Source organism: Anomaloglossus baeobatrachus, chromosome 1 (assembly GCF_048569485.1).
Source record: "Anomaloglossus baeobatrachus isolate aAnoBae1 chromosome 1, aAnoBae1.hap1, whole genome shotgun sequence".
Taxonomy (NCBI): Eukaryota; Metazoa; Chordata; class Amphibia; order Anura; family Aromobatidae; genus Anomaloglossus; species Anomaloglossus baeobatrachus.
This window is the reverse complement of record NC_134353.1, coordinates 970,759,108-970,903,286: the sequence shown is the minus strand read 5'-3', so window position 1 is coordinate 970,903,286 and position 144,179 is coordinate 970,759,108. Positions and strand designations below refer to the sequence as shown.

General features: G+C 48.1%; 1 protein-coding gene across 1 annotated transcript; it reads right to left on the bottom strand.

The window, feature by feature from the left end:
* Positions 1-70,587: 70,587 nt before the first annotated feature.
* LOC142302918 (resistin-like beta) lies at positions 70,588-114,334 on the bottom strand. The gene is made up of 4 exons (XM_075344024.1): positions 114,269-114,334; positions 111,861-112,029; positions 87,257-87,334; positions 70,588-71,966 (listed from the first exon to the last, which is right to left on the bottom strand). Exons 2-4 carry the CDS (start codon positions 111,988-111,990, stop codon positions 71,833-71,835), a joined length of 342 nt encoding a protein of 113 aa, XP_075200139.1. The 5' UTR covers positions 111,991-112,029; positions 114,269-114,334; the 3' UTR covers positions 70,588-71,832.
* Between the last annotated feature and the right edge of the window lie 29,845 nt (positions 114,335-144,179).

Below are 144,179 nucleotides of genomic sequence, written 5' to 3'. Positions count from 1 at the left end.
CACCGTCCAGGGCTCAACAACCAGGGAGGCACATAAGCATACCCAGCAGGCCATAGGGGAGGCATTCAGGTTTCGGACGCTGCTATGTCCAATCCCACCAGCTCAGCCATGGGACAAGGACAGGAGAGGAGTTACGACCGTTGCAGTAAATGGATGCTACAGGATCTGTGCCAGAGGCGAAAGATTATCTACTGGAACGCTGAGACTCGGTCAGCCTTGATCCAGAAATTAGTCCGTTGGGATGCCCAGAATGATGCAGAGGACGATGAGGATCCCACCGATATTGACCCAGAGGATTTAAACTATGTGCCACATCATGGATCTAGTGACAATCGGGAATCAACTTTGTCCAAAATGGCCCAAGCCACAGCGTTGTTGGATGCATTGGGGCCTAGATCCTCAAGAGAAGAGAGGGCTTATGTTCTGGAATATGTTTATGGGATTCTAGCTGCAGTACTGCTAACACCAGCCGGTCGAGAAGGATGGTCCCGCTACCCAGCAGAAGCTGCGCCAAAACAAAGGACTACAAACAGGGCCTGTGACTCGCCCAATCTATGGCGCTGTTATACATGTGGGCGCAATGGACATATAGATAAAGATTGTCTCCAAAACCGAGGCCGCATGCTTGGAGCCCGTCTGCCACTCCAACCAGTCAACATATGCCGAGATGAACCAATGAGACCAGAGGAATGCTACTCCCAAGAAACACCAATAGCTGAGGAAGTGGTTTATCCAGTCCACACCCTACGGCAGGCCGGACACCGTACACCAGCCAACCTCCATCCCAACATCCAGACGGTCAAGGTCGGTGATATACAGGCTCAGGGACTTCGAGACATTGGATCTTCCATCACTCTGGTAAGTCCAGTTATTTTTTCCCCAGAAGACCCTGTACCAGATTCCCAATTATCCATCTCCCTAGTTGAGGGCCAGCGCTCAGACATTCCTCTGGCATGTGTGCAGCTGGACCTAAGGACCGACCAGGGAGAGGTCGAGGTGGAGATTGTGAACAGCCTCCCCATACCTGTCATTGTGGAGACTGACCAGAGCAAGGCTGATGTGGAGCTTATGGACACCGTCCCCACACCAGTTACTTTGGGGTCTGACAAGGAAGAGGTCCATATGGAGTTTATGGACAGCCTCCCCACACCTGTTGTTTCGGGGACTAGCCAGGAGGAAGTTGAAGTGGGGTTCATAGATGGCCCCACCAAGCCTGTTGTTTCAGATACCACTCAAAGGGAAGTGAAAGTGGGGCTTGGGGATTACCTGCTCACACCAGTCATTTTGGAGAATGACCTAGGACAAGGACTATCCAGTCAGTTTGAAGCAGCCATCACCCACTTCCAAGCCAAGCAGGACCCTGATGTGGATATTTCTAACATCTTTTCCAAGGATAATTCACATTCCCAGTCTCCAGCATCCACTTCTGAGCCAAGAACCGTGAGTAAGCCTAACCACACTGTGGCTATTGACTGGGGGAGAATTGATAGTGGGAGATTTGTGCAGGCCCAACTCATGGACCCCACCTTAGTGCTTGTCCACAATATGGCTGCTCAACTTGGGGGAGGTAATCAGGGGGAGGTGTATAGATTCAAGCCTCTGTTGCTGACCTCACCATTAAAAAGGACAATGCCGTCAAGAGGAGAAGGATGATCAGAAGCCTATCATGTCTGGCTAATATTAAGAAGGGGGAGGAATGTGATGACATGGACTCTCATGGGTTAAAGTTTCTTAACATTCAGCCAGACTAATGTTCTTATGTGTGCTAAGTCATGTTTGCTTAGCTATTGTATCTCCAGTCTCTTCCAGTAATCATTGTATTGTAGTTGTGTATTGATAATGTAATTACCTTAGTAGCCATTGTCTAGTCGGTGACTCCCAGATTACATGTACACCCTCAGTCTTTCTATGCACATCATTTAAATGAACATTATCCATGCAACTTGAAGTTCATCCAATGGGAGAAGCAATCTTGTCCAACCAATCGATGAGGACGCAGTGTATCCTAAGGGAAAGTTATGTCTATAAAAGGGACTTCTTTAAGCCACCAGGGTTGATGAAGGTTGATGGATCCAGTCTAAGCTCTTTGGAGCTGACTAGAGGATCAGGATATCTTATGGCTTCAATCTAGGGACTCCGGACCCGGTTGGAGACCATATCCACAGCCTAGGGATTTCGACTCCGGCTGCCAGGATTTTAACATCAAACCAGGACTACCTAAGGAGGACACTCAGAGTGGGACAGTTCGGTCACCTGTTACAGACTTTGCAGACCTCAGACAGCTTGGAACCTGTGAGTCATGGACATTCTAAATCCCTGGTGAGCCAGCGGAAGGGTGAGACTCTGTTGCCTGTTACATTTGTGTGTTTTGCTGGTTATGTGTTATGTGCCGTTAATTGTTTGGGGATCCAATAAAGTCTAATTATTGTGGTTCCCTCACCCTGTGTTGTCTGAGTAGTGTTACGCCCACGGTTAAGGAGGCCGGCGTTCAGTTGGGATGAGCCCTGAGCCACACTGTCTTTCTAAAGGCGGCGGGTTTTAGTGGACGAGAGCACCCACTGAGCCCTGTGTCTCCACAATGGTTTATTGATATTCTGGTGGCTCTTGTCATCTGGTTTTCAATTGTTCTTGGGTGGTGGCCTTGATCCAGAAAGGTCTTTCTGAGGTCCTCAAGGTGATTGTCTCTATCTGTACTGTTGGAACATATCTGATTGCACCTGATGGCCTGGCTGTATACAATAGAGTTTATGTGTTTTGGATGAAAACTGTTCCATTTCAGGTGTGTTGGACGGTCAATTGGCCTCTTGTACAGGGATGTCTCTATTTCATTGTTACGTAGTTTAATGATGGTGTCCAAGAAGTTGATTTCAGTGCAGGAGTAGTTGAGTGTTAGGTTGATGGTGTGATGAAACTGATTAAAGTGTTCATGGAAGGTCTTCAGCTGCTCCTCAGACTCTGTCCAGATGATTAATATCATCAATGTAACGGTAGTAGGCCAGAGGCCTGATAGGACAAGAGGATAAAAAGTCACTCTCAAGCTTGGCCATGAAAAGATTTGCCTATTGTGGTGCCATTTTGCTTCCCATTGCAGTCCCAGTCTCCTGTAGATATATGTCATTGTCAAATGCAAAGTAATTATGGGGACCGGTGACACATTCAGAGCAGGAATGAAGGGGTCACATGGATTCATGTCTTTTTACATCAATTAAGAGATGTGCTCTTCAGAGCATCCGGGGGTGTCACAGCCCGGACCAGACCCCAATCAGAGGACAATAAAGCTTTCACACTGAACTGCAGCAATATTTATGGCTACAACAGTTTGTCATCTTGCCATAGTGATAGTTCTGCTTCACATAACTTGTTTTATTTACTGCTCCATTCTATGTCCTGTTGTGTATAAATATGTGACTCTTCCGATTGTGTTATATTGAGCCTGAAGAAGAGACCTGAGGAGTGTGGAAAGCTATTATTACCATCTTTTCAGTTAGCAATTAAAAGGCATCAACCACTGAGGACTTCAGTGATAAAAGATATATTTCTTCACATATCACAGCCCGGTTCAGGGCTGACTGAGGTATGTGTGATATGGCTGTTCGGTTAATTGAGACACACGTTTCGGGAGCTGTATGTCTTCAAGCTGACATGACTGGGATGTCCTGCAGTGTAATTGACATCAAGGATAATATTTTATCACATTCTCAGACATCCCCTTTAAACAGAAGTAGATGTTTGGCATAGACAACAGTAATGGACTTAACGCTGCAGCAATTGTCACAGCCGGCTAGCCAACACCTTTAGCAGGTTCACCTTTTCTCTGACTCTCCATCATTCCTGTTACAGCACACGGCCGCTCACACTCGCTTCACATCCTCAATTGTCACCACTCTTGTAGTAACGCTCTGCTGTAGCTCCTGTTCTGTCTCACACAGTGACCACATATCCGTCCATTACACTCAGACATCAGCCTTCAGCTGTCTCTGTGGTGAGCAGACATCAGCATACAGAGGTCCTCACCTTGTGCGCGGCTAGTCACAGGATCGGATACAGACAATGACGGGCACCTGTGCAGCACGGGTGCCTATACCCCCACTGTCAGGCCGCACCTACATCTATGTACATTTACATGCATATTCACAGTAGTCACATGTATGCTGACCAAAAATAGATGCAACACTTATTTTTGCTCCCATTTCTCATGAGCTAAGCTCAAAGATGTAAGAATTTTTCTATGGACACAAAAGGACTTTTTCTCTCGGATATTGTTCACAAACTTGTCTAAATCTGTGTCACTGAGCGCTTCTCCTTTGCCGAAAAGGTAAAACATATCAAGATGCTGATTACACAGTACAATTATTGCACAGGTGCGCCAAAAGGCCCATTTACACACCGCGACATCGCTGTCGATCACACCCACCCCCGTCGTTTGTGCGTCCCAGGCAAATCGCTGCCCGTGGCGCACAATATCGTTGGTCCCCGTCACACATACTTAGCAGCCTAGCGACGTTGCTGTGGCCAGCGAACAGCCTCTTTTCTAAGGGGGCGGTTTGTTCAGCGTCACAGCGATGTCACACTGCAGGTGTCCAATAGAAGCTGAGGGGCGGAGAGCAGCCGAAGGAAAGACACGCCCACCTCATTGCCGGAGGCCACAGGTACAGTGTTGATCGTCGTTCACGGTTTGTCACACATAGTGATGTGTGCTGCCTCAGGAACGACGAACAACCAGCATCCAGCACAACCAACAATATTATGAAAATGAATGATGTGTCAACGATCAGCGATTAGGTGAGTAATTTTGATTGTTAGCGGTTGTTCGTATGTTTCACACGCAACAACGTCGCTAACGAGGCCGGATGTGCGTCACGAATTCTGTAACCCCAACGACATCTCGTTAGCAATGTCGTTGCGTGTAAATGGGCCTTTTGTCTGGGCAGCATGATTATTGCACAGGTGTGCCTTAGGCTGGGCAGCATGATTATTGCACAGATGTGCCTTAGGCTGGGCAGCATGATTATTGCACAGGTGTGCCTTAGGCTGGGTAGCATGATTATTGCACAGGTGTGCCTTAAGCTGGGCAGCATGATTATTGCACAGGTGTGCCTTAGAGAAGACAGTATGATTATTGTACAGGTGCACTTAGGCTGGGCAACATGATTATTGCACATGTGTGCCCTAGGGCGGCTTTGCACACTACGACATCGCAGGTGCGATGTCGGTGGGGTCAAATTGAAAGTGACGCACATCCGGCATCGCATGCGATATCGTAGTGTGTAAAGCCTTGATGATACGATTAACGAGCGCAAAATCGTCGTAATCGTATCATCGTTGCAGCGTCGGCGTAATTTATAATTACGCTGACGCGACGGTCCGATGTTGTTCCTCGCTCCTGCGGCAGCACACATCGCTGTGTGTGAAGCCGCAGGAGCGAGGAACATCTCCTACCGGCGCCACTGCGGCTTCTGTAGGATATGCGGAAGGAAGGAGTTGGGCAGGATGTTTACATCCTGCTCATCTCCGCCCCTCCGCTCCTATTGGCCGCCTGCCGTGTGACGTCGCTGTGACACCGCACGACCCGCCCCCTTAGGAAGGAGGTGGGTCGCCGGCCAGAGCGACGGTTGCAGGCAGGTGAGTTCGTGTGAAGCTGGCGTAGCGATAGTTTTCGCTACGCCAGCTATCACACGATATCGTACCTGCGACGGGGGCGGGCACTATCGCGTACGACATCGCAGCATCGGCCTGCGATGTCGCAACGTGCAAAGCCCGCCTTAGGCTGGACAGCACAATTATTGCACAGGTGTGCCTTAGGCTAGCCAGCATGATAATTGCACAGGTGTGCCTTAGGCTGGCCACAATAAATGTTGTAGATCTTTGAGTTCTGCTCATGAAAAATAAGAACAAAAACCCAAGTGTTTATATCTTTTTTCAGTGTATAAAACACAGCAGATTTGCACAGACTACAGATGAGCGATCTTGTCCGATAGAGGGTCGCTAATCTGAGATTCGGTGTGTGCCTCGGCCGGTCACTCACCTCCAGCACAGACACAATAACATTTTGTGATGTGATTGATTTTCTGACTATACATTGTTTTTCTTTATTCCTTCATAGTTATAACAGCCATACGTTGTTATTGTTGTTACGCTGCGCTATGCTGGGTCTTGTTTTCTTAGAGATGCCCTTTACTTTCTTAAGTGTCTTTTGGCCGATAATAAGTGTTACATTGATGTTAACCTTTTTTTCGAGTTTAATGGAGAAAAAATAGCAATCACGTCATTTACTGATCACTGTATATCATCTGTTTGCTTTATTGTACGGGTTGTTATGATTACAAGGATACAAATATTGCATGTAATAATTACTTATGGATTTGTTACATTTAGTTTTAGAAAGTTTATTAAAGATATGATTTTTTTCATTCAATTTAATTTTCATGATATTTTACCACTAAAATAATATCCCGGTATAAACAGATGTTTCCCCAAAAGTAAGACACCTGCTCCTCCTGACTTGTAGACGTAACATGACTTGTTAGTAACTGTGTCTCATCATCATCCACCTCCAGTAATTGCCGTTCTCCACCATCATCGTCTTCTGACCTTGGCTGCTCAAATAGTTGGACATCACTATACACCATCTCTTCATGTGCCACCGGAATCGTGAACGTGAGAGGAGCATAAATGGAAAAGTAAAGAGCTCCTCGGAGTGACCAAGTCACTTCTCTCCTGGGACTTGCCATGGTGGAACAAGGAGGATTCTGCTGAGGATTATGTGGTCCTCCTGACTCTTGACTAGTAAGACTATACCATGTGGAAGACAGGATGGTGCTGGTAAACAGACTGGAACCATCATCTGCCATCTGGCCCACAACCTGCTTGCACTGTTCTGACTTCAACAGTTGTGTCACGCGCCTCCCTGCAAAGTGAGACAGGAAGCTCATGGCCATGGCCTCTGTGTGCACCACCATTAGTGGGATGTCCACTTCCACGTCCCTTACTGCAGGCCTGCTGGTAGATATGTACAGAGGCAGCGTCTGGGTGAAGCTCCCTGAATGTACCCCGGTCACATTAAGGCCTCATGCCCGCGTTCAGTATTTGGTCATTATTTTACCTCAGTATTTGTAGTAAAAAACAGAAGTGGGGGATAAATGCAGAAGTGGTGACGTGTTTCTGTAATACTTTTCTTCTGATTATTCCACTCTTGGTTTTGGCTACAAATAGTTATGTAAAATAATACTGATGAAATTCTGTTTGTGTGAACGTGGCCTAAAAGGGATACGATTTATACTTCTCCGGCAGAATCTCTCCCTAGTCCGGTGTTATATAGACCCAATGAAGCTATGCAGCCGAACAATCACAGTAATAATGCTAGGAACCAACGTGGCTACAGCATTACCATGATTGGCAGGCAATCCACGCTTGTTTACTGGCTGAATAAAAGCCAAAAAACATGTGAGGTGAGGACTCGAGCATGGCACCCGAGTACCGGAATACTCAATCAGTATAGAGCACCTCGAGCACCAGAATTCTCGATCGAGTGCCGAGCAAAGCTGAGCTGAGCACGCTCGCCCATAATTATCCAGTACAACCGGTCAACACTAACCCAAAGCAGTGACCAATGATAGATCCTTCACAGCCCAGAACATCATTGTGGGGTTTCTGTAGTAAAACATTTTGACCCTTTTGCTCCTTTTTATTGAGAAAGTGAAGACCCGTTAAGGTATGGCAGAGCAGAGATCATCTTCTGGTGATAGAGGATCAGGTAGATGAACCCGACACAGAGGCCATCAACAGCTCAGTATGGAGGGACATCATGCAACACCATTCCAACTGAAAAAAGATTTCTACTGTCAGGAACATCTTAGAGTATTGTGGTCAGATTGATAGTCATCAATGTCCAAAAACAGGAGGATTCCAACCCTAACAGGAACCTGAAATGAAAGATCATTGTCTGACAGTGCCAGCGTGCAACTTGTATATGTTGGTATATACAACAGATTAGGACTTCTTTATATGTGTGAAGGAGGACTGTATACTGATCAAACAGTAGATGGCGCTGTTGTAAAGTTTCCTTACTCATTGTATTGTAAATAGTCTCTTGTTTCTTTCTGGCTTACCTCATCTGTTCTGAAAGAAGTAAAGCGCTTGTGTTATCCCATGTAATCTGCTCTCTGAACTTTCTTCTGCAACTGGGAAGCTAGAAGCTGTGCTATGCAACAGGTTATGGGCCCAGGCACACAAATATCCCAGACACACAAGATTCCCAGGCATCAAAGATCCCAGACACCCAGGACACTAGAAAGCTCAGCAAAACCCTGGTGAATGCAGAAGAATTCTTCAGAACAATTCTCTCCAAAACAAGTAAGACAAGTTAAAGACAATGAATAGCACAGAGCTAAAACTCACATTTGCTAAGCTGAATAATGAGAACTATCAGTTATGGAAGTTCAAAGTAGAGATGTTATTGTTTAAAGATGATTTATGGGAAGTAATCACTACAGATAGACCCAATGATAATTATCAGACGTGGGATAAGAAAAATAGACAAGAAAGAGCTACTCTCAGCCTATTAGTGGAAGATTCTCAATTAATCCACTTTAGGAATGAGTATACAGCACAGGAAATGTGGGAAGCATTAATAAAGCTACATGAAAGACCCAGCTTAAATCACAAGTTATTTCTGCTAAGAAAGCTTTACAGCATGAGACTGAGTGCAGACAATGACATGCAGAAGCATATATTCGCTATGATGGAAGTGATATCACAGCTGAGAGCAATTGGTGAAGATATGAAGAATAGCCACATAGCGGCAATATTATTGTGCAGTTTACCGGATTCATACACTGCTTTAATAAATGCAGTAGAGACAAGACCTGAAGCAGACATTAAAATTAGAGTTTGTGAAGACCAGACTCATAGATGAATATCAAAGAAGGAAAGAGCAAACAAATGATTCCACTGACAAATATGGTGGAAATGCTCTTAAAGCTACAGAATCAAAGAGACCCTTTAATAAAGAGACAAGAGAATGTTTCAGATGTAAGAAAAAAGGACATTTAAAGAAAGACTGTGCTATATGGAAAGCAGAACAACAGAAATTACACCATAAAGAGAATACACAGAAGGGGAAAAACACAATTTCTGATTCATGTGTAAATAATTGGAATATTATTGAATGTTCTCAGTGAGAGGAACAAAATTATAATCTTGTGATACCTTTTAATGGCTAACTAAAATAAAATAAATGATGTTACAAAGCAAGCTTTCGAGACATCTCAGGTCCCTTCCTCAGGCATGGTATGACAAAATATCTGAAGAAACACAAATATATGCACAGAGCAGAGGGATGGCATAATAAAAGACATTTAAATAAACAAACACTGAACTTAGAAAGTGAATCCTTAATTATCTTTGATTAGTGGTGTGAGAGTTTTATTGTCCCAATATCCATGTAGGATCAGAGGTCTGGTCAGTCTCTGGAATGACTCCTCAGATTTTGTAATGAGTCATAAATCCTCCTGACAGGATGAGTCCTGTGTCCACAGAGTTAAACATTTTTAATGAATTTGTATTCCCAGACCCTGCGATGGCTCTGTGATCTGAAGTTGCCTTTTAATATGACAATTTTCATATGGTTTATGCTGTGTCCTGAAGCACAGAAATGTTTGGCCACAGGTAAATGGATTTTTTTGTCTGTGATTGTGTGGCGGTGAGATCTCATCCTTGCTCTCAGTCTCTGTCCTGTTTCTCCAAGATAGAGGCCCCCAAAAGGACATATAGTGCACAGGATTAAGTACACCACATTGGAAGAGGAACATGTGAATGTCCCAGGAATTTTATAGTCCTTCTGTGTGTTAGGGATCTGTATCCAGCCTTTGGTCTCCACATGAGCGCAGGTTTTGCAGCTCTTTACATTGCAAGGATAAGTTCCTCTTGGTGTTTCTGAGGGCATTGAGCTTCGGATCATGATGCTCCTTAAATTAGGAGGTTGCCTGTAGCACAGCAATGGAAAATCTTTGAATATTGTTTTTAACCGGTCGTCCTTGTGTAGAATGTGGTGAAGTTTCTTGGCCGTTCTTCTCAGTACCTCAAGCTGTGGGTTGTATGTCACCACGAGAGGTACTCCACTATTTTCCTCCTTTTGTTTGTATTGAAGCAGTTCCCTTCTAGGGGTCCTTGTGGCTCTAATGATCTGATCATCTATGGAGGTGGGGTGGTAGCCTCGGTTTAGAAATGTCTTTTTAAGATGGGTTAAGTGTTCATCCCTGTCTGCAGGGCTGGAACAGACACGATTATATCTGAGGGCCTGGCTGTAGACAATGGACTTTTTAATGTGTTTGGGGTGAAAGCTGTCCCATCTGAGGTATGTGGGACGGTCAATAGGCTTCCGATACACCGATGTCTGGATTGAATTTTTATGGTTGTATCCAGGTAGTTGATTTCTATTTTTGAGTGTTCCAATGTCAAGTTTATGGTAGGATGAAATGCATTGAATTTTTCATGGAATTTTAGAAGCTCTTGTTCAGATTCGGTCCAGATTATTAAGATGTCATCGATGAAACGGAAATAGGCCAATGGTTCGAGGTTGCAGGATGCTAAAAAGTCATTTTCCAGTTTAGCCATGAAAAGGTTGCCATACTGTGGTGCCATTTTGCTTCCCATAGCAGTTCCTGTGCGTTGTAGATATAGCTCCTCGCCAAAAGAGAAAAAGCTGTGTGTGAGGATGAATCTGGTGAGTCTTAATACAGACTCAGGAGGGATCCCATTAGCTACAAGAAACATTTTCACTTGTAACTAATAATTGGAATGGCACATTTAAAGTAACTGATAAGAAATCATCATCAGGTTGGTTTATTGACTCAGGAGCAACAAGTCGTATGACAATTAATGAGAGTTCCTTTACTGAACTTGATTTAAATAAGAAGGAAGCCATTTATCTTGCAGATGGCAGCAAAATAACTGCGGAAGGTATTGGACAAGGAATGCTAAACTGTTCTAATAAGTATGGGCATGATTCAAAAATACTTGTACTTGATGTGTTATATGTGCCAGGATTAGAAGGAGGATTGTTATCTGTAAAACGTCTAACAGCTAAAGGACTTACTGTAAAATTCAAAGATCATGAATGTACAATCCTTAGCGGGAAATAAGATAATAACAAATGTCAAGGTAGATGAACAGTTATATCATCTAGAAACATTAGAGGAACAGATGAAGTTGTGTACACATGATCACAAGAATTGTATTTACATGTGGCATAGACGTCTAGGACACAGACATCCTGAAAGTATAATGGCGCTACAAAAGAAAGAATTGACAAAGGATTTATTGATATCTGATTGCTCAATTACCATAAGATGTGAATATTATATTACTCGATTTGGTGCATACTGACGTATGTGGACCCACGAAAGTGACTACTTCAGGAGGCAATAGATATATAGTGACTTTTATAGATGACTACTCAAGATACAGTCACATACTTGATCAAGAACAAAAGTGAGGGGGGCGTGGCTTGACTATGGTGGTGTAAGGACACTGCTCTCTGGAGCTCCTCTGACCCAGACCTCACACAGTGGCTTCACACCCTTTTTGCCTGCACAAAAATGAACAGGAGGAAGAACACAGGACCAAAGAAAACTCTCCCTACCTCCCAAAGCAACAAAACAGCAGTCTCTCGTCTTTTTCAAGGTGGGAGGCCTTCCCCACCTGCAAAGCATGCTTCAATAATGGTGCCGACGACTGCACACAAGAGGCAGGAAATGGAGACCTGGGACACTGGAGACAGCCCTGGTGAGTACAGCAGTGAGGAGAACAGCTCAGAGGGAGGCAACTGTTACGGGGATGGAATCCAGCTCTCACCCGGCACCAACATCACAGACAAATGCTGAGCCTGAAGGTATGGACACCGGAGGGTTAACACCTAGGGAGCAGCAGAGGCCATCAGATAACGTTCAGCTCCCAGACCACTCCCATCCCCCTCAGACAGACCAAGCTGTGGGAGAAAATGGTGTGCTGGAAGATATCAGCTTCCAGGAGACACCCATAAGAAATATGGAGAGCAGGAGAGAGGGGGAAACAGGGAACGTGACATCTGAGAATCAAACCATGAGCAAACAATGGAGGCAGCATGGCACCCAGCTTCAGAATGACTTTAATCCCACTATAAATCAGACAGATGTTATGCACATACTAGAACGCCTAGCAGCTATGCCAACTAAGAATGACTTTGACTCCCTTATGAGCAGGATGGAGGCTGCACATGAAAGGGCACTTGCCATAGTTAAAGGGGACATAGATTTACTTAACTCCCGCACTGCCATAGTAGAAAATAAAGTGGCTTCCTTTGATGAAAGGGTTAATGCACTGGAACAGGAACTCTGCAGATCCAAACTGCAGGTGCAAAACATTGCTATACTTTTAGATGACCAAGAAAACAGAGGGAGGCGTAATAACATTTGCTTAAAAGGAATTCCTGAGAGCATCCCAGCAGCGGCCTTATCCAAATACGTCACCTCTATCTTTAATATGGTACTGGGAAACCCGAGCGACACCGCATACGTCATCGACAGAGTACATCGGATATAACGACAGGGCCCGCCAGATGATCTTAACCCACGAGATGTCTTGTGCAGGTTGCACTACTTTACAGAGAAAGAATCTATACTGAGACATGCCTGGTCTCTTGGGATAATCCCTTTTGAAGGGAACAAAATCAAACTCTTTCCAGATGTCTCGTCACGGACTTTGTTCATGAGACGACAACTTCAACCTCTCCTACAAAAAATAAAAGAGAAAGGGGCCTCCTATCGCTGGGGACACCTATTCCATCTTATTGTCCGTCATAATGGGACCCAGTTCTTACTGAAGAGACCGGAGGAACTGGAAAGCCTTTTTCAATTCCTGGACACTCCTGCATTGAGTGTACCCAACTGGCTTCAGATGGACAAACCTGCTGCATTGCCCCAGAGAAAGAAAAGAAGCAACCGGTCACCCCCATCACCCCGAGGGGCTTTGCGTGATCCCTCGTCCATGGGAGATACCTCATGTGGCTGACCGGATTGAGGAACTTGCTTCTCGACGAGGAATTGAACATGCCTTCACAGACATCACAAGACGTGAGAGCTGAATGTACCTCTCCGCTGAGATTCAAGTTGCAGGGTCTCGGTGGTCCCTCCTGCAAGAATACTATATGCCATTTGCATTAATGATCCTATATGTTGGGTTTTCTTTGTGATATTTTTTTTTTTTTCCTATCCTGTTCACCGTAACTTAAGCTGCCGTACCTCTCTCCTCTCAAGCTCCTGCTTGAGAGGGGAGAAGATAGATGAAGCATTTTATCTTTTTCATATATGTCTAGGGTCGGATATGCTCTGACCCCTGGTCTTCTACGTTCCCCAAGGGTTGCCCCCTAGCTGGAAAAGGGCAACAGGTCTCGAAATCAGATTTGTTGGTTTTATTTTACGTTAGAGGGTTTTTTTTTAGCCTCTAACTTTTTTGTCCAACAACCACTTGCTGTGAGGCCAAATCTTTCTTCTGCAACCTTACAGCTGCCTCATTCTACACCTCTTTTTCATCAGCTTTCTCTACCTACATCTTCCTTTTAATCCTATTAACCTCGTTCTTTACATCTTTTTAACCCTCTCCTATAGATACCCTTTCCTCACACCCAATCCCGGGGGGGAAACCCCAGGACCCATCCTCTCAACATGCAAAACTCAAATACCGAATTGAAATGCGGAACCATTAATGTTAAGGGATTACACAGCTCAGGCAAGAGATCCATTATGACCAATATGCTGAGAAGGGCTCATATCCAAATTGCTTTCTTACAGGAAACGCACATGTGTGCACATAAACCATTCAAGTTGTCCAGCCGATGGTTCCCAGAGGTATATCACAGCTTCTCTTCAGACTCGAAGTCTCGAGGAGCGGGTATCCTCATATCCAGATCTGTCCCATGGGAGTTCATGGAGTCTCGAAGTGATGATTCAGGTTGTCTGTTCTTGGTTAAGGGTAAGATTGCCTCGCATATATATACTCTGGTGTCAATATATTTACCCAATGTAGGTCAAATTACAGCATTGGCTGGCTTCTTGGAAACCGTGGGGGAATTTGCGGAGGGAACACTCATTATGGGAGGTGACTTTAACTTAGCCTTGAACCCAACGCTGGATACCTCTTCGGGTACTTCCACACACTCACTGTCTGCTCTACGTAAGGTTAAGGGTATACTTCACGAATACCAATTGATAGACACATGGAGACTACTACACCCAAATGACAAAGACTATTCTTTTTACTCAGCCGTACATAAAACATACTCCAGACTTGACTATCTCTTTGTAAATCATAGGGACCTTGATCGTATCATACAGACCCAAATAGATGTCATTTCCTTTTCAGACCACGCACTCTGTACCATGACAATTATGCTACAGTCTCCCATTCCACACCAATGGCAATGGAAACTGAATACTTCCATGCTACATAATCCCGAAGTGATGCAAAAATTAAATGATGCATTGGCGGAATACTTTTCTGCCAATAAGCCTGGAGAAATTTCTCCAACCTCAATTTGGGAAGCTCACAAATGTGTGATCAGGTGGGTGCTCATTCAACAAGGTGCGAGGTTGAAGAGGGAGCGAGAGATGGCGATCTCTAATTTACTATCGCAAATGAAAGACTTGGAGACACGACACAAACACACATCGTTGGCAGAGGTGGGTGTTGAGCTCTTTAAGGTCCGAGAGGAACTGCGCAAATTGCTCAACACAAAAGCAAAGGGAATCCTGGCCCGGTGCCGACGACATTTCTATGAACATGGAAATAAATGTAGTAGGACACTAGCGAGGGCCCTTAGACAACAGCAGAAGTCGACGTTTGTTTCCAAGATTGCCTCTCCTTCCCAGCAAAATACTTTTTTACACTCTTCGACTGAGATAGCTGAGACCTTTAAATGTTTCTATGCGACCCTATATAACTTAAATACAGAAAACTCATCAAGGTCAACTAAAACTCTGCACCAAAAAATATCAGACTACATCAAAGATGCAAATATGCCTCGCCTGACGGAAGCTGAGACAGTAGCGCTAGAGCTTCCAATCTCTAATCAAGAGCTGTGGGATGCTATAACTTCTTCAAGGACAGGCAAGGCACCAGGCCCCGACGAGTTCCCATTCCTTTACTACAAAAAATTCAGGGAAGTGATCACCCCACATCTCGTATCGGCATTTAATTCTAGAGCTCTGAATAATTTTACCCCGAATAGGGATTCCCGTAGAGCTCACATTACCGTAATTCATAAGGCAGGAAAGGACCCCACACAGTGCGCCAGTTTTCGCCCAATATCTCTATTAAATGTAGACACCAAATTGTTCGCCAAAATTCTTGCAACAAGAATAGCTCCCCTTCCCTCGCGAATTGTCCATCCAGATCAGGCGGGTTTTGTTGCAGGTACAGGTCCAGCACGTCACTCGCTCTCTGTAGTATACTCCATGTTGTCTTCCCCCACAAACCAACCTCTTCCACCCTATATACTACAATGGGAAAGGGATCTTGACATCAGCCTTACTCCGGGGAAAAGGGACCGCATTTTTTCTCTTGCACACAGCTCCTCTATTAGCTCCAGGTTCCAAGAGGCCAGCTACAAATTATTGTCCAGATGGTACAGGGTGCCCTCTAGGATCCATGCTATATTCCCCACGGCAGATCCTACCTGCTGGAGATGCGGTAGAGAGGAGGGTACACTCTTCCATGTGTTCTGGGAATGTGAGGTGATCCGGCCCTTTTGGACAGAAGTCTCTGATATCATTTGCCAAGTCACGGGAGACACCGAGGAGATGGGTCCTGCCCTTCTCCTGCTACATCACGGTGAGACTCCCCTAAAAAGTTAAACAAAAAAAAAATTTCTCATTATGGCAGCCAGAGCGTGTATCCCAGAAAGGTGGAAAAGTCTTCTTCCACCAACTGAATCACAATGGATTTCCAAGGTCAATGACCTTATGTACATGGAGGACCTCACCTCCTCTCTACATGACACTTACATGAAATTCTGGGCAACTTGGAAAGAGTGGATGGATTTCCAACAAACCGAGATGTATCAGCTTAAGTTGAGAGGTGAACTGGGGACAAACCCCCCTCCCCTTCCCCTCTCCCCTCTTCCCAATATCTGATCTTCTTTTTCCTTTTCCTCTTCTTTTTCCCCCTCTTCTCCTATCACTTAACTAACACTGTCTACTCTGTTTCCCTATTCTGTCCTTGCAAGCTACTTCTTCTGTCTTTCTGCCTTTCTGTTTTGTCTTTTAATCTCTTTGATCTATAGAATCTTGTAAATAAAAAAAAAAATTGTGGAATTTTTCATATTCTTGGAAATCAAGACAGATCATACGTCTGAACGGCCTTTATGAGAATGTAATGCATTTGTTATACCTGTCTTGTTTGGTGCCTTTTATGAGTGCAAATGGATCGTTAGATCCGAGAATTTTGTGCCTTATATGTATATGATTCCTTGAAAAATAAAGAATTTAAAAAAAAAAAAGAACAAAAGTGAAGTTTTCAATAAATTAGTAGACTACGTGACAAAGTCGAATAATAAGTTTCAGAGGAAGCCAATTATCATTAGAAGTGATAATGGAGGTGAATTTACAGGACACAAAATAGAAAACTACTTAAGAGACAAAATGGTATAGGGCATCAAAAGAATGTTCCATACACACAGGAACAAAATGGAGTAGCAGAAAGGAAAAACAGAACTCTGGCTGAAATGATAAGATGTATGCTAACAGATTCCAAACTACCAGAGAAATATTGGGGTGAAGCAGCAATGACAGCTACTTACCTACAAAACCGACGTTTTCTAAAAAACTGAAAAAGACCGCATATGAACTGTGGCAGGGTAAGAAACCAAGTGTGAATCATTTAAGAGTTTTTGGATGTAAAGTTTTTGTATTTATTCCAACAAAAAAACGTTCCAAACTTCAAAACAGATCAATAGAAGGAATATTTGTTGGATATAGTGAAAATTGCAAAGGATATAGAATCCTAGATCCCAAAACAGACAGCGTTACGGTGAGTAACAGTGTGACATTCATTGAGGATCTAAATAAAGACACTATGATTTCACTGGAAACAAAAATGAGAAAAACAGCAGTGATATAGCTGAAAGAATATCTGATGAAAAAGAAGTTGAAATTGATGAAAAACAGAATACTGAAAGTGAAGAGATACAACTACAAACAGACACAGAACCAAGACGTTCAATAAGAAAAAACAAAGGAAAACCACCAATACGTCTTTCATACAAGGCAAGTACAAGCAAAATTTATGAACCTACCTCTTGGGAAGACATATCTCGACTTCCTAAAGAAGAAGCTAATAAATGGATAAACGCAACGGAAACAAAGATAAAATCCATGCATGACTCAAAGACATGGACACTGACAGAATTACCAGAAGGAAGAAAAGCTATAGCATGTAAATGGGTTTTTAAAGTAAAATACCAAACAGATGGCAACGCTGAACGATACCGAGCAAGACTCGTAGCTAAAGTTTATTCTCAAAAATATGGGGAAGACTATGATGGAACATTTGCACCAGTTGTCCAACACACTACAAAAATAACTTTGTTTGCAGTTGCAGCAATGAAACAAATGGAGTTGAAGTATCTGGACGTAAAGACAGCATTTTTGAATGGAGATTTAACATAAGATACAGTCATATCAAAAAGTTTGGGCACCCCTATTAATGTTAACCTTTTTTCTTTCTAACAAATTAGGTTTTTGTAACAGCTATTTCAGTTTCATATATCTAATAAACAACATTTGGTTAAACAAAATTTGACCGGTGCAAAAGTATGGGCACCTCAACATAAAAGTGACATTAATATTTTGTAGATCCTCCTTTTGCAAAAATAACAGCCTCTAGTCACTTCCAGTAGCTTTTAACGAGTTCCTGATCCTGGATGAAGGTATATTTGACCATTCCTGTTTACAAAACAATTCCAGTTCAGTTAAGTTTGATGGTCGCCGAGCATGGACAGCACGCTTCAAATCATCCCACAGATTTTAAATGATATTCAGGTCTGGGGACTGGGATGGCCATTCAAGAACATTGTAATTGTTCCTCTGCATGAATGCCTGAGTAGATTTGGAGCGGTATTTTGGATCATTGTCTTGCTGAAATATCCATCCTCTGCGTAACTTCAACTTCATCACTGATTCTTGCACATTATTGTCAAGAATCTGCTGATTCTGAGTTGAATCAATGCGACCCTCAACTTTAACAAGATTCCCGGTGCCGGCATTGGCCACACAGCCCCAAAGCATGATGGAACCTCCACCAAATTTTACTGAGGGTAGCAAGTGCTTTTCTTGAAATGCTGTGTTTTTTTGCCTCCATGCATAATGTATTTTTGTATGACCAAACAACTCAATCTTTGTTTCATCAGTCCACAGGACCTTCTTCCAAAATGTAACTGGCTTGTCCAAATGTGCTTTTACATACCTCAGGCGGCTCTGTTTGTGGCGTGCTTGCAGAAACGGCTTCTTTCGCATCACTCTCCCATACAGCTTTTCCTTGTGCAACATCCGCTGTATTGTTGACCGATGCACATTGACATCATCTGCAGCAAGATGATGCTGCAGGTCTTTGGAGGTGGTCTGTGGATTGTCCTTGACTGTTCTCACCATTCTTCTTCTCTGCCTTTCTGATATTTTTCTTGGCCTGCCACTTCTGGGCTTAACAAGAACTGTACCTGTGTTCTTCCATTTCCTTACTATGTTCCTCACAGTAGAAACTGACAGTTTAAATCTCTGAGACAACTTTTTGTACCTTCCCCTGAACAACTATGCTGAATAATCTTTGTTTTCAGATCATTTGAGAGTTGTTTTGAGGAGCCCATGATGCCACTCTTCATAGGAGATTCAAATAGGAGAACAACTTGCAAGTGGCCACCTTAAATACCTTTTCTCATGATTGGATACACCTGCCTATGAAGTTCAAAGCTCACGAAGGTTACAAAAAACAATTTATTGCTTTAGTAAGTCAGTAAAATGTAGTTATGAGTGTTCAAATCAAGAAATTGATAAGGGTGCCCATACTTTTGCACCGGTCAAATTTTGTTTAAATGCGGATTGCACATTTTCTGTTAGTACAATAAACCTCATTTCAATCCAGAAATATTACTCAGTCCATCAGTTATTAGATATATGAAACTGAAATAGCAAAAACCCAATTTGTTATAAAGAAAAAAGGTTAACATTAATAGGGGTGCCCAAACTTTTTCATACGACTGTATTTACATGGAACAACCTCCAGGATTCAAAGATAAAATTAACCCAAACATGGTTTGTAAACTACAGAAAAGAATATACGGTTTAAAACAAGCTGCTAAAGTGTGGAATGAAAAAAAATCACACAAGTGCTCACAAATGAAAAATTTCAAAGAAGCAAAGCTGATCCTTGCCTATACACAAAACAACTGATGGACAGATGGATCTATGTTTGTTTTAAAAAAGAAATGGATAAAGAGAACATAGTAAAAATTCTGAATAAACATTTCGAAATCAAAGACTTGGGAAATGTGAAACGGTGCCTAGGAATACAGCTAGACAGAGAAGAAGATGGAAGTTTCCTACTTAATCAAAATCACATGATTCAAGACATAATTGAAACATTTGGATTGAAGGATGCAAAAACAGTAAAGTCTCCAATGGAAACCAATTATCTTAAAGAGATGAACAGCGAGCAAAATGTGTTACTAAATAATGAAGAGTACAGAACGGCAATGGGAAAATTACTGTATCCAGCAACTGTTACATGGCCAGACATCACAGCAGCAGTAGGAATTCTGAGAAGAAAAGTGTCGAAGCCATATAAAAGGGATTGGAATGCCGTGAAGAGAGTAATACGTTATTTGAAAGGAACTAGCAACGTTAAACTGAAACTACCTACAAGTGATAAATGGACTTTAACTGGATATGTTGATGCAGATTGGGCTGGAGATCCAACTGACAGGATATCTACCAGTGGCCATCTTTTCTTTCAATCAGGCGGACCAATTAGTTGGACTAGTAAAAAGCAATCTATAATAACGCTGTCGTCAACAGAAGCAGAATATGTTGCAGCAGCACATGCGAGTCAAGAAGTTCTATGGTTAAGACAATTGCTGACAGACGTAGGACAACCACAGCTGGAACCAACAAAAATAAATGAGGACCATCAAGGATGTCTTGTTCTTGCTCGGATGGAAAAAGTTAACCCAAGAACCAAGCAGATTGATGTGAAGCATAATTTCTTGAGGGATCACCAGGAACAAGGAATCCTGAAATTTGAATATTGTCCAACTGAAGATATGACAGCAGATATTTTCACGAAGGCATTGAATGCTGAAAGATATCAGAGACTAATGAAGAAATTAGGCTTAACTGAATAAGTCCTTACTGTTGAGAAAGGGTGTTGGTATCTACAACGGATGAGGACTTCTTTATATGTGTGAAGGAGGACTTTATACTGATCTAACAGTAGATGGCGATGTTGTGCAGTTTCCTTACTCACTGTATTGTAAATAGTCTCTTGTTTCTTTTCTCCTTGATGCAATGCTGTAAGATTGTACATATTTTACCTCATCTGTTCTGATAGAAGTAAAGAGCTTGTGTTATCCCATGTAAGCTGCTCTCGGAACTTTCTTCTGCAACTGGGAAGCTATAAGCTGTGCAACAGAATAAGGGTATGTGCTGCGGTCTTTCACTTGTGTTCTCCCTACGGAGGGCGCATGCGAATCCGCAGCAAACAATTGACAGATTGCGACTTGAAAAGCCACACCGCAGGTCAGTGTTTGCTGCGGAAACAACAAGCAGAATGGGCACAGGATTCACTGTGCTTATACTGTACAACACAGCGTTTTGGATGCAGCTGAAGCATGCTACATCCAAACACTGATTGTGTGCACGCACCCTAACAGTGTAAATTTGATGCTTTCTAAATAACTCATTACACAGCCATTAATGTCCAAAAGGCTGGAAACAAAAGTGAGTACACCCCTACATGCAAATGGCCAAGTTATTTCCAAAGTTTGAATATTTTGTGTGGTCGCCATTATTTCACAGTTCTTTCTCTCTTGGGCATGAAGTTCACTAGAGCTTTACAGGAGCCACTGGATCTTTTTTATTTTCTCCTTGACAACATCACGAATCTCATGCATCGTAGAGATCTTGTGCTCCTCCACATTCTGTTTGAGGAGGCCCCACAGATGCTCAATAGGGTTTAGGTCTGGAGACGCTCAGCCGGTCCAGCACCGCTACCCTCAGTTTCTTTAGCGAGGCAGTGAACGTCTTGGAGGTGAATGGGGTCATGTTGGAGTCATGTTGGATTTGGGGTCATGTGATCATGTTGGAATATAAAAGGAGGGGATCCTGCTCTGATTCAGTATGTCACAGTACATGTTGGCATTCATGGTTCCCTCAATGAACTGTAGCTCCCCACAGCTGACAGCACTCATACAGCCCCAAACCATCACCTTCCGCCACCATGCCTGACTGTAGGCAGGACACACTTTTCTTTAACACCATTTGAACCAAAGAAGATTATCTTGGTCTCATCAGACCACATTATGGTTCCAGTAAGCCATGTCCTTAGTCTTGCTTGTCTTCAGCAATCCATTTAAGTCTTTCATGTGCATAATCTTTAGAAGAGGTTTCCTTCTTGAATGACAGACATGCACAGCAATGTAATGCAGTGTGCAGCATATGGTCTGAGCACTGACAGAAAGACCTCAACCCCTGTAACCTCTGCAGTGTTCAGCATATGGTGTGAGCACTGACATGCAGACCCCCCACTCCTGTAACTTCTGCAGCATGTGGCATATGGTCTGAGCACTGACAGGCGGACCCCCCCACTCCTGTAAACGCTGCAGTGTGCGGCGTATGGTCTGAGCACTGACAGGCGGACCCCCCCACTCCTGTAACCTCTGCAGTGTGCGGTGTATGGTCTGAGCACTGACAGGCGGACCCCCCACTCCTGTAACCTCTGCAGTGTGCGGTGTATGGTCTGAGCACTGACAGGCGGACCCCCCACTCCTGTAACCTCTGCAGTGTGTGGTGTATGGTCTGAGCACTGACAGGCGGACCCCCCACTGCTGTAACCTCTGCAGTGTGTGGTGTATGGTCTGAGCACTGACAGGCGGACCCCCCACCCCTGTAACCTCTGCAGTGTGTGGTGTATGGTCTGAGCACTGACAGGCGGACCCCCCACCCCTGTAACCTCTGCAGTGTGTGGCAAAAAAAGAGAAAGATATACCAGAAAAAGGGATCACCAGTATAATAATATAAGTGAAAAACAAGTTTTTTATTATTTCAAAGACACACTGTGGACATATCACGGCTCCAGGGACAGATTTCTAGAGGGGTTCCCATCAAAAGTCCACATGTGATCTTATGTAACTCCTCTTAGTGTCCTTTCCTCTATATAGGCTTATCTCCTTGGGGGAATAAGGGTACACTACGGTATACCCTTTACTAATAGGTTCATCTAAGAACCTTCATGTCTGAAGCATTTTGGGTCCAGGGTCAGGGATCTAAGAGATCCATTTCTTGGTATCATCTCTCACTGCTCTGATATTTGGGGCTGCCCCATGTTTAATTCGATTCTGAATTTTCTACTTTAGAACATACGCATTGGGATGCTTGGCTCCTTTGCCGTCTAACCTTCCAATGGGTCCTGTAAAAATCCTATGCTTACATTTCCAAAGTGCACAATTAGGGACTAAGGAGACTAAATTCACTCTGTCCCTTTTTCTAGGTTTGACATTTCTGGTTGTTCTATGTCTAAATGCGCGCCTCTTGATGTTTATATAAACAGCTATCTGTCTAAGAACATTTCCATAAAGCTATCTGCCTTTTCTTGCCTCTATAACATTGTGGCTCCCAGTGCCTGCGCTTCAGCCTGCCTTACATCGTCGTTGCACTAGAGCAATTCACAGAAGTTGCTACTCTTTTTGAGTAACACCGGGTATACCCGCGCATGCGCAGTCTGATAGTAGGTTGTGGCCTCGCGTGTCATGTGATCTATCCAAGATGGCGGCGGCCGTCGCTAGATATCTATGACTCATAGACTGGTGAGTAACCGCTCATACATATGTATGTATATAGCACACTTTGTGATCTATTGTATATTTTCTCTCCCCTGAGGAAGCCACACGTGTAGTGGCGATACGCGTGGGGACACACGCCGTCTACCTCCCCCTGTGTACCTACCCTCCTCTCTCTCCCTGGTGTTATTTATCTGGATGATCGTCCAGGCTACCCATACACCTGATTCAGACCCTGCACTGATATGAATTCTGTCATGCATTTTTAGGTAACCGCTCATCTATCATCAGGGGTTTGTGACCTTGGTCTGCCATTACACCATAGCGAGACCAGTATACTGCCTTGTCCTCTCCTCTAGACTTATAATTTGGGCACACCAGCTACACTTTTGTGCCTCATGTTTTATGGGTCTCACCAGTTAACCCTTTATCAATTTCTGTGGTTCAATTTCTCTGGTTTTCAACAATACTTATGTGATATTCTGCTAGGTGTAGCTGGTAGGATTTTTTTGGGTCTATTATTTACCTGCTGATATATTGTATATTTTCTGATATTTTAAATCTCTTGCCCTGGAGCATCGTTACCTGCACTTTACCATCTGTGGAGATTGATTATTCTGTGAGGGGTACCCCTTAATATTCCTATAATTTTTGGAGGTTGGCGTGTTGGGGAATCTTGCCATTCGGCTTTTTAAATGTTTTTAATTGTCTGTTTGTGCGCTCCTGCCTGTCCCTGGAGCCGTGATATGTCCACAGTGTGTCTTTGAAATAATAAAAAACTTGTTTTTCACTTATATTATTGTACTGGTGATCCCTTTTTCTGGTATATCTTTCTCTTTTTTTGTATGCTCTGATTATATACCTGGAGATCCCATTTGGTGGTGCCCTTTCTAATTTTTTTTGCCCTCTGCAGTGTGTGGCATGACGCTGAGCTCATGTACTCAGTATCTGTGGTCACCCACTGCAAGACCTGTTCTGAGCAGATCCTGTATGGTTATACCTCTGTATGGTCTTGGCCGCCGTGCTGCAGCTCAGGGTCAGGCTGGTGACAATCTCCTTATAGCTTCGGCCATCTTTATGTAGAGCTACAATTCTTTTTTTCAGATCCTCAGAGAATTATTTGCCATGTGGAGCCATGCTGAACTTACCAGTATGAGAGAGTGAGAGCGATAACAGAGAATGTAACGCCCCGGCTCCTTCAGTCACACCGGAGACCTTGTAACACTAATGAGTGATAGGACACCAGGGAGGGAAAGTAGCTAATTTGGCACAATATTGCCATTTTCAGTTAGGGGTGTACTCACTTTTGTTGTCAGTGGCTTAGACATTAATGGTTGTGTGTTGTGTTAGTTAGAGGACACCAAACTTACACTGTTATACAAGCTGCACACTGACACTGTACATTGTTTCACAAGGTCTGACCTTCAGTGCTGTCCCATGTATAGATATAATAAAATGTTTACATACATCTGAGGGGTGTACTCACTTTATTATATACTGTAAAGGGGATAGATGAATGAATGATTTACATAGAACTGGGAATCCCCTTCTGTTCTTCATTTTTATGAAGCTTCTGCATTTCTGATGGACTTAATGTTTCAATTCCTCATTTGTCTTTTGTATTTCTAAAGGATTTGATAATTTTGCAAATCAAAATAAAGAGAAGAACACAAAATGCCCATCACAAAGAGAAGAATCACCGGAACAATGGAAACCCAGATCATATCCAAAATACAAGGAGTGACCCGGGGTTAAGTCAATGCATGGCTCAGTGGTTTGCACTGCAGTCTTGCAGCACTGGAATCCTGGGTTCAAGTCCCACTAAGGACACCATCTGCGTTGTGTTTGTATGTTCTCCCCGTGTTTGCATGGGTTTCCTCTGGATTCTCCAGTTTCCACCCACGCTCCAAAAACATACAGATAGGAAATTAAGCCCCAATGGGGACAGTGTTGGCAATGTATGTAAAGCGCTGTGGAATTAATAGTGCTATGTAAATAAATATTATTATTATAGTTTTTGTTTGAGGGGGGATTTTTTTCACCGTTTGAGCTGATTGAACAGGAGGAATTTGAATTAATCCCAATTCTACATAACCTTCACCTCCGTAGTGTTCTTCTACTGTCCTACTGTATATGGTGAGGAGCTATGGTCGTGCACCCCCTGAAGATACCAATCATCTTACTATAATAGTGTCATGTGTTTACTCTGTGGTATTGTATAAGATGGGATATAGTGTGAGCTGCAGTACAAAAAACAGCCAAAAGAGGTCCCTGGTTTCCCCTGGATATGGCTAGATGTCCCGTGGGTGAGATAGGGTTAAGCCTAGTCAGTCAGGGAGTAGACTGTGAGCTGTTGTAGGAAGAGAGGTTTCCGGTTTAGAGTAGTGTACAGTACAGTGTGAAGAGTGGGAAAAACGCTGGTTAGGAGCATACAGAGCTTGTCAGCTGCTGGAAAGTACTAGCAAGTGTGCCGCCCTGGCAAAACCAGGGTGTCACAGAGGTCTGCATCCATGTTTTTGGTGCAGATCTCACTCTCCCTTGGGGAGTTTCCCACACACAGAATCAGGTTCCACTCAACCCCTCCCCAGGAAAAGGGAGGAGTGGGAGGAGCTTAGAAAGAGCAGAGCAGAGTTTAGTTTTCAGTCAGTCTGCAGGAGGAGAGAGTTCTGGATGCAGCTCCAGTGGGAGCTAGGGAGAGTGGCAGTAAGGGCCTCAGGAATAGGCCAGCCGGTTGTGGGCCCCAAAGTGGACTGGGAGAGGGTAGTGGCCCCCCCGATGCCAGCTGTCGGGACCCTGTCCGGACCTGTGAACGGAGCAGACACAGACACAGACCTCGGGCAGGAGAACAACACCTGAATTACACACACGGATGTGGGACCCGTCCTCACAGCAGCCGGCCGTGGGCACCAGTTACCAGCAACTTGGGTTACAAAAGACTCTGAGTATTTCTTCCATCTGCGTTCCTGACCCTCCACATCAATCCAGCTTCATCCAGCACCACGATAACCAAACTGTGAGTGTACTATTCCCTGCAATCCCTGCCACCACCACAACCCCCAATTTGGCCCCGGGACTACACCTCCCCTACCCGTGGAGGGGATTCCACCTTGCTGCACCACACCACCAGTCCCGGGCACGGTCCTCAGAGGCAACGGTGGTGCCACCATCTCATCACCGCAACCCACGGGTGACGTCACGGACAATTCCCCTGTACATAATCCCCTTTTTGCTGTGAAGCCTGGGATCACAGACCGGGTCACGCCACCGTACACCTACAGAAGGGACCCCTTGGCCCGGATCTGAGTACCCCTTATCCCTGGGCGACACAGAAGCATGAACCATGAGAAACTTTTTTAACATCAGGCGTCCTCAAAAAATCATACCCTAGGGCCTTTAGATAGCAAGCTTCATCATGGAGGCCCCTTCCCAAATTTCTCATTACAACACGAATACCAGTGGCTGCAAGAACCTCAGGATATAGAAGAGGAACCGTTTCAGGCAGATGCTGTGGCTTGTGAATGGCTGGCAGACCTGAAGCAGGCATTCTTCAACAATCAATGCACCATGGGATGGGTGGTAGACTTTAATCTGGTGTGAAAGTTTGGTTTTATTGAAGAGGACGGGATCTGGGGCCAGGTCTATGTGAATCATGTAGTGGTGAAGCGGGACTATCTGCCCTCCAGACTGCATAGCCTCCAGATTAGAGAAAAGGTGTCCTTTTGTAAGTAGTGGTGTCATTAGGGGTGGTTCTCAGGCAGGGCCATATTTGCCACTAGGCACCCGTGGTCCCGTGCCTGGGGCGGCACGTTGCGGGGGGGCGGCACTTTCTGGCAGCAAAAAAAAAAAATATATATATAATTTTTTTTTTTTTTTTACATCCCCGCCCCCCGCCCCTCCCTCCGTTACACTCTGCTGTGTTCTCGGGGGGGGGGGGAGGAGAGGTGCACTTCTGTCTGTTTAAATACACGGCGGGCGCCAGTCATAGTGAGCTGTTTAACCCCGGAAGTTCCAGCGGCTGCACTTCCGGGGTCAGAGGCGCGCGGGCGCGCCAATCAGCTCACTGCCCCGTGCTGCAGCGTCCAATGCTGCAGACGACACACGCCGCGGAGGAGGACGCGACTGAAGCTGGAGCCAGCCAGAAGAGAATAATCACCAGAGCAGGGCAGCGGGCGCCGGAGCAGCTATGAGCTAAGGCAGAGCCTAGAATGTATGGGCACCTTACAGGTTAGTTGATGATCGTTGCGATGCCTCTTTTTGTCCACTATAATCATGCAAGGGGAGGCTGGGGGGAGAGAGGCTGAGGCTGGGGGGAGGCTGGGAAGAGAGAGAGGCTGGGGGGAGGCTGGGAAGAGAGAGAGGCTGGGGGGAGGCTGGGAAGAGAGAGAGGCTGGGGGGAGGCTGGGAAGTGAGAGAGGCTGGGGGGAGAGGCTGAGGCTGGGGGGGAGGCTGGGGGGGAGAGAGAGGCTGAGAGGAGAGAGGCTGATGCTGGGGGAGGCTGGGGGGAAAGAGGCTGAGGCTGGGGGGAGAGAGAGGCTGAGAGGAGAGAGGCTGGGGGAGGCTGGGAGGAGAGAGAGGCTGAAGCTGGGAGGGAAGCTTGGGGGAGAGGCTGAGGCTGGGGGGGAGGCTGGGGGGAGAGAGAGGCTGAAAGGAGAGAGGCTGATGCTGGGGGAGGCTGGGGGAGAGAGAGGCTGGGGGGAAAGAGGCTGAGGCTGGGGGGAGAGAGAGGCTGAGAGGAGAGAGGCTGGGGGAGGCTGGGAGGAGAGAGAGGCTGAAGCTGGGGGGGAGGCTGGGGGGAGAGGCTGAGGCTGGGGGGGAGGCTGGGGGGGAGAGAGAGGCTGAGAGGAGAGAGGCTGATGCTGGGGGAGGCTGGGGGGAGAGAGGCTGAGGCTGGGGGGAGAGAGAGAGGCTGAGAGGAGAGAGGCTGGGGGAGGCTGGGAGGAGAGAGAGGCTGAAGCTGGGAGGGAAGCTGGGGGGAGAGGCTGAGGCTGGGGGGGAGGCTGGGGGGAGAGAGAGGCTGAAAGGAGAGAGGCTGATGCTGGGGGAGGCTGGGGGAGAGAGAGGCTGAGGGGAGAGAGGCTGAGGCTGGGGGGAGAGAGAGAGGCTGAGAGGAGAGAGGCTGGGGGAGGCTGGGAGGAGAGAGGCAGATGTTGGGGGAGGCTGGGAGGAGAGAGGCTGATGCTGGGGGAGGCGGGGAGGGGGAGGCTTAGAGGAGGGAGGCAGATGCTGGGGGTGGCTGGGAGGAGAGAGGCTGGGAGGGGGAGGGGGAGGCTTAGAGGAGGGAGGCTAATGTTGAGGGAGGCTGGGAGGAGGGAGGCTGATGCTGGGGGAGGAAGAGGCTTGGAGGAGGGAGGCTGATGCTGAGGGAGGCTGGGAGGAGGGAGGCTGCTGCTGGAGGCGGGGGGAGAGAGGCTGCTGCTGGGGGAATGGGAGAGGGGCCAATGCTAAAGACAGAGGACAAGGGTTGAGGGATAGTGCAATGACAATATATGACAATATCGATGGGGGGGAGTGTAAGGACTCAGAATAAGAGGGGGGCAGCTCATTATGGACAAGGGGCAGCATGTGTGGGCTCAGTATGGAGTGGAACAATGTAGGGAAGTCAATATCAAGTGTGGGGTAGTGTGTGTGTGTAAAATGATTGAAATTAATACATCAAGTTATCAAATATTTCATAGTAAGACATATACGTTCATAGTTCTGTTTATGTTGGAGGGCATAGGTTATTAATAAAGTTTATAAGGGATAAATATGCCCATATTGAATATACTTGAGTGCTGAGCATGGAGGGATATATTTAAATCCTTCCCGAAGCTTTCCGAAGTTTCCAGAAGGTTACGTAATATGGAACTATATTCAACTGTGTTACACTAGAATGCCCTATATGGTTTGAACAGCTGGTATATAATGCACGATGGAGGGGGCTACTGTTCGCTCTCCACACTGCCTGCTGTGAGAAGACGCCAGTGCTGCAAGATATGACACGTTGTCCAGGCTAAGAGATGACATCCCCAGCATTGCCGTTCAGGAGTCAAAGAAAGATGGGTAAAGACTTCCCATTGATCATTATGGACTAAATGAACTCTTATTTTTGCGTAAGCTATCAAAGTATATTATTTTTTCCTTTCTGTAACTGAATCTTGGCAACCATTTTTAAATAGATAAAATACATTTATTTTTTACATCTTTGGAAGTTCTTTCTTTCATGCGGCTTTACGTATTTGAAGAAAAATATATTTAAGAGTATATTTTTTAACATTTGGTGAGCCACCCATTCGTAATTTTTTACGTTTTTGTTGTTCCTTCACTTTGCATAAGGGGGGTCGAAGTTATCAAAGTCATAAGTATTTTAAATATCTCCTGCAAAGGATCAGGAATCGACAATTTATAAAAAATCACGCAGAACCTAGGAAATACGTATGAGTCAAGTTGCATGAATGTTTTTTTTTAATGAACTTTAAAGACTTTATAAAGCCACAGAAGTTAACTTTTGACGTATTTTTGAGCAAGAAAGATAGAGTCAGTCCATAAGAAGTATTGGACGGGTTGAACAAGGTGAATCAAGTCTTACAGGATCATCCATCATATCATCTGATCATTTCAGGTAAGAAAATGGATTTTATCTCTTCATATGTAAAGCAAAGTAAACTTCAGTTCACTTATCCAGATATTTCTAATGTAGAAGAGATTTGGTTACGCTTTTATGGGGAGTGTGAACTTGAGAATTCACGTATAGAATGTGCAAGGTCTTTTAATAGAGAGAAACAGAAAATCAGAAATGTCTGTCATTTAGTCTATGATTTTCACAGGTTAATCGTAGAAAAGTGTAAAAATGGTGGAAATAGACAACCTGAATTGTCAGGAGAGTTAGTGACAGAGAAATCCAAAGACTGCTTAGAACTTGGAATGTCAGTCAGTGATATTGTGAATTCTGACTGTAATGTTGTAAATGATCAGTCAGATGATTTAGACTGTAATTTTGTAAATCAGAATTTTGATAATGGCGACAGACACGTGTTACCTAATCAAGGTGCCTTTCAAGATACTGAGAAAGAAGCAGGAAATGACGTAGTGAAGCCAGAAGGGGGAGGAGCCATAATGGGACACAGGCAGAAAGCCGTCAGAGAAGGACATGTGGAGAGAGAAAATGGCGACGATCAGTTTCTAAAAATAGAACAGGCTAAGTTAGGGATTACACTTAGAAAAAATTTATTGAACATATGCAAATTAATTCCCGCATATAATCCTAAAATACATGTTTGCAGAAACTCAGAGATATTTGAAAGTTCCATCGAGAAATTTAATTTAACCAATAGTGAGACGAATCAGTTATTCCGTATGTGGTTACCTCAGCATTTCTTTAGACAATTGGCATTAAAAAAGTCTTCTGGCAATGAGACATTTGATTGTTCAAATGATAACGATATCATAAGGCTGAAAAATCTCATATTCTGTACAAGGAATGAATCTGATCCAAACTATGAGATGTTGAAGGAATTACAAATTGAACAGAATGAGAGTACGTTCTCATTTATGTCCGTTTTTGAACGTTTATATAGGGCGGTTATTCCAAATGTCGGATTGGATGGAATGATACGTTTATTCATCAAGAAATTTAATTTCCTTGACAATGCAGCCTGTGCGGTGGCATTAAATAAAAAGTCCCTATTCGAATGTACGACATTTATCGATTTTGTTAGAAATCGCCAAAGTCAATCAAAACAGAAATTAATTAATTCTGAAAAACCAACACAAAAAAGGGTGAGTTTTTGTGAAAAACCAACAGTGTCTCCCAGATCCAAATATTTTTGTGACAAAATTTATGAAATTCGCAGGAAATTTCATGTGAATTATAAGTCATACACCCCCCCTCTTTCCTTGTCACCTTCAATGAAAGAGAAAATTGTCACAAAATCTGATACCGATTATCTCAGACAAGCGATTTTTAAAAGCCCTGAAAGACAGAAACAGGTGTCTTGTGCGGATTCTCTCCCCTGGTCACTAGTGAAAGAAAAAAAGTCGTCCAGAGAATTTGATAGGCAGCGACAGCTGGGTGGTTTTCCAGAGAAAGATATTTTTCCTCATTTAAGGAAAAAAAATTGAGTTACAAAATAACTTCAATTCCAATTTTCTGGAAATTACTGTAATAAATCGAATCTTGCAAAAATTGAGGTTTGGTCTTTAGCTGGATAAAAGGGGATTTCTGGGTAAATTAATTTTATTGTTTGATAAATATGTTTATTCATATACAGTGAATCAATACATATATATATATATATATATATATATATATTAAAGGTAGTGATAGTAAACCAAGGTCATATTTTCATTTAGTCAAATGATAGTTTAATGTTATAAATTAATAATTTGATCTCTGTATATGAATAATAATATTTAAAATAAAATAATAAGAGAAAGTAACGGATTTTAAGTGTTTCATTTTTATCATAAATATGATAATAATTTTATTCTTTTATTTCCCTCAGAATTTATCAGTAAAACAGATTGATGAAGTATTAACTTTTTATTTTTACATATGTTCTTGTCCTCAATCAGGTAACATATATTTTCTTGTGTAAGGTTAATTCGCGAAAGCATGATTGGATAATAATTATTATTTTCTCAGGTACCAATGGTCAGAGAAGTATACTAGAACGTTTTTTTTATGAATATATATATCTCCTTTAGAGTTATTAGAAATGTAATCTGAGCTTTGGAAGTGTAGTAAAACTGCTTGCTGTTTTGGAATGGTGTTCCTTGCACGTAACCAGAGCATGACTTGGTACTAAAGCTAAAAATAAATGTTTGTTCCATGGTCATATGTACAGTCTGTAATTCATTGGAATTTGTTTTTTTCGAGAAGTACTTCAAATTAGTAACATAATCTTTGAAATGCGCATAGAATAATTGGGAATACAGGGATTTGTGTCCGTCAATGTTTTTATGTGAAAGTATATGTTACAGTCTTGTGTGCATAGATGTGTCAATGAATGATTGATTGTTTGAGCAGCTGCTAAAGTCAAAGTATTTGGATCCAGAGAGAGAGAAAAAAAAAAGAGAATTTTTGTTTTAACTTAGAAGTTATAAGATGGATGTATACTATATAGATAATAAGTTATAGTACATAAGTATAAATGAAGGAATTTACACCGAATATATATATATATATATTATTCTTAGACATATTTCTTTAGAGATATTAGGATTTTTTATTAAGGGTTTATTCTGAATAGTTACATTCTAGAATAAGGTTATAACGTTTTGATTTTCTTATATCTTTTGTGTTAGTCACTTCTTTTACTGATACACAGATTGGTAATCATTTTTTCTTTTCAAATATGGAAGTGATTTTTATAATATGGTCTTGAAGACATACCACACAAATTTTAATTTAATTTAATCTAAACATATTAATTTTTATAATATCATATTTCATGATATTGAAAGGGAGAGGTTTGGTCTCAATCACACACATTTATATTTGATAAATATATGTGTTTACAGGATACTTTAATAATTAATATTTTAAGTACAAAGGAAGAATTGGGAATAAAAAAAAAAATATATATTTAAAGTATATCATAATGCATTTATATACTAAGAGAAGTGTATTATTTGCAAGGTTACATGACTTAATTATTTTTATTGGTTATTGATAGGTTTGGTAATTTATAAGATACTGGTAATATTAAGGTTATCTGGTAACATTAAGGTTATGTATTATTAAAGACATAGGTGTTATATACATAGAAGGCCTTATTTTTATTTCAAGTTTTATTTTTATTCCGATTTTCATTTTTCTTTTTATTCCTATTTTTTATATTAATTATTATTTAATATTCACGTTTTTAATCAAAATCTTATATTATACAATTTTTATTTTTTCTTCATATTTTAAATATCTCAATTGAGAAAACACTTCAATATTTAGTTCAGTAATATCTAATATAAGAATATTACTTTATTAAATATGAATCATTTTAAAAGGGAAAAGTTCCACTTTTTTGGAAGAAAAGATACTTCCTTCATCATATATACAATTGTTTATTTTCTGGTAATACATTATTTTTATATTAGTATGTTAACACAATAAGGATGAAGTATTACTTATAGTTACACATTTCCTTATAGTAGGTTATTTAATAAATAATAGACAAATCAAATAAATTAAATTAGAGTAATAAAGATGGAAGATTAAGGTACATCTAGGTTTACCTTCCTATATTTACAAATAATATATATTATATTTTTAATCAATAATAATTTATAATGGGTATTATTGTGTTTTGATGGAATCATCCAGTCTTTTCTAAAAGGTTATTTGCTTTGGTTTATAATTTACAAATGATCTAACTAAAAGCCACATTATATTGTTTCATATTTTATATTATATTTTGGTTACATTCAACACATTGCCACCTATGGGTTTGGAAGGGTAATGCACCAATGACAAAAAAGGTTATTACAAGAAAATACTATTGTCTATACCATTATGCAGTATTTTATCATTCTGAATATCAATTACATTAATACTTTTACGATAATAATAATGACATGGTATTATAGTATTAGAGTTATGATACGCTGTGACATTTATTAGTGATAGTTATTGCCATATTTGGTATTTAGGTAGGGAATGAAGTCTTCAATCAAGATTACAGAAGATAAAAAGACTTTATATTTTTCCTAAAGTTAAAAGGGATTCTGCAAAAAGGTCCAAAAGGTAACGTCTCAAATAAGACTGTGTAACATACAAAATACACTTACCGTGCTTGCATCTCAGAAACGTAATATCTTTTGGTCCAAGGATGGACAATGACACATGGTCTGTGCATTAAGACCTCCCTAAAGTTACTAAGAAGAGCAATGACGTGTTAAAGTTAACCCCTGTCGTGCTGACCAAGAACGTCTTAACATCTGTCCAAAAGGATTTGACAACAGGCAGCATGGAGGATAAAAGGTGACTAGTGTAAATCACACTGCACAGACATCAAAGACTTCTGCTATTCATCTACACTCATGAACTGTGGTTTATCAACATTGGCTATGGACTTTGCAAAAAAAAATAAAGTTTATGGACTTTGATCTAACAATGATAAACGCAATATGGGACTGTATAAATTGGTAACCATCCATTTTTATCAAAGGATTTATTTCTAAGAGACTGTGTTTATGCCGGATTACATCGGAGATAAGAAGACATCAACTCAGAGGACATCATATGGTGACCGGATTTGGTTTTTGCATTTCTTTTTAGGTCTAGCGAAGTATAGTTATATACATTTTTATATGATTGATCAGTCACAGCCTGTCATAACAGGAATCCACAATATTATATTATTGAACTTACAACATGAATAATGCAAATTAATTATTATTCATCATTATTATTGATATTAATCCATTATCGCCAAATAAGGAAAGAAGATTTGTTGTTTTAATGATGTATTAATTAATTTTCGGGGTTGCTCCACCCACTTCAAGGGGGAATTGTAAAATGATTGAAATTAATACATCAAGTTATCAAATATTTCATAGTAAGACATATACGTTCATAGTTCTGTTTATGTTGGAGGGCATAGGTTATTAATAAAGTTTATAAGGGATAAATATGCCCATATTGAATATACTTGAGTGCTGAGCATGGAGGGATATATTTAAATCCTTCCCGAAGCTTTCCGAAGTTTCCAGAAGGTTACGTAATATGGAACTATATTCAACTGTGTTACACTAGAATGCCCTATATGGTTTGAACAGCTGGTATATAATGCACGATGGAGGGGGCTACTGTTCGCTCTCCACACTGCCTGCTGTGAGAAGACGCCAGTGCTGCAAGATATGACACGTTGTCCAGGCTAAGAGATGACATCCCCAGCATTGCCGTTCAGGAGTCAAAGAAAGATGGGTAAAGACTTCCCATTGATCATTATGGACTAAATGAACTCTTATTTTTGCGTAAGCTATCAAAGTATATTATTTTTTCCTTTCTGTAACTGAATCTTGGCAACCATTTTTAAATAGATAAAATACATTTATTTTTTACATCTTTGGAAGTTCTTTCTTTCATGCGGCTTTACGTATTTGAAGAAAAATATATTTAAGAGTATATTTTTTAACAGTGTGTGGGGGGGTCTCAGCATAAGCTCTAGTGTGGTGGTCTTAGTATGATGAGTGGGGCAGCATGGAGGTGTCATTATGGAAAAGAGGAAGGCAGCATTAGGAGCTCATGGAGAGGGGCAGCATGCATGGGACATTGTGAGGAGGGAACAGCATGCATGGGACACTGTGAGGAGGGGGCAGCATGCATGGGACACTGTGAGGAGGATAAGCATGCATGGGACACTGTGAGGAGGGATCAGCATGCATGGGACACTGTGAGGAGGATCAGCATGCATGGGACACTGTGAGGAGGGGGCAGCATGCATGGGACATTGTGAGGAGGGATCAGCATGCATGGGACATTGTGAGGAGGGGGCAGCATGCATGGGACATTGTGAGGAGGGAACAGCATGCATGGGACACTGTGAGGAGGGGGCAGCATGCATGGGACACTGTGAGGAGGATAAGCATGCATGGGACACTGTGAGGAGGGATCAGCATGCATGGGACACTGTGAGGAGGATCAGCATGCATGGGACACTGTGAGGAGGGGGCAGCATGCATGGGACACTGTGAGGAGGGGGCAGCATGCATGGGACATTGTGAGGAGGGGGCAGCATGCATGGGACATTGTGAGGAGGATCAGCATGCATGGGACACTGTGAGGAGGGGGCAGCATGCATGGGACACTGTGAGGAGGGGGCAGCATGCATGGGACATTGTGAGGAGGGGGCAGCATGCATGGGACACTGGGAGGAGGGGGCAGCATGCATGGGACACTGTGGGGAGGGGGCAGCATGCATGGGACACTGAGGAGGGGGCAGCATGCATGGGACACTTTGAGGAGGGGGGCAGCATGCATGGGACACTGTGAGGAGAGGGCAGCATGCATGGGACACTGTGAGGAGGATCAGCATGCATGGGACACTGTGAGGAGGATCAGCATGCATGGGACACTGTGAGGAGGGGGCAGCATGCATGGGACATTGTGAGGAGGGGGCAGCATGCATGGGACACTGGGAGGAGGGGGCAGCATGCATGGGACACTGTGGGGAGGGGGCAGCATGCATGGGACACTGAGGAGGGGGCAGCATGCATGGGACACTTTGAGGAGGGGGCAGCATGCATGGGACACTGAGGAGGGGGGCAGCATGCATGGGACACTGTGAGGAGGGGGCAGCATGCATGGGACACTCTGAAGAGGGGGCAGCATGCATGGGACAATGTGAGGAGGGGGCAGCATGCATGGGACACTGAGGAGGGGGGCAGCATGCATGGGACACTGTGAGGAGGGGGCAACATGCATGGGACATTGTGAGGAGGGGGCAGCATGCATGGGACACTGTGAGGAGGGGTAGCATGCATGGGACACTGTGAGGAGGGGGCAGCATGCATGGGACACTGTGAGGAGGGGGCAGCATGCATGGGACATTGTGAGGAGGGGGCAGCATGCATGGGACACTGTGAGGAGGGGTAGCATGCATGGGACACTGTGAGGAGGGGGCAGCATGCATGGGACACTGTGAGGAGGGGTAGCATGCATGGGACACTGTGAGGGGGGGCAGCATGCATGGGACATTGTTAGGAGGAAGCAGCATGCATGGGACACTGTGAGGAGGGGGCAGCATGCATGGGACACTGTGAGGAGGGGGCAGCATGCATGGGACATTGTGAGGAGGGGGCAGCATGATGTGAGGACATTGTGAGGAGGGGGCAGCATGCATGGGACACTGTGAGGAGGGGGCAGCATGCATGGGACAGTGTGAGGAGGGGGCAGCATGCATGGGACATTGTGAGGAGGGGGCAGTATGCATGGGACATTGTGAGGAGGGGGCAGCATGCATGGGACATTGTGAGGAGGCAGTATGCACGGGACATTGTGAGGAGGGGGCAGCATGCATGGGACACTGTGAGGAGGGGGCAGCATGCATGGGACACTGTGAGGAGGGGGCAGCATGCATGGGACATTGTGAGGAGGGGGCAGCATGCATGGGACATTGTGAGGAGGGGGCAGCATGCATGGGACATTGTGAGGAGGGGGCAGCATGCATGGGACATTGTGAGGAGGGGGCAGCATGCATGGGACACTGTGAGGAGGGGGCAGCATGCATGGGACACTGTGAGGAGGATCAGCATGCATGGGACACTGTGAGGAGGATCAGCATGCATGGGACACTGTGAGGAGGGGGCAGCATGCATGGGACATTGTGAGGAGGGGGCAGCATGCATGGGACACTGGGAGGAGGGGGCAGCATGCATGGGACACTGTGGGGAGGGGGCAGCATGCATGGGACATTGAGGAGGGGGCAGCATGCATGGGACACTTTGAGGAGGGGGCAGCATGCATGGGACACTGAGGAGGGGGGCAGCATGCATGGGACACTGTGAGGAGGGGGCAGCATGCATGGGACACTCTGAAGAGGGGGCAGCATGCATGGGACACTGTGAGGAGGGGGCAGCATGCATGGGACACTGAGGAGGGGGCAGCATGCATGGGACACTGTGAGGAGGGGGCAACATGCATGGGACATTGTGAGGAGGGGGCAGCATGCATGGGACACTGTGAGGAGGGGTAGCATGCATGGGACACTGTGAGGAGGGGGCAGCATGCATGGGACACTGTGAGGAGGGGGCAGCATGCATGGGACATTGTGAGGAGGGGGCAGCATGCATGGGACACTGTGAGGAGGGGTAGCATGCATGGGACACTGTGAGGAGGGGGCAGCATGCATGGGACACTGTGAGGAGGGGTAGCATGCATGGGACACTGTGAGGGGGGGGCAGCATGCATGGGACATTGTTAGGAGGGGGCAGCATGCATGGGACACTGTGAGGAGGGGGCAGCATGCATGGGACACTGTGAGGAGGGGGCAGCATGCATGGGACATTGTGAGGAGGGGGGCAGCATGATGTGAGGACATTGTGAGGAGGGGGCAGCATGCATGGGACACTGTGAGGAGGGGGCAGCATGCATGGGACAGTGTGAGGAGGGGGCAGCATGCATGGGACATTGTGAGGAGGGGGCAGTATGCATGGGACATTGTGAGGAGGGGGCAGCATGCATGGGACATTGTGAGGAGGCAGTATGCACGGGACATTGTGAGGAGGGGGCAGCATGCATGGGACACTGTGAGGAGGGGGCAGCATGCATGGGACATTGTGAGGAGGGGGCAGCATGCATGGGACATTGTGAGGAGGGGGCAGCATGCATGGGACATTGTGAGGAGGGGGAAGCATGCATTGGACATTGTGAGGAGGGGGCAGCATGCATGGGACACTGTGAGGAGGGGGCAGCATGCATGGGACACTGTGAGGAGGGGGCAGCATGATGTGAGGACAGTGTGCAGATCATATTTCGAGGAAGGTGTGGTGGGTATAATTTATAAGGGAGGGCAGTGTGGTGTTTATTAGGGGCAGTGTGACAGTCACAGTATATAAGTGGGGACGGTGTGGTGGGAATATTTTATACTCATGCTATGTTTTGATGTGCCCGTGGTGATCCCCATTGGGGGGGGGTTAGTGCCCTTCATTTCTCATTGATACTTTTTGAAGTGTTTTACAGAGTAGATCTGCCTTAAACAGATGTCGTGTGCGAAAACTCAGTTTTACGTTGTCAATAACGGGAGCGACCACTTAAAGTGCCTAGGGCAGCATGAAGGCAAAATGCAGCCCTGTTCTCAGGTGTGACCAGACCAACATCCACAGATGAAGTGGAAGAGTGGGAGAGAGAGGCTGATTGAGAGCAGAGCCAGCGGTACCAGCTGTGGCTGCGCAAGAGACACCACCCGTGAGACTGCCACCAGCCAAGAAAGGAAGGAGGAAGGACATCCCATCTCAGCAGGTTTGTCCCAGAGAGCCAAGTCTCGCCCACCCAGTGGGGTCAAGATAGGAAGCCAAAGACAAACTAAGCTAATACCTTCAGTCAGCACTGGGCCCTATATAACCAACACGTGCAATGGTCAAGCCAGTGCGATGGTGGGTAGAGTCACTTCACCAATTGATGACCCAAAACAAGAAAAAAACCCGTACTTACCCTGCAGATGAAGAAGACCTCTCTCTCCCAGGACCTATGTCGAGATGACAAAAAAGGACTGATTTGAATAGATCTTGATGTCTGCCTTTGATGGGTTGAAGGTCACGTTAAGAAGGAGGTCAGTCTCAGAGTATATTGATGCTTGAGAGGGTGAGTCCCCACAAAGGGACTATAGTTGGAGGTGAAAAGAGTCTCAATTGGGTGATGGGCCCTGTGGGACAGAAGAGGCCAGAAGTTAGTTTTTATTTGAGGGCTGTTTTTATTGCTCTTGTGGTTGAGTAGGCCATGAACTATATTTTTGTTTCTCCACCCCCACCAATTTTTTTAAGTCAGATTTTATTGAACAGTTTTTGCATATACAAAAAAAAAAACAAATAAGGAAATAACCAAAACGACTCCTTTCCCTCTCTTTCCCTCCCCACCACAGAACCAAAATGATCTGTGGCGCCCCTGAGGCTTCAGTCGCCACAGGGGTACTATACCTCAGCCAGAGGTGTGGTATTCCATCCTGGGTAAGGAGGAGGTCAAAGCCAGTTCATGCAAAAGCACAGCACACTCAGTTAGCAACACATCACCAAACCTGGTAAGGGCGTGATTATACCTGAACGAGACCGGGGGGTGGAGTCAGCTAAGTGGGAACAGAGGTGTTATGTGGAGTCTGTGAGAGATGAAAGTTGGAGAGGAGCAGTGGAGGAGCTAAGACCCGCGGTCTGGAGCTGGTACCGCTCGGCCCGGGCATAGACAGAAGGGTCGAAGAACCCACAGGAATTCCTATACTACCCCGTGGCCTCGTTCCACATATAATCAACGAGTGGAGGGACACAGTCGCAATTCGGGGATTGGTCCCCAGGCTAGAGGAGATTAAACCCACAAGTTCCCTAGTGAAACGTCCTACTGATTGTGACTGTTGTTACCTGCAGAACACTTACGATTTGTCTCTACAGTCATTGCTGCTCTCTTATCAGCATCAGTGATCTAGTAGCATAGTGCACCCCATACCCTGCTCTAGTGGCATGGTGCACCCCTTACCCTGCTCTAGTGGCATGGTGCACCCCTTACCCTGTTCTAGTGGCACGGTGCACCCCTTACCCTGTTCTAGTGGCACGGTGCACCCCTTACCCTGCTCTAGTGGCATGGTGCACCCCTTACCCTGCTCTAGTGGCATGGTGCCCCCCTTACCCTGCTCTAGTGGCATGGTGCACCCCTTACCCTGCTCTAGTGGCATGGTGCACCCCTTACCCTGCTCTAGTGGCATGGTGCGCCCCTTACCCTGCTCTAGTGGCATGGTGCACTCCTTAACCTGCTCTAGTGGCATGGTGCACCCCTTACCCTGCTCTAGTGGCATGGTGCGCCCCTTACCCTGCTCTAGTGGCATGGTGCACTCCTTAACCTGCTCTAGTGGCATGGTGCGCCCCTTACCCTGCTCTAGTGGCATGGTGCACCCCTTACCCTGCTCTAGTGGCATGGTGCACCCCTTACCCTGTTCTAGTGGCATGGTGCACCCCTTACCCTGCTCTAGTGGCATGGTGCACCCCTTACCCTGCTCTAGTGGCATGGTGCACCCCTTACCCTGTTCTAGTGGCACGGTGCACCCCTTACCCTGTTCTAGTGGCACGGTGCACCCCTTACCCTGTTCTAGTGGCACGGTGCACCCCTTACCCTGCTCTAGTGGCATGGTGCACCCCTTACCCTGCTCTAGTGGCATGGTGCACCCCTTACCCTGCTCTAGTGGCATGGTGCACCCCTTACCCTGTTCTAGTGGCACGGTGCACCCCTTACCCTGTTCTAGTGGCACGGTGCACCCCTTACCCTGCTCTAGTGGCATGGTGCACCCCTTACCCTGCTCTAGTGGCATGGTGCACCCCTTACCCTGTTCTAGTGGCACGGTGCACTCCTTACCCTGCTCTAATGGCATGGTGCACTCCTTAACCTTTTCTAGTGGCATGGTGCACCCCTTACCCTGTTCTAGTGGCATGGTGCACCCCTTACCCTGCTCTAGTGGCATGGTGCCCCCCTTACCCTGCTCTAGTGGCATGGTGCACCCCTTACCCTGCTCTAGTGGCATGGTGCACCCCTTACCCTGCTATAGTGACATGGTGCGCCCCTTACCCTGTTCTAGTGGCACGGTGCACCCCTTACCCTGCTCTAGTGACATGGTGCACCCCTTACCCTGTTCTAGTGGCATGGTGAACCCCTTACCCTGCTCTAGTGACATGGTGCACCCCTTACCCTGCTCTAGTGGCATGGTGCGCCCCTTACCCTGCTCTAGTGGCATGGTGCACCCCTTACCCTGTTCTAGTGGCATGGTGCGCCCCTTACCCTGTTCTAGTGGCATGGTGCACCCCTTACCCTGCTCTAGTGGCATGGTGCCCCCCTTACCCTGCTCTAGTGGCATGGTGCACCCTTTACCCTGCTCTAGTGGCACGGTGCACCCCTTACCCTGCTCTAGTGGCATGGTGCACCCCTTACCCTGCTCTAGTGGCATGGTGCCCCCCTTACCCTGTTCTAGTGGCATGGTGCACCCCTTACCCTGCTCTAGTGGCATGGTGCACCCCTTACCCTGTTCTAGTCGCATGGTGCACCCCTTACCCTGTTCTAGTCGCATGGTGCACCCCTTACCCTGTTCTAGTGGCACGGTGCACCCCTTACCCTGCTCTAGTGACATGGTGCACCCCTTACCCTGTTCTAGTGGCATGGTGCGCCCCTTACCCTGCTCTAGTGGCATGGTGCACCCCTTACCCTGTTCTAGTGGCATGGTGAACCCCTTACCCTGCTCTAGTGGCATGGTGCACCCCTTACCCTGTTCTAGTGGCACAGTGCACCCCTTACCCTGCTCTAGTGGCCTGGTGCACCCCTTTCCCTGCTCTAGTGGCATGGTGCACCCCTTACCCTGCTCTAGTGGCCTGGTGCACCCCTTACCCTGCTCTAGTGGCATGGTGCACCCCTTACCCTGCTCTAGTGGCATGGTGCACCCCTTACCCTGCTCTAGTGGCATGGTGCCCCCCTTACCCTGCTCTCGTGGCACGGTGCCCCCCTTACCCTGCTCTAGTGGCATGGTGCCCCCCTTACCCTGCTCTAGTGGCACAGTGCCCCCCTTACCCTGCTCCAGTGGCATGGTGCCCCCCTTACCCTGCTCTAGTGGCACAGTGCACCCCTTACCCTGCTCTAGTGGCATGGTGCCCCCCTTACCCTGCTCTAGTGGCACAGTGCACCCCTTACCCTGCTCTAGTGGCATGGTGCCCCCTTACCCTGTTCTAGTGGCATGGTGCACCCCTTACCCTGCTCTAGTGGCATGGTGCACCCCTTACCCTGTTCTAGTCGCATGGTGCACCCCTTACCCTGTTCTAGTCGCATGGTGCACCCCTTACCCTGTTCTAGTGGCATGGTGAACCCCTTACCCTGCTCTAGTGGCATGGTGCACCCCTTACCCTGTTCTAGTGGCACAGTGCACCCCTTACCCTGCTCTAGTGGCCTGGTGCACCCCTTTCCCTGCTCTAGTGGCATGGTGCACCCCTTACCCTGCTCTAGTGGCCTGGTGCACCCCTTACCCTGCTCTAGTGGCATGGTGCACCCCTTACCCTGTTCTAGTGGCATGGTGCGCCCCTTACCCTGTTCTAGTGGCATGGTGCACCCCTTACCCTGCTCTAGTGGCATGGTGCACCCCTTACCCTGCTCTAGTGGCATGGTGCCCCCCTTACCCTGCTCTCGTGGCATGGTGCCCCCTTACCCTGCTCTAGTGGCATGGTGCCCCCCTTACCCTGCTCTAGTGGCACAGTGCCCCCCTTACCCTGCTCTAGTGGCATGGTGCCCCCCTTACCCTGCTCTAGTGGCACAGTGCACCCCTTACCCTGCTCTAGTGGCACAGTGCACGACTTACAAAAAAATCTGCAAATGTTCATCGATGGAGATTACATTATTTCTGAAAAAATGCAAGTGATCAGACATTGTTCTCTGATTTTCATCTCCAGTGTATTTGCTTTGACATCACCTGTTCACTAAACAGTTTGTAGCTTTCATTTTTAGCTGATGCTTTTCTTTATACTTTAATTATAGCTATTCATTTTAACCCCTTCACGACCAAGAATTTGAAGATACGTTCTAAATCATGAAGGAGTGATCACCACTGGCTACTCTGGTGAGCCGGTGGTTATTTCCACACATGTCAGCTAATTTGAACAGCTGACATGTGTGCCTCACAGGCGCAGGTGGATCCATGATTCACCTGTGCCTGCTAACCCCTAAAATTGCGCTGTAAAAATGTGATAGCACAATTTAAACACCTGCAACGGGTAACACACACTTACCCGACGCCATTGGAGGTCCCGTGACGTGATCATGGGGAGCTGATGGTTGCCACAGGGTCATGTGGCCTATCGCTATCATGTCTCACTTCCTGTTACAGTCGGCAGAGCGCGGTCTGTAACAGGAGAGCAGCATTTCAGCTGATCTGAGCTGTGTAGCACCGATCAGGAGAAATGAATGAGCAATCAGACTGCTGATCCTTATAGTCCCCTAGGGGAACTAGTAAAATAAAAAAAAAAATAAAAAACCTAAAAGCTCAAATCACCCCCCATTAGCCCCATTAAAAATTAAAGGTTTAAAAAAAAAAAAAAAATATTATATATATATATATATATATATATATATATATATACATACATACATACATATTCGGTATCGCCGTTTTCAGAAATGCCCGATCACATACACAATTAATCTGATCGGTACACAGTGTAGTGCAAAAAAATGGCAAATGCCAAAATTACGTTTTTTAGTCGTCGCAAATTTTGTGCAAACTCCAATAACCGACGATTAAAAAGTGGCATCTGCGCAAAAATGGTATCATTAAAAACGCCAGCTCGAGAGGGAAAAAATAAGCCATCACTGAGCCATAAATCCCGAAAAATGAGAACGCCGCGGGTTGCGGAAAATGGCGCAAAAAGTGTGCCACTTTTTTGGACAAACTTGTGATTTTTTTTAACCCCTTAGATACAAGTAAACCTATACATGTTTAATGTCTACAAACTCGCACCGACCTCAGGCATCACAGCAACACATCAGTTTTACCTTATAGTGAACACTTTGAATAAAATATTCCAAAAACAAGTCATGCTATCGCACTTTTTTTGCAATTTTTACACAATTGGAATTTTTTTTGCCGTTTTCCAGTAGACTATTGGGTAAAACGTTGTGGTTTCATAAAAAAGTACAATTTGGCCTGCAAAAACCAAGCCCTGATATGGCAAGATTGATGGAAAAATAAAAAAAGTTACGGCTCTGGAATGATGGGGAGCAAAAAAAAACAACCCGAAGAACGGAAAATCACCCGGCGGTGAAGGGGTTAATAATATGAGTGATAAATAACGTTTAGGCTATATAACGGGTTGGTGATTGGGTATCACTATGTTTCCGTATTGTGACCAATGACCACACAAGCACGTACATTACTAACTCATGGTATAAAACACTTCTATCTACATTTTATTTATATTTATTACTTTTTGTTATCTCTTATGACACTTGAGTGTTTCTTGCACCTCACATTAAACAATAGCCCCCTTATTCCCATGTTACCCATACAGTATATACTTACAGTATATGCACATATTACACATATTCGCTTTTGTATGGGCACTATTGCCACCCAGTGGCATTATTCAGGTACTACAATTGTCCAGAGCACTGCTCTTTTTTTCTTTTCGTCTCAGGGGAAAACTTTTTCCTTGTGGAGACTGACAAACCAGTCTGGCTGTCAGTGGTGAGGAGTCTTATAGCTGCAATGCTCCTCTGGGAAATATTGAAATTGTCTCTCCAGGGAGGAAGGAGACGAACTCTAGCGCCCCCTATTGGAAGTAGCAATCCTAATAATCAAAAGTGACCCTCCAACAAGCCTTTTCATATGACCTAGGATTTATGTCAGATCCAAATCTCAATTTGCAGACATGGTGTTTTGGGATGATTGTCCCTCGTCAGTGCAAAGTATGAGATCTGATCTGGCTGTATGAGAAGCTATAGTGGTGTCTCAGGGGAAAACTATTCTCCTTGAGACCCCAGTAGAGCTTCTCATTAAGCCAGATGAGTCTAGTATGAGTCTGTGTGCTTGTGTGTAGAGCTGAGTGAACCTTTCAAAGTTTGATTTGCCAAGCCTTACGTTTGTTGAATTGTTTGTCGAACCGTTTGCTAAACCTTTCAAACCTCATTGGATTCAATGGCTGGCCAAACCTAGGGCAGAGAAAACACCATTAAGGAGGTGAAAATCTTCCAAAACAGTGAAAATATGTTTAGAGTGCAGCTGCACTGTTTTGGCCTAGCCATTAGCCTCCTAGACTATTGACATAAGAAATATAGAGGTGCATGAGAGACAGGAGTAGGGCTGGTGCTTCCATACCCCTGCCAGTACAGACAGGGCACAACTTGGAGACTCATCTTGGAATCTTGATATTTAAAAAGCTTTCAGGCAGACAGCAGGACACTGGCATTAATTGCCCCTCCATTTCCCCATAATGTGTCTGTACAGCAGGGAGGTATAAGTCATGCATCACACAGGATGTGGCCTTGATTTCCTTCCTTTGTCCTGAATAAGGGGACTTGATCCCTGAAACAGATAGACTTGTGAAATAAAAGAATATTTTAATAATCAACAGTTTATTCATTCGGCAGCAGCGCGCCATTAACCCTGTTTTTCTTCTCCAGCACTGAAGTGTAACCCACATGGAGCTGCAGCCGCTGCCATTATTTCAAGCCTTATAGGAGCTGTGACTTTAACATCCCCAATAGGTGAGTGTTATTTTGTGCACACTGCACTTTAATACCTGATAAGACTCTATTTTGCGCTCTTTGTCCTCAGCTTTATATGAACCTCACATCGGGCAGTCCTGTTCTATGGCCAATCAGTATGAATTCAGATGCAGTGGAGCCGGGATCATCGTGGGACATTGTTTAGATTATGTACAAACTGCAGGGGTGATTGTGGGGTTAATAAAGTGATGAAAGAGGTTGATTTTTTTTTTTGTCTGATACTTCAAATAAATTATTTCTTCGGTATTTGTGTTCATTTATTTTCACTTACAGATTAGTAATAGGGGGGTCTCATAGACACTTCCCATTACTAATCTAGGGCTTAGCAGCAGCTGTGAGCTGACACTAACCTTTTATTGCCTTGACTGGAACCGCACCAGGGCAATCGGTAAGAGCTAGGTAAAGCGCAGGAACTGTCAGATCTAATGAATGCGGCTGCTATTTTTAGGTTGGGGGTGGCCCAATAAGCATGGGTCTCCCCAGCCTGAGAATACCAGCCCCCAACTGTCAGGCTTTATCTTGGCTGGGTGTCAAAATTGGGGGAGGGGGGACTGCAGGCTGTTTTTTTAATTATTTATTTAAATAGTTTTTAAAAAAGCCGCATGCAGTTTCCCCTATTTTGATACAAAACCAAGATAAAAACACGGCTGAGGGCTGTAGCTTTATCTGTGCTGGGTATCATAATATGGGAGGACTTTATGCCAAAAATGTTTTACTTATTTACTTATTTTTACACCACGATATAGGCCTGCAGACAGCGCCTGTGATTGGTTGCAGTCAGATGCTGTCACATAGGCTGAGGGTGTGTTTGACTGCAACCAATCACAGACGCCAGGATGGCCAGAGGGTGGGGAAAGCTGTGCATATGGATGAGCAATAATGAGCGGCCCCGGAAGTGAATGAGCGGCCGCGGGAGCAGTGTACAGCAACGCGGGAGCAGTGTACAGCAACGCGGGAGCAGCGTACAGCAACGCGGGAGCAGAGTACAGCAACGTGGGAGTAGAGTACAGCAATGCGGGAGCAGCGTACAGCCGCGCCGGAGCCTCGGTAAGTATGTAGCGCTGGCTTCATTTTTATTTTCTTTATTTGTCCTTCTTTTTTGTTATTTCCCGAGTGCTGTATTCGGATCATTTGCTGGAATTCTCTGAGAATTCCAGGCCCGGTTCTCGGATACATTTGAAACCGCGCGGATCCAGACTGTTACAGTCTGCGTCCGCCCATCACGAATTGTGACCAAACATAAAACAGTTGTTCTGTATTAAACATAAATGTTCCAGGAGAGAGCCTACACCCGATACCATGGGGCTTAGATTTATTGATATTAATTGAGAGTTAACGTTTCCGTTATTTCCCTAGGGCTCTTTGAAATGTATGTACCGTAGCTTATTTTTTGCATGTTCTATCTTCCACACGCTTCATACACACATAACGTTATTTCTACATGTAAATCATGATGTCACTTTCTGTGGTTTCCTGCTCATTAGTTTAAGTGGAGTTTTCCCTTTGATTGTTGCATTCTAGGAGTAAAGATCCCAATTGCCCGGAACGTAAAAGTAGACATGAAATTGCCCGTTGTAAGTTCCCAAACACACATTTTTAATTGAATGGAATTTTTTTTTTTTATCCAAACCGGACGAGTTGCTGAATCTTCTCCTTTCACATTGATTGCATCCTGGACCTACAATGCCACGACTTCTGTACACCACCGAGTTATAATTGGTATTAACAGTGGAACTTTGAATTTTGGTTAAAGCTGAAATATTTTCTTTTTTTTTTTTTCTTGGTTGATGTAATCCTCAGTACCTGTATTATTCTGTATATATACACTGCACAGTACCACTCCTCCTGTCCTGTATACTGGGTGTAATCCGCAGTATCTGTATTATTCTGTATATATACACTGCACAGTACCACTTCTCCTGTCCTGTATACTGGGTGTAATCCTCAGTATCTGTATTATTCTGTATATATATATACTGCACAGTACCACTTCTCCTGTCCTGTATACTGGCTGTAATCCTCAGTATGTGTATTATTCTGTATATATACACTGCACAGTACCACTTCTCCTGTCCTATATACTGGGTGTAATCCTCAGTATCTGTATTATTCTGTATATATACACTGCACAGTACCACTCCTCCTGTCCTGTATACTGGGTGTAATCCGCAGTATCTGTATTATTCTGTATATATACACTGCACAGTACCACTTCTCCTGTCCTGTATACTGGGTGTAATCCTCAGTATCTGTATTATTCTGTATATATATATACTGCACAGTACCACTTCTCCTGTCCTGTATACTGGGTGTAATCCTCAGTATCTGTATTATTCTGTATATACACTGCACAGTACCACTTCTCCTGTCCTGCATACTGGGTGTAATCCTCAGTATCTGTATTATTCTGTATATATACACTGCACAGTACCACTTCTCCTGTCCTGTATACTGGGTGTAATCCTCAGTATCTGTATTATTCTGTATATATACACTGCACAGTACCACTTCTCCTGTCCTGTATACTGGGTGTAATCCTCAGTACCTGTATTATTCTGTATATATACACTGCACAGTACCACTTCTCCTGTCCTGTATACTGGGTGTAATCCTCAGTATCTGTATTATTCTGTATATATACACTGCACAGTACCACTTCTCCTGTCCTGTATACTGGGTGTAATCCTCAGTATCTGTATTATTCTGTATATATATACTGCACAGTACCACTTCTCCTGTCCTGTATACTGGGTGTAATCCTCAGTATCTGTATTATTCTGTATATATACACTGCACAGTACCACTTCTCCTGTCCTGTATACTGGGTGTAATCCTCAGTATCTGTATTATTCTGTATATATACACTGCACAGTACCACTTCTCCTGTCCTGTATACTGGGTGTAATCCTCAGTATCTGTATTATTCTGTATATATACACTGCACAGTACCACTTCTCCTGTCCTATATACTGGGTGTAATCCTCAGTATCTGTATTATTCTGTATATATACACTGCACAGTACCACTTCTCCTGTCCTGTATACTGGGTGTAATCCTCAGTATCTGTATTATTCTGTATATATACACTGCACAGTACCACTTCTCCTGTCCTATATACTGGGTGTAATCCTCAGTATCTGTATTATTCTGTATATATAAACTGCACAGTACCACTTCTCCTGTCCTGTATACTGGGTGTAATCCTCAGTACCTGTATTATTCTGTATATATACACTGCACAGTACCACTTCTCCTGTCCTGTATACTGGGTGTAATCCTCAGTATCTGTATTATTCTGTATATATACACTGCACAGTACCACTTCTCCTGTCCTGTATACTGGGTGTAATCCTCAGTATCTGTATTATTCTGTATATATACACTGCACAGTACCACTTCTCCTGTCCTGTATACTGGGTGTAATCCTCAGTATCTGTATTATTCTGTATATATACACTGCACAGTGCCACTTCTCCTGTCCTGTATACTGGGTGTAATCCTCAGTACCTGTATTATTCTGTATATATACACTGCACAGTGCCACTTCTCCTGTCCTGTACACTGGGTGTAATCCTCAGTACCTGTATTATTCTGTATATATACACTGCACAGTGCCACTTCTCCTGTCCTGTATAATGGGTGTAATCCTTAGTACCTGTATTATTCTGTATATATACACTGCACAGTGCCACTTCTCCTGTCCTGTATACTGGGTGTAATCCTCAGTGTCTGTATTATTCTGTATATACACACTGCACAGTACCACTTCTCCTGTCCTATATACTGGGTGTAATCCTCAGAATCTGTATTATTCAGTATATATACACTGCACAGTACCACTTCTGCTATCCTGTATACTGGGTGTAATCCTCAGTATCTGTATTATTCTGTATATATACACTGCACAGTACCACTTCTCCTATCCTGTATACTGGGTGTAATCCTTAGTATCTGTATTATTCTGTATATATACACTGCACAGTACCACTTCTCCTGTCCTGTATACTGGGTGTAATCCTCAGTATCTGTATTATTCTGTATATATACACTGCACAGTACCACTTCTCCTATCCTGTATACTGGGTGTAATCCTCAGTATCTGTATTATTCTGTATATATACACTGCACAGTACCACTTCTCCTATCCTGTATACTGGGTGTAATCCTCAGTATCTGTATTATTCTGTATATATACACTGCACAGTACCACTTCTCCTGTCCTGTATACTGGGTGTAATCCTCAGTGTCTGTATTATTCTGTATATATACACTGCACAGTACCACTGCTCCTGTCCTGTATACTGGGTGTAATCCTCAGTATCTGTATTATTCTGTATATATACACTGCACAGTACCACGTCTCCTGTCCTGTATACTGGGTGTAATCCTCAGTATCTGTTTTATTCTGTATATATACACTGCACAGTACCACTTCTCCTGTCCTGTATACTGGGTGTAATCCTCAGTATCTGTATTATTCTGTATATATACACTGAACAGTGCCACTCCTCCTGTCCTGTATACTGGGTGTAATCCTCAGTATCTGTATTATTCTGTATATATACACTGCACAGTACCACTTCTCCTGTCCTGTGTACTGGGTGTAATCCTCAGTATCTGTATTATTCTGTATATATACACTGCACAGTACCACTTCTCCTGTCCTGTATACTTGGTGTAATCCTCAGTATCTGTATTATTCTGTATATATACACTGCACAGTACCACTTCTCCTGTCCTGTATACTGGGTGTAATCCTCAGTATCTGTATTATTCTGTATATATATACACTGCACAGTACCACTTCTCCTGTCCTGTATACTGGGTGTAATCCTCAGTACATGTATTATTCTGTGTATATATACACTGCACAGTACCACTTCTCCTGTCTTGTATACTGGGTGTAATTCTTAGTACCTGTATTATTCTGTATATATACACACTGCACAGTACCACTTCTCCTGTCCTGTATACTGGGTGTAATCCTTAGTACCTGTATTATTCTGTATATATACACTGCACATTACCACTTCTCCTGTCCTGTATACTGGGTGTAATCCTCAGTACATGTATTATTCTGTATATATACACTGCACTGTACCACTTCTCCTGTCCTGTATACTGGGTGTAATCCTCAGTATCTGTATTATTCTGTATATATACACTGCATAGTACCACTTCTCCTGTCCTGTATACTAGGTGTAATCCTCAGTATCTGTATTATTCTGTATATATACACTGCACAGTACTACTTCTCCTGTAAAGTATACTGGGTGTAATCCTCAGTATCTGTATTATCCTGTATATATACACTGCACAGTACCACTTCTCCTGTCCTGTATACTGGGTGTAATCCTCAGTATCTGTATTATTCTGTATATATACACTGCACATTACCACTTCTCCTGTCCTGCATACTGGGTGTAATCCTCAGTATCTGTATTATTCTGTATATATACACTGCACAGTACCACTTCTCCTGTCCTGTATACTGGGTGTAATCCTCAGTATCTGTATTATCCTGTATATATACACTGCACAGTACCACTTCTCCTGTCCTGTATACTGGGTGTAATCCTCAGTGTCTGTATTATTCTGTATATACACACTGCACAGTACCACTTCTCCTGTCCTGTATACTGGGTGTAATCCTCAGTATCTGTATTATTCTGTATATATACACTGCACAGTACCACTTCTCCTGTCCTGTGTACTGGGTGTAATCCTCAGTATCTGTATTATTCTGTATATATACACTGCACAGTACCACTCCTCCTGTCCTGTATACTGGGTGTAATCCTCAGTACCTGTATTATTCTGTATATATACACTGCACAGTACCACTTCTCCTGTCCTTTTATACTGGGTGCAATCCTCAGTGCCTGTATTATTCTGTATATATACACTGCACAGTACCACTTCTCCTGTCCTGTATACTGGGTGTAATCCTCAGTATCTGTATTATTCTGTATATATACACTGCACAGTACCACTTCTCCTGTCCTGTATACTGGGTGTAATCCTCAGTATCTGTATTATTCTGTATATATACACTGCACAGTACCACTTCTCCTGTGCTGTATACTGGGTGTAATCCTCAGTATCTGTATTCTGTATATATACACTGCACAGTACCATCTCTCCTGTCCTGTATACTGGGTGTAATCCTCAGTATCTGTATTATTCTGTATATACACTGCACAGTACCACTTTTCCTGTCCTGTATACTGGGTGTAATCCTCAGTATCTGTATTATTCTGTATGTATACACTGCACAGTACCACTTCTCCTGTCCTGTATACTGGGTGTAATCCTCAGTATCTGTATTATTCTGTATATACACTGCACAGTACCACTTCTCCTGTCCTGTATACTGGGTGTAATCCTCAGTATCTGTATTATTCTGTATATATACACTGCACAGTACCACTTCTCCTGTCCTGTATACTGGGTGTAATCCTCAGTATCTGTATTATTCTGTATATACACTGCACAGTACCACTTCTCCTGTCTTGTATACTGGGTGTAATCCTCAGTATCTGTATTATTCTGTATATATACACTGCACAGTACCACTTTTCCTGTCCTGTATACTGGGTGTAATCCTCAGTGTCTGTATTATTCTGTATATATACACTGCACAGTACCACTTCTCCTGTCCTGTATACTGGGTGTAATCCTCAGTATCTGTATTATTCTGTATATATACACTGCACAGTACCACTTCTCCTGTCCTGTATACTGGGTGTAATTCTCGGTATCTGTATTATTCTGTATATATACACTGCACAGTACCACTTCTCCTGTCCTGTATACTGGGTGTAATCCTCAGTATCTGTATTATTCTGTATATATACACTGCACAGTACCATTTCTCCTGTCCTGTATACTGGGTGTAATCCTCAGTATCTGTATTGTTCTGTATATATACACTGCACAGTACCACTTCTCCTGTCCTGTATACTGGGTGTAATCCTCAGTACCTGTATTATTCTGTATATATACACTGCGCAGTACCACTTTTCCTGTCTTGTATACTGGGTGTAATCCTCAGTATCTGTATTATTCTATATATATACACTGCACAGTACCACTTTTCCTGTCCTGTATACTGGGTGTAATCCTCAGTATCTGTATTATTCTGTATATATACACTGCACAGTACCACTTCTCCTGTCCTGTATACTGGGTGTAATCCTCAGTGTCTGTATTATTCTGTATATACACACTGCACAGTACCACTTCTCCTGTCCTGTATACTGGGTGTAATCCTCAGTACCTGTATTATTCTGTATATATACACTGCACAGTACCACTTCTCCTGTCCTGTATACTGGGTGTAATCCTCAGTGTCTGTATTATTCTGTATATATATACACTGCACAGTACCACTTTTCCTGTCTTGTATACTGGGTGTAATCCTCAGTATCTGTATTATTCTGTATATATACACTACACAGTACCACTTCTCCTGTCCTGTATACTGGGTGTAATCCTCAGTATCTGTATTATTCTGTATATATACACTGCACAGTACCACTTTTCCTGTCCTGTATACTGGGTGTAATCCTCAGTGTCTGTATTATTCTGTATATATACACTGCACAGTACCACTTCTCCTGTATACTGGGTGTAATCCTCAGTGTCTGTATTATTCTGTATATATACACTGCACAGTACCACTTCTCCTGTCCTGTATACTGGGTGTAATCCTCAGTATCTGTATTATTCTGTATACACACTGCACAGTACCACTTCTCCTGTCCTGTATACTGGGTGTAATCCTCAGTATCTGTATTATTCTGTATATATACACTGCACAGTACCACTTCTCCTGTCCTGTATACTGGGTGTAATCCTCAGTATCTGTTTTATTCTGTATATATACACTGCACAGTACCACTTCTCCTGTCCTGTATACTGGGTGTAATCCTCAGTATCTGTATTATTCTGTATATACACTGCACAGTACCACTCCTCCTGTCCTGTATACTGGGTGTAATCCTCAGTATCTGTATTATTCTGTATATATACACTGCACAGTACCACTTCTCCTGTCCTGTATACTGGGTGTAATCCTCAGTATCTGTTTTATTCTGTATATATGTAATGACCGAAGAGAATCCAGTGGGTCACAAACCGAGACAGAGGCAGAAATAAACAGGGTTCCTTTACTGGGTTAAGAATTAGAAGATGATTCAGAATAAATAATGATTGACTTAAAAACCCCTCAAAGCAGCACAAAAGTGGAATGAACACACTCCGCTTTAGCCGGAATCAATGCGCGGATATCAGAGTCCCGGGTTATGTATTTTACCTCAGGAACCGGGAATAAATTTACCTACTCACCAGGGTGAACAAAGAAAAACAATGAACTATAAAGGGAAGAGGTGTAAATGCAATGGGGGCATCTGAAGGGCACCGAGTATAAATTATCACCACTAATAACAAAGCCGTACATTTTACCAACGTCGGTTTTACACTGAACAAAGGGATACCCGGGTATCTTAAAGCTATGGTACCGTTAACTTCAAGGGAAGTTTCACACAGGCCTGTAGTCTGAGTCTGCTGTATATAATTGCAAAGAAGGAAGAAAAAGGAAACACAAAAATCTTCTTCTTGCTCTAAGGACGTCTTCACCCCGGTCCTGCCACGCGGGGCCCCTGGACTTAGTCGATATTAGCCATTTACTCCATGGTCTCAGGCCCACAGCTTTGTAGTAATCCTCAGACAGAGCAACTCTGGCATCTACAGGGTCTCTGATCCAAAACCCTGCTGATCAGTTCAGGCACGCAGAAATCACAGGGTCCTACTGCAGTGCTGACACAATCACATTTCAGACTCTCACACTCCACCCCACTGGAGGTTGGCTTCCCCGACACACCTCCCCACTCAAATTCGTCCTGAGGTGGTATTCCCGTTGTAGGGCGAGTAGTTCTCCTGAGGCCCACCCCGACAGATTTAGGCCTCAAGGGGGCAGGAGACTTTTCAGCTGTGTCATCAGAGGAAGCACATGATGCTGTTCCCTTCCGAGGTAGAGCACCCTGTGACCCATCATCCACGTCAGGTAGCTGACCTAATTCACCACCTTCAGAAGGGCATGTTTCAGACTCAAAAACAAACCAGGCCGCAGCCAATATGTAGGGAACCAATATTACAAAAACCAAGAAAAAATTCCCCTTAAAAAATAACCTTTAATGATTATGTTTAAAAGATAAATATTTCCCAAAGTGTAAAACTCACCCTAATAGTGTAGGGACAAATTGAGGGCTATCAACGGGAGGGATGGAAAAATGTCCCTATACTAGCCCTCCAATCACCCTACCTAGCAATGGAGGGTATGACACCCTAGGGTAATGGCGCCCCTATTCACCGACGGGAAGCCCTAAGATAACCCTAGTTAGCCCTACACTACACTAATGTGTGCAAAAATAGATTAAGATACCTCAATAATGCAAATAGTCAACATAATAGTATGACTTATCTGGCCATCATGTTAGATCCTCAAAGGTCGGCCCGACGCGTTTCTCCCTGCTTGCTCCACAGGGTTCATCAGGGGACAATAACAGATAACGTCCAGGACTGAAATCTCATCCTGGTCTAGCCACGATAAAGTTGCTGTGAGGAGAATCCCTCATGTTTCAGACTCAACACTCTCTCTGCATGGGGGCAAATCTATCACAGGGGCTAGATTGACAGGTACAGGGGAAGGCACATGATCAAACTCAAAGACATCAGGAATTCCCGGCCTTTGGGGAGCAGTCTGGGGTTCTGTAGAAACGGGATTCATGTCTTCGAACCAACACCGCTGTAGCATGTTACGGGGAAGATTACGAGTAGGTCCCCCAGTCCCCACCGGCTCGATCTCGTAGACTGGAATCTCAGGGCTCAACCGTTTTACTATCTGGTAGGGAGTTGCTTCCCAACGGTCATCCAGTTTCCCCGTCAGTCGTTTGACCCTTACTAACACTCTATCCCCTGGGGCGAAGGGCTCTGTTTGCACCGGTCGCTTGTCCTTATGAGACACCTGATTGAGTCGACTACCCACCACCTGATGCACTACTTCTAGTCATTGCCGATGCTCTCGAAACCCATTCAGATGCGGTCCGAGGAGAATCAGAGGAGTTATCGGGCATGTTTAAATCTTCAATATCCCTCCCGGGCCTCCCGAACATCAACATGTATGGCGAGTAGCCAGTGGTGCTGTGCACCCGGTTATTGTAGGCCCACATTAGTTCAGGAAGGTAATCGGGCCATCGAGCCTGCTGCCCATCTTCCACGGTTCTCAACATTTGTATCAGGGTACGATTAAATTGCTCACAAGCCCCATTTCCTTGGGGATGATAAGGCGTCGTTCTCGAATGTGCTATACCATACAGTTGATGCAGCCCCTCCATCAAGGTCAACTGGAAGCATGCCCCCTGATCTGAGTGTATCCTTCGAGGACACCCAAATATCTGCAGAAAATGTCGACATAGGGCCTTAGCCACCTTCTCCACCGTCTGGTCTCTTGTTGGCACTGCCACCGCATATTTAGTCTCAACACAGAAACCAGCCAGATATCCCTCCGGGAAGGGCCCAGCCAAGGGGTGACTCTTTTGAGGAGACCACCATAACCACCATATTAAGTGGCCCTTTAAGTCAATATCCAACTTTTTGACAAGTTTAAAGATATGACAAGGGAAATACCAAGGCCAGGTATCCATCCACAGACAGCCGTTTCGGGGTATTGCCCCTCATCAGTGTGGAGTAGGATTCTGGCTGGGTGGGAGCAATGCCTAGTAGACCAACAAAACAAAACAATCACTGATCTCAGGGAGACCAGCCAGAGAAAACACTGCCGGCAGCCAGCGAGGGCGCTTAAGACAGTGAAATCCTAGGTACATTGCCCCCTGGGAAATATGCAAATCAAAAAGGTCCGTGGAGCCTCTGTTAGGAGTCTCAACACAGAAACCAGCCAGATATCCCTCCGGGAAGGGCCCAGCCAAGGGGTGACTCTTTTGAGGAGACCACTATAACCACCATATTAAGTGGCCCTTTAAGTCAATATCCAACTTTTTGACAAGTTTAAAGATATGACAAGGGAAATACCAAGGCCAGGTATCCATCCACAGACAGCCGTTTCGGGGTATTGCCCCTCATCAGTGTGGAGTAGGATTCTGGCTGGGTGGGAGCAATGCCTAGTAGACCAACAAAACAAAACAATCACTGATCTCAGGGAGACCAGCCAGAGAAAACACTGCCGGCAGCCTGCGAGGGCGCTTAAGACAGTGAAATCCTAGGTACATTGCCCCCTGGGAAATATGCAAATCAAAAAGGTCCGTGGAGCCTCTGTTAGGAGTCTCAACACAGAAACCAGCCAGATATCCCTCCGGGAAGCGCCCAGCCATGATTGATTTGCATATTTCCCAGGGGGCAATGTACCTAGGATTTCACTGTCTTGAGCGCCCTCGCTGGCTGCCGGCAGTGTTTTCTCTGGCTGGTCTCCCCAAGATCAGTGATTGTTTTGTTTTGTTACCGCATATTTAGTAAAATTATCTGTCATTACCAAGCAATAGGAGCACCCAGACGTTGAGTACCCTATCAAGACGAAATCAATCATGACCACTTCTAAGGGGGCGGAGGTCTTAATAGTTTGCGTAGCAGCCCGCTGCTCAGTACTCTTGTTGAGCCCACAGACCCGACATGCCTCTGCCACCATTCCCCCCAGATCAGGGCAATAGAGGATCGCTGTAGCCACTGCAGTGTCTTTTCACTTCCAAAGTGGGCTTCTTTTTCATGCGCCTCGCGAGCGACCACTGGGCCCATCTTTACAGGGATTACCAGCTGATACCGGTGTTGCAGCTCAGATGGCAGATACACCTTACGATACAAGAGGCCCTTTTCCACACAAAACCTATCTCATTGTCTCAATAATTTAATTCCTTCTGCGGACAGCTTGGCCTTGTCCTTTGCACATGGCCAAATCTGGGCACTCGCTGTGGTCTTTTGCCCAATCTGAAGGCGTTTTGCCCAGGACACACGGCATTCCGGATGCCACCCCACTTCAGTGTACCACACTATGGAAGATAGGTACCTGTTTCAAGTCGGGGGTTTCGGTGTCCTCCAATTTGTCATCAACACTTTCCCCTGCAGACCCAAGGGGTACTCTTGACAGCATGTCCGCGTTTCCGTTTTCTTGCCCAGAGCGAAACTTAATCTGATAATTAAACTTAGCAAGGCGAGCGACCCACCGCTGCTCCAACGCTCCTAGTTTCGCATTCTTCAAGTGAGCCAGATGGTTATTATCAGTCATAACTAACACCTCAGCTGCCGTTAAATACTCGGCAAAGCGTTCGGTTATCGCCCACACCAGGGCCAGGAGTTCTAGGTGAAACGAACTGTGGTTAGCCGGGTTCCGCTCAGTGTCTCTTAAAGACCTGCTGCCATAGGCGATAACTCGCACTCGGCCATCCTGCATTTGTGCCAGTACCGCCCCAACCCATGAAGACTACCATCTGTGTACAACAGGAAGGGGGCATCAATCCGGGCATATGCCAACAAAGGGGCGCTAGTTAGGGCGGCTTTCACCTCTTCAAATGCCTTTCACTGCTGGGACCCCCATTGGATAGGGCGGTCGCGAGGGCCCAATGCTGTCCCTCTGAAAAGTGCATTCAGGGGACCCACAACTTATGAAAACCAGGGCACAAAGCTTCGATAATACCCCGCCAACCCCAAGAAAGCTCGAACCTCCTGCAAGGTACTGGGAGGAGGCCACTCCTGGACTGCCAGGACCTTGTTGGCTGCTGGTAACACCCCGTCGGGGGTCACTACATGGCCTAAATACTCTATATGGCTTTTGAACAGTTGACATTTCTTTGGTTTTATTTTCAAGCCATGACAGCTGAGCCGTCAGAGCACTTGGCGCAATTTCTCGAGATGGTCTTCGAATGATGTTCCGAACACCACAATGTCATCCAAATATATCAGGACCAACTCAAAATTCAGATTGCCTAAGCAATGTTCCATCAGGCGTTGGAAGGTTCCCGGGGCATTAGTGAGTCCGAAAGGCATCCGATTGAATTCTTAGAGTCCCATTGGCAGAACAAATGCTGTCTTAGCCCGGTCTTTCTCAGCCATCGGTACCTGCCAATAGCCGCTTGCTAGTCCAATGTTGAGAAGTATTTGGCCCTTCCTAATGCCAACAAAGACTCTTCAATTCGAGGCAACGGATATGCATCTCGTACCGTGTGAGCGTTTAATTTTCGATGATCCACACAAAAGCAAAGGGTCCCATCTTTCTTTCGGACCAGGACCACGGGTGCTGCCCAGGGGCTTTGACTCTCTCGTATTACTTGATTATCGAGCATACTGGCCACCATACTCTTCACTTCTTGATAAAGCGTCGGGGGAATCTGACGATATCGTTCTCTAATGGGCGGGGTGTCCCCTGTGGGAATCTCATGCTCAATTGTATGAGAGCAATCGAAGTCTTCTCCATGCCGCGAAAAGGTTTCCTGATGTTCCCACAGGACTCCCTCCAACTGCTCTAGTTGCGCAGAAGTCAGGTGCTCCCGATCCACCCCCATCTGATTCATAATCACACGTCCATTCCATTTTTTAGTAGGAGGTTTGGGTCCCTTTACTTTGACCCCAAATGTCCAGGATGACTGTCGATCTGGGCGCAATTCAATCGCTGTCTTGTCAGGCACCGGTCTATCTGGCACGAACAGTTCAGCCAGGATGGTCCCAGCAGGGAGGGTGACTGCCTCATCAAGCACGTTGATGCATCTGACTGGCATCCATCCATTCTTCACAATAGCTAGCGACCGGGCCACGTGAGCCTTAGTAAACGAGGACTTCTCTAAGGCTGGCTCCAGTAATACTTCGAGTCCATTCAGTCTTTGTGCCGCCCCCACTGGCAGCATTAAGAGTTCTTCCTGTCGAGGCGCCAGCGAGATCGTGGCCCGTGATGGCACTCGGATAAGGCCTACCCGGCCCCCTGGGTCTGCACTTTTCAGCAAATTACAGCTCAACACTAGACGATGTAACATCCTCTGAATAGGTCGGTGGCTTGTAGCACGAGCCCAATATCGGGGTCCCTCACTAGCGTACATCTGATGATTGAGGTCTCATAGAATGTTGATTCCGAGCGTCACCTCCATCTCTCTTTTAGGGGGGTGGTCCACCAGCACTATCCCTTTCTGACCCAGCTCTTGGCCAAGCAGTTTCAAGGGCATCCACACAATCCCTTTCACCATCAGCTGGCCATTGTTAGCTACTGTAAGTCTTATCACTCGGCCATCTTCGGGAACCACTAGTTGACTGAAGTATCTCTCATACACTTCTAGAGGCATAATGGTACACTCGGATCCTGTATCCACCAGGCATCTCATCTTCCGACCTTCAAATTCTGCTTCTAGAATGGGGCTGCTTGCGAATAAATCTTGCTCATCCCGTCAAGGGCTTGGTGGGAGTTGGGCCACTGCTGGTTGCCCTATCATGGCAGTGGCTGGGAGTTTAACGCTGGCGGAGGAGTTTCGAGGCATGCGGGCCTCCGGCAGTATCGGGAGATGTGCCCCCGCTGCCCGCACCGCTAGCAGGTGAGTTCTCTCTGCGGACGTGGGCCCGAGTCATTCAAACAAGGCGGCCTGACCATCTGTGGAGTCACCATCCTCGAGGAGGCGGCAGATGGTCCCTCTGGGGGTGTAGGGGTCGACTCAGCTTTGATTTTTGACACCCCTAGCTTTAACTCTCTCAATTCAGTACGCAGAGCTTGTACAATCTCTACCAGCCCCCCTCCTCCTGCTATGGATGCTCGGCATCCCTCTTTCTGTGTGCTATCCACGGACCTCTCGACCACCAGAGCAGACTCCCCCTCCCTTTCCACCATGGCCCGGTAGGTCTGCCAGAAGGATATTTCCGGTGTAGCCTGGGCCATCTCCAACATTTTGCCTATTGGCTAACCCTGTGATGAATTGATCCCGGAGCAAGCGGTCTACCTCCGGAAACGCCCCCATGGCCCCTGAGTCTAGTCGCTGCACCTCGTTCAACATCTCCTGCAGGGTATTGGAGTACTTCATCAGAGACTCACTTTCTTTTTGAGGGCGATTAAAGAACATGGATCGAAGCTGGGTTACACGGGACTGTCCTCCCAAGCTCCCCTCTAACAGTTCCAAAATTTTCTCTAGCGTATTTCTTTCAGCCTCAGGGCGTACCACTACCATTCGCCTAGCATCACCTTCTAACGCATTTATTGCCAGCTCTGCTCGTAACGCAGGAGCCAGGTTGCACATCCGCATGATACACCGGACCCTCTAGGCCCAATCCTGTAATGCCATGTTATGCCCGTTGTATCTCGGCATGTGCTGTGTGACGACATGGACTCTCATGGGTTAAAGTGTCTTATAATTCAGCCAGACAGGATGATATATTGTTTATAGACGGGGGATAAGTCCCTCATTGTTTTTACAAGACTCTTGTTGACTCATATAATTGTGTTGGCCACTGAAAGCCAGACGTATTGTTTTTCTAGACTCTTCCAGTAAACATTGTAATGTAGTTGTGTATTGCTAATGTAATTACCTTAGTAGCCATTGTCTAGTCGATGACTTGCAGACTCCCTGTAGATATACTGAGTCTTTCTATGCACATCATTTAAATGAACATTATCCATGCAGCTTGAAATTCATCCAATGGGAGAAGCGATCTTGTCCAACCAATCAATAAGGACGCAGTGTATCCAAGTGGAAGGCTGTGGCTATAAAAGGGATTTCTTTAATCCCCCAGGTGGATGAAGGTTGATGGATGCTGATGGATCCAGTCTAAGCTCTTTGGAGCTGACTAGAGGATCAGGGTATCTTATGGCTTCAATCTAGGGACTCCGGTTCCGGTTGGAGACCATATCCACAGCCTAGGGATTTCGATTCCGGCTGCCAGGATTATATCATCAAACCAGAGACTACTTAAGGAGGAAACCCAGGTTGGGACAAATCGGTCACCTGGTACAGACTTTGCAGACCTCAACCAGCTTCCTAAATCTGGCATTATTCCTTTCTCGGTGGGTGCCCGCCAAAAGCGGGGTGCTGCTGGATTGTAGTAAATAGCCCTGGAACCTCTGAGGCAAGGACATTCTAATCCTTGGTGAGCCAGCGGAAGGGTGAGACTCTGCTGCCTGTTACATTTGTGTGTTTTGCTGGTTATGTGTTATGTGCCAGTAATTGTTTGGGGATCCAATAAAGTCTAATTATTGTGGTTCCCTCACCCTGTGTTGTCTGAGTAGTGTTACGCCCATGGTTAAGGAGGCCGGCGTTGGGATGAGCCCTGAGCCACGCTGTCTTTCTAAAGGTGGCGGGTTTTAGTGGACGAGAGCACCCACTGAGCCCCGTGTCTCCACATGCTGGAGTAAAGCTCCTACCGACACATACCCTCCCTCATTCGCCGCGACTGCCAGGGGAGCCGCACCCAGCATGGAGGTTGCTGATGCGGCAGGGTCATTTCTTTCCTCGCCTCCGTCCATGACAGACACTGGATCCTGCCGACTACGCCAAGTAAATGTAATGACCGTAGGTCCGAAGAGAATCAAGTGGGTCACAAACCTAGACAGAGGCTGAAATAAACAAGGGTTCCTTTACTGGGTTGAGAATTAGAGGATGATTCAGAATAAATAATGACTGACTTAAGACCCCCTCAAAGCACCACAAAAGTGGAATGAACACACTCAGCTTTAGCCGGAATCAATGCCCCGGTCTCAGAGTTCCCGGGTTATGTATAATAACTCAGGGACCGGGAAGAAATTTACCTACTCACCAGGGTGAACAACGAAAAACAATGAACTATAAAGGCAAGAGGTGTAAATTCAATGGGGGCATCTGAGGGAATCCCTGAGGTGACGCACTGAGTATAACTTATCACCACTAATAACAAAGCCTTAAAGGGAACCTGTCAGCAGAAATTTCGCCCAAATCCTAAAAGCTTCCCCCTCTGCAGCTCCTGGGCTGCATTCTAGAAAGGTCCCTGTTATTATTGTGCCCCATGTGAGACCAAAATAAAGACTTTATAAAGTGGTACCTTTTTGTATTCAGATACTGTAAATGTGACACGGGGGCGGGCTTTCTGGCATCCGTTATGCCGCCCCCCATCGCTCCTTTCCATAGCTGATGCACCGCCCACTGCTCCAGCCATCCCCGCGCATGCCCAGTGCCAGTCTCACAGGACTGAGCAGTGTGACCGCTGGTGACGTGTGCGCAGGCAAGTGATTATGGGCGGGGCTGTGATTGTTATCAGCAAGTACCCGCCCATAATCTCGTGAGCGCGCAAACCTCTCCAGCGGTCACACTGTGCTCAGGGTAGATGCTAGACTGTATGGGCTGCTTCCAGGGATGACGTCCCTTTTGTCACGTGATAGTATTTTGAACACGCCACTATCACGTGACAAAAGGGACGTCATCCCTGGAAGCAGCCCATACAGTCTAGCACTACCCTGAGCACAGTGTGACCGCTGGTGAGGTTTGCGTGCTCCCGAGATTATGGGCGGTACTTGCTGATAACAGTCACAGCCCCGCCCATAATCACTTCCCTGCGCACATGTCACCAGTGGTCACACTGTGCTCAGTCCCGTGAGACTGGCACTGGGCATGCGCGGGGATGACTGGAGCAGTGGGCGGTGCATCAGCTATGGAAAGGAGCGATGGGGTGCGGCATAACGGACGCCAGAAAGCCCGCCCCCGTGTCACATTTACACTATCTGAATACAAAAAGGTACCACTTTATAAAGTCTTTATTTTGGTCTCACATGGGGCACAATAATAACAGGGACCTTTCTAGAATGCAGCCCAGGAGCTGCAGAGGGGGAAGCTTTTAGGATTTGGGCGAAATTTCTGCTGACAGGTTCCTTTTAAATTTTACCAACGTTGGTTTTACACTGAACAAAGGGATACCCGGGTATCTTAAAGCTATGGTACCGTAACTTCAAGGGAAGTTTCACACAGGCCTGTGGTCTGAGTCTGCTGTATATAATTGCAAAGAAGGAAGAAAAAGGAAACACAAAAATCTTCTTCTTGCTCTAAGGATGTCTTCACCCCAATCCTGCCACGCAGGGACCCCGGACTTAGTCGATATTAGCCATTTACTCCACGGTCTCAGGCCCACAGCTCTGAAGTAATCCTCAGACAGAACACAGCTTCCCCGGTCCAGAGAACAGCCCTCCCCTCAGGAAACTGGAGCTCATTCCTCTCACACAACACGGTCCAATTTCTTCAGCACCGCTCCTGGATATTTTGTGAGGAAAAGATAATGAAAAAGAAAAAAAAATAGTCTCCAACAGTCTTTGATCTCTTTCTCTTTTCAGACTGTTTTTAGCCGCAGTCACACAACTGTCTCTCTCAGGCAGCCTGGGCTCGGCACACTTTCTCTGAGGTAACTGGCATTCTACAGGGTCTCTGACCCAAAACCCTGCTATTGAGTGCAGGCAGAACTCACAGGGTCCTAGTGCACTGCGGACACAATCACATTTCACACTCTCACATATATACACTGCACAGTACCACTGCTCCTGTCCTGTATACTGGGTGTAATCCTCAGTATCTGTATTATTCTGTGTATATACACTGCACAGTACCACTTCTCCTGTCTTGTATACTGGGTGTAATCCTCAGTATCTGTATTATTCTGTATATATACACTGCACAGTACCACTTCTCCTGTCCTGTATACTGGGTGTAATCCTCAGTATCTGTATTATTCTGTATATATACACTGCACAGTACCACTTCTCCTGTCCTGTATACTGGGTGTAATCCTCAGTATCTGTATTATTCTGTATATATACACTGCACAGTACCACTTCTCCTGTCCTGTATACTGGGTGTAATCCTCAGTATCTGTATTATTCTGTATATATACACTGCACAGTACCACTTCTCCTGTCCTGTATACTGGGTGTAATCCTCAGTATCTGTATTATTCTGTATATATACACTGCACAGTACCACTTCTCCTGTCCTGTATACTGGGTGTAATCCTCAGTATCTGTATTATTCTGTATATATGCACTGCACAGTACCACTTCTCCTGTCCTGTATACTGGGTGTAATCCTCAGTACCTGTATTATCCTGTATATATACACTGCACAGTACCTCTTCTCCTGTCCTGTATACTGGGTGTAATCCTCAGTGTCTGTATTATTCTGTATATATACACTGCACAGTACCACTTCTCCTGTCCTGTATACTGGCTGTAATCCTCAGTATCTGTATTATTCTGTATATATACACTGCACAGTACCACTTCTCCTGTCCTGTATACTGGGTGTAATCCTCAGTATCTGTATTATTCTGTATATATACACTGCACAGTACCACTTCTCCTGTCCTGTATACTGGGTGTAATCCTCAGTACCTGTATTATTCTGTATATATACACTGCACAGTACCACTTCTCCTGTCCTGTATACTGGGTGTAATCCTCAGTATCTGTATTATTCTGTATATATACACTGCACAGTACCACTTCTCCTGTCCTGTATACTGGGTGTAATCCTCAGTATCTGTATTATTCTGTATATATACACTGCACAGTACCACTTCTCCTGTCCTGTATACTGGGTGTAATCCTCAGTATCTGTATTATTCTGTATATATACACCGCACAGTACCAGTTCTCCTGTCCTGTATACTGGGTGTAATCCTCAGTATCTTTATTATTCTGTATATATACACTGCACAGTACCACTTCTCCTGTCCTGTATACTGGGTGTAATCCTCAGTATCTGCATTATTCTGTATATACACACTGCACAGTACCACTTCTCCTGTCCTATATACTGGGTGTAATCCTCAGTATCTGTATTATTCTGTATATATACACTGCACAGTACCACTTCTCCTATCCTGTATACTGGGTGTAATCCTCAGTATCTGTATTATTCTGTATATATACACTGCACAGTACCACTTCTCCTGTCCTGTATACTGGCTGTAATCCTCAGTATCTGTATTATTCTGTATATATACACTGCACAGTACCACTTCTCCTGTCCTGTATACTGGGTGTAATCCTCAGTATGTGTATTATTCTGTATATATACACTGCACAGTGCCACTTCTCCTGTCCTGTGTACTGGGTGTAATCCTCAGTACCTGTATTATTCTGTATATATACACTGCACAGTACCACTTCCCCTGTCCTGTATACTGGGTGTAATCCTCAGTATCTGTATTATTCTGTATATATACACTGCACAGTACCACTTCTCCTGTCCTGTATACTGGCTGTAATCCTCAGTATGTGTATTATTCTGTATATATACACTGCACAGTACCACTTCTCCTGTCCTGTATACTGGCTGTAATCCTCAGTATGTGTATTATTCTGTATATATACACTGCACAGTACCACTTCTCCTGTCCTATATACTGGGTGTAATCCTCAGTATCTGTATTATTCTGTATATATACACTGCACAGTACCACTTCTCCTGTCCTGTGTACTGGGTATAGTCCTCAGTACCTGTATTATCCTGTATATATATACACACTGCACAGTACCACTTCTCCTGTCCTATATACTGGGTGTAATCCTCAGTATCTGTATTATTCTGTATATATACACACTGCACAGTACCACTTCTCCTGTCCTGTATACTGGGTGTAGTCCTCAGTATCTGTATTATTCTGTATATATACACTGCACAGTACCACTTCTCCTGTCCTGTGTACTGGGTGTAATCCTCAGTATCTGTATTATTCTGTATATATACACTGCACAGTACCACTTCTCCTGTCCTGTATACTGGGTGTAATCCTCAGTATCTGTACTATTCTGTATATATACACTGCACAGTACCACTTCTCCTTTCCTGTATACTGGGTGTAATCCTCAGTATCTGTATTATTCTGTATATATACACTGCACTGTACCACTTCTCCTGTCCTGTATACTGGGTGTAATCCTCAGTATCTGTATTATTCTGTATATATACACTGCACTGTACCACTTCTCCTGTCCTGTATACTGGGTGTAATCCTCAGTATCTGTATTATTCTGTATATATACACTGCACTGTACCACTTCTCCTGTCCTGTATACTGGGTGTAATCCTCAGTATCTGTTTTATCCTGTATATATACACTGCACAGTACCACTTCTCCTGTCCTGTATACTGGGTGTAATCCTCAGTGTCTGTATTATTCTGTGGATATACACTGCACAGTACCACTTCTCCTGTCCTGTATACTGGGTGTAATCCTCAGTACCTGTATTATTCTGTATATATACACTGCACAGTACCACTTCTCCTGTCCTGTATACTGGGTGTAATCCTCAGTATCTGTATTATTCTGTATATATACACTGCACAGTACCACTTCTCCTGTCCTGTATACTGGGTGTAATCCTCAGTATCTGTATTATTCTGTATATATACACTGCACAGCACCACTTCTCCTGTCCTGTATACTGGGTGTAATCCTCAGTATCTGTATTATTCTGTATATACACTGCACAGTATCACTTCTCCTGTCCTGTATACTGGGTGTAATCCTCAGTATCTGTTTTATTCTGTATATATACACTGCACAGCACCACTTCTCCTGTCCTGTATACTGGGTGTAATCCTCAGTATCTGTATTATTCGGTGTATATATACACTGCACAGTACCACTTCTCCTGTCCTGTATACTGGGTGTAATCCTCAGTATCTGTATTATTCTGTATATATACACTGCACAGTACCACTTCTCCTGTCCTGTATACTGGGTGTAATCTTCAGTACCTGTATTATTCTGTATATATACACTGCACAGTACCACTTCTCCTGTCCTGTATACTGGGTGTAGTCCTCAGTATCTGTATTATTCTGTATATATACACTGCACAGTACCACTTCTCCTGTCCTGTATACTGGGTGTAATCCTCAGTATCTGTATTATTCTGTATATATACACTGCACAGTACCACTTCTCCTGTCCTGTATACTGGGTGTAATCCTCAGTATCTGTATTATTCTGTATATACACACTGCACAGTACCACTTCTCCTGTCCTGTATACTGGGTGTAATCCTCAGTATCTGTATTATTCTGTATATATACACTGCACAGTACCACTTCTCCTGTCCTGTATACTGGGTGTAATTGCATACCCTCTGCCCTGCAGCCAGAAGAAATCGTCCTGCTCTGTTGTCAAGGACCAAATGGTAAGGTAAAAAAATTCTATTAAGTCCAGGGAAGCCAATGTGACGCCCTGGCCTATCAGGTCGTCACACGACATTGTGCAGTCTGCCCTTCTGCATGGTGTCCATCTCCTCCTTGGTTACGGATCCCTAGCCTATGGTGTTGCTAAGAATAAGCTAATCAAAATCCTAGAAACACTCTGCACTGCACCCATCAGACACACCAGTGGACAGCCTGAAGGGAAAAGGGCTGGACACTTGGGGGGTTGGTAAAGGGAGGTCAGGAGTGTCAGGAGTAGTCAGTCAAGTGGTGACTCTCGAGAGGAGAGGTCCCAAGTCATTGGAGGAGGTTAGGAGCTGGGCTTCTCAGTTACTAAGTGGCAGACGTTGGTCCGGCCTAGTAGGAGCTGGAACCCCGGTCGCAGGGGATTGTGTCAAGGGGAACGGAACTGCCGAGCAGGGCAGCCGACGGCCTTGAGCCATCTCCAGGCAGGGGCCAAGGCACGACAGGGTACGTGGACCCTAGGCCGGGAAGTAGCTTCATGTGTCCTGGTAATTTACCATGAGGGCGAAGACTTCATGATTCGTCCTCGGCTAGCTCCAAAATTGGGGTACTAGCGCAACGAGGGGGATAGGACTTTCCCAATATACAGTCCAGAAAATCCCAAGCGTGAACCCTGAGAGCAAGCTCACTCCGTTAGCCATACGGGTGAGCGTGACCCATTCAGTTTCAAGCTGAGAGGGACCAACTACAGACAGAGGTGCCAAGGTCAAGGTCACAGGCTAACAGGCAACACCATAGGGCACGTGATCCCAGCGTGCTACCTCCTTGCTGCAGCGGTGCTAAGAAATCTGGTTTACAAGTTGTCGGTGTCAGCGTTATTGGACTGAGTGAGTACGCAGTGCCCCTTTCCTCTCCAACGGTGCTCCTCTCTCACCATCACCAAGCCCCGGGGCATCTTCCTACTACCCACAAAGGGGTTAAACATCTGGCTGCCATTCCACCACCACTGGGCGCTCCCAACAGCAGCGGTGGTATCCCATCTTACCACACACCGTAGGTGGCGACACGAACTCTAACCACAAAATCCCCTGTAAATACCCCTCTTTTAGTTCAAGTGTCCGCGCGACCCCATTTGCGTCCGGAGACCCCTCGAGCCACTGCGGATCCGAGCGGTGGCCTGTACACCAGCAAAGCCCCCTGCTGACCAGCAAGAAGGATAGGTGGGCAACTCATGTTCTTACTAGTTTTATAACAAAACCGAAGTTCAGTCATAAGTCCATACTGGAAGGGGCCGATGTAAAAGTTACAGTATTGGGGAGTGCATTGTCCTCATAAATAAGGAAGGCATATTTTCAGGTTTCTGACAGCAAGACACACATCTTACACGTTTCCCCTAAATTGTGAGACATGCCTAGCAGTCAATAGATAATAATTCTCCAAAGGGACCCCACAAACCTATCATGTTTCATATCTATATATAGATCAAATGATAACTGGAAATATGATTGTCATATCTTTCATGTGGGATGTTCAGGGGCTGAGATAAGGGGAAAACTGAAAATCTTTATTTCCCTGGAAGGTAAAAGGCACACCCATGTCCAGCCCAGTCTTAGGTCACCAGGTGCGAGGGGACATGGAATGTGCTGGGATTCATAACATCAGCGCGGACATCTTGAAGGTGCTCTTCTCTGAGATGTCACATGCGACACGCGTGTTAGAAGTTCCAGGAACTTGTGGCTCCACAGCGCCTCCTTGTGCAAGCCAACAGGTGAATTCAAAAGGAAAAAGGAAATTGATTCATCTGTGTATCTGTGTGTAACCACGTCTTATCTGTAACTGTACTATTGATATATATTCTGTAAATTCCATCTTGTATATAGTGTATGATCTAATGTGCCTTTAAGGCGTTTAAATATATAATTTAATCTTGGGCTGTTTCTTTCATCTCGATTCCTGAATCCCATGTCTGTGAGCTCGGCTTAGTTTCACATGCTACCTGGGCTGGTTTCTAGCCTGATATAGTCCTGTTACCAGTCCTAAATCTAGCAAGGAATTGGTAGCAGTCAATGGGGCTAATGGGGCTGCTCCAATGGGGCTAGTGGAAAGTTCCTGTCGACATGTTGGGGGTGTGGGTAACCGGGTTGTGCGTCCCACTTTGTTCCACTCCCCATGCGGTCCCGTGCCCACGGGAACAGGAGGTGTCAATGCTTCATTGTGCCAAGTAGACCTTATGCACCCCTTGGGTGCGTGGAACGATGCATGTTGGCAGAAGTGACGAGATCATCTTGTGACATATTACAGACATCATGGTGGGGCTGCAAGTGCGTTTTTGTCCGAGCGGAGGGACGTCTGTCTAAGTGACCCCCCCCCCCCTGACCGATTTGTGATAATCAACATTGGAATGTTGTAGGTAAAGACGATTCAATATTAAACAAATATCAAATCTTTTTAATCAGTAATAAAAGCATTACCACAGACACAGGTATATAGACCGGTGATTTGCTCCACTGCTTACTCTACAGACACAGGTGTATAGACAGGTGATTCCCTCCACTGCTTACTCTACAGACACAGGTGTATAGACAGGTGATTCCCTCCACTGCTTACTCTACAGACACAGGTGTATAGACAGGTGATTCCCTCCACTGCTTACTCTACAGACACAGGTGTATAGCCAGGTGATTCCCTCCACTGCTTACTCTACAGACACAGGTGTATAGACAGGTGATTCCCTCCACTGCTTACTCTACAGACACAGGTGTATAGACAGATGATTCCCTCCACTGCTTACTCTACAGACACAGGTGTATAGACAGGTGATTCCCTCCACTGCTTACTCTACAGACACAGGTGTATAGACAGGTGATTCCCTCCACTGCTTACTCTACAGACACAGGTGTATAGACAGGTGATTTGCTCCACTGCTTACTCTACAGACACAGGTGTATAGACAGGTGATTCCCTCCACTGCTTACTCTACAGACACAGGTGTATAGACAGGTGATTCCCTCCACTGCTTACTCTACAGACACAGGTGTATAGCCAGGTGATTCCCTCCACTGCTTACTCTACAGACACAGGTGTATAGACAGGTGATTCCCTCCACTGCTTACTCTACAGACACAGGTGTATAGACAGATGATTCCCTCCACTGCTTACTCTACAGACACAGGTGTATAGACAGGTGATTCCCTCCACTGCTTACTCTACAGACACAGGTGTATAGACAGGTGATTCCCTCCACTGCTTACTCTACAGACACAGGTGTATAGACAGGTGATTTGCTCCACTGCTTACTCTACAGACACAGGTGTATAGACAGGTGATTCCCTCCACTGCTTACTCTACAGACACAGGTGTATAGACAGGTGATTCCCTCCACTGCTTACTCTACAGACACAGGTATATAGACAGGTGATTCCCTCCACTGCTTCCTCTACAGATACAGGTATATAGACAGGTGATTCCCTCCACTGCTTACTCTACAGATACAGGTGTATAGACAGATGATTCCCTCCACTGCTTACTCTACAGACACAGGTGTATAGACAGGTGATTCCCTCCACTGCTTACTCATATCATGACATTACAAACCATAAGCTACAGTGTATACAGCAGTCAGCCATATTGTTATACGTGGCTGGGGGACTCGTGGCTTCCAGGATGATACATGATTAGCCGTAAATTATCTTGCAGCATCGGGCTGATGTCCAGTCGATATTATTACACTGACAGTGGCACGTGTTCTCATTTCGGATGTCCCATGACCCACAGGCACTTCCACAGGAACAAGAGTAAGGGATGTAATCTACATGGAAAAAGAAAGATCATTATCCACAAGATCATATATCAACTGCAGAAATCTGTGGAATAAAGAAATTACAAGCAGCAGGACAAATAGATCACTGCTCGCCATGTCTACAACTGTGTGTGATGTCACTGGGGAGTTTCCTGTTGCTCATGTCTAGCTCTGTGTGTGATGTCACTGGGGAGTTTCCTGTTGCTCATGTCTAGCTCTGTGTGTGATGTCACTGGGGAGTTCTCTGTTGCTCATGTCTAGCTCTGTGTGTGATGTCACTGGGGAGTTTCCTGTTGCTCATGTCTAGCTCTGTGTGTGATGTCACTGGGGAGTTTCCTGTTGCTCATGTCTAGCTCTGTGTGTGATGTCACTGGGGAGTTCTCTGTTGTTCATGTCTAGCTCTGTGTGTGATGTCACTGGGGAGTTCCCTGTTGCTCATGTCTAGCTCTGTGTGTGATGTCACTGGGGAGTTTCCTGTTGTTCATGTCTAGCTCTGTGTGTGATGTCACTGGGGAGTTCTCTGTTGATCATGTCTAGCTCTGTGTGTGATGTCACTGGGGAGTTCTCTGTTGATCATGTCTAGCTCTGTGTGTGATGTCACTGGGGAGTTCCCTGTTGGTCATGTCTAGCTCTGTGTGTGATGTCACTGGGGAGTTCTCTGTTGTTCATGTCTAGCTCTGTGTGTGATGTCACTGGGGAGTTCTCTGTTGCTCATGTCTAGCTCTGTGTGTGATGTCACTGGGGAGTTCTCTGTTGTTCATGTCTAGCTCTGTGTGTGATGTCACTGGGGAGTTCCCTGTTGCTCATGTCTAGCTCTGTGTGTGATGTCACTGGGGAGTTCTCTGTTGTTCATGTCTAGCTCTGTGTGTGATGTCACTGGGGAATTCCCTGTTGTTCATGTCTAGCTCTGTGTGTGATGTCACTGGGGAGTTCCCTGTTGCTCATGTCTAGCTCTGTGTGTGATGTCACTGGGGAGTTCCCTGTTGGTCATGTCTAGCTCTGTGTGTGATGTCACTGGGGAGTTCCCTGTTGGTCATGTCTAGCTCTGTGTGTGATGTCACTGGGGAGTTCTCTGTTGTTCATGTCTAGCTCTGTGTGTGATGTCACTGGGGAGTTCTCTGTTGGTCATGTCTAGCTCTGTGTGTGATGTCACTGGGGAGTTCCCTGTTGGTCATGTCTAGCTCTGTGTGTGATGTCACTGGGGAGTTCTCGGTTGGTCATGTCTAGCTCTGTGTGTGATGTCACTGGGGAGTTCCCTGTTGGTCATGTCTAGCTCTGTGTGTGATGTCACTGGGGAGTTCCCTGTTGGTCATGTCTAGCTCTGTGTGTGATGTCACTGGGGAGTTCTCTGTTGTTCATGTCTAGCTCTGTGTGTGATGTCACTGGGGAGTTCTCTGTTGTTCATGTCTAGCTCTGTGTGTGATGTCACTGGGGAGTTCTCTGTTGTTCATGTCTAGCTCTGTGTGTGATGTCACTGGGGAGTTCTCTGTTGGTCATGTCTAGCTCTGTGTGTGATGTCACTGGGGAGTTCTCTGTTGTTCATGTCTAGCTCTGTGTGTGATGTCACTGGGGAGTTCTCTGTTGATCATGTCTAGCTCTGTGTGTAATGTCACTGGGGAGTTCTCTGTTGATCATGTCTAGCTCTGTGTGTAATGTCACTGGGGAGTTCCCTGTTGCTCATGTCTAGCTCTGTGTGTGATGTCACTGGGGAGTTCCCTGTTGCTCATGTCTAGCTCTGTGTGTGATGTCACTGGGGAGTTCTCTGTTGTTCATGTCTAGCTCTGTGTGTGATGTCACTGGGGAGTTCTCTGTTGCTCATGTCTAGCTCTGTGTGTGATGTCACTGGGGAGTTCTCTGTTGCTCATGTCTAGCTCTGTGTGTGATGTCACTGGGGAGTTCCCTGTTGTTCATGTCTAGCTCTGTGTGTGATGTCACTGGGGAGTTCCCTGTTGCTCATGTCTAGCTCTGTGTGTGATGTCACTGGGGAGTTCTCTGTTGTTCATGTCTAGCTCTGTGTGTGATGTCACTGGGGAGTTCTCTGTTGTTCATGTCTAGCTCTGTGTGTGATGTCACTGGGGAGTTCTCTGTTGTTCATGTCTAGCTCTGTGTGTGATGTCACTGGGGAGTTCTCTGTTGTTCATGTCTAGCTCTGTGTGTGATGTCACTGGGGAGTTCTCTGTTGTTCATGTCTAGCTCTGTGTGTGATGTCACTGGGGAGTTCCCTGTTGTTCATGTCTAGCTCTGTGTGTGATGTCACTGGGGAGTTCTCTGTTGGTCATGTCTAGCTCTGTGTGTGATGTCACTGGGGAGTTCTCTGTTGGTCATGTCTAGCTCTGTGTGTGATGTCACTGGGGAGTTCTCTGTTGGTCATGTCTAGCTCTGTGTGTGATGTCACTGGGGAGTTCTCTGTTGGTCATGTCTAGCTCTGTGTGTGATGTCACTGGGGAGTTCTCTGTTGTTCATGTCTAGCTCTGTGTGTGATGTCACTGGGGAGTTCCCTGTTGTTCATGTCTAGCTCTGTGTGTGATGTCACTGGGGAGTTCTCTGTTGGTCATGTCTAGCTCTGTGTGTGATGTCACTGGGGAGTTCTCTGTTGGTCATGTCTAGCTCTGTGTGTGATGTCACTGGGGAGTTCTCTGTTGATCATGTCTAGCTCTGTGTGTGATGTCACTGGGGAGTTCCCTGTTGTTCATGTCTAGCTCTGTGTGTGATGTCACTGAGGAGTTCCCTGTTGCTCATGTCTAGCTCTGTGTGTGATGTCACTGGGGAGTTCTCTGTTGGTCATGTCTAGCTCTGTGTGTGATGTCACTGGGGAGTTCTGTTGGTCATGTCTAGCTCTGTGTGTGATGTCACTGGGGAGTTCTCTGTTGCTCATGTCTAGCTCTGTGTGTGATGTCACTGGGGAGTTCTCTGTTGCTCATGTCTAGCTCTGTGTGTGATGTCACTGGGGAGTTCTCTGTTGATCATGTCTAGCTCTGTGTGTGATGTCACTGGGGAGTTCTCTGTTGATCATTTCTAGCTCTGTGTGTGATGTCACTGGGGAGTTCTCTGTTGATCATGTCTAGCTCTGTGTGTGATGTCACTGGGGAGTTCCCTGTCGATCATGTCTAGCTCTGTGTGTGATGTCACTGGGGAGTTCTCTGTTGATCATGTCTAGCTCTGTGTGTGATGTCACTGGGGAGTTCTCTGTCGATCATGTCTAGCTCTGTGTGTGATGTCACTGGGGAGTTCTCTGTTGGTCATGTCTAGCTCTGTGTGTGATGTCACTGGGGAGTTCTCTGTTGTTCATGTCTAGCTCTGTGTGTGATGTCACTGGGGAGTTCTCTGTTGATCATGTCTAGCTCTGTGTGTGATGTCACTGGGGAGTTCTCTGTTGTTCATGTCTAGCTCTGTGTGTGATGTCACTGGGGAGTTCTCTGTTGTTCATGTCTAGCTCTGTGTGTGATGTCACTGGGGAGTTCCCTGTTGGTCATGTCTAGCTCTGTGTGTGATGTCACTGGGGAGTTCCCTGTTGTTCATGTCTAGCTCTGTGTGTGATGTCACTGGGGAGTTCTCTGTTGCTCATGTCTAGCTCTGTGTGTGATGTCACTGGGGAGTTCCCTGTTGTTCATGTCTAGCTCTGTGTGTGATGTCACTGGGGAGTTCTCTGTTGCTCATGTCTAGCTCTGTGTGTGATGTCACTGAGGAGTTCCCTGTTGCTCATGTCTAGCTCTGTGTGTGATGTCACTGGGGAGTTCCCTGTTGCTCATGTCTAGCTCTGTGTGTGATGTCACTGGGGAGTTCCCTGTTGCTCATGTCTAGCTCTGTGTGTGATGTCACTGGGGAGTTCTCTGTTGGTCATGTCTAGCTCTGTGTGTGATGTCACTGGGGAGTTCCCTGTTGTTCATGTCTAGCTCTGTGTGTGATGTCACTGGGGAGTTCTCTGTTGGTCATGTCTAGCTCTGTGTGTGATGTCACTGGGGAGTTCTCTGTTGGTCATGTCTAGCTCTGTGTGTGATGTCACTGGGGAGTTCTCTGTTGTTCATGTCTAGCTCTGTGTGTGATGTCACTGGGGAGTTCTCTGTTGTTCATGTCTAGCTCTGTGTGTGATGTCACTGGGGAGTTCCCTGTTGGTCATGTCTAGCTCTGTGTGTGATGTCACTGGGGAGTTCTCTGTTGCTCATGTCTAGCTCTGTGTGTGATGTCACTGGGCAGTTCCCTGTTGCTCATGTCTAGCTCTGTGTGTGATGTCACTGGGGAGTTTCCTGTTGGTCATGTCTAGCTCTGTGTGTGATGTCACTGGGGAGTTCTCTGTTGCTCATGTCTAGCTCTGTGTGTGATGTCACTGGGGAGTTCCCTGTTGCGCATGTCTAGCTCTGTGTGTGATGTCACTGGGGAGTTCCCTGTTGCTCATGTCTAGCTCTGTGTGTGATGTCACTGGGGAGTTCCCTGTTGTTCATGTCTAGCTCTGTGTGTGATGTCACTGGGGAGTTCTCTGTTGCTCATGTCTAGCTCTGTGTGGGATGTCACTGGGGAGTTCTCTGTTGCTCATGTCTAGCTCTGTGTGTGATGTCACTGGGGAGTTCCCTGTTGTTCATGTCTAGCTCTGTGTGTGATGTCACTGGGGAGTTTCCTGTTGCTCATGTCTAGCTCTGCGTGTGATGTCACTGGGGAGTTCTCTGTTGCTCATGTCTAGCTCTGTGTGTGATGTCACTGGGGAGTTCCCTGTCGATCATGTCTAGCTCTGTGTGTGATGTCACTGGGGAGTTCTCTGTTGCTCATGTCTAGCTCTGTGTGTGATGTCACTGGGGAGTTCTCTGTTGTTCATGTCTAGCTCTGTGTGTGATGTCACTGGGGAGTTCTCTGTTGTTCATGTCTAGCTCTGTGTGTGATGTCACTGGGGAGTTCCCTGTTGTTCATGTCTAGCTCTGTGTGTGATGTCACTGGGGAGTTCTCTGTTGTTCATGTCTAGCTCTGTGTGTGATGTCACTGGGGAGTTCTCTGTTGGTCATGTCTAGCTCTGTGTGTGATGTCACTGGGGAGTTCCCTGTTGGTCATGTCTAGCTCTGTGTGTGATGTCACTGGGGAGTTTCCTGTTGTTCATGTCTAGCTCTGTGTGTGATGTCACTGGGGAGTCCCCTGTTGTTCATGTCTAGCTCTGTGTGTGATGTCACTGGGGAGTTCTCTGTTGATCATGTCTAGCTCTGTGTGTGATGTCACTGGGGAGTTTCCTGTTGCTCATGTCTAGCTCTGTGTGTGATGTCACTGGGGAGTTCTCTGTTGATCATGTCTAGCTCTGTGTGTGATGTCACTGAGGAGTTCCCTGTTGCTCATGTCTAGCTCTGTGTGTGATGTCACTGGGGAGTTCCCTGTTGCTCATGTCTAGCTCTGTGTGTGATGTCACTGGGGTGTTCTCTGTTGATCATGTCTAGCTCTGTGTGTGATGTCACTGGGGAGTTCCCTGTTATTCGTGTCTAGCTCTGTGTGTGATGTCACTGGGGAGTTCCCTGTTGTTCGTGTCTAGCTCTGTGTGTGATGTCACTGGGGAGTTCTCTGTTGTTCATGTCTAGCTCTGTGTGTGATGTCACTGAGGAGTTCCCTGTTGCTCATGTCTAGCTCTGTGTGTGATGTCACTGAGGAGTTCCCTGTTGATCATGTCTAGCTCTGTGTGTGATGTCACTGGGGAGTTCCCTGTTGCTCATGTCTAGCTCTGTGTGTGATGTCACTGGGGTGTTCTCTGTTGATCATGTCTAGCTCTGTGTGTGATGTCACTGGGGAGTTCCCTGTTGTTCGTGTCTAGCTCTGTGTGTGATGTCACTGGGGAGTTCCCTGTTGTTCGTGTCTAGCTCTGTGTGTGATGTCACTGGGGAGTTCTCTGTTGTTCATGTCTAGCTCTGTGTGTGATGTCACTGAGGAGTTCCCTGTTGCTCATGTCTAGCTCTGTGTGTGATGTCACTGGGGAGTTCTCTGTTGATCATGTCTAGCTCTGTGTGTGATGTCACTGAGGAGTTCCCTGTTGCTCATGTCTAGCTCTGTGTGTGATGTCACTGGGGAGTTCCCTGTTGCTCATGTCTAGCTCTGTGTGTGATGTCACTGGGGTGTTCTCTGTTGATCATGTCTAGCTCTGTGTGTGATGTCACTGGGGAGTTCCCTGTTGTTCGTGTCTAGCTCTGTGTGTGATGTCACTGGGGAGTTCCCTGTTGTTCGTGTCTAGCTCTGTGTGTGATGTCACTGGGGAGTTCCCTGTTGTTCGTGTCTAGCTCTGTGTGTGATGTCACTGGGGAGTTCCCTGTTGCTCATGTCTAGCTCTGTGTGTGATGTCACTGGGGAGTTCCCTGTTGCTCATGTCTAGCTCTGTGTGTGATGTCACTGGGGAGTTCCCTGTTGCTCATGTCTAGCTCTGTGTGTGATGTCACTGGGGAGTTCCCTGTTGTTCATGTCTAGCTCTGTGTGTGATGTCACTGGGGAGTTCTCTGTTGTTCATGTCTAGCTCTGTGTGTGATGTCACTGGGGAGTTCCCTGTTGCTCATGTCTAGTTCTGTGTGTGATGTCACTGGGGAGTTCCCTGTTGATCATGTCTAGCTCTGCGTGTGATGTCACTGGGGAGTTCTCTGTTGATCATGTCTAGCTCTGTGTGTGATGTCACTGGGGAGTTTCCTGTTGCTCATGTCTAGCTCTGTGTGTGATGTCACTGGGGAGTTCTCTGTTGCTCATGTCTAGCTCTGTGTGTGATGTCACTGGGGAGTTCTCTGTTGTTCATGTCTAGCTCTGTGTGTGATGTCACTGGGGAGTTCCCTGTTGCTCATGTCTAGCTCTGTGTGTGATGTCACTGGGGAGTTCTCTGTTGTTCATGTCTAGCTCTGTGTGTGATGTCACTGGGGAGTTCTCTGTTGTTCATGTCTAGCTCTGCGTGTGATGTCACTGGGGAGTTTTCTGTTGATCATGTCTAGCTCTGTGTGTGATGTCACTGGGGAGTTCTCTGTTGTTCATGTCTAGCTCTGTGTGTGATGTCACTGGGGAGTTCTCTGTTGTTCATGTCTAGCTCTGTGTGTGATGTCACTGGGGAGTTTCCTGTTGCTCATGTCTAGCTCTGTGTGTGATGTCACTGGGGAGTTCTCTGTTGATCATGTCTAGCTCTGCGTGTGATGTCACTGGGGAGTTTTCTGTTGATCATGTCTAGCTCTGTGTGTGATGTCACTGGGGAGTTCTCTGTTGCTCATGTCTAGCTCTGTGTGTGATGTCACTGGGGAGTTTCCTGTTGCTCATGTCTAGCTCTGTGTGTGAGGTCACTGGGGAGTTCTCTGTTGGTCATGTCTAGCTCTGTGTGTGATGTCACTGGGGAGTTTTCTGTTGATCATGTCTAGCTCTGTGTGTGATGTCACTGGGGAGTTCCCTGTTGATCATGTCTAGCTCTGTGTGTGATGTCACTGGGGAGTTCTCTGTTGCTCATGTCTAGCTCTGTGTGTGAGGTCACTGGGGAGTTCTCTGTTGCTCATGTCTAGCTCTGTGTGTGAGGTCACTGGGGAGTTTCCTGTTGTTCATGTCTAGCTCTGTGTGTGATGTCACTGGGGAGTCCCCTGTTGTTCATGTCTAGCTCTGTGTGTGATGTCACTGGGGAGTTTCCTGTTGCTCATGTCTAGCTCTGTGTGTGATGTCACTGGGGAGTTCTCTGTTGCTCATGTCTAGCTCTGTGTGTGATGTCACTGGGGAGTTCCCTGTTGTTCATGTCTAGCTCTGTGTGTGATGTCACTGGGGAGTTCTCTGTTGCTCATGTCTAGCTCTGTGTGTGATGTCACTGAGGAGTTCCCTGTTGCTCATGTCTAGCTCTGTGTGTGATGTCACTGGGGAGTTCCCTGTTGCTCATGTCTAGCTCTGTGTGTGATGTCACTGGGGTGTTCTCTGTTGATCATGTCTAGCTCTGTGTGTGATGTCACTGGGGAGTTCCCTGTTGTTCGTGTCTAGCTCTGTGTGTGATGTCACTGGGGAGTTCCCTGTTGTTCGTGTCTAGCTCTGTGTGTGATGTCACTGGGGAGTTCTCTGTTGTTCATGTCTAGCTCTGTGTGTGATGTCACTGGGGAGTTCCCTGTTGCTCATGTCTAGCTCTGTGTGTGATGTCACTGGGGAGTTCCCTGTTGGTCATGTCTAGCTCTGTGTGTGATGTCACTGGGGAGTTCCCTGTTGCTCATGTCTAGCTCTGTGTGTGATGTCACTGGGGAGTTCTCTGTTGGTCATGTCTAGCTCTGTGTGTGATGTCACTGGGGAGTTCCCTGTTGCTCATGTCTAGCTCTGTGTGTGATGTCACTGGGGAGTTCCCTGTTGGTCATGTCTAGCTCTGTGTGTGATGTCACTGGGGAGTTCTCTGTTGGTCATGTCTAGCTCTGTGTGTGATGTCACTGGGGAGTTCTCTGTTGTTCATGTCTAGCTCTGTGTGTGATGTCACTGGGGAGTTCTCTGTTGCTCATGTCTAGCTCTGTGTGTGATGTCACTGGGGAGTTCCCTGATGGTCATGTCTAGCTCTGTGTGTGATGTCACTGGGGAGTTCTCTGTTGGTCATGTCTAGCTCTGTGTGTGATGTCACTGGGGAGTTCCCTGTTGTTCATGTCTAGCTCTGTGTGTGATGTCACTGGGGAGTTCTCTGTTGTTCATGTCTAGCTCTGTGTGTGATGTCACTGGGGAGTTCCCTGTTGTTCATGTCTAGCTCTGTGTGTGATGTCATTGGGGAGTTCCCTGTTGCTCATGTCTAGCTCTGTGTGTGATGTCACTGGGGTGTTCCCTGTTGATCATGTCTAGCTCTGTGTGTGATGTCACTGGGGTGTTCCCTGTTGATCATGTCTAGCTCTGTGTGTGAGGTCACTGGGGAGTTCCCTGTTGCTCATGTCTAGCTCTGTGTGTGAGGTCACTGGGGAGTTCCCTGTTGCTCATGTCTAGCTCTGTGTGTGATGTCACTGGGGAGTTCCCTGTTGCTCATGTCTAGCTCTGTGTGTGAGGTCACTGGGGAGTTCCCTGTTGCTCATGTTTAGCTCTGTGTGTGATGTCACTGGGGAGTTCTCTGTTGTTCATGTCTAGCTCTGTGTGTGATGTCACTGGGGAGTTTCCTGTTGCTCATGTCTAGCTCTGCGTGTGATGTCACTGGGGAGTTCCCTGTTGATCATGTCTAGCTCTGCGTGTGATGTCACTGGGGAGTTCTCTGTTGATCATGTCTAGCTCTGTGTGTGATGTCACTGGGGAGTTTCCTGTTGCTCATGTCTAGCTCTGTGTGTGATGTCACTGGGGAGTTCTCTGTTGCTCATGTCTAGCTCTGTGTGTGATGTCACTGGGGAGTTCTCTGTTGTTCATGTCTAGCTCTGTGTGTGATGTCACTGGGGAGTTCCCTGTTGCTCATGTCTAGCTCTGTGTGTGATGTCACTGGGGAGTTCTCTGTTGTTCATGTCTAGCTCTGTGTGTGATGTCACTGGGGAGTTCTCTGTTGTTCATGTCTAGCTCTGCGTGTGATGTCACTGGGGAGTTTTCTGTTGATCATGTCTAGCTCTGTGTGTGATGTCACTGGGGAGTTCTCTGTTGGTCATGTCTAGCTCTGTGTGTGATGTCACTGGGGAGTTCTCTGTTGTTCATGTCTAGCTCTGTGTGTGATGTCACTGGGGAGTTTCCTGTTGCTCATGTCTAGCTCTGCGTGTGATGTCACTGGGGAGTTCTCTGTTGATCATGTCTAGCTCTGCGTGTGATGTCACTGGGGAGTTTTCTGTTGATCATGTCTAGCTCTGTGTGTGATGTCACTGGGGAGTTCTCTGTTGCTCATGTCTAGCTCTGTGTGTGATGTCACTGGGGAGTTTCCTGTTGCTCATGTCTAGCTCTGTGTGTGAGGTCACTGGGGAGTTCTCTGTTGGTCATGTCTAGCTCTGTGTGTGATGTCACTGGGGAGTTCTCTGTTGTTCATGTCTAGCTCTGTGTGTGATGTCACTGGGGAGTTCTCTGTTGGTCATGTCTAGCTCTGTGTGTGATGTCACTGGGGTGTTCTCTGTTGTTCATGTCTAGCTCTGTGTGTGATGTCACTGGGGAGTTCTCTGTTGTTCATGTCTAGCTCTGTGTGTGATGTCACTGGGGAGTTCTCTGTTGGTCATGTCTAGCTCTGTGTGTGATGTCACTGGGGAGTTTCCTGTTGATCATGTCTAGCTCTGTGTGTGATGTCACTGGGGAGTTCTCTGTTGCTCATGTCTAGCTCTGTGTGTGATGTCACTGGGGAGTTCTCTGTTGCTCATGTCTAGCTCTGTGTGTGATGTCACTGGGGAATTCTCTGTTGCTCATGTCTAGCTCTGTGTGTGATGTCACTGGGGAGTTCCCTGTTGCTCATGTCTAGCTCTGTGTGTGATGTCACTGGGGAGTTCTCTGTTGCTCATGTCTAGCTCTGTGTGTGATGTCACTGGGGAGTTCTCTGTTGATCATGTCTAGCTCTGTGTGTGATGTCACTGGGGAGTTCTCTGTTGTTCATGTCTAGCTCTGTGTGTGATGTCACTGGGGAGTTCCCTGTTGATCATGTCTAGCTTTGTGTGTGATGTCACTGTGGAGTTCTCTGTTGCTCATGTCTAGCTCTGTGTGTGATGTCACTGGGGAGTTCTCTGTTGCTCATGTCTAGCTCTGTGTGTGATGTCACTGGGGAGTTCTCTGTTGTTCATGTCTAGCTCTGTGTGTGATGTCACTGGGGAGTTCCCTGTTGATCATGTCTAGCTTTGTGTGTGATGTCACTGGGGAGTTCTCTGTTGCTCATGTCTAGCTCTGTGTGTTATGTCACTGGGGAGTTCTCTGTTGCTCATGTCTAGCTCTGTGTGTGATGTCACTGGGGAGTTCTCTGTTGTTCATGTCTAGCTCTGTGTGTGATGTCACTGGGGAGTTCTCTGTTGATCATGTCTAGCTCTGTGTGTGATGTCACTGGGGTGTTCTCTGTTGATCATGTCTAGCTCTGTGTGTGATGTCACTGGGGAGTTCTCTGTTGCTCATGTCTAGCTCTGTGTGTGATGTCACTGGGGAGTTCTCTGTTGCTCATGTCTAGCTCTGTGTGTGATGTCACTGAGGAGTTCTCTATTGCTCATGTCTAGCTCTGTGTGTGATGTCACTGGGGAGTTCCCTGTTGTTCATGTCTAGCTCTGTGTGTGATGTCACTGGGGAGTTCTCTGTTGTTCATGTCTAGCTCTGTGTGTGATGTCACTGGGGAGTTCCCTGTTGATCATGTCTAGCTCTGTGTGTGATGTCACTGGGGAGTTCTCTGTTGATCATGTCTAGCTCTGTGTGTGATGTCACTGGGGAGTTCTCTGTTGATCATGTCTAGCTCTGTGTGTGATGTCACTGGGGAGTTCTCTGTTGTTCATGTCTAGCTCTGTGTGTGATGTCACTGGGGAGTTCTCTGTTGTTCATGTCTAGCTCTGTGTGTGATGTCACTGGGGAGTTCTCTGTTGTTCATGTCTAGCTCTGTGTGTGATGTCACTGGGGAGTTCTCTGTTGTTCATGTCTAGCTCTGTGTGTGATGTCACTGGGGAGTTCTCTGTTGTTCATGTCTAGCTCTGTGTGTGATGTCACTGGGGAGTTCTCTGTTGCTCATGTCTAGCTCTGTGTGTGATGTCACTGGGGAGTTCTCTGTTGCTCATGTCTAGCTCTGTGTGTGATGTCACTGGGGAGTTCCCTGTTGTTCATGTCTAGCTCTGTGTGTGATGTCATTGGGGAGTTCCCTGTTGCTCATGTCTAGCTCTGTGTGTGATGTCACTGGGGAGTTCTCTGTTGTTCATGTCTAGCTCTGTGTGGGATGTCACTGGGGAGTTCCCTGTTGGTCATGTCTAGCTCTGTGTGTGGTGTCACTGGGGAGTTCTCTGTTGATCATGTCTAGCTCTGTGTGTGATGTCAGTGGGGAATTCTCTGTTGGTCATGTCTAGCTCTGTGTGTGATGTCACTGGGGAGTTCCCTGTTGCTCATGTCTAGCTCTGTGTGTGATGTCACTGGGTAGTTCTCTGTTGTTCATGTCTAGCTCTGTGTGTGATGTCACTGGGGAGTTCTCTGTTGCTCATGTCTAGCTCTGTGTGTGATGTCACTGGGGAGTTCCCTGTTGCTCATGTCTAGCTCTGTGTGTGATGTCACTGGGGAGTTCCCTGTTGATCATGTCTAGCTCTGTGTGTGATGTCACTGGGGAGTTCTCTGTTGATCATGTCTAGTTCTGTGTGTGATGTCACTGGGGAGTTCTCTGTTGCTCATGTCTAGCTCTGTGTGTGATGTCACTGGGGAGTTCTCTGTTGTTCATGTCTAGCTCTGTGTGTGATGTCACTGGGGAGTTCTCTGTTGTTCATGTCTAGCTCTGTGTGTGATGTCACTGGGGAGTTTCCTGTTGTTCATGTCTAGCTCTGTGTGTGATGTCACTGGGGAGTTCTCTGTTGCTCATGTCTAGCTCTGTGTGTGATGTCACTGGGGAGTTCCCTGTTGATCATGTCTAGCTCTGTGTGTGATGTCACTGGGGAGTTCTCTGTTGATCATGTCTAGCTCTGTGTGTGATGTCACTGGGGAGTTTCCTGTTGTTCATGTCTAGCTCTGTGTGTGATGTCACTGGGGAGTTCTCTGTTGATCATGTCTAGCTCTGTGTGTGATGTCACTGGGGAGTTCTCTGTTGATCATGTCTAGCTCTGTGTGTGATGTCACTGGGGAGTTCCCTGTTGCTCATGTCTAGCTCTGTGTGTGATGTCACTGGGGAGTTCCCTGTTGCTCATGTCTAGCTCTGTGTGTGATGTCACTGGGGTGTTCTCTGTTGATCATGTCTAGCTCTGTGTGTGATGTCACTGGGGAGTTCTCTGTTGCTCATGTCTAGCTCTGTGTGTGATGTCACTGGGGAGTTCTCTGTTGCTCATGTCTAGCTCTGTGTGTGATGTCACTGGGGAGTTCTCTGTTGTTCATGTCTAGCTCTGTGTGTGATGTCACTGGGGAGTTCTCTGTTGTTCATGTCTAGCTCTGTGTGTGATGTCACTGGGGAGTTCCCTGTTGCTCATGTCTAGCTCTGTGTGTGATGTCACTGGGGAGTTCTCTGTTGCTCATGTCTAGCTCTGTGTGTGATGTCACTGGGGAGTTTCCTGTTGTTCATGTCTAGCTCTGTGTGTGATGTCACTGGGGAGTTCTCTGTTGTTCATGTCTAGCTCTGTGTGTGATGTCACTGGGGAGTTCCCTGTTGCTCATGTCTAGCTCTGTGTGTGATGTCACTGGGGAGTTCTCTGTTGCTCATGTCTAGCTCTGTGTGTGATGTCACTGGGGAGTTCTCTGTTGCTCATGTCTAGCTCTGTGTGTGATGTCACTGGGGAGTTTCCTGTTGATCATGTCTAGCTCTGTGTGTGATGTCACTGGGGAGTTCTCTGTTGTTTATGTCTAGCTCTGTGTGTGATGTCACTGGGGAGTTCTCTGTTGCTCATGTCTAGCTCTGTGTGTGATGTCACTGGGGAGTTCTCTGTTGTTCATGTCTAGCTCTGTGTGTGATGTCACTGGGGAGATTCCTGTTGTTCATGTCTAGCTCTGTGTGTGATGTCACTGGGGAGTTTCCTGTTGCTCATGTCTAGCTCTGTGTGTGATGTCACTGGGGAGTTCTCTGTTGCTCATGTCTAGCTCTGTGTGTGATGTCACTGGGGAGTTTCCTGTTGTTCATGTCTAGCTCTTTGTGTGATGTCACTGGGGAGTTCTCTGTTGATCATGTCTAGCTCTGTGTGTGATGTCACTGGGGAGTTCTCTGTTGATCATGTCTAGCTCTGTGTGTGATGTCACTGGGGAGTTTCCTGTTGTTCATGTCTAGCTCTGTGTGTGATGTCACTGGGGAGTTCTCTGTTGATCATGTCTAGCTCTGTGTGTGATGTCACTGGGGAGTTCTCTGTTGATCATGTCTAGCTCTGTGTGTGATGTCACTGGGGAGTTCCCTGTTGCTCATGTCTAGCTCTGTGTGTGATGTCACTGGGGAGTTCCCTGTTGCTCATGTCTAGCTCTGTGTGTGATGTCACTGGGGTGTTCTCTGTTGATCATGTCTAGCTCTGTGTGTGATGTCACTGGGGAGTTCTCTGTTGCTCATGTCTAGCTCTGTGTGTGATGTCACTGGGGAGTTCTCTGTTGCTCATGTCTAGCTCTGTGTGTGATGTCACTGGGGAGTTCTCTGTTGTTCATGTCTAGCTCTGTGTGTGATGTCACTGGGGAGTTCTCTGTTGTTCATGTCTAGCTCTGTGTGTGATGTCACTGGGGAGTTTCCTGTTGCTCATGTCTAGCTCTGTGTGTGATGTCACTGGGGAGTTCTCTGTTGCTCATGTCTAGCTCTGTGTGTGATGTCACTGGGGAGTTCCCTGTTGCTCATGTCTAGCTCTGTGTGTGATATCACTGGGGAGTTTCCTGTTGCTCATGTCTAGCTCTGTGTGTGTGATGTCACTGGGGAGTTCTCTGTTGCTCATGTCTAGCTCTGTGTGTGTGATGTCACTGGGGAGTTCTCTGTTGTTCATGTCTAGCTCTGTGTGTGATGTCACTGGGGAGTTCTCTGTTGTTCATGTCTAGCTCTGTGTGTGATGTCACTGGGGAGTTTCCTGTTGTTCATGTCTAGCTCTGTGTGTGATGTCACTGGGGAGTTCCCTGTTGGTCATGTCTAGCTCTGTGTGTGATGTCACTGGGGAGTTCTCTGTTGATCATGTCTAGCTCTGTGTGTGATGTCACTGGGGAGTTTCCTGTTGCTCATGTCTAGCTCTGTGTGTGATGTCACTGGGGAGTTCTCTGTTGCTCATGTCTAGCTCTGTATGTGATGTCACTGGGGAGTTCCCTGTTGCTCATGTCTAGCTCTGTGTGTGATGTCACTGGGGAATTCTCTGTTGCTCATGTCTAGCTCTGTATGTGATGTCACTGGGGAGTTCTCTGTTGTTCATGTCTAGCTCTGTGTGTGATGTCACTGGGGAGTTCTCTGTTGTTCATGTCTAGCTCTGTGTGTGATGTCACTGGGGAGTTCTCTGTTGCTCATGTCTAGCTCTGTGTGTGATGTCACTGGGGAGTTCTCTGTTGCTCATGTCTAGCTCTGTATGTGATGTCACTGGGGAGTTTCCTGTTGCTCATGTCTATCTATGATGTGTGATGTCACTGGGGAGGGCACAGACCAGTACAGGCATGAATCACCCCTGTAACAATTCTTTAGCCCCTATAAAGAGCAGGGATAGGAACGTAACATGTAATAGTAAGTATGGGATTTCTGATAAATCCTGCCAGGTGAGGACGGAGGAGTCTGGTGCTGAGTGACCTGATGACTTCTACACATGGGATCACCAAAGATGACTTGTGTACTGTACCTGGTGGGCAGGAGACCAGGGCTCCTTTCTCGCTAACATTAGTGCACACAATCTTACTTTTCTCCACGATTTTCGTAGCTGAAAAGAAATAAGAAAATTGAAGTCAGGGTCCATGTTAGAAAGCAGCACATCAAAGACGATGGAAGATATGAATCTACTTGAGTAGCATGATGTCTCAGGGGTTAGCCCTGAGCCGGGGCTCAGCGGTCAGCCCTGGGCCGGGGCTCAGCGGTTAGCACTGTGCCGGGGCTCAGCGGTTAGCACTGTGCCGGGGCTCAGCGGTTAGCACTGTGCCGGGGCTCAGCGGTTAGCACTGTGCCGGGGCTCAGCGGTTAGCACTGTGCCGGGGCTCAGCGGTTAGCACTGTGCCGGGGCTCAGTGTCGCGGGCGGGGAGGAGGGTGTCGGCACACCGCGCTCACCCCTTCTGCTCGGGTCCGGCGGCTGCCGCTGCTCGGTGGTGGCTCGAGCTGTGGGCCGGATCCCGGGGGGGTTCTCGAGCGGCGCTCCTCGCCCGTGAGTGAAAGGGGGGATTTGGGGTGTTTTGGATGATGTCCGTGACGCCACCCACGGTTGTGGTGATTTCACCACCGCTGCTCAATATGGGGCCCCGGGGATGGTGATGCAGAGCAGCCAGGTGTTGTGTTGCCCCTCCGTGGGTAGGGGTTGGTGATCCCGGGGCCCGGTGATGGAGTGCAGGGTGCAGGGCCTGGTGGGCGCAGGGACGCGGGGGCAGCGCTGTGCCTTGCGGCACTGTGGTACTCACTCAGCCTGAGACAGTGACACAGTTCTCGGTAAACAAACGGCTGGTTGGTCGGTCCCACGGACAGCTGCACTTGCTCACCCAGTCGGTAGTGGTGATGTCCCTTTTCCTTGCACCTAATGTTGTCTGTTGGTTGCAATGGGTTCCCACCGGTAACCCGCTCCCCGGCTTCAAGCTGGGCCGGAGGAGCTCTACTCTTTGCCCGCAGGCGCTGGCCCTCAGAAACTGGTGCCCTGGCGGTGGCGGTGTCTCTGTTGTACAGGTTGGGCTGTTGCCTTCAATCGGGACTTGGTTGTTGGGGGATCTGCGTCCCCGTCACTGACGGATTTGGCAAATTTGGCGACTCCTAGCCTTGCCGGGGTCCGAGAGGCCCCTGCCCTGGTGCTGACTGTCTTTTGGTACGCTGCTCCAGACCGCCGGGTCACTACCCGTCCGCGGTCCTTCCAGGAACTTCCAAACGGTCACCCCTTCAGACAATCACCACTGTTGCTGACCTTGCTGACTCCGTCCTGCACACAGCTGGACTCATTCTGCAGCTTTCTTTCTGTCACTGTTCTCACTTTCCTTCAGCTTCTCTTACTCCTCCTTTACCACCTCCACTTCACTTCCTTAGCTCATCTTAGCTGTTTACTCCTTTCCCTCCTAAACTGAACTTCACTCTTGCCCTGCCTGGGCTCAACTGCTGGGTTTTCCCGCCTCCAGAGCTGTGTCCTCCTCGGTGGGCGGAGCCAACCGCCTGGCCCACCCCCCTGGTGTGAACCTCAGCCTCTGGAGGAAGGCAACAAGGATTTTTGTTTAGCTTTGGTGTTCCTAACTGGGATGTAGGGTGTGATGGTGCATGACCTGTGACCCCTGGCTTGCCCAGGGCGTCACATTCCCCCTTAGCAAAATTCAGACCGTCCGCGGGCTGCCGTTCCAACACCGGTTTTATTTTTTTCTGTAAAAAGGGGTAACAAGGTTAATCAAACATAAATACATTTTTAATAACTCTTCCCTTACGGGAGGCACATTTCTTAAACGTTTCAACGGTTTACGGTTACGGTTTCCGCTCTCTCCCACCCAAGTAACCTGGCCCTGATGCTGCCCCTAAAACCCAGGCAGCACCCCTTGACCCACAGTCCAGCACACGGTACCCGAGCGGGATCTGTCCTTCCCCTCCAGAGGGTAGCCACCGGTCCCTTTGGTGGCTGGGCCCCAGCTGGCTCTGCTGCGGGCCCTCCCTCCAATCTGCCTCTCCGGAGGCGGCCTGCGGAAAACGGTAACGGTAAACAACTTTTTACAAGCCACTAACGTTTGTGGTTGCCCTGCAAGTTCACGGGCTTGTCCATGGATAGTTCCCATGCAAACAACTTGTAAACGGTCCCCACGGGGACAACGGTGCCGGCTCCGGCCGGTTGAAAATCACACAATCAGGTGAAACTTCGGTAATCATTTTCTTCTTATCATTTTTCAACTTTCAAACATAAACTTAAACTCAGTCTTACTGACCCCTCTGACTCACAGGACGGTCTCCCTGTACCTAAGTGGGGGTCTACCTAGGTTGGGACGGGTGGACCTCCGGGGCCCGGTGTCAGTGGGGCTAGACAATGGGGTAGAGGGAACAATCGGTTCCTCCTCCCTGCTAGAGTGTGGGGCAGGCGGAGGTATAGGGGAGCTGGGTACAGGTTCATCCCTGGGCACTGGCACTGGTTCTGGCTCACGGTTGACCGCTTCCACCACTTCTTCATCCACGGGTTGTGGGAACAGGATCACTGGAAGAATCACCGCGCCGTTCTGTGTAGGCCAGTCTGCTGGGAAGTCACCCATTACAGTGTGGATTACCTCTGCTGCCTTCTCCGCTGGTGGAGGAACCGGTACTTCAGCCATGGCTCTCAATGCTGGTGGGCACCTTTTTAGATGGTCCCGGGAAACTGTAGCCAGAGTACCTCCTTGGTCACGACTGATCTGGTAGGCTTTTCCATCTTCCCATTCTGTGGGTTGTATGACGTATGGGGTTTGTTCTCAGTGATCATCCAGCTTGTGGGTCTTCCTCTTCCGCTTTAACACCACATCTCCTGGCTGGAAAGGACCCGCAGACGCCTTCTGGTTGAACCGGTGCTCCTGCTGTTCACGGCTTCGACTGAGGTTTTTCTCCACGTACTCCTGAATTTGCCGGTATTGTGCTCTCCTCCGACTTTCCCACTCAGCCGTCGAGGGGAGCGCTTCAGGGGCTTCCAACCCCATCTCCAGGTCCACCGGCAGGCGGCCGGGCCGAGCCCTCATCAGATACGCCGGGGTGCACTTCGTCGAGCTAGACGGAATATTATTGTACATGTCGACCAAGTCGGGTAGCTTTTCTGGCCACAGGTTCCGTTCCTCCAGCGGTAGCGTCTTGAGGAGTCCCAGGACCAAATGGTTCATTTTCTCACACATGCCGTTGGTCTGGGCGTGGTAAGGAGTGGTCCGAATCTTCTTGCATCCGTACAACTGGCAGAACTCGTGGAACACCTCTGCTTCGAAGGCCGGGCCTTGGTCAGTTAGCACCTTTTCTGGGTATCCATGGGGTCGGCAGAAATAAGCCTGGAACGCTCGAGCAGCAGTTCGACCAGTTAGGTCCTTAACGGGGACTACCACCGTAATCTTGAGTAGTGGTCTACAATGGTCAATGCGTAGGTGTACCCACTTCGGCTGGGGCTGAGCTTGACATGGTCTAGGGCGACCAGCTCCAGCGGTTGATGGGTGACTATTGGGTGCAGGGGCGCCCTCTGGCTGGTCTCGTCCTTTCTCCTCAGCGTACAGGGACCACACTCCCGACACCAGGCTTCCACCGATTCACGCATCCCACTCCAGTAAAACCACTCCCTCAACAGCATCTCCAGCTTTTTCCACCCGAAGTGCCCAGCACCGTCATGGTATGCCCGCAGGACAGTAGCCACGTCAGCTTGAGGAACAATCAACTGGCAAATCTTCTCATGGGTCTTCGGGTTGATCAGCTCACGGTACAGCCTCCCTTGGTGTAGGTAAAGCCGTTTCCGTTCCTTCCACAAGCGCTGGGCTTCGGCTGGAGCGGCAGGGTCTATTCCCATAGCACCCTGTTCCACCAGAGTCTTGACGAGGCGAACAGCCGGCACCCGGTCCTGAGCTTCCTGCCACTCTTGACTGGGCCGTGGGTCCAGATCCACCCGTTGCTGATGTACTTGTACCTTCTCAATAGGTGGCTGGTGAAATGCAGGCAACTCGATCTCCTCGAGGTCGTCATCCTCGTACCCTTCTTCTGACAAATGGGGCATTCGGGAGAGTGCATCAGCATTTATGTTGACACGACCGGCTCGGTACTTTATGGTGAAATCGTAGTTGGCTAGCCGGGCTACCCACCGCTGCTCCAACGCGCCCAACTTGGCCGTGTCCAGGTGAGTCAACGGATTGTTGTCCGTGAACGCGGTGAATTTTGCTGCAGCCAAGTAGTGGCGGAACCGCTCCGTGATAGCCCATACCAACGCCAGGAGCTCGAGCTTGAAGGAGCTATAGTTCTCCGGGTTCCTTTCCGTCGGCTGGAGCTTTCGGTTAGCGTAGGCAATCACCTTCTCCTTTCCATCCTGGACCTGGGACAGGACTGCTCCTAATCCCACGTTACTGGCGTCGGTGTAGAGGATGAACGGGCGGCCATAATCAGGGTACGCCAGGACCTCTTCTCCGGTCAAAGCCGCCTTCAGCTGGCAGAAGGATTCTTCATGCTTTTCCTCCCACACCAGTGGAGCTCCAATGGGTCTACCACCTTTGGTCTGTCCCACGAGGAGATCTTGCATGGGGGCAGCCATCTTCGTGTATCCCTTGATAAAGCGCCGGTAGTACCCCACCAGGCCCAGGAACTGCCTTACTTCCCTCACCGTGGTTGGTCTTGGCCAGCTCTGGATGGCAGTAATCTTCTCAGGGTCGGGGGCAACACCATCTGCACTCACCACGTGCCCCAGGTACTGCACCCTGGGTTTCAGCAAGTGGCACTTAGAGGGCTTCAATTTCATCCCATACCTGGCAAGGGACGCGAACACCTCGGCCAGGTGCTCCAGATGGGCTTCGTACGTCTGGGAATAAACAATCACATCATCCAAGTACAACAAGACGGTCTCGAAGTTTAGATGTCCCAGACAGCACTCCATCAGCCGTTGGAAGGTTCCTGGGGCGTTGCACAGCCCGAACGGCATACTGTTGAATTCGCAGAGCCCCATCGGGGTGGTGAAGGCGGTTTTCTCCCGATCTTCTGGGGCCACGGCCACCTGCCAGTGCCCGCTGGTGAGATCAAGGGTAGAGAAGTAGTTTGCGGTTCTTAGTGCGGCCAAAGACTCTTCGATACGAGGCAGCGGGTAGGCATCTTTATGGGTTATTTGATTGATCTTCCGGTAGTCCACACACATCCGCATGGTACCATCCTTCTTCTTAACCAGTACCAACGGAGCGGCCCAGGGACTACAGCTGTCCCGAATAACCCCTGCCTCCTTCATATTTTTCAACATATCTTTGGCACACTGGTAGTGTGCAGGGGGAATAGGTCTTTACCTCTCTTTGATCGGGGGGTGTTCACTGGTGGGGATGTGGTGTTGGACCCCTTTGATTTGCCCAAAGTCTAGTGGATGTTTACTAAAAACCTGTTCATACTCCTGCACCACCCTGTGGACCCCTGCCCTGTGATGTGTAGGGGTGTCATCAGTGCCTACATGTAGCTGTTGGTGCCACTCCTTTGCCTCCCCTTTGGGCGGGGGAGTGCTAGTGGTAGGTGAGAGTACTGAGGGACTGGCCTCATGGATGGTGTGAGGGTCTAGGGTGAGCAGCTTGGCAATGGTGGCATACCGGGGAAGCCTGACTTCTTCCTCTCCACAGTTCAACACTCTCACAGGCACTCTCCCTTTCTTCACATCCACCACCCCTCGGGCGGCCATTACAGTGGGCCAGTGCTCAGAGGGTATAGGCTCCATCATGGCAAGGGTAATCACGTCCCTGAGGCCCTACAGCTGCCCTACACCAAATCATCATCTCACTCCTAGGGGGCACAGTCAAAGGAGCTACATCCATTACTCTCACTCCACCAATCTCTCCTCCTGTTGAGCTTACATGCTGGCGGTACATCAAGGCTCGGATCTCACGCTGCACAGCTCTCTGCCGGCTCCCTGCCGCAGTGGCGGCCAGCTGCTGCAATAGGGCCAACACATCAGTCATACAGTGCTCCATCACATTGGTTCCTAGCACTATCTTCGGGTTATGATCACTGGGTTCATTCATGATCACAATCATACCCTGATGTTGTAGTTCGGGTTGCCCCACTGTCATGGCCACTTGTTTATACCCCACTTGGGTCAGTGGGAATCCATTGGCAGCAATTAGTGTTATACTATTATCTGGGGGTGCCAGTTCGTCTGCTTCCCAATACCGCTGGTACAACGTGTAGAGTATGGTGGTTACCTGCGATCCAGTGTCCAGGAGAGCCATCACCGGTATGCCGTCCACAGCCACGGGGATGATGGGTTGGGCCCCGATATATCGGTCTCGCCAGTCTGGGGGGCCACGATGTTCTACTCCTGAGGATTGGCCCGGGGCCCCAGGGGTTGCTCGTTTAACGGGCACTGTCGGTAGTAGTGACCAGGCTTACGGCACTTGTAGCAGATTGGGGGTCTGCTCCGCGGGATATTAGGGCTTCTCCGTTGCATCCATGGGACGTCTTCGGGGCTGTCAGCAAGCAAGCTGTATTTGTGCGGGAGGCTGGGATCGGGTCAGAGGTTGAAGTGCAGCAAGGATCTTGGCGAGGTCCCCGTCCATGCGACGGACCCGAGCTGCCAGCTCCTCCACGGTGTTGCTTGGGGCTGCAGGTATTGAAGGGGTCGGTGGAGCGGGAGCCACCACCACGGGGGCCGTCTCGATGGGCCACGGGGCTGGCTCCAGGACTTCAGAAGCTGGGGGCTGTAAGGCCTTAATAGCCCGTTCCTTTAACACAGCAAAGTCCACATCGGGGTGTTCTAGGGCCCACAGCCGGAGTTGTTTGCGATCCTCAGGGGACTTCATTTCCTGCACAAATTGCTCCACTAACATCTTATTGCTATCCGCCTCATTGATGGGGTTCACCCGCTTTAGCGTGCGGAGGGCGGTTTGCAGACGTAAAGCATAGTCCCGAATGCTATCCACAGTCCGTTGCCAGCACTGATAAAACTGCATCCTCAGCTCAGCTTCAGTCCGGGTCTCAAAGGCAGTCTGTAGCTTCTCAAAGATGGCGGCTACAGAGAGTCGGTCCCCCTCGGCCCAGGTCTCCGCCTCCTGCTCCGCCGCGCCGGTTAACTGGCCTAGCACTACCGCCGCACGTTGCTTATCGGTCAGGGGGTACAATTCTAGCAACGGGTTAAGCTTTTTCCGGAAGACCTGTAAAGCGTCAGGTTTCCCGTCATATTGCGGTAGCCAGGTAGCTCCGGGCGCATAAGGCAAGGAGAACGGCATCACCTGAGCGAGTGCGGGGGCCACGGCACCTCCTGCGAGCGCAACCGGGGCCTGGGCAGGCCCATTCCCATCCGCGGGTGCCGCTGCGGCTGCGACCGCCGCTCCTCCAGCGGCTCCGTCGGGCGCAGACATCTTGTTTCCGCCCCCCTTAGCTCTTTCCGGCCCCTCCTCACTCGGGGCGGGGTCTTGGCCTTCGCGCCTCTGCTACTCGAAAAGACGCTCGAGCGGGAACTTTTCGCGCCAAAGATGGCGGCTTTTGAAATTTTTCAGCCGGATACCTCCGGCGGTCACAAGGCGCACCTCTACCAGACGGGAGAGCGGTAGGATCCTGCTCGTGACGCCAAGTTGTCGCGGGCGGGGAGGAGGGTGTCGGCACACCGCGCTCACCCCTTCTGCTCGGGTCCGGCGGCTGCCGCTGCTCGGTGGTGGCTCGAGCTGTGGGCCGGATCCCGGGGGGTTCTCGAGCGGCGCTCCTCGCCCGTGAGTGAAAGGGGGGATTTGGGGTGTTTGGGATAATGTCCGTGACGCCACCCACGGTTGTGGTGATTTCACCACCGCTGCTCAATATGGGGCCCCCGGGGATGGTGATGCAGAGCAGCCAGGTGTTGTGTTGCCCCTCCGTGGGTAGGGGTTGGTGATCCCGGGGCCCGGTGATGGAGTGCAGGGTGCAGGGCCTGGTGGGCGCAGGGACGCGGGGGCAGCGCTGTGCCTTGCGGCACTGTGGTACTCACTCAGCCTGAGACAGTGACACAGTTCTCGGTAAACAAACGGCTGGTTGGTCGGTCCCACGGACAGCTGCACTTGCTCACCCAGTCGGTAGTGGTGATGTCCCTTTTCCTTGCACCTAATGTTGTCTGTTGGTTGCAATGGGTTCCCACCGGTAACCCGCTCCCCGGCTTCAAGCTGGGCCGGAGGAGCTCTACTCTTTGCCCGCAGGCGCTGGCCCTCAGAAACTGGTGCCCTGGCGGTGGCGGTGTCTCTGTTGTACAGGTTGGGCTGTTGCCTTCAATCGGGACTTGGTTGTTGGGGGATCTGCGTCCCCGTCACTGACGGATTTGGCAAATTTGGCGACTCCTAGCCTTGCCGGGGTCCGAGAGGCCCCTGCCCTGGTGCTGACTGTCTTTTGGTACGCTGCTCCAGACCGCCGGGTCACTACCCGTCCGCGGTCCTTCCAGGAACTTCCAAACGGTCACCCCTTCAGACAATCACCACTGTTGCTGACCTTGCTGACTCCGTCCTGCACACAGCTGGACTCACTCTGCAGCTTTCTTTCTGTCACTGTTCTCACTTTCCTTCAGCTTCTCTTACTCCTCCTTTACCACCTCCACTTCACTTCCTTAGCTCATCTTAGCTGTTTACTCCTTTCCCTCCTAAACTGAACTTCACTCTTGCCCTGCCTGGGCTCAACTGCTGGGTTTTCCCGCCTCCAGAGCTGTGTCCTCCTCGGTGGGCGGAGCCAACCGCCTGGCCCACCCCCCTGGTGTGAACCTCAGCCTCTGGAGGAAGGCAACAAGGATTTTTGTTTAGCTTTAGTGTTCCTAACTGGGATGTAGGGTGTGATGGTGCATGACCTGTGACCCCTGGCTTGCCCAGGGCGTCACATCAGCGGTTAGCCCTGGGCCGGGGCTCAGCGGTTAGCCCTGGGCCGGGGCTCAGCGGTTAGCCCTGGGCCGGGGCTCAGCGGTTAGCCCTGGGCCGGGGCTCAGCGGTTAGCACTGTGCCGGGGCTCAGCGGTTAGCACTGTGCCGGGGCTCAGCGGTTAGCACTGTGACGGGGCTCAGTGTCGCGGGCGGGGAGGAGGGTGTCGGCACACCGCGCTCACCCCTTCTGCTCGGGTCCGGCGGCTGCCGCTGCTCGGTGGTGGCTCGAGCTGTGGGCCGGATCCCGGGGGGGTTCTCGAGCGGCGCTCCTCGCCCGTGAGTGAAAGGGGGGATTTGGGGTGTTTTGGATAATGTCCGTGACGCCACCCACGGTTGTGGTGATTTCACCACCGCTGCTCAATATGGGGCCCCGGGGATGGTGATGCAGAGCAGCCAGGTGTTGTGTTGCCCCTCCGTGGGTAGGGGTTGGTGATCCCGGGGCCCGGTGATGGAGTGCAGGGTGCAGGGCCTGGTGGGCGCAGGGACGCGGGGGCAGCGCTGTGCCTTGCGGCACTGTGGTACTCACTCAGCCTGAGACAGTGACACAGTTCTCGGTAAACAAACGGCTGGTTGGTCGGTCCCACGGACAGCTGCACTTGCTCACCCAGTCGGTAGTGGTGATGTCCCTTTTCCTTGCACCTAATGTTGTCTGTTGGTTGCAATGGGTTCCCACCGGTAACCCGCTCCCCGGCTTCAAGCTGGGCCGGAGGAGCTCTACTCTTTGCCCGCAGGCGCTGGCCCTCAGAAACTGGTGCCCTGGCGGTGGCGGTGTCTCTGTTGTACAGGTTGGGCTGTTGCCTTCAATCGGGACTTGGTTGTTGGGGGATCTGCGTCCCCGTCACTGACGGATTTGGCAAATTTGGCGACTCCTAGCCTTGCCGGGGTCCGAGAGGCCCCTGCCCTGGTGCTGACTGTCTTTTGGTACGCTGCTCCAGACCGCCGGGTCACTACCCGTCCGCGGTCCTTCCAGGAACTTCCAAACGGTCACCCCTTCAGACAATCACCACTGTTGCTGACCTTGCTGACTCCGTCCTGCACACAGCTGGACTCATTCTGCAGCTTTCTTTCTGTCACTGTTCTCACTTTCCTTCAGCTTCTCTTACTCCTCCTTTACCACCTCCACTTCACTTCCTTAGCTCATCTTAGCTGTTTACTCCTTTCCCTCCTAAACTGAACTTCACTCTTGCCCTGCCTGGGCTCAACTGCTGGGTTTTCCCGCCTCCAGAGCTGTGTCCTCCTCGGTGGGCGGAGCCAACCGCCTGGCCCACCCCCCTGGTGTGAACCTCAGCCTCTGGAGGAAGGCAACAAGGATTTTTGTTTAGCTTTGGTGTTCCTAACTGGGATGTAGGGTGTGATGGTGCATGACCTGTGACCCCTGGCTTGCCCAGGGCGTCACATTCCCCCTTAGCAAAATTCAGACCGTCCGCGGGCTGCCGTTCCAACACCGGTTTTATTTTTTTCTGTAAAAAGGGGTAACAAGGTTAATCAAACATAAATACATTTTTAATAACTCTTCCCTTACGGGAGGCACATTTCTTAAACGTTTCAACGGTTTACGGTTACGGTTTCCGCTCTCTCCCACCCAAGTAACCTGGCCCTGATGCTGCCCCTAAAACCCAGGCAGCACCCCTTGACCCACAGTCCAGCACACGGTACCCGAGCGGGATCTGTCCTTCCCCTCCAGAGGGTAGCCACCGGTCCCTTTGGTGGCTGGGCCCCAGCCGGCTCTGCTGCGGGCCCTCCCTCCAATCTGCCTCTCCGGAGGCGGCCTGCGGAAAACGGTAACGGTAAACAACTTTTTACAAGCCACTAACGTTTGTGGTTGCCCTGCAAGTTCACGGGCTTGTCCATGGATAGTTCCCATGCAAACAACTTGTAAACGGTCCCCACGGGGACAACGGTGCCGGCTCCGGCCGGTTGAAAATCACACAATCAGGTGAAACTTCGGTAATCATTTTCTTCTTATCATTTTTCAACTTTCAAACATAAACTTAAACTCAGTCTTACTGACCCCTCTGACTCACAGGACGGTCTCCCTGTACCTAAGTGGGGGTCTACCTAGGTTGGGACGGGTGGACCTCCGGGGCCCGGTGTCAGTGGGGCTAGACAATGGGGTAGAGGGAACAATCGGTTCCTCCTCCCTGCTAGAGTGTGGGGCAGGCGGAGGTATAGGGGAGCTGGGTACAGGTTCATCCCTGGGCACTGGCACTGGTTCTGGCTCACGGTTGACCGCTTCCACCACTTCTTCATCCACGGGTTGTGGGAACAGGATCACTGGAAGAATCACCGCGCCGTTCTGTGTAGGCCAGTCTGCTGGGAAGTCACCCATTACAGTGTGGATTACCTCTGCTGCCTTCTCCGCTGGTGGAGGAACCGGTACTTCAGCCATGGCTCTCAATGCTGGTGGGCACCTTTTTAGATGGTCCCGGGAAACTGTAGCCAGAGTACCTCCTTGGTCACGACTGATCTGGTAGGCTTTTCCATCTTCCCATTCTGTGGGTTGTATGACGTATGGGGTTTGTTCTCAGTGATCATCCAGCTTGTGGGTCTTCCTCTTCCGCTTTAACACCACATCTCCTGGCTGGAAAGGACCCGCAGACGCCTTCTGGTTGAACCGGTGCTCCTGCTGTTCACGGCTTCGACTGAGGTTTTTCTCCACGTACTCCTGAATTTGCCGGTATTGTGCTCTCCTCCGACTTTCCCACTCAGCCGTCGAGGGGAGCGCTTCAGGGGCTTCCAACCCCATCTCCAGGTCCACCGGCAGGCGGCCGGGCCGAGCCCTCATCAGATACGCCGGGGTGCACTTCGTCGAGCTAGACGGAATATTATTGTACATGTCGACCAAGTCGGGTAGCTTTTCTGGCCACAGGTTCCGTTCCTCCAGCGGTAGCGTCTTGAGGAGTCCCAGGACCAAATGGTTCATTTTCTCACACATGCCGTTGGTCTGGGCGTGGTAAGGAGTGGTCCGAATCTTCTTGCATCCGTACAACTGGCAGAACTCGTGGAACACCTCTGCTTCGAAGGCCGGGCCTTGGTCAGTTAGCACCTTTTCTGGGTATCCATGGGGTCGGCAGAAATAAGCCTGGAACGCTCGAGCAGCAGTTCGACCAGTTAGGTCCTTAACGGGGACTACCACCGTAATCTTGAGTAGTGGTCTACAATGGTCAATGCGTAGGTGTACCCACTTCGGCTGGGGCTGAGCTTGACATGGTCTAGGGCGACCAGCTCCAGCGGTTGATGGGTGACTATTGGGTGCAGGGGCGCCCTCTGGCTGGTCTCGTCCTTTCTCCTCAGCGTACAGGGACCACACTCCCGACACCAGGCTTCCACCGATTCACGCATCCCACTCCAGTAAAACCACTCCCTCAACAGCATCTCCAGCTTTTTCCACCCGAAGTGCCCAGCACCGTCATGGTATGCCCGCAGGACAGTAGCCACGTCAGCTTGAGGAACAATCAACTGGCAAATCTTCTCATGGGTCTTCGGGTTGATCAGCTCACGGTACAGCCTCCCTTGGTGTAGGTAAAGCCGTTTCCGTTCCTTCCACAAGCGCTGGGCTTCGGCTGGAGCGGCAGGGTCTATTCCCATAGCACCCTGTTCCACCAGAGTCTTGACGAGGCGAACAGCCGGCACCCGGTCCTGAGCTTCCTGCCACTCTTGACTGGGCCGTGGGTCCAGATCCACCCGTTGCTGATGTACTTGTACCTTCTCAATAGGTGGCTGGTGAAATGCAGGCAACTCGATCTCCTCGAGGTCGTCATCCTCGTACCCTTCTTCTGACAAATGGGGCATTCGGGAGAGTGCATCAGCATTTATGTTGACACGACCGGCTCGGTACTTTATGGTGAAATCGTAGTTGGCTAGCCGGGCTACCCACCGCTGCTCCAACGCGCCCAACTTGGCCGTGTCCAGGTGAGTCAACGGATTGTTGTCCGTGAACGCGGTGAATTTTGCTGCAGCCAAGTAGTGGCGGAACCGCTCCGTGATAGCCCATACCAACGCCAGGAGCTCGAGCTTGAAGGAGCTATAGTTCTCCGGGTTCCTTTCCGTCGGCTGGAGCTTTCGGTTAGCGTAGGCAATCACCTTCTCCTTTCCATCCTGGACCTGGGACAGGACTGCTCCTAATCCCACGTTACTGGCGTCGGTGTAGAGGATGAACGGGCGGCCATAATCAGGGTACGCCAGGACCTCTTCTCCGGTCAAAGCCGCCTTCAGCTGGCAGAAGGATTCTTCATGCTTTTCCTCCCACACCAGTGGAGCTCCAATGGGTCTACCACCTTTGGTCTGTCCCACGAGGAGATCTTGCATGGGGGCAGCCATCTTCGTGTATCCCTTGATAAAGCGCCGGTAGTACCCCACCAGGCCCAGGAACTGCCTTACTTCCCTCACCGTGGTTGGTCTTGGCCAGCTCTGGATGGCAGTAATCTTCTCAGGGTCGGGGGCAACACCATCTGCACTCACCACGTGCCCCAGGTACTGCACCCTGGGTTTCAGCAAGTGGCACTTAGAGGGCTTCAATTTCATCCCATACCTGGCAAGGGACGCGAACACCTCGGCCAGGTGCTCCAGATGGGCTTCGTACGTCTGGGAATAAACAATCACATCATCCAAGTACAACAAGACGGTCTCGAAGTTTAGATGTCCCAGACAGCACTCCATCAGCCGTTGGAAGGTTCCTGGGGCGTTGCACAGCCCGAACGGCATACTGTTGAATTCGCAGAGCCCCATCGGGGTGGTGAAGGCGGTTTTCTCCCGATCTTCTGGGGCCACGGCCACCTGCCAGTGCCCGCTGGTGAGATCAAGGGTAGAGAAGTAGTTTGCGGTTCTTAGTGCGGCCAAAGACTCTTCGATACGAGGCAGCGGGTAGGCATCTTTATGGGTTATTTGATTGATCTTCCGGTAGTCCACACACATCCGCATGGTACCATCCTTCTTCTTAACCAGTACCAACGGAGCGGCCCAGGGACTACAGCTGTCCCGAATAACCCCTGCCTCCTTCATATTTTTCAACATATCTTTGGCACACTGGTAGTGTGCAGGGGGAATAGGTCTTTACCTCTCTTTGATCGGGGGGTGTTCACTGGTGGGGATGTGGTGTTGGACCCCTTTGATTTGCCCAAAGTCTAGTGGATGTTTACTAAAAACCTGTTCATACTCCTGCACCACCCTGTGGACCCCTGCCCTGTGATGTGTAGGGGTGTCATCAGTGCCTACATGTAGCTGTTGGTGCCACTCCTTTGCCTCCCCTTTGGGCGGGGGAGTGCTAGTGGTAGGTGAGAGTACTGAGGGACTGGCCTCATGGATGGTGTGAGGGTCTAGGGTGAGCAGCTTGGCAATGGTGGCATACCGGGGAAGCCTGACTTCTTCCTCTCCACAGTTCAACACTCTCACAGGCACTCTCCCTTTCTTCACATCCACCACCCCTCGGGCGGCCATTACAGTGGGCCAGTGCTCAGAGGGTATAGGCTCCATCATGGCAAGGGTAATCACGTCCCTGAGGCCCTACAGCTGCCCTACACCAAATCATCATCTCACTCCTAGGGGGCACAGTCAAAGGAGCTACATCCATTACTCTCACTCCACCAATCTCTCCTCCTGTTGAGCTTACATGCTGGCGGTACATCAAGGCTCGGATCTCACGCTGCACAGCTCTCTGCCGGCTCCCTGCCGCAGTGGCGGCCAGCTGCTGCAATAGGGCCAACACATCAGTCATACAGTGCTCCATCACATTGGTTCCTAGTAGTGATGAGCGAGTACTAAAAAGCTCGGGTGCTCGAAGCTCGGGCCGAGCCTCCCAAGATACTCGTGTACTCGGCCCGAGCAACGAGCCCAATGTTATCCTATGGGAGACCCGAGTATTTTTGTGAAATGACCTCCCGGCAGCATGGAGAAACCCTAAAAATGTCACAAAAGTCTCAGAAGAGTGCTCAAATGACATGGCAACAGCATGGGGAAGACCCCTTGAAGCATTTATCACTCAAAAGTCACAGCTGTGAACAATTTTGTCCGCGTTTTACGCCATTTTTACGGACTCACCAGAAAACCTTCCAAAATGACCCCAAAATGATTTTTCATGGCGGAAATGTTAAGGGCACATACCCAATAGTGAGATAGAGCTGGTGTATGTTACTTTTTGAGATCAATACATGAAAGATTTTACGTGAAAACATTGTGTGGCACTCCGATGTCCCTGAGAAGAGACGTACATGAAGGCCTCTTGAGTCTAATGTGCCCATTTTGAGGAAGTGAGTCTTTGTAGTATTTTCCTTTGCCAGGGCAGTCCTAAATTGTGAGGTTCACCAATGCCCCTGCATACAGACGTGCATGAGGGCCTCAAAACATTAAGTGTCCATTGTCAGGAAGTGGGTGTATTATAGTATAGCCCTTAGGCAGGGCAGCCAAAAATTGGGAGGCTCCACATTGTCCCTGGGTAGAGACGTGCATGATGGCCTTTAAACCTGAAGTGCCCATTGTAAGGAAGTGGGTCTATTTCAGTATAGCCCTTTGCCAGGGCAGCCAAAAATTGGGAGGCTCCACATTGTCCCTGGGTAGAGACGTGCATGAGGGCCTCAAAACATTAAGTGTCCATTGTCAGGAAGTGGGTGTATTATAGTATAGCCCTTAGGCAGGGCAGCCAAAAATTGGGAGGCTCCACATTGTCCCTGGGTAGAGACGTGCATGATGGCCTTTAAACCTGAAGTGCCCATTGTAAGGAAGTGGGTCTATTTCAGTATAGCCCTTTGCCAGGGCAGCCAAAAATTGGGAGGCTCCACATTGTCCCTGGGTAGAGACGTGCATGAGGGCCTCAAAACATTAAGTGTCCATTTTAAGGAAGTGGGTGTATTATAGTATAGCCCTTAGGCAGGGCAGCCAAAAATTGGAAGGCTACACGTTGTCCCTGGGTAGAGACGTGCATGAGGGCCTCAAAACATTGTTCCCATTGCAAAGGAGCGGGTCTCCTGTCGTTGTAATGTCCATTCTGCAAAGAATGGGCGAAAAAATTTACCACTGGGGGTATACCTGAAACAAAGACCTAACTATTGTAACGGTCATCATGATGGCGCATGAGGAGAAGGAGGAGCAGTCCAGCGATTATCCAAAGTCGAGAAGTGTACCCATGGGTGAGTGGAGGTACATGGCAAACTTTAAATTCCGCTCTCATTTGCTGGTGGTGTGGTGAAGTCTGGCCCAATCCAACCCTTGTTCATCTTTATCAGAGTCAGCCTGTCAGCATTTTCAGTTGACAGGCGGGTGCGTTTATCTGTAATGATTCCACCTGCGGCACTAAAAACACGCTCTGACAAAACGCTAGCAGCAGGGCAGGCCAGGACTTCCAAGGCGTAGAGAGCCAATTCATGCCACGTGTCCAGCTTGGATACCCAATAATTGTAAGGCACAGAGGAATGTCGGAGTACAGTTGTTCGATCTGCAAGGTACTCCTTCAGCATCTGGGCAAACTTAGGATTTCTTGTGGCACTACCCCGCACCTCAGGGGCTGTGGTACGTGAGGGGCTGAGAAAACTGTCCCACATCTTAAAGACTGTTCCCCTACCTCTGGCGGATTGGACTTGTGCCTCTCTCGGCTGTACGCCTCGGTTGTCCACTGATTCCTGACCTATGCCGCTAGCGTTTTGTGAGGGGAATGCTTTGCCTACTTCCGTGAGTATGGCCTTCCGAAACTGCTGCATTTTGGTTGACCTCTCCTCCACGGGAATAAGAGACAAAAAGTTCTCCTTGTAGCGTGGGTCTAACAGTGTTACCAACCAGTAATGATTGTCGGCCAAGATGTTCTTAACGCGAGGGTCACGAGACAGGCAGCTTACCATAAAGTCAGCCATGTGCGCCAGACTCTTAACAGCCAGGACTTCAGTAGCCTGACCAACAAGATGACTGAACATGCTGTCCTCCTCCTCCTCCTCCTCCTCCTCCTCATCTACCCTGTCCTCTGGCCAGCCACGCTGAATCGAGGATATGACTGGTGTGCATGTCATATCCTCAATTTGGCCGGAGAGTTGCTCCATGTCTTCATCCTCCTCCTCGTCATAGTCCTCCACTGCACGTTGTGATGAGACGAGGCTGGGCTGTGTGTTATCACCCACACCCACTACTGTTTCTTGCTGCAACTCATCGCGCTCCGCCTGCAATGCATCATGTTTGTTTTTCAGCAGGGACCGTTTTAGAAGGCAGAGTAGCGGTATGGTGACGCTAATAATGGCGTCATCACCACTCACCATCTTGGTGGAGTCCTCAAAGTTTTGGAGGATGGTACATAGGTCTGACATCCATCTCCACTCCTCAGGTGTTATGTGTGGAGTTTGACCCATTTCCCGACGGCTTAGGTGATGCAGGTACTCAACAACTGCCCTCTTCTGCTCACATATCCTGACCAACATGTGCAGAGTTGAATTCCAACGCGTGGGGACATCACACACCAGTCTGTGAGCCGGAAGATGCAAACGGCGCTGAAAGCCGGCAAGGCCGGCTGAAGCAGTAGGTGACTTTCGAAAATGTGCAGACAGGCGGCGAACTTTTACCAGCAGATCAGACAGCTCTGGGTATGACTTTATAAACCGCTGAACCACGAGGTTGAGCACATGGGCCACGCATGGAACATGTGTCAGCTGGCCTCGCCTCAAAGCCGCCACCAGGTTCCGGCCATTGTCACAAACGACCTTTCCTGGCTTTAGGTTCAGAGGTGTGAGCCAGTGATCTGCCTGCTGTTTCAGAGCTGTCCACAGCTCTTCTGCATTGTGGGGTTTGTCACCTATGCAGATTAGCTTCAGCACAGCCTGTTGCCGCTTCGCCGAGGCAGTGCTGCAGTGCTTCCAGCTTGTGACTGGTGTGGAGGGCACAGTGGATGAGGATGCGCAGGAGGAGGAGGAGGCTGAAGAGCATGACATTCCGGAGCTGTAGAGTGTGGGTGAAACACTGACTGAGGTAGGGCCTGCAAACCTTGGTGTGGGAAGGACGTGTTGCGTCCCTCGCTCAGACTGGGTCCCAGCTTCCACAATATTAACCCAGTGTGCCGTCAACGAGATGTAGCGGCCTTGCCCACAAGCACTTGTCCACGTGTCTGTGGTTAGGTGGACCTTGGGTGAAACAGCGTTGTTCAGGGCACGTGTGATGTTTTGTGACACGTGGTTATGCAACGCGGGGACGGCACACCGGGAGAAATAGTGGCGGCTGGGGACCGAGTAACGTGGGACAGCTGCCGCCATCAGGTCACGGAATGCTTCTGTCTCCACCAGCCTAAAAGGCAACATTTCCAGCGCAAGCAGTCGCGAAATGTTAGCATTTAGAACTGTGGCATGTGGGGTGTTGGCAGTGTATTTGCGCCTGCGTTCAAAGGTTTGCTGAATGGATAACTGAACGCTGCGCTGGGACAAGGACGTGCTTGATGATGGTGTTCTTTCTGCGTAGGCAACTGTAGGTGCAGGAGTGGAGGAGGCTTGTTCGCAGGCAGCATGGACAGAGGATTGGCTCGCATGCACAACCAGCGAAGACGTAGCAGTGACATCAGCAAGCACTGCTCCTCGACTCTGTTGTACTTCCCACAAAGTCGGGTGCTTGGCTGACATGTGCCTGATCATGCTGGTGGTGGTCAGGCTGCTAGTTTTGGTACCCCTGCTGATGCTGGCACGGCAGGTGTTGCAAATGGCCTTTTTTGAATCATCTGGATCCAACTTAAAAAACTGCCAGACTCGTGAAGACCTAACATTTGGACAGGCACCTTGTGTCGTCGTGTTGTTCCGGGGAACGGTTGCCTGACTTCTGCCTGGGGCCACCACCCTGCTTCTTACTGCCTGTTGTGATGCTACGCCTCCCTCCCCCTGTGCACTGCTGTCCTCGCTCTGCATATCCTCCTGCCAGGTTGGGTCAGTTACTGGATCATCCACCACGTCGTCTTCCTCTTCCGCACCCTGCTCCTCCTCCTGACTTGCTGACAATTGTGTCTCATCATCGTCCACCACTTGTTGAGACACGTTGCCAACTTCGTGAGAACGTGGCTGCTCAAATATTTGGCCATCTGTACAGACGATCTCCTCATGACCCACTTCAATATGAGCTGGCGAGAGGCCAGAATGTGTGAATGGAAACGTGAACAGCTCTTCCGAGTGTCCAAGTGTGGGATCATTAATGTCCGAGGAGGACGTGTACTCAGCCTGGTGGTAGGAAGGAGGATCAGGTTCAGAAATGTGCGGTGCAGTATCACGGCTACTGACACTTGACCGTGTGGAAGACAGAGTGTTTGTGGTGGTGCCAATCTGACTGGAAGCATTATCCGCTATCCAACTAACAACCTGTTGACACTGGTCTTGGTTCAAGAGCGGTGTACTGCTGCGGTCCCCAAGAATTTGGGACAGGACGTGCGAGCGACTAGATGTGGCCCTTTGTTGTGGCGAAATTAGAGCTTGCCCACGACCTCGGCCTCTGCCTGCACCACCATCACGTCCACTTCCTTGTTCCTTGCCAATGCCCTTGCGCATTTTGCAATGCTGTGCACTGCTGACGTGTATATTCACTACTTGTGCGTTATATCAAAGTTTCTGGAAATTGCACACAAGTGCACCTGTACGCTGCCACCGACAGGCACACACGTGCGGTTTTAAAAACCAAGCACGGACGCAATAATAACCTAACACAGGTTTTAGGAGCAAAAATTAAGAACTCTGACACTATCAGCCACTGCTGACTGACGTGTATTATACACTACACTTGTGCGTTATATAATAGTTTGGTAAACGCACACCAGTGCACCTGTACGCTGCCACCAACAGGCACACACGTGCGGTTTTAAAAACCAAGCACGGACGCAATAATAACCTAACACAGGTTTTAGGAGCAAAAATTAAGAACTCTGACACTATCAGCCACTGCTGACTGACGTGTATTATACACTACACTTGTGCGTTATATAATAGTTTGGTAAACGCACACCAGTGCACCTGTACGCTGCCACCAACAGGCACACACGTGCGGTTTTAAAAACCAAGCACGGACGCAATAATAACCTACTAACAGGTTTTTTTGGGGAGCGACAATTACAGTACAGACAAGTCAGACACTATCTGGACTGTTTTACACTGTGTACACCAGCCCCAGATATGAAGGCTGGTATACGGTCACCACTACCCTGCCTGCCTGCCTGCCTGTATACTGCTACAATAGTCCTGACAAGGACTCTTTTGGTCACTAGCCTGTATTCAGACCTGGCTATACCCTGCCTGTATATAGCAACAATAGTCCTGAGAAGGACTCTGCTACTGTACTCCGACCTGGCTATACCCTGCCTGCCTGTATACAACTAGAATAGTCCTGAGAAGGACTTTTGGTCACACTGTTTGCAGCCCTGCAACTGAAAAAGCTATAAAGGGCCGCAAAGCTTTCCCTGAATCAGCGACACTCTCCCTACACTCACTGTCAGAATAGCTGTGAGCAGAGCACAGCGCGCCGGCCGATATAAAGGCTCGGTGACGCTGTGCAGGCCGGCCAATCACTGCAATTCCACAACTAACAGGGCTGTGGCATTGCAGTGGTCTGCCAGCCAATCCCTGCATGAGGGCTGGCTCTCAAAAGAGCGCCAACATGCAGAAATGAAGACCACGAGTAAAGCACGAGTATCGCGAGATTACTCGGTCCCCGCCGAGCAGCCCGAGTACAGTGATACTCGTGCGAGTACCGAGTAGTGACAAGCATGCTCGCTCATCACTAGTTCCTAGCACTATCTTCGGGTTATGATCACTGGGTTCATTCATGATCACAATCATACCCTGATGTTGTAGTTCGGGTTGCCCCACTGTCATGGCCACTTGTTTATACCCCACTTGGGTCAGTGGGAATCCATTGGCAGCAATTAGTGTTATACTATTATCTGGGGGTGCCAGTTCGTCTGCTTCCCAATACCGCTGGTACAACGTGTAGAGTATGGTGGTTACCTGCGATCCAGTGTCCAGGAGAGCCATCACCGGTATGCCGTCCACAGCCACGGGGATGATGGGTTGGGCCCCGATATATCGGTCTCGCCAGTCTGGGGGGCCACGATGTTCTACTCCTGAGGATTGGCCCGGGGCCCCAGGGGTTGCTCGTTTAACGGGCACTGTCGGTAGTAGTGACCAGGCTTACGGCACTTGTAGCAGATTGGGGGTCTGCTCCGCGGGATATTAGGGCTTCTCCGTTGCATCCATGGGACGTCTTCGGGGCTGTCAGCAAGCAAGCTGTATTTGTGCGGGAGGCTGGGATCGGGTCAGAGGTTGAAGTGCAGCAAGGATCTTGGCGAGGTCCCCGTCCATGCGACGGACCCGAGCTGCCAGCTCCTCCACGGTGTTGCTTGGGGCTGCAGGTATTGAAGGGGTCGGTGGAGCGGGAGCCACCACCACGGGGGCCGTCTCGATGGGCCACGGGGCTGGCTCCAGGACTTCAGAAGCTGGGGGCTGTAAGGCCTTAATAGCCCGTTCCTTTAACACAGCAAAGTCCACATCGGGGTGTTCTAGGGCCCACAGCCGGAGTTGTTTGCGATCCTCAGGGGACTTCATTCCCTGCACAAATTGCTCCACTAACATCTTATTGCTATCCGCCTCATTGATGGGGTTCACCCGCTTTAGCGTGCGGAGGGCGGTTTGCAGACGTAAAGCATAGTCCCGAATGCTATCCACAGTCCGTTGCCAGCACTGATAAAACTGCATCCTCAGCTCAGCTTCAGTCCGGGTCTCAAAGGCAGTCTGTAGCTTCTCAAAGATGGCGGCTACAGAGAGTCGGTCCCCCTCGGCCCAGGTCTCCGCCTCCTGCTCCGCCGCGCCGGTTAACTGGCCTAGCACTACCGCCGCACGTTGCTTATCGGTCAGGGGGTACAATTCTAGCAACGGGTTAAGCTTTTTCCGGAAGACCTGTAAAGCGTCAGGTTTCCCGTCATATTGCGGTAGCCAGGTAGCTCCGGGCGCATAAGGCAAGGAGAACGGCATCACCTGAGCGAGTGCGGGGGCCACGGCACCTCCTGCGAGCGCAACCGGGGCCTGGGCAGGCCCATTCCCATCCGCGGGTGCCGCTGCGGCTGCGACCGCCGCTCCTCCAGCGGCTCCGTCGGGCGCAGACATCTTGTTTCCGCCCCCCTTAGCTCTTTCCGGCCCCTCCTCACTCGGGGCGGGGTCTTGGCCTTCGCGCCTCTGCTACTCGAAAAGACGCTCGAGCGGGAACTTTTCGCGCCAAAGATGGCGGCTTTTGAAATTTTTCAGCCGGATACCTCCGGCTGTCACAAGGCGCACCTCTACCAGACGGGAGAGCGGTAGGATCCTGCTCGTGACGCCAAGTTGTCGCGGGCGGGGAGGAGGGTGTCGGCACACCGCGCTCACCCCTTCTGCTCGGGTCCGGCGGCTGCCGCTGCTCGGTGGTGGCTCGAGCTGTGGGCCGGATCCCGGGGGGTTCTCGAGCGGCGCTCCTCGCCCGTGAGTGAAAGGGGGGATTTGGGGTGTTTGGGATAATGTCCGTGACGCCACCCACGGTTGTGGTGATTTCACCACCGCTGCTCAATATGGGGCCCCCGGGGATGGTGATGCAGAGCAGCCAGGTGTTGTGTTGCCCCTCCGTGGGTAGGGGTTGGTGATCCCGGGGCCCGGTGATGGAGTGCAGGGTGCAGGGCCTGGTGGGCGCAGGGACGCGGGGGCAGCGCTGTGCCTTGCGGCACTGTGGTACTCACTCAGCCTGAGACAGTGACACAGTTCTCGGTAAACAAACGGCTGGTTGGTCGGTCCCACGGACAGCTGCACTTGCTCACCCAGTCGGTAGTGGTGATGTCCCTTTTCCTTGCACCTAATGTTGTCTGTTGGTTGCAATGGGTTCCCACCGGTAACCCGCTCCCCGGCTTCAAGCTGGGCCGGAGGAGCTCTACTCTTTGCCCGCAGGCGCTGGCCCTCAGAAACTGGTGCCCTGGCGGTGGCGGTGTCTCTGTTGTACAGGTTGGGCTGTTGCCTTCAATCGGGACTTGGTTGTTGGGGGATCTGCGTCCCCGTCACTGACGGATTTGGCAAATTTGGCGACTCCTAGCCTTGCCGGGGTCCGAGAGGCCCCTGCCCTGGTGCTGACTGTCTTTTGGTACGCTGCTCCAGACCGCCGGGTCACTACCCGTCCGCGGTCCTTCCAGGAACTTCCAAACGGTCACCCCTTCAGACAATCACCACTGTTGCTGACCTTGCTGACTCCGTCCTGCACACAGCTGGACTCACTCTGCAGCTTTCTTTCTGTCACTGTTCTCACTTTCCTTCAGCTTCTCTTACTCCTCCTTTACCACCTCCACTTCACTTCCTTAGCTCATCTTAGCTGTTTACTCCTTTCCCTCCTAAACTGAACTTCACTCTTGCCCTGCCTGGGCTCAACTGCTGGGTTTTCCCGCCTCCAGAGCTGTGTCCTCCTCGGTGGGCGGAGCCAACCGCCTGGCCCACCCCCCTGGTGTGAACCTCAGCCTCTGGAGGAAGGCAACAAGGATTTTTGTTTAGCTTTAGTGTTCCTAACTGGGATGTAGGGTGTGATGGTGCATGACCTGTGACCCCTGGCTTGCCCAGGGCGTCACATCAGCGGTTAGCCCTGGGCCGGGGCTCAGCGGTTAGCCCTGGGCCGGGGCTCAGCGGTTAGCCCTGGGCCGGGGCTCAGCGGTTAGCCCTGGGCCGGGGCTCAGCGGTTAGCACTGGGCCGGGGCTCAGCGGTTAGCACTGGGCCGGGGCTCAGCGGTTAGCACTGGGCCGGGGCTCAGCGGTTAGCACTGGGCCGGGGCTCAGCGGTTAGCACTGGGCCGGGGCTCAGCGGTTAGCACTGGGCCGGGGCTCAGCGGTTAGCACTGGGCCGGGGCTCAGCGGTTAGCACTGGGCCGGGGCTCAGCGGTTAGCACTGGGCCGGGGCTCAGCGGTTAGCACTGGGCCGGGGCTCAGCGGTTAGCACTGGGCCGGGGCTCAGCGGTTAGCACTGGGCCGGGGCTCAGCGGTTAGCACTGGGCCGGGGCTCAGCGGTTAGCACTGGGCCGGGGCTCAGCGGTTAGCACTGGGCCGGGGCTCAGCGGTTAGCACTGGGCCGGGGCTCAGCGGTTAGCACTGGGCCGGGGCTCAGCGGTTAGCACTGGGCCGGGGCTCAGCGGTTAGCCCTGGGCCGGGGCTCAGCGGTTAGCACTGGGCCGGGGCTCAGCGGTTAGCACTGGGCCGGGGCTCAGCGGTTAGCACTGGGCCGGGGCTCAGCGGTTAGCACTGGGCCGGGGCTCAGCGGTTAGCACTGGGCCGGGGCTCAGCGGTTAGCACTGGGCCGGGGCTCAGCGGTTAGCACTGGGCCGGGGCTCAGCGGTTAGCACTGGGCCGGGGCTCAGCGGTTAGCACTGGGCCGGGGCTCAGCGGTTAGCACTGGGCCGGGGCTCAGCGGTTAGCACTGGGCCGGGGCTCAGCGGTTAGCACTGGGCCGGGGCTCAGCGGTTAGCACTGGGCCGGGGCTCAGCGGTTATCTCTGGGCCGGGGCTCAGAGGTTAGCACTGTGCCGGGGCTCAGCGGTTAGCACTGTGCCGGGGATCAGCGAGTAACACTGTATCTTTGCAGTGCTGGAGTTCCGGATTAAGACAAGGACAACATTTCCAAGAGTTTGCATGTTCTCCACATGTTTGGAGATTTCCTTCTATAGTTAAAGAACAGACTGATGGGGACAGAGATGATGACTTTGTACAGCTCTGCGGAATTGATGGCGCTATACGAGTGAGTAAAATTAATAAATACATGTACTGACCCATAGCATTCATGAGATTGTTGAGGGAGAGGACATCATTGAGATCACATTGTGCTGGACAGCAGCTGTGGACAGAGACCACCACTATGGACAGGATGATGAGGGTCAGACTCGGCTTCCTTCTCAGCATTATAGACTGTCAGCTCTGGGGTCCTGCGAGTGGGAAAACCTAGAAACAAAGAACCCGAGTATATGAGAACACGATGTAGCCTTGTTCTTCTAGCAGATGTGTAGACAACAAAATTCATTGATATCCACAAACCGAGACGCTCAATATCCAGACTCCTAGAAAAGCGATTCATTGTAACAATAAGCATCAGCAACACATAAAACAATACATAGAAAGGAGAGACGAGGGCACGAACAAGAGGGTGGATCACAATAACCCAAGGAACATCGCGAGGTAAGGGTATACATGTATCAACAATAGTAAATAAATAAAGTATACACCGTGTGCAGAATTATTAGGCAGATGAGTATTGTGATCACATGATGCTTGTTATACATGTCGTCCTACTCCAAGCTGTATAGGCTGAGAGCCAACTACCAATGAAGTAACTCCGGTGCTGTGCATCTCTGTAATGAGGAGGGGTGCGGTGTAATGACACAACACCTTATATAAGGGGGGCTTAATTATTAGACAACTTACTTTCCTTTGGCCAAATGGGTCAGAAGAGAGCTGTGACGGGCTCTGAAAAGTCCATATTGTGAGATGTCTTGCAGAGGGACGCCGCAGTCTTGAAATTGCCAAACTTTTGAAGCGTGATCACCGAACAATGAAGAGTTTCATGGCAAATAGCCAACAGGGCCGCAAGAAGCGTGCTGGGCAAAAAAGGTGCAAAATAACTGCCCATGAATTGAGGAAAATCAAGCGTGAAGATGCCAAGATGCCATTTACCACCAGTTTGTCCATATTTCAGAGCTGCAACGTTACTGGAGTATCAAAAAGCACAAGCTGTGCCATACTCAGGGACATGGCCAAGGTAAGGAAGGCTGAAAAACCACCACCTCTGACCAAGAAACAAGATAAAACCTCAAAACTGGGCCCAGAAATATCTGAAGACTGATTCTTCACAGGTTTTATGGACTGATGAAATGAGAGTGACTCTTGATGGGCAGATGGATGGGCCCGAGGCTGGATCAGTAAAGGACAGAGAGCTCCGACTCAGACGCCAGCAAGGTGGAGGTGGGTAATGGTATGGGCTGGGGTCAGCAAAGATCAACTTGTGGGACCTTTTTGGGTTGAGGATGGAGTGAAGCTCAACTCCCAGACCTACTGCCAGTTTCTGGAAGACAACTTCTTCAAGCAGTGGAACAGGAAGAAGTCGCTATCGTTCACGAAAAACATGACTTTCCTGCAGGACAATGCTCCATCACATGCATCCAACTACTCCACAGCGTGGCTGGCCAGTAAAGGTCTAAAAGATGAAAAATAATGACATGGCCCCCTTGTTCACCTGATCTAAACCCCATAGAGAACCTGTGGTCCCTCATAAAATGTGAGATCTACAGGGAGGGAAAACAGTGCACCTCTGGGAACAGTGTCTGGAGGCTGTGGTGTCTGGAGGCTGTGGTGTCTGGAGGCTGTGGAGTCTGGAGGCTGTGGAGTCTGGAGGCTGTGGAGTCTGGAGGCTGTGGAGTCTGGAGGCTGTGGAGTCTGGAGGCTGTGGTGGCTGGAGGCTGTGGTGTCTGGAGGCTGTGGTGGCTGCTGCACGCAATGTGGATCGTAAACAGATGAAGCAATGACAGAATCTATGGATGGCGGCTGCTGAGTGTCATCAGAAAGAAATGGGGCGATATTGGGCACTCATTTTTTGGGGTTTTGTTTTTGCAGTCAGAAATGTTTATTTCTACATTTTGTGCAGTTATATTGGTTACCTGGTGACAATAAACAAGTAAGATGGGAATAGATTTGGTTTTTATTAAGTTGCCTAATAATTCTGCACAGTAATAGTCACTGCACAAACAGATCCTCCTAAGAAGCCAAATCTAAAAACCCCTCCAACTGCCAAAAGTATTAACCCCTCCAACTGCCAAAATATTAAGCGCTGATATTTATGAGTCTTTTGGGGTGGATTGAGAACATAGTTGTTGATCAATAATAAAAAATTCCTCTAAAATACAACTTGCCTAATAATTCTGCACACGGGGTATATACGAGCCCGGCCAATGTGTATATAGAAGCAGAGGAAGCATATATGTGCCAATCCTCAGCCAATGTGTGCTGGAGCGCGGTCTGCAGCGCTGGAGGAGTCCGCTCCACACTGCACAGCACAGTCACCCGGACAGTGAATTACATGACAGTTCCCCAACACCAGCAGGAGCGACCCTATGACAGCTCTTCTGGGCTGATTCCAGAACCTCAGGTCTAGGTCTATTCTGTGCAATGCATAAGGCTGATCACTCACCTGCTGCTCCTGAGGAAGAGGTGCGATGCTCTGCACTGAGAGGACAGGACAATGATCTCCTCCCAGAGGTGACAGCCTTATATATAAATATACCCTCCAGATACAGGAGGAGGCGCCTGGAGGAAGAAAACAGGAGAAACACTCCCCACACCGAAAGCTGGAATGCTCTGCACAGGGAGAGAGGAGAGATGCTCTGCACAGGGAGAGAGGAGAGATGCTCTGCACAGGGAGGAGAGGAGAGATACTCTGCACAGGGAGAGAGGAGAGATGCTCTGCACAGGGAGAGAGGAGAGATGCTCTGCACAGGGAGAAAGAGGAGAGATGCTCTGCACAGGGAGAAAGAGGAGAGATGCTCTGCACAGGGAGAAAGAGGAGAGATGCTCTGCACAGGGAGAAAGAGGAGAGATGCTCTGCACAGGGAGAGAGGAGGGATGCTCTGCACAGGGAGAGAGGAGAGATGCTCTGCACAGGGAGGAGAGGAGAGATACTCTGCACAGGGAGAGAGGAGAGATGCTCTGCACAGGGAGAGAGGAGAGATGCTCTGCACAGGGAGAAAGAGGAGAGATGCTCTGCACAGGGAGAAAGAGGAGAGATGCTCTGCACAGGGAGAAAGAGGAGAGATGCTCTGCACAGGGAGAAAGAGGAGAGATGCTCTGCACAGGGAGAAAGAGGAGAGATGCTCTGCACAGGGAGAGAGGAGAGATGCTCTGCACAGGGAGAGAGGAGAGATGCTCTGCACAGGGAGAGAGGAGAGATGCTCTGCACAGGGAGAGAGGAGAGATGCTCTGCACAGGGAGAGAGGAGAGATGCTCTGCACAGGGAGAAAGAGGAGGGATGCTCTGCACAGGGACAGAGGAGAAATGCTCTGCACAGGGAGAAAGAGGAGAGATGCTCTGCACAGGGAGAAAGAGGAGAGATGCTCTGCACAGGTAGAAAGAGGAGAGATGCTCTGCACAGAGAGACAGGAGAGATGCTCTGCACAGGGAGAAAGAGGAGAGATGCTCTGCACAGGGAGAAAGAGGACAGATGCTCTGCACTGGAACAGAGGAGCGATGCTCTGCTCTGGCACGAAGAAGAGCGATGCTCTGCAGTGGCAGTAAGAGGAGCGATGCTCTGCAGTGGCAGTAAGAGGAGCGCTGCTCTGCAGTGGCAGTAAGAGGAGCGATGCTCTGCAGTGGCAGTAAGAGGAGCGATGCTCTGCAGTGGCAGTAAGAGGAGCGATGCTCTGCACTGGCAGTAAGAGGAGCGATGCTCTGCACTGGCAGTAAGAGGAGCGATGCTCTGCACTGGCAGTAAGAGGAGCGATGCTCTGCCCTGGCAGTAAGAGGAGCGATGCTCTGCACTGGCAGTAAGAGGAGCGATGCTCTGCATTGGCAGTAAGAGGAGCGATGCTCTGCATTGGCAGTAAGAGGAGCGATGCTCTGCAGTGGCAGTTAGTTTTTTGAATAGAGGATTTTCTTTACAATTTATTACTTAAATAAAATCTGATCCTCGCTGGATTATTAGTGTGTGGGAGGGTAAGGGTTAATCATGAGATTATCAGTGACAAGAGACTCCAGTGTTTACACCGCACAATCAGTGCACACTAATCCCTGATAAGAAGAAAGAATGCGGCTAATCAATACAGAGGGGTCAATACAGAGGGGTCAATACAGAGGGATCAATACAGAGGGGTCAATACAGAGGGGTCAATACAGAGGGATCAATACAGAGGGGTCAATACAGAGGGGTCAATACAGAGGGGTCAATACAGAGGGGTCAATACAGAGGGGTCAATACAGAGGTGTCAATACAGAGGGGTCAATACAGAGGGGTCAATACAGAGGGGTCAATACAGAGGGATCAATACAGAGGGGTCAATACAGAGGGGTCAATACAGAGGGGTCAATACAGAGGGGTCAATACCGAGGGGCCAATACCGAGGGGTCAATACAGAGGGGTCAATACAGAGGGGTCAATACAGAGGGGTCAATACAGAGGGGTCAATACAGAGGGATCAATACAGAGGGGTCAATACAGAGGGGTCAATACAGAGGGGTCAATACAGAGAGGTCAATACAGAGGGGTCAATACAGAGGGGTCAATACAGAGGGGTCAATACCGAGGGGTCAATACCGAGGGATCAATACAGAGGGATCAATACAGAGGAGTCAATACAGAGGAGTCAATACAGAGGGGTCAATACAGAGGGGTCAATACCGAGGGGTCAATACAGAGGGATCAATACAGAGGGGTCAATACAGAGGGGTCAATACAGAGGGATCAATACAGAGGGATCAATACAGAGGGATCAATACAGAGGGGTCAATACAGAGGGGTCAATACAGAGGGATCAATACAGAGGGGTCAATACAGAGGGGTCAATACAGAGGGATCAATACAGAGGGATCAAAACAGAGGGATCAATACAGAGGGGTCAATACAGAGGGGTCAATACAGAGGGGTCAATACAGAGGGGTCAATACAGAGGGATCAATACAGAGGGATCAATACAGAGGGGTCAATACAGAGGGGTCAATACAGAGGGGTCTATACAGAGGGGTCAATACAGAGGGATCAAAACAGAGGGATCAAAACAGAGGGGTCAATACAGAGGGATCAATACAGAGGGGTCAATACAGAGGGATCAATACAGAGGGATCAATACAGAGGGATCAAAACAGAGGGATCAAAACAGAGGGATCAAAACAGAGGTGTCAATACAGAGGTGTCAATACAGAGGGGTCAATACAGAGGGGTCAATACAGAGGGGTCAATACAGAGGGATCAATACAGAGGGGTCAATACAGAGGGATCAATACCGAGGGGTCAATACAGAGGGGTCAATACAGAGGGATCAATACAGAGGGATCAATACAGAGGGATCAATACAGAGGGGTCAATACAGAGGGATCAATACAGAGGGGTCAATACAGAGGGGTCAATACAGAGGGATCAATACAGAGGGGTCAATACAGAGGGATCAATACAGAGGGATCAATACAGAGGGGTCAATACAGAGGGATCAATACAGAGGGATCAATACAGAGGGATCAATACAGAGGGGTCAATACAGAGGGGTCAATACAGAGGGGTCAATACAGAGGGATCAATACAGAGGGATCAATACAGAGGGGTCAATACAGAGGGGTCAATACAGAGGGGTCAATACAGAGGGGTCAATACAGAGGGGTCAATACAGAGGGATCAATACAGAGAGGTCAATACAGAGGGGTCAATACAGAGGGGTCAATACAGAGGGGTCAATACAGAGGGATCAATACAGAGGGGTCAATACAGAGGGATCAATACCGAGGGGTCAATACAGAGGGGTCAATACAGAGGGATCAATACAGAGGGATCAATACAGAGGGATCAATACAGAGGGGTCAATACAGAGGGGTCAATACAGAGGGATCAATACAGAGGGGTCAATACAGAGGGGTCAATACAGAGGGGTCAATACAGAGGGATCAATACAGAGGGATCAATACAGAGGGGTCAATACAGAGGGGTCAATACAGAGGGGTCAATACAGAGGGATCAATACAGAGGGGTCAATACAGAGGGGTCAATACAGAGGGGTCAATACAGAGGGGTCAATACAGAGGGGTCAATACAGAGGTGTCAATACAGAGGGGTCAATACAGAGGGGTCAATACAGAGGGGTCAATACAGAGGGGTCAATACAGAGGGGTCAATACAGAGGGATCAATACAGAGGAATCAATACAGAGGGATCAATACAGAGGGATCAATACAGAGAGGTCAATACAGAGGGATCAATACAGAGGGGTCAATACCGAGGGGTCAATACAGAGGGGTCAATACAGAGGGGTCAATACCGAGGGATCAATACAGAGGGATCAATACAGAGGAGTCAATACAGAGGAGTCAATACAGAGGGGTCAATACAGAGGGGTCAATACCGAGGGGTCAATACAGAGGGATCAATACAGAGGGGTCAATACAGAGGGGTCAATACAGAGGGATCAATACAGAGGGATCAATACAGAGGGATCAATACAGAGGGGTCAATACAGAGGGGTCAATACAGAGGGATCAATACAGAGGGGTCAATACAGAGGGGTCAATACAGAGGGATCAATACAGAGGGATCAAAACAGAGGGATCAATACAGAGGGGTCAATACAGAGGGGTCAATACAGAGGGGTCAATACAGAGGGGTCAATACAGAGGGATCAATACAGAGGGATCAATACAGAGGGGTCAATACAGAGGGGTCAATACAGAGGGGTCTATACAGAGGGGTCAATACAGAGGGATCAAAACAGAGGGATCAAAACAGAGGGGTCAATACAGAGGGATCAATACAGAGGGGTCAATACAGAGGGATCAATACAGAGGGATCAATACAGAGGGATCAAAACAGAGGGATCAAAACAGAGGGATCAAAACAGAGGTGTCAATACAGAGGTGTCAATACAGAGGGGTCAATACAGAGGGGTCAATACAGAGGGGTCAATACAGAGGGATCAATACAGAGGGGTCAATACAGAGGGATCAATACCGAGGGGTCAATACAGAGGGGTCAATACAGAGGGATCAATACAGAGGGATCAATACAGAGGGATCAATACAGAGGGGTCAATACAGAGGGATCAATACAGAGGGGTCAATACAGAGGGGTCAATACAGAGGGATCAATACAGAGGGGTCAATACAGAGGGATCAATACAGAGGGATCAATACAGAGGGGTCAATACAGAGGGATCAATACAGAGGGATCAATACAGAGGGATCAATACAGAGGGGTCAATACAGAGGGGTCAATACAGAGGGGTCAATACAGAGGGATCAATACAGAGGGATCAATACAGAGGGGTCAATACAGAGGGGTCAATACAGAGGGGTCAATACAGAGGGGTCAATACAGAGGGGTCAATACAGAGGGATCAATACAGAGAGGTCAATACAGAGGGGTCAATACAGAGGGGTCAATACAGAGGGGTCAATACAGAGGGATCAATACAGAGGGGTCAATACAGAGGGATCAATACCGAGGGGTCAATACAGAGGGGTCAATACAGAGGGATCAATACAGAGGGATCAATACAGAGGGATCAATACAGAGGGGTCAATACAGAGGGGTCAATACAGAGGGATCAATACAGAGGGGTCAATACAGAGGGGTCAATACAGAGGGGTCAATACAGAGGGATCAATACAGAGGGATCAATACAGAGGGGTCAATACAGAGGGGTCAATACAGAGGGGTCAATACAGAGGGATCAATACAGAGGGGTCAATACAGAGGGGTCAATACAGAGGGGTCAATACAGAGGGGTCAATACAGAGGGGTCAATACAGAGGTGTCAATACAGAGGGGTCAATACAGAGGGGTCAATACAGAGGGGTCAATACAGAGGGGTCAATACAGAGGGGTCAATACAGAGGGATCAATACAGAGGAATCAATACAGAGGGATCAATACAGAGGGATCAATACAGAGAGGTCAATACAGAGGGATCAATACAGAGGGGTCAATACCGAGGGGTCAATACAGAGGGGTCAATACAGAGGGGTCAATACCGAGGGGTCAATACCGAGGGGTCAATACAGAGGGGTCAATACAGAGGGGTCAATACAGAGGGGTCAATAGAGAGGGGTCAATACAGAGGGGTCAATACAGAGGGGTCAATACAGAGGGGTCAATACAGAGGGATCAATACAGAGGGGTCAATACAGAGGGATCAATACAGAGGGATCAATACAGAGGGGTCAATACAGAGGGGTCAATACAGAGGGGTCAATACAGAGGGGTCAATACAGAGGGGTCAATACAGAGGGGTCAATAGAGAGGGGTCAATAGAGAGGGGTCAATACAGAGGGGTCAATACAGAGGGGTCAATACAGAGGGGTCAATACAGAGGGGTCAATACAGAGGGATCAATACAGAGGGGTCAATACAGAGGGATCAATACAGAGGGATCAATACAGAGGGATCAATACAGAGGGGTCAATACAGAGGGGTCAATACAGAGGGATCAATACCGAGGGGTCAATACCGAGGGGTCAATACAGAGGGGTCAATACAGAGGGGTCAATACAGAGGGGTCAATACAGAGGGGTCAATACAGAGGGATCAATACAGAGGGATCAATACAGAGGGGTCAATACAGAGGGGTCAATACAGAGGGGTCAATACAGAGGGATCAAAACAGAGGGGTCAATACAGAGGGGTCAATACAGAGGGGTCAATACAGAGGGGTCAATACAGAGGGGTCAATACAGAGGGATCAATACAGAGGGATCAATACAGAGGGATCAATACAGAGAGGTCAATACCGAGGGGTCAATACCGAGGGGTCAATACCGAGGGGTCAATACCGAGGGGTCAATACAGAGGGGTCAATACAGAGGGGTCAATAGAGAGGGGTCAATACAGAGGGGTCAATACAGAGGGGTCAATACAGAGGGATCAATACAGAGGGGTCAATACAGAGGGATCAATACAGAGGGGTCAATACAGAGGGATCAATACAGAGGGGTCAATACAGAGGGGTCAATACAGAGGGGTCAATACAGAGGGGTCAATACAGAGGGATCAATACCGAGGGGTCAATACAGAGGGATCAATACAGAGGGGTCAATACAGAGGGGTCAATACAGAGGGGTCAATACCGAGGGGTCAATACAGAGGGGTCAATACAGAGGGGTCAATACAGAGGGGTCAATACAGAGGGGCCAATACAGATGGGTCAATACAGAGGGATCAATACAGAGGGATCAATACAGAGGGGTCAATACAGAGGGGTCAAAAAAGGAGGGGTCAATACAGAGGGATCAATACAGAGGGGTCAATACAGATGGGTCAATACAGAGGGATCAATACAGAGGGGTCAATACAGAGGGATCAATACCGAGGGGTCAATACAGAGGGGTCAATACAGAGGGGTCAATACAGAGGGGGAATGCGGCTAATGCAGGATCAATACAGAGGGGGAATGCGGCTGATGATAGGATCAATACAGAGGGGTCAATACAGAGGGGTCAATACAGAGGGGTCATTACAGAGGGGTCAATACAGAGGAGTCAATACAGAGGGATCAATACAGAGGGGTCAATACAGAGGGGTCAATACAGAGGGGTCAATACAGAGGGGTCAATACAGAGGGGTCAATACCGAGGGGTCAATACAGAGGGGTCAATACAGAGGGGTCAATACAGAGGGGGAATGCGGCTACTGCAGGATCAATACAGAGGGGGAATGCGGCTAATGATAGGATCAATACAGAGGGGGAATGCGGCTAATGATAGGATCAATACAGAGGGGGAATGCGGCTAATGATAGGATCAATACAGAGGGGGAATGCGGCTAATGCAGGATCAATACAGAGGGGGAATGCGGCTAATGCAGGATCAATACAGAGGGGGAATGCGGTTGATGATAGGATCAATACAGAGGGGGAATGCGGCTAATGCAGGATCAATACAGAGGGGGAATGCGGCTAATGATAGGATCAATACAGAGGGGGAATGCGGCTAATGATAGGATCAATACAGAGGGGGAATGCGGCTAATGCAGGATCAATACAGAGGGGGAATGCGGCTGATGATAGGATCAATACAGAGGGGGAATGCGGTTGATGATAGGATCAATACAGAGGGGGAATGCGGCTAATGCAGGATCAATACAGAGGGGGAATGCGGCTAATGCAGGATCAATACAGAGGGGGAATGCGGCTAATGCAGGATCAATACAGAGGGGGAATGCTGCTAATGCAGGATCAATACAGAGGGGGAATGCAGCTAATGCAGGATCAATACAGAGGGGGAATGCTGCTAATGCAGGATCAATACAGAGGGGAATGCGGCTAATGATAGGATCAATACAGAGGGGGAATGCGGCTGATGATAGGATCAATACAGAGGGGGAATGCGGCTGATGATAGGATCAATACAGAGGGGGAATGCGGCTGATAGGATCAATACAGAGGGGAATGCGGTTCATGCAGGATCAATACAGAGGGGGAACGCGGCTAATGATAGGATCAATACAGAGGGGGAATGCGGCTAATGATAGGATCAATACAGAGGGGGAATGCGGCTGATGATAGGATCAATACAGAGGAGGAATGCGGCTAATGATAGGATCAATACAGAGGGGGAATGCGGCTAATGATAGGATCAATACAGAGGGGGAATGCGGCTAATGATAGGATCAATACAGAGGGGGAATGCGGCTGATAGGATCAATACAGAGGGGGAATGCGGCTAATGATAGGATCAATACAGAGGGGGAATGCGGCTAATGATAGGATCAATACAGAGGGGGAATGCGGCTGATAGGATCAATACAGAGGGGGAATGCGGCTAATGATAGGATCAATACAGAGGGGGAATGCGGCTAATGATAGGATCAATACAGAGGGGGAATGCGGCTGATAGGATCAATACAGAGGGGAATGCGGTTCATGCAGGATCAATACAGAGGAGGAATGCGGCTAATGATAGGATCAATACAGAGGAGGAATGCGGCTAATGATAGGATCAATACAGAGGGGGAATGCGACTGATGATAGGATCAATACAGAGGGGGAATGCGGTTCATGCAGGATCAATACAGAGGGGGAATGCAGCTAATGATAGGATCAATACAGAGGGGGAATGCTGCTAATGCAGGATCAATACAGAGGGGAATGCGGCTAATGATAGGATCAATACAGAGGGGGAATGCGGCTGATGATAGGATCAATACAGAGGGGGAATGCGGCTGATAGGATCAATACAGAGGGGAATGCGGTTCATGCAGGATCAATACAGAGGAGGAATGCGGCTAATGATAGGATCAATACAGAGGGGGAATGCGGCTAATGATAGGATCAATACAGAGGGGGAATGCGGCTAATGATAGGATCAATACAGAGGGGGAATGCGGCTGATAGGATCAATACAGAGGGGGAATGCGGCTAATGATAGGATCAATACAGAGGGGGAATGCGGCTAATGATAGGATCAATACAGAGGGGGAATGCGGCTAATGATAGGATCAATACAGAGGGGGAATGCGGCTGATAGGATCAATACAGAGGGGAATGCAGTTCATGCAGGATCAATACAGAGGAGGAATGCGGCTAATGATAGGATCAATACAGAGGAGGAATGCGGCTAATGATAGGATCAATACAGAGGGGGAATGCGACTGATGATAGGATCAATACAGAGGGGGAATGCGGTTCATGCAGGATCAATACAGAGGGGGAATGCAGCTAATGATAGGATCAATACAGAGGGGGAATGCGGCTAATGATAGGATCAATACAGAGGGGGAATGCGGCTGATAGGATCAATACAGAGGGGAATGCGGTTCATGCAGGATCAATACAGAGGAGGAATGCGGCTAATGATAGGATCAATACAGAGGAGGAATGCGGCTAATGATAGGATCAATACAGAGGGGGAATGCGGCTAATGCAGGATCAATACAGAGGGGGAATGCGGTTCATGCAGGATCAATACAGAGGGGGAATGCGGCTAATGATAGGATCAATACAGAGGGGGAATGCGACTGATGATAGGATCAATATAAAGGGATCAATACAGAGGGGGGAACAGGATCAATACAGAGGGGTGAACAGGATCAATACAGAGGGGGGAACAGGATCAATACAGAGGGGGAACAGGATCAATACAGAGGGGGGAACAGGATCAATACAGAGGGGGGAACAGGATCAATACAGAGGGGGGAACAGGATCAATACAGAGGGGGGAACAGGATCAATACAGAGGGGGGGAACAGGATCAATACAGAGGGGGGAACAGGATCAATAGAGTGGGGGGAACAGGATCAATACAGAGGGGGGAACAGGATCAATACAGAGGGGGGAACAGGATCAATACCGAGGGGGGAACAGGATCAATACAGAGGGGGGAACAGGATCAATACCGAGGGGGGAACAGGATCAATACCGAGGGGGGAACAGGATCAATACCGAGGGGGGAACAGGATCAATACAGAGGGGTGAACAGGATCAATACAGAGGGGGAACAGGATCAATAGAGAGGGGGAACAGGATCAATACAGAGGGGGGAACAGGATCAATAGAGTGGGGGAACAGGATCAATACAGAGGGGGGAACAGGATCAATACAGAGGGGGGAACAGGATCAATACCGAGGGGGGAACAGGATCAATACAGAGGGGGGAACAGGATCAATACAGAGGGGGGAACAGGATCAATACCGAGGGGGGAACAGGATCAATACCGAGGGGGGAACAGGATCAATACAGAGGGGGGAACAGGATCAATACAGAGGGGGGAACAGGATCAATAGAGTGGGGGAACAGGATCAATACAGAGGGGGGAACAGGATCAATACCGAGGGGGGAACAGGATCAATACCGAGGGGGGAACAGGATCAATACAGAGGGGGGAACAGGATCAATACCGAGGGGGGAACAGGATCAATACCGAGGGGGGAACAGGATCAATACCAAGGGGGGAACAGGATCAATACCGAGGGGGGAACAGGATCAATACCGAGGGGGGAACAGGATCAATACAGAGGGGGAACAGGATCAATACCGAGGGGGGAACAGGATCAATACAGATGGGGGAACAGGATCAATACAGAGGGGGAACAGGATCAATACCGAGGGGGGAACAGGATCAATACAGAGGGGGGAACAGGATCAATACAGAGGGGGAACAGGATCAATACAGAGGGGGGAACAGGATCAATACAGAGGGGGGAACAGGATCAATACAGAGGGGGGGAACAGGATCAATACAGAGGGGGGAACAGGATCAATAGAGTGGGGGGAACAGGATCAATACAGAGGGGGGAACAGGATCAATACATAGGGGGGAACAGGATCAATACCGAGGGGGGAACAGGATCAATACAGAGGGGGGAACAGGATCAATACAGAGGGGGAACAGGATCAATACCGAGGGGGGAACAGGATCAATACAGAGGGGGGAACAGGATCAATACAGAGGGGGAACAGGATCAATACCGAGGGGGGAACAGGATCAATACAGAGGGGGGAACAGGATCAATACAGAGGGGGAACAGGATCAATACAGAGGGGGGAACAGGATCAATACAGAGGGGGGAACAGGATCAATACAGAGGGGGGAACAGGATCAATACAGAGGGGGGAACAGGATCAATACAGAGGGGGGGAACAGGATCAATACAGAGGGGGGAACAGGATCAATAGAGTGGGGGGAACAGGATCAATACAGAGGGGGGAACAGGATCAATACATAGGGGGGAACAGGATCAATACCGAGGGGGGAACAGGATCAATACAGAGGGGGGAACAGGATCAATACCGAGGGGGGAACAGGATCAATACCGAGGGGGGAACAGGATCAATACCGAGGGGGGAACAGGATCAATACAGAGGGGTGAACAGGATCAATACAGAGGGGGAACAGGATCAATAGAGAGGGGGAACAGGATCAATACAGAGGGGGGAACAGGATCAATAGAGTGGGGGAACAGGATCAATACAGAGGGGGGAACAGGATCAATACAGAGGGGGGAACAGGATCAATACAGAGGGGGGAACAGGATCAATACCGAGGGGGGAACAGGATCAATACAGAGGGGGGAACAGGATCAATACAGAGGGGGGAACAGGATCAATACCGAGGGGGGAACAGGATCAATACCGAGGGGGGAACAGGATCAATACAGAGGGGGGAACAGGATCAATACAGAGGGGGGAACAGGATCAATAGAGTGGGGGAACAGGATCAATACAGAGGGGGGAACAGGATCAATACCGAGGGGGGAACAGGATCAATACCGAGGGGGGAACAGGATCAATACAGAGGGGGGAACAGGATCAATACCGAGGGGGGAACACGATCAATACCAAGGGGGGAACAGGATCAATACCGAGGGGGGAACAGGATCAATACCGAGGGGGGAACAGGATCAATACCGAGGGGGGAACAGGATCAATACAGAGGGGGAACAGGATCAATACCGAGGGGGGAACAGGATCAATACAGAGGGGGGAACAGGATCAATACAGAGGGGGAACAGGATCAATACCGAGGGGGGAACAGGATCAATACCAAGGGGGGAACAGGATCAATACCGAGGGGGGAACAGGATCAATACAGAGGGGGAACAGGATCAATAGAGAGGGGGAACAGGATCAGCACAGAGGGTGGAACAGGATCAATACAGAGGGGGAATGCGACTGATGCAGGATCAATACAGAGGGGGAATGCGGCTGATGCAGGATCAATACAGAGGGGGAATGCGGCTGATGCAGGATCAATACAGAGGGGTGCAGGGGTTTGGGAAGGGTTTGCTAATCTCACATTAGTAACAATTCTTGGCGCTGGCCTCAGACACCCGAACATGTCACAAAAGTCGTCAATGTTCGGTTTTGTTTGGTTTTTCTTATTACCTTCTATAGTGTGGTGCTGTATGATGAGCAGGGGGTGTGGTTGAAGACAGGAAAGGGTGGGGAGAGGTCAGAGGAGTGGTGGGCTGTATGATGAGCGGGTGGGTGTGTTTGATGACAGGAGAGGGTTGGGAGAGGTCAGAGGAGTTGCGAGTTGTATGATGAGCAGGGGACATGCTTAATGACAGGAGAAGGTGGGGAGAGGTCAGAGGAGCGTCGGGCTGTATGATGAGCGGGGGACGTGTTTGATAACAGGAGGGGGTGGGGAAAAGTCAGGAGCGTCGGGCTGTATGATGAGCGGGGGACATGTTTGATGACAGGAGGGGGTGGGGAAAAGTCAGGAGCGGCAGGCTGCATGATGAGCGGGGGGACGTGTTTGATGACAGGAGAGGGTGGGGAGAGGTCAGAGGAGCGGCGGGCTGAATGATGAGCGGGGGGTGTCTTTGATGACAGGAGAGGGTGGGGAGAGGTCAGAGGAGCGGCGGGCTGTATAATAAGCGGGGGGTGTGTTTGATGACAGGAGAGGGTGGGGAGAGGTCAGAGGAGCGGCGGGGGGTGTGTTTTATGACAGGAGAGGGTGGGGAGAGGTCAGAAGAGCGGCGGGCTGTATGATGAGCAGGTGGACGTGTTTGATAACAGGAGGGGGTGGGGAGAGGTCAGTGGAGCGGCGGGCTGTATGATGAGCGGGGGGTGTGTTTGATGACAGGAGAGGGTGGGGAGAGGTCAGAGGAGTGGCGGGCTGTTTGATGAGTGGGGGGACATGTTTGATGACAGGAGAGGGTGGGGAGAGGTCAGATGAACAGCGGGCTGTATGATGAGCGGGGGGACGTGTTTGATGACAGGAGAGGGTGGGGAGAGGTCAGAGGAGCGGCGGGCTGTATGATGAGCGGGGGACGTGTTTGATGACAGGAAGGGGTGGGGAGAGGTCAGAGGAGCGGCGGGCTGTATGATGACCGGAGGGGGTGGGGAGAGGTCAGAGGAGCGGTGGGCTGTATGATGAGCGGGGGACGTGCTTGATGATAGGAGGGGGTGGGGAAAGGTCAGAGGAGCGGTGGGCTGTATGATGAGCGGGGGACGTGTTTGATGACAGGAAGGGGTGGGGAGAGGTCAGAGGAACGGCGGGCTGTATGATGAGCGGCGGGCTGTATGATGACCGGAGGGGGTGGGGAGAGGTCAGAGGAGCGGTGGGCTGTATGATGAGCGGGGGACGTGCTTGATGATAGGAGGGGGTGGGGAAAGGTCAGAGAAGCGGCGGACTGTATGATGAGCGGGGGGACATGTTTGATGACAGGAGGGGGTGGGGAGAGGTCAGAGCAGCGGCAGACTGTATGATGAGCGGGGTGGGATGTATTTGATGACAGGAGGGGGTGGGGAGAGATCAGAGGAGCGGCGGACGTTTTTTGTTTGTTTTTTCTCAACTTTATGTGTGTATTTTCCAGCAGCCAATCAGGGAACAGAAAACATCCACAAGGTTCAGATACAAGGGCTTGTGTTATTGGCTGCTCAAGTCACGTGTCCCTCTGCATATAAAATATGGACATGCGGCATCTGTGCTATTTTGTGAATGTTAAACATTAGTGAAGGTGCCGCAAGGGCTGCTAGACCGTGAGCTTAGCTAGGGGTGTAATGATAGATAGGAGAGTGATAGTGCAGTATAGGGGCGTGCAGTGCAGGGAAAGCTGCGTGCCACAAATCACCATTTCACCATCCAGTGATTGCTAATCCTGTGCTCCTGCTCAAACCTGCTGTATCCTCATCTAAATAGTGGAAAATCTGTGACCCAGCTAAAAGTTCCTATTTCCTCAGCTAAATTGTGGTATTTCAAAGATGAGTGGGAAATCCTGAGGTCGTGGTGGAAGGGGGAATAAGCGTGGTGTTCAAAGTGTATGTGGTGTAGGTGCTAAAGTTCCTGAAAGCTGTACTGCACAAACACCGGCTCATCCTGGCCAAAGACAACTGACAACTTCTGTTACTGGACAACAGTAAAGGCCCTGTCACACACAGAGATAAATCTGCAGCAGATCTGTGGTTGCAGTGAAATTGTGGACAATCAGTGGCAGGTTTGTGGCTGTGTACAAATGGAACAATATGTCCATGATTTCACTGCAACCACAGATCTGCCAAAGATTTATCTCTGTGTGTGACGGGGCCTTAAGACTTGTAGATGAGGATCCCAAAAAGAGCATGTGCTAGAGTGGATGGCAGGCTCTGCATCGAATGGCCTCTCCTCCTCTTCCTGCACCTCAACATCACACGCAGTTCATTCCCCAGAGGTGCCCCCCCAATTACACTTGTTTCCCCCTGCGCCAGAAATCTCCAACTGGCAAACTGACTTTGGGGAACTGGCTCGCCCACCCCAGGGCCTTAGGTGACTCGGTGTCGGGCCGGACTAGTCCAAGGTAGTCAGCGGTGGCGGGGCCCGATTCCGTGACCCTGGTGGAGTCAGTTAATGTGGCGATTTTGGGGAGAGGATGTTAATAAAGTTTATAATATGAAAACAAAAAATAGAAGGGCACCACCCAGAAGGGATCTCCTGGTATACTAAAGAGACATGACGAGAAACAAAAAAAGGAGTATACCGGTACAGGGATCACCAAATACAGACAGTTGGCAAAAAATTGTAACTTTATTGGTACAGCACAGCAACAACTAATAAAACACACTCGGTGAAAGGACACACCAATAATAAAATCATTTAAAAAGCCTAAAAGGCATAAGATACAGAGTCGGAGCCCTCGGTTAAAGATGATAGATAGCAATAATAAGTTTATAAACCCCTCTGTGATACCATCAACAGATCACAAAATATTTCACAATAGTAAATGCGTAAATATAATTACTATCTCCTAGAGAAACTGTCACTGATAGAAATAGTATGTCAGATCAAATATAGTACTCAGAGACAACAGGTGCACCTGTGTCCCTGAGGCAACAAATTATAGTACAATAGCACAGGCTTAATATACTGACATATATAGGCTCCTAGAACAGTATAAGATCCTTAAAAGAATGTACAAAGTGGACTAACTAGGAAAGCCATCATATTATAGTGACAGTGGTAATCAAGTGTGCACGTCTCAGTGCTAATCTCAATGGTCTAATAAAAAAGAGAGAACAATGCATCCAGGAGACCAAAAAAAGAGGAGAACGCAGATACCACAGACCCAGCCGGGTAGTTATCACAGAGGTGGGAGGGTTCCGGCGTAAATACCCTAACCCACGCGTATCGCCACCTTAGAAGGTGGCTTCCTCAGGGCAAAGGGGCGATGTGTGGCAGGTGGTCGCTATATTTAAATGTGAGAATAATGATCTAATTGCTTACCAGTGTGAGAGGTACAGCATGGCGCGAGGTAGCAGCGATGGCGGCCGCCATCTTGACTGAATCACATGATTCAGATCAGTCAATGAAGATCAAAGTTTCGTTCGTGCAGTGCGCATGCGCATAGAGTGTAAGAAAATCGCTACAGCGCATGCGTTACGAGTACAGCGTAGAGGAGCCTTCATAGAGAGACAGACAGGGCATGTTCATTCGGGACCTACGCAATTAGCGTAAAGTCAGACGGAGAAGACACAGAGTAATGGAGGGAAGGCAAATACTTGTGCAAACCTACAACCCATCTAGATCGCATTTGATCAAAAGATATACCAGCATGATAAGGGAATGTAGAGCTAAAAGGGGACCAACCTACAGCTCACATTGTTGTAAGGTGCATATCGTCAAGGGGAGCGTGAAAACACAGAGACTAATTCAATCCACGGAAAAACCTATTCAAGGAATGGAAAAATAGAAATGGAAATACTCGTTGCATAGTGGATTTAATAAGAAAAAACTCAAATCCATTTTGGTGGTAAAGACGACTCGACTCACAACCACAGGAGCACACTAAGTGGGATCAGGTACAGTATACAATAAAAGCCAGGGCTCATCAATAGGTCTCCTAGAGGGCAACCAGAACTACCAGAAATGAAAAAAATTCTCTTTTTAAATAAATTTCCAAAAAGAAATAATTTCTTAAATCTCAGTCATGTACATAGTATCTAAAGACATATCGAGAAATTGCATATTGATAAAGAGAATGGTACCCAAACATCAGTTATCCCACAGAATGATACACAAATGTATAGGAAACAGGGTTACACACGGCCGCCGCATGCCCAGGGCCGCTATCGTGTGATCAGCTCAGCCTATCTCATAAGGTCCCTCCTAGTCTCCCAGGAAAAGGACCCAATTCTGGTCCAAGAGCAATAGGCAGATTCAGGCAAAAAGGGGCCAGAGGAGGCCTCAAAAATGCGGCCCAGCCTAATTAGCAGATAGTGCATATGCTCGCAAATACAAGAATTAACACCATGACAGAAGAGGTCCTGGGACCATGATGTTATGCTAATGGGGACTGGTGAAAAACCGAAGTACGTTTGCTCCATACATATAGATAAATATGATCAAGTAATAAATGGACAAGTTTTGTTCAAATAAAGTCCATGAAGATGTCCAAGAGATGTTGCCGACATACTACAGTCACTAGGGACTTCACGTGCCCTGATGTAGCACTCCATAAGGCTTAATATATTTCACAAAAGCTTCATTAATACGATGTGGCTAAAATGGAACCAATTCAATGAAATGCTTCTTCATCCAGAAGGGATCCAGTCTACTTCACAAAGGTGGTAAGATGGTCTTTAGAGGAAGATCAGCTTGAGATCAGATGAAAATAAGCTGAAAAAGGAAAGATAGAATTAAGGCCAACTCATATCTCATTATAGAACCCCGTATATAAGAGTTCTTCGTTCAGACCCTGTGGTGCCATGCTCTTTAAGTTGTAAATCCATTTGGATTCTTTCTGGAGCAGAGTCCTCACACAGTCTCCGCCCCTGGAATTCTGTTTGACCGAATCCACCACCAAAACTTTAAGGTCAGAAAAACGTCCCCCATGTTGGGTATAGAAATGTGAGGCCACTGAAGTCAGGGTTTTACCCTTTTTCAGATCTGCCTCAGCAGTGTTAATCGTAGATAGGTGCTGCTGAATCCTCCTCCTTACCTCCTGTGTTGTTTGGCCTACATAAAGCTTCGGGCATCCACAGATAAGAACGTAGATTAAATTTCTTGAGCGACAGTTATAGTAGGCTTGGCTTGAAATGCGCCTGGGAAAAATTGGCAGGAGAATATATTCATTAGCAATCATATATGGGCAAACCGTACATGACCCACAAGGGAAGGTACCCTTAAGTCTTGTACCGGTGCCTAAACTGTAAACAGGCCTTCTAAAATGGCTGCTTGATAGAAAACCCCCCAGATTCTGGGCCCTTCTTGCAATAAGCCTTGGTTTGGGATCCAAAAACTGGGACAACTTCCTGTCACTACTTAATATGTCCCAGTTGTTGTGGAGCATTTTGTACAAGTCCTGCCATTGATTATTAAAAGGAGTTATCATACTCACTGTCGTGGTCTTTTGTCTAATCCGAGGTTGCAGAAGTGGTCCTCTTGAAAGATTTTGGCAATGATGTAGAGCGCTAGAAATAGTTTTCTTCGGATACCCCCTCATCTGGAGCCTGTTGGATAGGTCGGAGGCATGCATATTAAAATCCACAATATTTGTACAATTCCGTCTTACCCTCATGAATTGGCCCTTAGGAATTGCATCCTTCACATGTGTAGGATGAAAACTAGTATAGTGGAGTAGACTATTACTCGCAGTTGGTTTGCGGTAAAGGGTGGTACGGATCTTGTTGTTCTCTCGATGTAATTGTAGATCCAAAAATTCCACTGTATCGGCAGAGAGATGTGAGGTTAGCCTGATGTTTAAATTGTTCTGATTCAAAACATAAATAAATTCATTGCAGTCCTCAGCTGACCCGGACCACAAGAGAAGTACATCATCAATGTACCGAAACCATTGAACTACATGGGTCTTGAAGGACTCTGATACATAAACAAAGTTCCTTTCCCACCACCCCAAAAAGATGTTAGCATAGGGTGGCGCACAGCAAGCTCCCATCGCGGTACCGGACGTCTGGCGATAATATGTACGATCAAAAACAAAATAGTTTCTGTCCAGTACCATAAAAAGTAGATCCAAGATGAACGAATCATGTCGTCTGTTGCCTGTTGTTCTTTGGTCCAAAAAGAAAGAGACGGCCTGTGTCCCCAGAGTGTGACTAATAGAAGTATAAAGGGACTCCACGTCCAGGGTAACCAACAGCGTGTCTGATGGTAGCACCAAATTGGAAAGCTGTTCAATTAGATGAGTGGAGTCTCTAACGTATGAGGGCAATGTCTGGGCCAGTGGTTGTAAATAAAAATCTAGGTAGATACAGGGCCTCTCAAAAAGGCCCCCTATCCCAGAGACTATTGGTCTACCAGGTGGTTCAGGTTTGCCTTTATGTATTTTTGGCAACATATAGAAGGTAGGCGTCACCGGATACCTAGTTGTCAAAAAATTTTTCTCTTTCAATGTGATGATGTCATGACTAAGAGCTGTAGATGTAAGTCTGTCCAAACCCTTCTTGAAAGTCAGAGTTGGGTCCGAAGGAAGTGCCACATAACACTCCTTGTTTAATAGTTGGCGCTTGGCTTCCCTCATGTACATATCAATGGGCCACAAAACAACGTTTCCCCCTTTGTCTGCCTCTTTAATTAAAAAATCTTGATTGTTCTTGAGACTTATCAAAGTCTCTCTCTCCTCTCGGGTCAAGTTGTTGGACCTATTATTATCTAATTTGAGCTTGTCAATATCTTTACACATCTTGTTAAAAAAGATGTTGATAGCAGGACAGAGCGCAAAGGGGGGAGTGGCCTGGGACAAAAGTCGACCCGTAAAGGAGGCCTTCTTACCTGGGTCTCTCTCGTTCTCCTCCAGTAGGCATAGAAGGTCATTAAAAACCTGTCTATCCTCAGGTGGCAAGGTATTAATCAGATCCGGTTGATTGTACAGGAACTTAAACATGAGCTGCCTACAAAAGAGGTAAAGATCTTTAGTGACAGTAAATTTATTGAGACGGTTCATTGGTGCAAATGACAGACCTTTAGAAAGCAAGGAGGTTTCAGCTTCTGTAAGGGAATAGTTGGAAAGATTAACTACCTGTAGATTCGCATCGTCCGTAGCTACCAATTGCGCCGTCTGCTCCTCATTTCCCTCTGTGGGGGTGACTGCCATTGTTGCTTCCTTCGGCCTTTTCTCCTTGGGTTTGGGTTTACGGTGGCCCCTCCTAGTGCGCCTTCCTGGTCGCTGGTGTCGGTCGATAAAAAATCACTGGAGGAAGGTTCAGATATTGCCTGTACAAGAGTCGGTTCTCTGCTGGCTACTCTCCGCTTGTTCCCCCGATGGGTCCACTTGTATGCTCTATTCTCCGCATAATCATTTCTATCTCTTTGAAATTTCTGTTTTTTGCCCTTTATAACATCTTTTTCAAAGATATCAAGAATATTTTTTAGCCTATTTTGGAAGGGGGTAACTATTGTCTGAGCATCTAGCTGGAAAAGAATATGCTCCTTGTTCTTGATTTCCTCTTTTAGCTGAACCAATAGGGCCCGATCATGTTCAATCAGCATATCTAATAAAATAGCTGAACAGGCTTGTAACCCCTTTTCCCAGGTGGCTTTAAAATGTATATCTGTCTCCCAGGCTGGAAAGATTTGGACACGTAGGCCCCTGGGAGTAATTCTAAGTTTTTTATATTCATCCAGCGTTCTTACATTCCACCAAACTCTCACTACTTTCTTATGCAAGTCAATCAAGTCATGTCTCTTTAGTATACCAGGAGATCCCTTCTGGGTGGTGCCCTTCTATTTTTTGTTTTCAAAGTGTGTATTTGGTGCACTAGTCACCAATTCTGGAAGGTGGCACACCTGTACTACTCTATCTAAACTTTTAGAGTTTATCAGACCTTTTTATTGGTGTTAACCAGATTGGTTGTTTGCATAGCTGCACATGGATTTGGCAGCAAGAGAAGCAGCGTGGTGTGATCAATCTTCTGATGTATTTGGAGCTTCTTCTAATGTTGGGGCCTCTGGCTCTACAACAATTATTCCTGATGAGAACCAACGTCTTATGCAGGACTTGATTGACTTGCATAAGAAAGTAGTGAGAGTTTGGTGGAATGTAAGAACGCTGGATGAATATAAAAAACTTAGAATTACTCCCAGGGGCCTACGTGTCCAAATCTTTCCAGCCTGGGAGACAGATATACATTTTAAAGCCACCTGGGAAAAGGGGTTACAAGCCTGTTCAGCTATTTTATTAGATATGCTGATTGAACATGATCGGGCCCTATTGGTTCAGCTAAAAGAGGAAATCAAGAACAAGGAGCATATTCTTTTCCAGCTAGATGCTCAGACAATAGTTACCCCCTTCCAAAATAGGCTAAAAAATATTCTTGATATCTTTGAAAAAGATGTTATAAAGGGCAAAAAAACAGAAATTTCAAAGAGATAGAAATGATTATGCGGAGAATAGAGCATACAAGTGGACCCATCGGGGGAACAAGCGGAGAGTAGCCAGCAGAGAACCGACTCTTGTACAGGCAATATCTGAACCTTCCTCCAGTGATTTTTTATCGACCGACACCAGCGACCAGGAAGGCGCACTAGGAGGGGCCACCGTAAACCCAAACCCAAGGAGAAAAGGCCGAAGGAAGCAACAATGGCAGTCACCCCCACAGAGGGAAATGAGGAGCAGACGGCGCAATTGGTAGCTACGGACGATGCGAATCTACAGGTAGTTAATCTTTCCAACTATTCCCTTACAGAAGCTGAAACCTCCTTGCTTTCTAAAGGTCTGTCATTTGCACCAATGAACCGTCTCAATAAATTTACTGTCACTAAAGATCTTTACCTCTTTTGTAGGCAGCTCATGTTTAAGTTCCTGTACAATCAACCGGATCTGATTAATACCTTGCCACCTGAGGATAGACAGGTTTTTAATGACCTTCTATGCCTACTGGAGGAGAACGAGAGAGACCCAGGTAAGAAGGCTCCCTTTACGGGTCGACTTTTGTCCCAGGCCACTCCCCCCTTTGCGCTCTGTCCTGCTATCAACATCTTTTTTAACAAGATGTGTAAAGATATTGACAAGCTCAAATTAGATAATAATAGGTCCAACAACTTGACCCGAGAGGAGAGAGAGACTTTGATAAGTCTCAAGAACAATCAAGATTTTTTAATTAAAGAGGCAGACAAAGGGGGAAACGTTGTTTTGTGGCCCATTGATATGTACATGAGGGAAGCCAAGCGCCAACTATTAAACAAGGAGTGTTATGTGGCACTTCCTTCGGACCCAACTCTGACTTTCAAGAAGGGTTTGGACAGACTTACATCTACAGCTCTTAGTCATGACATCATCACATTGAAAGAGAAAAATTTTTTGACAACTAGGTATCCGGTGACGCCTACCTTCTATATGTTGCCAAAAATACATAAAGGCAAACCTGAACCACCTGGTAGACCAATAGTCTCTGGGATAGGGGGCCTTTTTGAGAGGCCCTGTATCTACCTAGATTTTTATTTACAACCACTGGCCCAGACATTGCCCTCATACGTTAGAGACTCCACTCATCTAATTGAACAGCTTTCCAATTTGGTGCTTCCATCAGACACGCTGTTGGTTACCCTGGACGTGGAGTCCCTTTATACTTCTATTAGTCACACTCTGGGGACACAGGCCGTCTCTTTCTTTTTGGACCAAAGAACAACAGGCAACAGACGACATGATTCGTTCATCTTGGATCTACTTTTTATGGTACTGGACAGAAACTATTTTGTTTTTGATCGTACATATTATCGCCAGACGTCCGGTACCGCGATGGGAGCTTGCTGTGCGCCACCCTATGCTAACATCTTTTTGGGGTGGTGGGAAAGGAACTTTGTTTATGTATCAGAGTCCTTCAAGACCCATGTAGTTCAATGGTTTCGGTACATTGATGATGTACTTCTCTTGTGGTCCGGGTCAGCTGAGGACTGCAATGAATTTATTTATGTTTTGAATCAGAACAATTTAAACATCAGGCTAACCTCACATCTCTCTGCCGATACAGTGGAATTTTTGGATCTACAATTACATCGAGAGAACAACAAGATCCGTACCACCCTTTACCGCAAACCAACTGCGAGTAATAGTCTACTCCACTATACTAGTTTTCATCCTACACATGTGAAGGATGCAATTCCTAAGGGCCAATTCATGAGGGTAAGACGGAATTGTACAAATATTGTGGATTTTAATATGCATGCCTCCGACCTATCCAACAGGCTCCAGATGAGGGGGTATCCGAAGAAAACTATTTCTAGCGCTCTACATCATTGCCAAAATCTTTCAAGAGGACCACTTCTGCAACCTCGGATTAGACAAAAGACCACGACAGTGAGTATGATAACTCCTTTTAATAATCAATGGCAGGACTTGTACAAAATGCTCCACAACAACTGGGACATATTAAGTAGTGACAGGAAGTTGTCCCAGTTTTTGGATCCCAAACCAAGGCTTATTGCAAGAAGGGCCCAGAATCTGGGGGGTTTTCTATCAAGCAGCCATTTTAGAAGGCCTGTTTACAGTTTAGGCACCGGTACAAGACTTAAGGGTACCTTCCCTTGTGGGTCATGTACGGTTTGCCCATATATGATTGCTAATGAATATATTCTCCTGCCAATTTTTCCCAGGCGCATTTCAAGCCAAGCCTACTATAACTGTCGCTCAAGAAATTTAATCTACGTTCTTATCTGTGGATGCCCGAAGCTTTATGTAGGCCAAACAACACAGGAGGTAAGGAGGAGGATTCAGCAGCACCTATCTACGATTAACACTGCTGAGGCAGATCTGAAAAAGGGTAAAACCCTGACTTCAGTGGCCTCACATTTCTATACCCAACATGGGGGACGTTTTTCTGACCTTAAAGTTTTGGTGGTGGATTCGGTCAAACAGAATTCCAGGGGCGGAGACTGTGTGAGGACTCTGCTCCAGAAAGAATCCAAATGGATTTACAACTTAAAGAGCATGGCACCACAGGGTCTGAACGAAGAACTCTTATATACGGGGTTCTATAATGAGATATGAGTTGGCCTTAATTCTATCTTTCCTTTTTCAGCTTATTTTCATCTGATCTCAAGCTGATCTTCCTCTAAAGACCATCTTACCACCTTTGTGAAGTAGACTGGATCCCTTCTGGATGAAGAAGCATTTCATTGAATTGGTTCCATTTTAGCCACATCGTATTAATGAAGCTTTTGTGAAATATATTAAGCCTTATGGAGTGCTACATCAGGGCACGTGAAGTCCCTAGTGACTGTAGTATGTCGGCAACATCTCTTGGACATCTTCATGGACTTTATTTGAACAAAACTTGTCCATTTATTACTTGATCATATTTATCTATATGTATGGAGCAAACGTACTTCGGTTTTTCACCAGTCCCCATTAGCATAACATCATGGTCCCAGGACCTCTTCTGTCATGGTGTTAATTCTTGTATTTGCGAGCATATGCACTATCTGCTAATTAGGCTGGGCCGCATTTTTGAGGCCTCCTCTGGCCCCTTTTTGCCTGAATCTGCCTATTGCTCTTGGACCAGAATTGGGTCCTTTTCCTGGGAGACTAGGAGGGACCTTATGAGATAGGCTGAGCTGATCACACGATAGCGGCCCTGGGCATGCGGCGGCCGTGTGTAACCCTGTTTCCTATACATTTGTGTATCATTCTGTGGGATAACTGATGTTTGGGTACCATTCTCTTTATCAATATGCAATTTCTCGATATGTCTTTAGATACTATGTACATGACTGAGATTTAAGAAATTATTTCTTTTTGGAAATTTATTTAAAAAGAGAATTTTTTTCATTTCTGGTAGTTCTGGTTGCCCTCTAGGAGACCTATTGATGAGCCCTGGCTTTTATTGTATACTGTACCTGATCCCACTTAGTGTGCTCCTGTGGTTGTGAGTCGAGTCGTCTTTACCACCAAAATGGATTTGAGTTTTTTCTTATTAAATCCACTATGCAACGAGTATTTCCATTTCTATTTTTCCATTCCTTGAATAGGTTTTTCCGTGGATTGAATTAGTCTCTGTGTTTTCACGCTCCCCTTGACGATATGCACCTTACAACAATGTGAGCTGTAGGTTGGTCCCCTTTTAGCTCTACATTCCCTTATCATGCTGGTATATCTTTTGATCAAATGCGATCTAGATGGGTTGTAGGTTTGCACAAGTATTTGCCTTCCCTCCATTACTCTGTGTCTTCTCCGTCTGACTTTACGCTAATTGCGTAGGTCCCGAATGAACATGCCCTGTCTGTCTCTCTATGAAGGCTCCTCTACGCTGTACTCGTAACGCATGCGCTGTAGCGATTTTCTTACACTCTATGCGCATGCGCACTGCACGAACGAAACTTTGATCTTCATTGACTGATCTGAATCATGTGATTCAGTCAAGATGGCGGCCGCCATCGCTGCTACCTCGCGCCATGCTGTACCTCTCACACTGGTAAGCAATTAGATCATTATTCTCACATTTAAATATAGCGACCACCTGCCACACATCGCCCCTTTGCCCTGAGGAAGCCACCTTCTAAGGTGGCGATACGCGTGGGTTAGGGTATTTACGCCGGAACCCTCCCACCTCTGTGATAACTACCCGGCTGGGTCTGTGGTATCTGCGTTCTCCTCTTTTTTTGGTCTCCTGGATGCATTGTTCTCTCTTTTTTATTAGACCATTGAGATTAGCACTGAGACGTGCACACTTGATTACCACTGTCACTATAATATGATGGCTTTCCTAGTTAGTCCACTTTGTACATTCTTTTAAGGATCTTATACTGTTCTAGGAGCCTATATATGTCAGTATATTAAGCCTGTGCTATTGTACTATAATTTGTTGCCTCAGGGACACAGGTGCACCTGTTGTCTCTGAGTACTATATTTGATCTGACATACTATTTCTATCAGTGACAGTTTCTCTAGGAGATAGTAATTATATTTACGCATTTACTATTGTGAAATATTTTGTGATCTGTTGATGGTATCACAGAGGGGTTTATAAACTTATTATTGCTATCTATCATCTTTAACCGAGGGCTCCGACTCTGTATCTTATGCCTTTTAGGCTTTTTAAATGATTTTATTATTGGTGTGTCCTTTCACCGAGTGTGTTTTATTAGTTGTTGCTGTGCTGTACCAATAAAGTTACAATTTTTTGCCAACTGTCTGTATTTGGTGATCCCTGTACCGGTATAAAGTTTATAATATGTTCGTGACGCCACCTGTGGTAATTTGCAGCTATGGAGCCGCAGCTGCTGGAAGGGACCTCTGGGGCTGATGTTATGGCAGCTGAGGTGTTTCTTGCTCTCCACAGGTAGAGCGGGTACCCCGGGGCAACCTTTGGTGCTTGGTAAAGTCTATGGTGTTGTGGATGCTGTGCAGGATAAAGCAGACGACACATGGCTTGCAGTTTAGATTTTTACTCACTGTTTGGTCTCAATTCGGCAGCTGTCCAGTTGCCCACAGTATGCTGGTATCCACTTTCAAGGACCTCCGCCGATCCCGGGTAATTCAGGAGGGCAATACCGGTGCACCCCTCCTGTGTCTCTTTCCTCACTGACTTCTTAGCCTTGACTGTTTTAGCTGAGCTGGTCTTGGCCTCCACCACAGGGCCTGTACAAAGGGGGCTAACCGCAGTTGTATATCTTGCCCCCTTCACCGGGGATCTGTGGTGGGTTGTGGCACTGGGCGCTTGCAACCACCCCCGGGCCTTCGGTGTTACTTTTGAGGAATTGTCTTTCTTCCCTCAGTCTAGGGACCGTCCCTGAATGCAGCCAGATCCCTCCACCCGATCTTTCAGTGGAACAGGTCACGAGACAATATGCCCTTCCGTGGCCCTGGGATCCCTTCTTCTCGGTGTCACCTGGGCCTAAATAGACCCCAGGATCTCCACCAGGAACTTCCTTCTGTCACTTTCTCTTCAGACTTTACTCCTTCACTCTCCTGAGGTAACCACCTCCCTCTCCTTCTCTCTCTGTCTCTCTCAGACTGCCCGCAGACTGACTGACTTGAACTTCCTAGTTCCCTTTTTCTACTCACACTTTCTGACTCCTCCCACACTCCCTCTTGCTAGGTTCCACCCCTTCAAGCCAGTGAATGGGACTTAAGGCCCCGGGGACCAGATATACTGGTTGCTACTCTCAGCATTAGTGGGTGCCTGCCTTAAACCCTGACCCAGTGTGTCCTAACAATTGGTGTGTGTGGGTTTTATCTGTGGACCGGTAGTTGACCCCATTCTTACCCGGAATGGGATACCACACCTCTGGCTGAGGTGCAATATCTCTGTGGCGATGGAAGCCTCAGGGGCGCCACACTCCCCCACAGCAAATCCCAGCACGTCCGCGGGCTGAAACAAAAATACAGTGGTGTTAACTGCATCATTTTTTAATGCATTATAACAGGTCAACAATAAACATTTTCATCCCTTTATGGGAGGCACTTTTCTTAAACGTTGCAAACTGGTAAACAACTTTAGAGTCTCTGGTGCACTTTACAGTCCAATGCACAACTTTTTCTCAGGCACACTCCCACCATAATTCTGGTAGGGGGCACAACGGGTGCAACTATTTACATATTAAAGTCCTGGCCACACAGTCCAGTGGCCCAAATGTCCATCAATACACCTATCATTCTTCCTACGGGGAAACTGGTTAATCACATGTCTTATACTTATAACTCTACACACATTTACCAGCCACCTAAAGTCCAGTGGCCTGGTTGTCCATAAACAGTGGGGGGGGAGTTGTACGGCGAGGGTCATCTTCAAAAAGAACAAGGGGCAGACAAAACTCAGGAAAGGGACATCGCAAAGAAAGTAGGGCAGGATGGGGCTATTTACAGTCAGGTTGCAATGTCTCTAATTGTAAAGGTTGTCCTTTTCTGTCTCAGCTCCCGGTGACATGGAAGCTGCAGCCAGGTGGGTTTGGGTTCCCTGGGAACTCATGCTAGGACTGCTGCGGGGTGTTGGTATCGGAGCTGCATTGGTGGCAAGCACGCATTCTGGAGGACTGGGCAGGAACCCCACCTGGCAATCCGGGCTCCACTGGTCGGGGGTGACACTCTCCTTACCCGGCTCCGCAGCGGCTCCTGGATCTTCTCCGCTCTCCAGGACGCAGGACGCCTCCCAGTTCTCAGGTGCATGTCCCGGCTCGGCCACTCCTCCTCTGGCTGCTCGTTGCTCGGTGTCCATCTCGAGCCTCCGTAGTCGCTGGGTTAACTGCTCGATTTCCTCCAGCAGGAGATTCAGGCCGGGGTCCTCTCCCTTCTCCCACGCCTCTCCTGGTGTACTTTGTAGCGATCGCTCCGTCATGACGCCTCTGCAGCCTTCCCGGTTAGTGCTCATATCCATGACTCTCGAGCGTTCACCACCAATGCTCGGCTGCACCCTTTTCCACTCCAGAGGCGGGGTTGGGGGACATACCACCGCTTGGCGCCAAGCTGGCACCCAGCCCACCACGGGCAACATCCCTCCACCCACGATCCAGTACATTCTGGCAACTTCTCCTTTCTTTAGGCAGCAAGCTTTACTGCCAGACAGTGAATTTTGTTTCAGTGCGCCATTTTTCAATCCACCTCCGAGCAGGGAGGGGGGCAGGGCTTATCTTTGCGCTCTTTCTCCAGGCACGCCCTCTTTCTTCCCGCACTCAGTAGTTTTAATGGCGGCGGCAGTTTTCACACAAGTCAAACAGTCTATTAAACACAGTTCTTTAAAGGCACATGTCACCCGTATCAACAGGTCTTGTTCAAATCCTGTTCGGGGACGCCAAAAATGACTCGCCCACCCCAGGGCCTTAGGTGACTCGGTGTTGGGCCGGACTAGTCCAGGGTAGTCAGCGGTGGCGGGGCCCGATTCCGTGACCCTGGTGGAGTCAGTTAATGTGGCGATTTTGGAGAGATGATGTTAATAAAGTTTACAATATGTTCATGACGCCACCTGTGGTAATTGCAGCTATGGAGCTGCAGCTGCTGGAAGGGACCTCCGGGGCTGATGTTATGGCAGCTGAGGTGTTTCTTGCTCTCCACAGGTAGAGCGGATACCCCGGGGCAACCTTTGGTGCTTGGTAAAGTCTATGGTGTTGTGGATGCTGTGCAGGATAAAGCAGACGACACAGGGCTTGCAGTTAAGATCTTTACTCACTGTTTGGTCTCAATTCGGCTGTCCGGTTGCCCACAGTATGCTGGGATCCACTTTCAAGGACCTCCGCCGATCCCAGGTAGTTCAGAGGTCAATACCGGTGCACCCCTCCTGTGTCTCTTTCCTGACTGACTTCTTAGCCTTGACTGGTTTAGCTGAGCTGGTCTTGGCCTCCACCACAGGGCCTGTACAAAGGGGGCTAACCGCAGTTGTATATCTTACCCCCTTCACCGGGGATCTGTGGCAGGTTGTGGCCCTGGGCGCTTGCAACCACCCCCAGGCCTTCGGTGTTACTTTTGAGGAATTGTCTTTCTTCCCTCAGTCTAGGGACCGTCCCTGAAAGCAGCCAGATCCCTCCACCCGATCTTTCAGTGGAACAGGTCACGAGCCAATATGCCCTTCCGTGGCCCTGGGATTCTTTCTCTCTCGGTGTCACCTGGGCCTAAATAGACCCCAGGATCTCCACCAGGAACTTCCTTCTGTCACTTTTCTTCAGACTTTACTCCTTCACTCTCCTGAGGTAACTACCTCCCTCTCCTTCTCCCTCTGTCTCTGTCAGACTGCCTGCAGACTGACTGACTTGAACTTCCTAGTTCCCTTTTTCTACTCACACTTTGACTCCTCCCACACTCCCTCTTGCTAGGTTCCAGTGAATGGGACTTAAGGCCCCGGGGACTGGTTGCTACTCTCAGCCTTAGTGGGTGCCTGCCTTAAACCCTGACCCAGTGTGTCCTAACAATTGGTGGGTGTGGGTTTTATCTGTGGACTGGTAGTTGACCCCATTCTTACCCGGGATGGGATACCACACCTCTGGCTGAGGTGCAATATCTCTGTGTCGACGGAAGCCTCAGGGGCGCCACAGAACCACACATAGCGGAGTCTGCAGAGCTGTTCGCACATTCTATCCCATGGGAATCAGACTTCTGTTCCAAAGATACCTAGTGTCAAGCTGCTACCAGGGGGAGCAGGAGCTCGGCAGCAGAAGATACTAAACGGAGCAACAAGAACCAGGAAGTAAATACACAGTGTTCTCGTACACTGCCTCACAGCACAGCTGGCAAGCAGAGCTGTGGGGCATACGAGGAATAGTCAGGCGAGCTGGGTCAAGCACAGTACGGACAGATGGAGGACCGGTGGAAAGAGCAGAAGCGGAGTCAAAGTCAGGCCGAGGTCAGTACCAGAGGAAGCAACCGAGTGGGGAGGTAGGAGAGGGGACAGAGGACTGGAGGGACGACCAGGGGACGGAACACAGACAGGGCACGGGGGCACAGGAACAGACAGATCAGGATATCACTCACAGGACCAGCAATCACAGGCAAAGCAGTGCTAAGCTTATAGCCGGCGCTGGTTCACTGGAAATGTCAGCTTTTTAGGCAACAAGGCTC

Bases quoted from the DNA above. Each gene is read 5' to 3' on its own strand.
- LOC142302918 (XM_075344024.1), bottom strand. From the start codon at position 111,990: ATGCTGAGAAGGAAGCCGAGTCTGACCCTCATCATCCTGTCCATAGTG. The intron at 87,335-111,860 runs GTCAGTACATGT...ATTTCTTTTCAG, and splicing joins CAATCTCATGAATGCTATGG to CTACGAAAATCGTGGAGAAA. The intron at 71,967-87,256 runs GTACAGTACACA...TTTTCCATGTAG, and splicing joins CCTGGTCTCCTGCCCACCAG to ATTACATCCCTTACTCTTGT.